This window comes from Stylophora pistillata, chromosome 8 (genome assembly GCF_964205215.1).
Source record: "Stylophora pistillata chromosome 8, jaStyPist1.2, whole genome shotgun sequence".
Lineage (NCBI taxonomy): Eukaryota > Metazoa > Cnidaria > Anthozoa > Scleractinia > Pocilloporidae > Stylophora > Stylophora pistillata.
In genome coordinates this window covers 32,630,362-32,771,191 of record NC_142526.1, presented here as the reverse complement: position 1 = coordinate 32,771,191, position 140,830 = coordinate 32,630,362, and the positions used below count along the sequence as shown (strand labels likewise).

At 39.4% G+C, this 140,830-nt stretch overlaps 11 protein-coding genes, 4 long non-coding RNA genes and 2 pseudogenes across 27 annotated transcripts in view; 10 read left to right on the top strand and 7 right to left on the bottom strand.

The window, feature by feature from the left end:
* Positions 1–18, top strand: part of LOC148725895 (uncharacterized) — a 2,912-nt gene extending 2,894 nt beyond the window's left edge. The window contains exon 3 of the long non-coding RNA XR_015990538.1: positions 1–18. This exon is cut by the window's left edge and continues 176 nt beyond it. This is a non-coding gene — a long non-coding RNA (uncharacterized LOC148725895).
* The window catches only part of LOC148725894 (patched domain-containing protein 3-like), a 9,241-nt gene extending 8,668 nt beyond the window's left edge, over positions 1–573 (bottom strand). Inside the window, exon 1 of the mRNA XM_088730009.1 lies at positions 77–573. Within this exon, the coding sequence (XP_088586135.1) occupies positions 77–129 (53 nt within the window). The 5' untranslated portion in view covers positions 130–573. The remainder of the gene's footprint in view (positions 1–76) is intronic.
* A 3,491-nt stretch (positions 574–4,064) lies between these two features.
* Positions 4,065–32,179, top strand: LOC148725893 (uncharacterized). 2 transcript variants are annotated; one of them, XM_088730007.1, is made up of 13 exons: positions 4,065–4,440; positions 15,063–20,757; positions 21,152–21,308; positions 21,902–24,330; positions 24,613–24,775; positions 24,896–25,174; positions 25,911–26,299; positions 26,741–27,046; positions 27,338–27,658; positions 28,019–28,249; positions 28,853–29,174; positions 29,462–29,590; positions 30,974–32,179. In XM_088730007.1, the coding sequence occupies exons 2-13, from the start codon at positions 15,241–15,243 to the stop codon at positions 31,192–31,194; spliced, it is 10,464 nt and encodes a 3,487-aa protein (XP_088586133.1). In that variant the 5' UTR covers positions 4,065–4,440; positions 15,063–15,240; the 3' UTR covers positions 31,195–32,179. The 2 variants fall into 2 exon arrangements, with proteins under 2 accessions (XP_088586133.1, XP_088586132.1); XM_088730006.1 differs by lacking the exon at positions 4,065–4,440 and adding an exon at positions 4,731–5,017.
* A 1,251-nt stretch (positions 32,180–33,430) lies between these two features.
* LOC111328916 (patched domain-containing protein 3-like) lies at positions 33,431–42,194 on the bottom strand (annotated as a pseudogene). Its single transcript, XR_015991121.1, has 5 exons — positions 42,112–42,194; positions 41,768–41,827; positions 39,608–40,827; positions 34,928–36,073; positions 33,431–34,653 (listed from the first exon to the last, which is right to left on the bottom strand). The product of XR_015991121.1 is annotated as a patched domain-containing protein 3-like (transcript).
* Positions 42,195–51,398: 9,204 nt separating this feature from the next.
* Positions 51,399–71,243, top strand: LOC111328932 (uncharacterized). Its single transcript, XM_022933485.2, has 13 exons — positions 51,399–51,542; positions 56,078–61,775; positions 61,877–62,033; positions 62,362–64,796; positions 65,151–65,313; positions 65,636–65,914; positions 66,263–66,651; positions 66,954–67,250; positions 67,817–68,134; positions 68,583–68,813; positions 68,910–69,225; positions 69,461–69,589; positions 69,834–71,243. The coding sequence occupies exons 1-13, from the start codon at positions 51,484–51,486 to the stop codon at positions 70,052–70,054; spliced, it is 10,692 nt and encodes a 3,563-aa protein (XP_022789220.2). The 5' UTR covers positions 51,399–51,483; the 3' UTR covers positions 70,055–71,243.
* Positions 71,244–72,103: 860 nt separating this feature from the next.
* On the bottom strand, positions 72,104–79,839 carry LOC148725892 (uncharacterized). The gene is made up of 2 exons (XR_015990695.1): positions 78,390–79,839; positions 72,104–77,457 (listed from the first exon to the last, which is right to left on the bottom strand). It is a non-coding gene; the product is annotated as an uncharacterized LOC148725892 (long non-coding RNA).
* Positions 79,840–80,157: 318 nt separating this feature from the next.
* Positions 80,158–90,241, top strand: LOC111329388 (patched domain-containing protein 3-like). 3 transcript variants are annotated; one of them, XM_088730519.1, is made up of 6 exons: positions 80,160–80,444; positions 81,059–81,114; positions 81,605–81,809; positions 83,571–84,794; positions 87,278–88,422; positions 88,996–90,241. In XM_088730519.1, the coding sequence occupies exons 3-6, from the start codon at positions 81,754–81,756 to the stop codon at positions 89,424–89,426; spliced, it is 2,856 nt and encodes a 951-aa protein (XP_088586645.1). In that variant the 5' UTR covers positions 80,160–80,444; positions 81,059–81,114; positions 81,605–81,753; the 3' UTR covers positions 89,427–90,241. The 3 variants fall into 3 exon arrangements, with proteins under 3 accessions (XP_022789822.2, XP_088586645.1, XP_088586646.1); XM_088730520.1 differs by having other exon boundaries at positions 80,160–80,448; XM_022934087.2 differs by lacking the exon at positions 81,605–81,809 and having other exon boundaries at positions 80,158–80,444.
* A 2,093-nt stretch (positions 90,242–92,334) lies between these two features.
* Positions 92,335–98,670, top strand: LOC111328304 (patched domain-containing protein 3). The gene is made up of 4 exons (XM_022932713.2): positions 92,335–92,568; positions 94,487–95,713; positions 96,382–97,526; positions 97,981–98,670. The coding sequence occupies exons 1-4, from the start codon at positions 92,519–92,521 to the stop codon at positions 98,451–98,453; spliced, it is 2,895 nt and encodes a 964-aa protein (XP_022788448.2). The 5' UTR covers positions 92,335–92,518; the 3' UTR covers positions 98,454–98,670.
* Positions 98,671–99,271: 601 nt separating this feature from the next.
* LOC111329374 (macoilin) lies at positions 99,272–109,070 on the top strand. 2 transcript variants are annotated; one of them, XM_022934069.2, is made up of 10 exons: positions 99,272–99,467; positions 99,578–99,719; positions 99,892–100,018; positions 100,263–100,392; positions 102,342–102,408; positions 103,532–103,643; positions 104,273–104,769; positions 104,881–104,954; positions 105,273–105,458; positions 107,407–109,070. In XM_022934069.2, the coding sequence occupies exons 1-10, from the start codon at positions 99,388–99,390 to the stop codon at positions 108,116–108,118; spliced, it is 2,127 nt and encodes a 708-aa protein (XP_022789804.2). In that variant the 5' UTR covers positions 99,272–99,387; the 3' UTR covers positions 108,119–109,070. The 2 variants fall into 2 exon arrangements, with proteins under 2 accessions (XP_022789804.2, XP_022789811.2); XM_022934076.2 differs by having other exon boundaries at positions 99,322–99,467; positions 99,607–99,719.
* Positions 109,071–109,726: 656 nt separating this feature from the next.
* On the top strand, positions 109,727–115,863 carry LOC111329882 (superoxide dismutase [Cu-Zn]). Its single transcript, XM_088729321.1, has 5 exons — positions 109,727–110,120; positions 112,316–112,409; positions 113,810–113,879; positions 114,856–114,973; positions 115,611–115,863. Exons 1-5 carry the CDS (start codon positions 110,046–110,048, stop codon positions 115,716–115,718), a joined length of 465 nt encoding a protein of 154 aa, XP_088585447.1. The 5' UTR covers positions 109,727–110,045; the 3' UTR covers positions 115,719–115,863.
* On the bottom strand, positions 115,610–118,989 carry LOC148725891 (uncharacterized). Its single transcript, XR_015990283.1, has 2 exons — positions 117,859–118,989; positions 115,610–116,461 (listed from the first exon to the last, which is right to left on the bottom strand). It is a non-coding gene; the product is annotated as an uncharacterized LOC148725891 (long non-coding RNA).
* LOC111329860 (superoxide dismutase [Cu-Zn]-like) lies at positions 115,873–123,049 on the top strand. 6 transcript variants are annotated; one of them, XM_088729318.1, is made up of 7 exons: positions 115,873–116,066; positions 116,860–116,941; positions 117,588–117,684; positions 118,263–118,332; positions 119,243–119,350; positions 119,666–119,783; positions 121,220–123,049. In XM_088729318.1, exons 1-7 carry the CDS (start codon positions 115,873–115,875, stop codon positions 121,364–121,366), a joined length of 816 nt encoding a protein of 271 aa, XP_088585444.1. In that variant the 3' UTR covers positions 121,367–123,049. The 6 variants fall into 6 exon arrangements, with proteins under 6 accessions (XP_088585444.1, XP_088585445.1, XP_022790361.1 ...); XM_088729319.1 differs by having other exon boundaries at positions 119,666–119,855; positions 121,220–121,356; XM_022934626.2 differs by lacking the exon at positions 119,243–119,350.
* Positions 122,829–124,987, bottom strand: LOC111329839 (glutaredoxin-like protein C5orf63 homolog). The gene is made up of 3 exons (XM_022934603.2): positions 124,778–124,987; positions 124,169–124,225; positions 122,829–123,545 (listed from the first exon to the last, which is right to left on the bottom strand). Exons 1-3 carry the CDS (start codon positions 124,985–124,987, stop codon positions 123,372–123,374), a joined length of 441 nt encoding a protein of 146 aa, XP_022790338.1. The 3' UTR covers positions 122,829–123,371.
* On the top strand, positions 124,984–129,982 carry LOC111329851 (c-Myc-binding protein). 3 transcript variants are annotated; one of them, XM_088729322.1, is made up of 8 exons: positions 124,984–125,119; positions 125,210–125,282; positions 125,353–125,401; positions 126,568–126,697; positions 127,572–127,655; positions 128,501–128,592; positions 129,518–129,556; positions 129,838–129,982. In XM_088729322.1, exons 1-6 carry the CDS (start codon positions 125,102–125,104, stop codon positions 128,585–128,587), a joined length of 441 nt encoding a protein of 146 aa, XP_088585448.1. In that variant the 5' UTR covers positions 124,984–125,101; the 3' UTR covers positions 128,588–128,592; positions 129,518–129,556; positions 129,838–129,982. The 3 variants fall into 3 exon arrangements, with proteins under 3 accessions (XP_088585448.1, XP_088585450.1, XP_022790344.2); XM_088729324.1 differs by lacking the exon at positions 127,572–127,655; XM_022934609.2 differs by lacking the exons at positions 127,572–127,655; positions 128,501–128,592.
* Positions 129,983–131,425: 1,443 nt separating this feature from the next.
* LOC111328370 (kelch-like protein 18) lies at positions 131,426–133,861 on the bottom strand. The gene has a single exon (XM_022932783.2). The coding sequence runs from the start codon at positions 133,724–133,726 to the stop codon at positions 132,008–132,010; it is 1,719 nt and encodes a 572-aa protein (XP_022788518.2). The 5' UTR covers positions 133,727–133,861; the 3' UTR covers positions 131,426–132,007.
* Positions 133,862–135,135: 1,274 nt separating this feature from the next.
* LOC148725890 (uncharacterized) lies at positions 135,136–136,944 on the top strand (annotated as a pseudogene).
* LOC148725889 (uncharacterized) overlaps positions 136,929–140,830 on the bottom strand; it is a 6,856-nt gene continuing 2,954 nt past the window's right edge. The window contains exon 2 of the long non-coding RNA XR_015990282.1: positions 136,929–137,057. This is a non-coding gene — a long non-coding RNA (uncharacterized LOC148725889). The remainder of the gene's footprint in view (positions 137,058–140,830) is intronic.

Here is a 140,830-nt window from a genome sequence, read left to right as displayed (position 1 = left end):
AATACATCGTTTTTAGGATCTGAGAGAAGGTGCCCATGTTCTAAGTCTTTCTTAACAAATAATTCTGGTCACCTACCTTAATTGTCTCGACTTTGACTCTTTGAGGGGAGCTGATTTTGGCTCTTTCATTATGACCGGTACGCGAGACTCGTTGGCAAGTGTAGCTGAGTCAAACTTACATAGAAACTCATTGATCAATTTATCCGTTTCGCTGCATTTAAACTCCTGCTTTCCATTGTTTGTCAAAACCTTCCGCTCTTAAACTGTCGTTTCAGCATCTGGGAAGTCACGGTCATCCTATCTTAATTAGTCAAGTCTGTTCTTTATCAGTCACGTTTACCTATTGTTTGACTTCCGTATTTCTCAGTAAGGTAGTAAAGCAAAATACAGTGGATTAAAATGAAAACGAATCTCCCTTCTTCCTTGATTTTTTTAGAGTAACTTGAACAGGAAACGGCACTGTCCTTCAGCTATATTTCTAACCCCCTATTTATCAACAATTAATGTTCTGAACTCGATATATCATTCGGTGAAACATCCGGAAAGAATTCTATACACCCGGTGGTTTTATCTTTGTCTGCTTGCTTTCCATTCAAAGTTGTTCCTTGCAGTTTTGATATCAACAAGGTTCATACTCTGAGAACTGGTGTGCAGAATCCCCTTTTTTCAGCTGATATTCATCTAATGGCACTGCCATAATTAGGTTAAAAAAGAAAACGTATAAAATTATTGTAGAGCAAGACATAGTGTTAGTAAATTTGTGTTTCTTCCCATGGAAAAAGTCTCTTACTTGGTTGTCTTGGTTGAAATAAATTGGCGGCTTCCCAGTGTTTAGGTTATATTATTTTAAATGCCATGAGGTCTACCTGTACATTGATTACTTCCTGTTTTTCCTGAAGGTTTCCTCAAAAATCACAAATGAAGGAAGAAGCCTGTTTTAAAATTCCTCTAATTAGTTATTGAATGGATCTTGCACATCTCTCCCAGTAAGATAAGAAAAAAAGATAACTATTTAAACGCAGTATTTTATCAGTCTTAAGAAATTATGATTGACTGCCTATCTATATATATATACTGCCCACCTACTTAACTTCAAGTGCAACAGAGTTAAAATTTAAAGCAACAGATTCTGCTTTTCTTGTAGACCATGTTTAAAGATTAAACCTAAAACTGTAGCAACTCAATTTTTCCTAAAATCATGTTAAGAAACTGCTTACTGTAATTCTGGGGGTACTTTTCTTCTACAACTGGACTCCAATGTAAGAAAAACCTCTCTTTAGGTAATCAGTGCACAGCTAAGTTAAATGATTTAAGTATAATAAGGTGGTCATGAAAAAACAAATTTGGTGGTAATTACTCTGATACCATCTCACATCAGGTCTTTTATATAATGATAGCTTTAATAAATGTCACCCAAGTGCCTACCACAAATAGCTCTGATTACTCCTATAGCCTACACATATTTGATATTGGTGGTAGACTACAAGATTTTGGAACTTCTAAACCTTTTCAGATGGTCTTTAATTGTCACAGTTTTCCTACACAACATTATAATAATCAAAATGAAGCATGACCTAAGGTTGTTATACACCTGAATGGTACAAATCAGTACAGTATGATGCTTTATTCACTTAGTTTCACAAAGGGTGGATACAATGTATGTGGAGACATCCATTTCAATTTGACACTCTCAAGTCAGACGACCTGGTCAATGTACACTTAGAACATTACTTGTTCAATGTAGACTTAGGACATTACTTGTTCATCAGTTGAGTTGTAAATGGTAAGAGGCCGTTCTGAAATTTCAATTACTTCTACCTCGACAGATGACGATGCTAATTATTCTTAATGACAACTTGACATGACAATTGGCTGGTATAAACCTGGATTATATCAACCAGTAGAGCACGATGCTATATTAATTCACTTAGTTGCACAAAGGACAGATGCAATGATTTTGCAAAAAGGGGAATTAATGTACTTAATGTAATAATGTAGCTGGGCAGTAATATTATTTTAGGGCCTAAACCTCTCATTTCTCTCTGTTACTTTGCCATCTCCAATAGCTTTCTGTATAAGTTCTCTTTTTTCAGCATTGTATATTTCGGGTTCATCTAAAATGCATCTCTATTTCACCTTGTTGAGCACAAGAGTAGTTTAACTAAATTGAGTTAATTGTAAGTTTAGTGTTGAAGATGTTTCTTGAGGTTATTATGTTAATCACTGATACAGCTGAAAAAACTGTTGAGGTTCATATAACATCAATTTCTATTTACTAAGATGGCTACAGTTAAACGGTTGAAACATTTTTAGCAATACTAAGACATACAAGTACAAGAAATTTGCAATTTTGTTTCTTTCAAATTCTTTGTCATGCATGTGCAATGCACGGCACTTGTTGCACTCACTTCCCTTGTAAATTGGATTTTGGAATTCCTAGGAATTTTTTCCTTGGAATTACTAGGAATAAGAGGCGTGAATTTTCACAGTAAATTCGGACAGGGAATACCTAGGAATTTCAGGAATTCCCAACTGCAGCAACCCTGATTCTAAAAGCCTAGAAAATACCCTAAAATTCCACGTTAATCCAACAGGACTTGGAATTCTTGGGAATTCCTAAGAGTTCCAACTCAGAGCACCAATCACTTCCCTGAAAGACTGTAAATCTAAAAATTTGCCTGAAATTCCTAGGAATTCTGGGAATTTCCAGGAATGTTTAAGAATTATTGGAAATTTTAGAGGCAACTAATATAGAATAAATACATGCATGAACTCCCAACTAAAAATTCAAGTAGTCAATAAAATTTATTTACAAGCCTAGTTCAGGTTTAAATCATTTTCTATTGTACATTTACATCAACATTTAGTAATGTTAGGATGAAATTTGATTTCTCTTTCTTTTCTTGAAAACTTCAGAAAAATTATCCTCAACTAGTCCTTACGAATCGTTAAATTTGTTTTGACTTATTGTCATAACTATGATCCGAACAACTATGATATAAGTTTCAAACACAAACAAAACTACTTAACGAAATCTTTTTTAATACGACTGCAGGACTGTGGAATACTCTTTCACCCAACATGAAATGTACAATCTCGCTCTTAACATTTAAATCTAAATTAAATAACCTATATTTTTCTAAACTCGTCTCATACACTCCTCCATGTCAGTATTTTATACCTTAAATTAACTTGCTTTTTTGTAAACATATTCTAGCCCATTTTGTGTCTTTTTTATTGTGTTATAGGGGTTAGGTCTCGCTTAGGACGAAAGTTCTGTTCCTCTCTCCTACCACTCCACTTTATTTTTTTTTCTCTTTTCTTGTAACTGTGTAATGTAGATTAGTTGTTTGTATTTGTTGAACCGTGGCGAATAAATTAAATTAAATTAAAAACTGAATTAATAAATTATAAGGCTTAATTCTCTTTTTTAACATTTTGTTGTGTAGTTTCGGTAAGTATATTTACTCATTGTACTTTGACGAGCCCGTAAGGCTAGTCAAAATACAAACAACGAGTAAAATACACGCGCAAACGGGTAAAATACAACGAGTAAAATACACTTTCCTTCAGACAATAATCCTAACACATTTTCCACGCAACATAAATCTTGAGAAAAAAAAACTTGGTACTAGAAAATGCCGAAATAAGGGTCTTTTCATTTTCAGCGAATTTTCGTTGGTATATTAAAACCTTGCGCACTGTTGCTAGGTTAACCGGACAGAGCTGAATATGCCACGTCACGGGTATGCGGTTAACAACGCGGGCTTAAATGTCTCAGGTCTAAAATTTAGCGAAATGAGCGGAAAATAATAAGGGCTGACCTTTAAAACCGAGGAACTCTGTTTTCGTCGAAGGCACTTTACTATTTCCAAAGGTTTAAAGGAGAAAATTAATTTTTGAAAATTATTAGGGGGTGTACCAAATTTTTGGAGGTTGTTCTGTAAAAGAAAAGCGGCAAGGAAAACGACGCCTCGAAACAACAGAATAGGAAATCAACTATGCGAACGACTCAAAATCAAGTGTTTCCGCGGCAAAACCTGGCGCATGCGTATACGTTATTCAGTTCTGTCAGGTTACGATGTTTCTGAATTTGTAAATGGCGATCGAATCAAGGCTTCTTTTAGAGGTTTAAGATCTGATCATTTTACTTTTGTAGTCACCTTCTATGGTGGGAACAAGACTCATATTTCGGTCTTTAGTAATTCGTCTGGCTGAATGGATTCAATCTTTAGTGACTGCAAATATCCTGCAATCGGAAAGTCATTCTGACGACTTCGAACTCACGTGGGCAATGGCTGAACCAGCGCTCATGTGGGTGAAGGAGAATCTTTTACTAACCACTATGATTGATCTCAAGACAATCAATTAGCCTGAAAGAACCTATGTCTCTTCGTCTGGGGAAGTTAGTAACGAATTGCCGAGACTTTGAGAACGAAGGTGAGTAATTTTGTTATTCTTCTAATAAACTTTAGACGTGAACCTTCTGAGCACGCATTTGCACGTTATTACAGTGGTTGAGTTTTAAATATGTCTTCAGGAAGCCTTACATCTTCCGCATATATAAACCCCGTAATTTGTATTCTATTCGAATGTTTAGCTTCCATGTTGTTTAGCTTCCATGTAGTCCTAAAATTGAATTCATCCGCATTCCATTCCAAATCATGCGGAAGACACGAACTATGTGTAAAAACGATTTTAGCTTCCTAGATGAAGTCCTTTTGAAAAGAAGTGACATCGAAATTGTACTCATGCTACCTAAAACGCTGAAGCCAAGATTTCTGATTTGCTGAAACGGAAAATAGTTCTTTGTGAAGATATAAATTGATTCCTCGTGATGGTTCGCCAGTGCAGTGTGAGCAGGCGTTCGTTGTGTGAAGGAGCAAAAACATTTTCAATCGATTTTGATCAAATAAGATTTTCGAAAAAGGTATTCGTTTCGTCAATTGCAAACTACGATGGCCGATCTGGAGGCAGCTGTTGAGCAAAACCAGGAATCAGGCCGACCGAACGGAACGTAAGTGAAATATTTTCATCATTATTGCGTCTCAAACCTTGAGCCAGGCGGCATGGTTTAAGGTCAAAACTTCTTGGTTTGCAAAGAAAATTGATGGTATGTTTTTTTTACGGATGGTATAGAGCGATGTTCCTCTCCGATTTCTATCCTCACCTTATACCTTTCGATTAGCTTCTCCTCTCCAGCTCGATACAAACTAACCACTAGTTCTTTCAAACCGCTCTTAATTACGAGCATTTCCTATTAATAGTCAGCTCATTTTCAATGCGTCTCAGGCGCAACAAGCAGACACTTCCGGTTTGCGGAATCTGACTGAGGGACCTGAGTAAACTTTCTTTGTTTTCGGTATCATGATTAAAAGTGTAACAGTCGTAAACTCATAAGCCACGACACAGGATATAACACTCTGTTTTAATTTGTTGACAATTTCAAAATGACATCTTAAAACGAAAAACTTTTACGGTAAAATATGTTTTACGCCTAAAGGTTAAAATTTGTCAAATTTTACACTCAACCCTTGAGATTTATCAATTTTTACGTCTAACGTTTAATTATTTACCCATTTTACGGCTATCGGCTAACTCAATGAAGACCCTCTACACTGAGATATTTTCAGTCCCCAATGTGTTTTGTGGAGTAAGTTCCCTTTATTTCTGGATAATTTTTAATGAGAAAGATCTCTCTCGGTCGTTGTGATGCACTATACATATATTCTTCGATGCTGTAGTTTATTCCATAATTATCGGTGGTTTTCCTTTATTTCAATTTTTTTTTGTACCGGTGATGGTCTTCTCATTAGCTTCAATTTTTAATTAGTTTCCACCAACCCTTGTGTTTTGGTTGAAATGTCAGTGATTTAAAAGCTCTCTTTATTTGACAAAGCCTATTCTCTCTAAGTTTGGGTATTTTATAAATCTAGGATAAACCAAAGAAGTCATCATTTAATTCTTGTATCACATCCCTAACTGTTTGATGTAGTTAGTTATTTTTCCATTGAGGTTTTCCAGCTTTATCCCCACTACTTTTACTCAGTTTCTAGGGAGCAAATTTCAATACATTTGAATGTCTCTAGAAGGATTGTTGCAAAACACCTAAATTGCTTTCCAATAACATATTGATACGGCAAAATTGCCAATATGCAATCAGTTTTCAAACGAGTTTTAAGGATCGGACTGATGTTTTGAGAGACATGTAAATTTAACAAAATTGTTTATTGTCTTAAAAGTTTGCTGTAAGTTACTATGCAAGTATTGTCATACTTATATTTATATCTGTCGTCCCTAATAAGTCCTAATTAAGGTCTCTTGTGATAACAGCAATTATGCATATCGGCACAATGGAGATAAAATATCTGAGTGAGCTTTAGAATTTTTCAAGCACGTAGCAAGGGTGTCAGTCAATGAGATCTTTACCAAAGAGGTAGCTGAAAATGCTATTAAAGTCACCTTCAAGTTGTTCTCTAGATTCTTTCATTAAAGAGGAAGAATTTTCACATCTGAGAAATGCAAGCCTCCATAGTGACTAGAACTAAGCTTGTAGGTTAAAGAAAATGTTGGCCTATACAATGTGGGATCTTTTAGCAAGAAATAAAATTCTCAGCAGAGCTTAGATGAGTAGAAAAAGGTAAACTAGTGAAATGTAAGTATCAGACAGTTCGTAACGCTTATCGCATGCCAGAGGTACAAGATAAACTCTTGATCAAAATTCGAAACTTCCAGCGCTAAAAAATCACTTTGCATCATCTGCACCTCAAGGATAATCCAAGGTGACATAACACTCGATACGATTATACACTTTCCGAGTCACTAGATTTGGTCTGCAAAAGACGAAAAAGGTCCATTGAAGAAGAAACCACAACAACAGAAATAATTTTTATAGCTGACCCCTGGAGATAAAGTCATGCCGCAAAGGATTTTATCTAACGAGATGCAGCACAAAAGTCAAGGAAAAACGCAACATAGCTACCTATCCTACCAAGAACCCCTCCTTAACCAAGAAAATGTAGAGACTGAAACTGGTCCAGTCGTCTGAGGCAGAACTGGCTACTTATTGCATCCTTTTCTCCCCATATATGCAGGAAACTTCGAGTAGAATTTTCAACCTCAGTCACATTTTTGCCCACCTTCACTCGCATCAAATATCATTGTTCAATGGTGCACAAAGAACATAATTCCTGAGATGAAGTGACCACGAGACAATAATTATTTTTATCAATCTTGGCAAATGAAATAATTAACTTGTCCTATCCCTGGAGAATACACAATGGTGTGTGTAGACATGAAATTCAAAATCTACAGTAGGCCTTTACTAATGAGGAAAGTTGACCGCTTCCAGTTAAATTTTGAATCACACTGTCATTAAGCGATGTGAATCTTTAACGCTGTTGTTTCAGCCATAATCCGAGAAACTCTCGACAAACGACCTAGTGAGGCTGGGAATATTGAACGCCATGCCATTCCTTCATCAACCTTACAAAGTGGCGCAAAAGGCGAGTGACATGTCTGTAGCTGATTGTGGATATCAAACGCTTAAAAGAAATTGTGGTAATTTTACAAGTGTGCTGTTACACCTTTTATCAGGGTTAATAATCCATATAAAACGCCGCAGTTCATACAATAATGTAAATTATCATCTGAATCCAGCCAACCTTTCGTCAGCTAAACCTCAGTTTCCACTTTCGCACAATTTTGTCGGCTGATTGTCAATTGAAAGTAATAACATGTGGGTGCGGTTTTGTCTTCAGCATGTACTGTTGATGAAACAAAATGCTGCCCAATTTTCTAAATTGATCTTTAACTTTAATTTAATAGACTGATGAACTGAGTAGATCGGATGCTCCATAATTGCATCAAAGAGAGAGGTTCGAGAAAACAGTTTTTAGCGCATTTGGGTACAATTTTATGTAAGGAATGTACATTATCAAAGATATTTATGTCATTCGTTTGATCAGCCTTTTGCTTAGATTCAAGCTTACAAATCAGAGGTTTTTAAAAAAGATCTTTTTACCTCAAATATCTTCTTGGTAACTTAAATCTTAAATTTTCAAAATTGCGCTGTCACGGCAAATTAAAAGGCATGTCAGCAAGAAACTGGGCAGTTAATAGGCCACGAGAAAACTGATATTTTACGATAAGTTGAAGAGAAAATCCTCATTTTGTTAAATATTATGATGAGACTTGCCCAAGAATGGAGGGTTTTTAAATTCGAAGAAAATACTCCAGCAGATCTAAAGTGAGTTGGTCGTAAATCCTGCGAGGCAATTTTTCTCAAAAGCATTTCTGTCAGACTCCCCTAGTTCGTTGATCATTTAAGCACTATCGAAAAAGATCTTGAAACGCTCAAGAATTAGTTTGTTTCTAAAACGTCCTCTCCTGGTGACATTGCTATTGTAATGCTAAAACTTGGCTAAAGCTTTACCAGCTAACACATGAATCCTAGTATCGCTATCAATTGATGACAACCGTATCTTGCGCCTAGATCTTTTGGACTTTTCATTTATTCATTCATTCATTCATTCATTCTTTATTCACACTTATTCTACTAAAAATACAACAACGAGAAAGAGAAAAAGTAGAAAAAAAAAAAGAAGAGAGTTCTAACTGTACATAAATTTACACAAAGCAGTGGAAAGAGTGTGTAGTAGCCAAAGGAGCCAAGCTTTTGAGTTGGCCACTACCACAGAGCAGTTACGGAGGGGTGAAAGTTAAATACACGTAAGGAGATAGCACATATACTAAATAGTTAAAATAGTAAAATAGAGCTCTAAGATAGGTTAAAGTTGTTCAAGATGTCTGCCTGCCAAGTAGGAAGATTTTATATTCTTTTTTAAAGCTTTTGGCAGGGAGACACTTTATTTTAATAGGTATCGTTTGCCAGATCTGTGATGCCACCACACTAAATCTTGCTAGACCATAATTGGTTCTAGAGAATGGTCTGTACAAGTTTTGATTAGTGGCATGCTTAGTAGAGTAATTATAGACAGCTGAAGCCGGTTGGGCTAGATCATAGAGGACTGGAGGTATATTCTTTTTTTCATATTGAATTTTATGCACAAGAGAGCCAATTTTTAATTTAAAAATATTCTCTAATCTTAAGATTACTAATAGCGTGAAATATAGTGTAGAACTTTCTCTTTTGCTAGCCAAGAAGATGCTGTGGATACCGTTGTTTTGACTTATTTTGATTGTATTTAACCTGGTTTGGTATGCAGTTCCCCCAACACATCAATCCATATGTTAGATATGGAAATATGAGAGTATAGTACAGTTGTTTGAGTGTGCTCACAGGTAAATGATGTCTAAGCTTAAATAGAATTCCGACGTTTTTTGTTATTTTATTGTTTATGTGCTGGAGCTGAGCATCCCATTTTAAATGTTCATCAATAAAAACCCCCAAATATTTTATCTGAGATTTTTGTTCTATATTGCAAGCTGTTATTCTGATATTTGTTCTCCTTTTAGTGAAGTAATAATCATATAATTAGTCTTCTTGAAATTAATTGACAGCATATTTGCTGCACAGTATTTTAAGACCTTTCTAAGTTCTTTGTCAATAACTGATTGGAGCTGCTCAGGGTCTTTTGAAGAATAAAACATATTTATCATCTGCAAAAATCCTAAAAGTTAATTTCTCTGAAGACCTAGGCAAATCATTAATATACAACAGAAACAGCAATGGACCTAGTGTGGAGCCTTGGGGTACACCACATGTAATAGTTTTCAGGCTAGATTCTGTATTACCAACTTTGACATATTGCTTATATTAGTTATATAGCTCGAAAACCATGCATGGGGGACTCCTCGGATCCCATGTTTGTATAATATTCCGAAGAGAATATGATGGTTAATTGTGTCAAAGGCCTTAGAAAAGTCTAAGAATATACCACGTGTAATATGTTGACTGTCAATTGCTGACTTCAAATTCTCTACAGTTTCGAGAATTGCATATTCCGTGGAATATCTCTTTCGAAAGCCAAATTGATAGTTAAAAAGTAGACATTCTTTTTCTAAATAGGACACAAGCTGGTCATATACTAGTCTTTCCAGTACTTTACTGAAGGGAGAAATAGCTGCTATTGGTCTATAATTACCTAACTCAGATACACCACCGCTTTTAAATATTGGGGTTACTTTTGATATCTTAAAGGCTTCAGGAAACTCCCCTGATGATATTGACTCATTGTAGATCTCAGTGAAGGGTGCAGAGAGCTGTTCAGCTGCAAGTTTGATAAGCTTATTAGGAACAGTGAGTGATGCTTTATTTTCTTTTAGCCCAGCAAACAATGTAAACACCTGTGCTAGGGTTACAGGAGCAAGGTAGAAGCTGTTTGATGGTGTAGATTATATGTATTGCAAAGGGTCTGTATGATCAGGTTTAATTTTCTGTGCTAAAGCTGGCCCAATGTTGACAAAGAAACTATTGAATAATTCAGCAATGTCCTTTTCTTGTGAATAAGTCTTATTATTATGAGTAATTTTTGTAGGGAAAGTTTGACCTCTAGTTTTCCTTTTAACAAGAGTACCGATAAGTTTCCAAGTTTGTTTAAGATTATCATTGTACTTTGAGAATTGGGTGCTATAATAGTCTGTCTTACTTTTATTCTTAAGATGTGAAAGAATAGCTGCATAATGTTTATATTCCCTTTTTTTTTGGAAGTCATTGCTTAAGTAATGTGTACGGTACATTTTTTGTTTCCTTTTTACTGATTTCAAAACAGCATTTGTGAGTCGCAGCTTATTAAGTTACTTTTGTTTGCTTTGGCTAGCCAGCCTGATAGGTGCATGTTTGTCAACATTTTTATTCAGGATATTAATTGTCTCCCTTAGCTTCTCATTTAAATTCTTTTGGGGATTAAGGATTTCATGCCAAGCAATCTGATTTATATCATCCAAGTAGAGGTCTTTCTTAAATTTAGAATAGTCTAGAAAATATAAGATGCTGTAAGATTTTTAAAACAATTTGTATATATAGTCAATGAGTGTTGCTTTATTGTCAGTAAGCCTGGTAGGTTTAGTAATGATTGGTAAGATGTTGTTGGCATAGAGCATATCTAAGAACTCTTCAGTTTGGACGTGTTCATTAAATTTCAGGAAATTTATATTTATATCTCCAAAGATGTAAATTTCATGCCTATTGGAATTAATTGATTTGATTATATCATTTAGTTGGTTGCAAAACTGTTCTAGATCATAAGTAGGATGCTTGTGGATACAGCCTATTATAATCTTCTTTTTACCTTTGCCAGCATCAATTTCTGCCCAGCATGATTCAACTAGTGTTATATCAAATTTAATATCAGGCCTTGGTACTACTTTAAAATTATTAGCGATATACAGAGCGGCTCCACCCGCCTTTGTTGGAGAGTCTGTGTGGAATAAAATAAAGCCGTTGATATTTACATTACTAACAGAATTCTCACCCAATTTGGTTTCTGTAATTCCAAGAATATTAACCGCCTCCCGGTTAGCTCAATGGATAGAGCGCTGGACTGTTGTGCGGGAGGTCGAGGGTTCGAGCCCCGGCCGGACCAACACTCAAGGTCTTAAAATAACTGAGAAGAATATGCTTCCTTTCTGTAACATCAAGAAATGGTTAGATATTCTAGTCTTCTCGGATAGGGACGAATAAATGGAGGTCCCGTCTCCTGCAGGGTTAGGGGTAGGAGACGTTAATTTCCCACGCACGAGTATACTGTGTGATGGATGTCCTCCCCTGGGGTGGGTTGGGTGGGTGCTTACAGGGCCGTTCTGAAAACCACTTCTGTGAGAAGACACCCTGTCTAAAGATTATTATCTATCTATCCACTTTGGTATCAAAGAGTTCTTCCAATAAATTTAGGTTTTTAGAAAGACTTCTGATGTTGCGGTGAAGAACTGAAAAATATTTGGCGTCTGTTTTAGCTAGCATTTTATTAAAACTGCGAACTGAATAATATTCTGAGCAAGGGGTATTTAACATGAAATCTGGGTCGCATTCGTCGAATTTATTTGGATTAGGGAGGAGATCGTAGAAGTCAAGATCATCATGGCGCCCATCCGGCCAGCCACCAACCATAGCATAAAATTCTCTATCAGTTAACCCATAAAATGGTGAAGAACTACTTACGTTTTCTTGGTGATTAGCCATGTCTAGATCCATAATAGTGCACATTTATAGAGGTCGTCAAATTGAGCTATAGTTAATCAAGGTGATCGAGGAATTCTTCGAATTCCTCATGTCTCACAAAGCATTTCGTAATTGAGCTCTCCGTTTTCTTCAGCATTATTCTACCGTTAGCAGTCCAGATAAACTTGTAGTTACGGTCGCGCTTGAATTGTAAAATTCTGCCCAGTAGTCGCTTTCTGTACGGCGTCAGGCTTTCATTCACATGAATTTGTGCTTTATGACTTACAGCCACAGATTCCGGCTCGCAGACCACCGACGGAAGGTCTTCAGTCCGCTTAGATTTTAATCTTTTCCTGTTGCTGTACATTTCGTCTCTTTTCTCTCTTCGAGTGAAGTATACGATTAGTCGATCTTTCACTTTCTGCGTTGGCGGCAAACGGTGAGCGATCGATATATCGTTTGGGCTGAGGTTCACTCCCATAATCTCAGACATTTCTTTTACCAGCAACGCTGGGTTATCATTTGGTACAATCGGAATACCAGTTCGAGGCAATCTCTTCGTGCGTTCTGCTCAAGCTCATCCAACTAGATCTGAACACTAAGATAATCGTTTCCAAGCTTCCCAATGTCTTCTTTTATCAGTCTAATATTGCTCTTTACACTGTCATTGTGTTCTTTTATGCCCTTAATGGTTGATATCACTGTATCGTATTTTTTTGAAATGAAGTCTTGGGACTTTTCAATTTCTTCAAATCGTTTTCGGAGGTCTTTAAGGCCAGCTTTGAGCGAATCGACTTCCTTGCGGATCTCTTCTCGTATGTTAGGAAGAAACTCCTTTGCCCAAAGCTCTTTCAAACTTTTTACCGTTAGACTCATGTCATCTCAGTATTCCTGTGATTGGAGATCAATTGCAGCCACTTCGTTGCGCAACAATAGCGCTCCGGGAGTGTGGATAAACATTTCCATCGGACCCTGAAAAATTGACGTAAATAACGCTTACATGGGTGCGGGGCTATCACGATGGGACAAGAATCAAAGGTTTTAAATGGGCAAGCCCACTCTTTACTGGGTGTTCGTTAGTGAGCAATGGAACCCAATGTTCTACTGATTTTCATTCGTGTCCTACCAAACAAAGACGATAACTTGTCGATCATTTTTCGTGTTCCCCTGTAATAGTCGAAGGTTCCAGAGAACGGGCAAGGATTAAAAATCGCACGTGTGTAAACAGCTAGGCAGATCGGATTTCAACCTGAATAAATTTGTCCGTCTGTGACGAGATCTCATGTCACATGGAATCTAAGAATGAGAAGAAAACGAGAGTGACCGAGAAATATTTCGGATCGAAAGCCTTATTCAAAATAATTCTTGATTTATTGTTACAAGCCTTAAACGTGCGAATTTCTTGCATAAACGAAACCCACGCAGTAGAACTCATCCTGCTTGGATGGTTTTTACTTGACTTCATGCCTCAACTTCAGGCCTCACTTGAAGTTTGAAAGTTCAGACAATCGTAGCATCATCGACTCGAAAGCTTAACTTGTCGCTTTTGAGAGCTTGATTTCGAACTTTTTCCAAGCAGAGTATTCTATTGTATTTTTACTTTTCATTTTGAGTCCCAGAAAGTCGTAATTGGTCAGGAGGAAATTTACGGACAAAATCGTGCTTTGTAGTGGAGGGAGAGGAGAAAGCGAGTCCATCGCGCAGCATCGGCGGTTCAGGTGTCAATAATGTGTTAAAGCTTAGAGTTCAATTTATGCCATACTATATGCTCATAAAGCAAAATGTAAACAATGAAGTATGTTATATGATTATAAACCCCTCCTTCCAGAGGAATAAAACCCTACACTAGAAACACACCCAAACCCCTCCATTTTTGAATTGAATCTACTGGGTTCTGCACATTGACTGGGAGTAAATCCAAATTGCTCTTTGAATTGTTTGTCGGTGCAATGTTCCTACATTTTTTTTTCCCGAAGAAAACCAATAGACAAAAAAACTTCGTTTACGTAATTATATCTTTATGTTTGCACTCTATCTTAAAATGATTACTATTACATTTTTATGATATTGACCTCAGTCATGCATCCCCTGGATGCCTACTTTTTTCATCGTTGCTGAGCTAGAGAACAACTAACGAAAGAAGTGCACATGAAGAGGAAAGTTATTAAATCCCGTAAATTCCAAACAAGATGGAAAACGTTAACTGATGGTCAAACGGTCAAAAACAATTGATAAAATTAATGTTGAAGAAAATGTGGCCAAAATATCTTTATTGTGAAGAAATGCAGTCAACAACATATTTAGTTGAAACTCTTATAAACTACAACAAATTTCATATCAAGATGCAAGCCTCGTTAAGTAATATGACGAAGTTACCAGTTTATCTTTTCAAGGCTAGGCAGTAGTTATCCCGATTGTGAAAGTTATTTGTGACAAAATGGCTCTAAATCTTTGATAAAGAAATGCAAACCATACACGAAGCTGCTGTAGTTTCTCTGGTCTTAGCTAATACTGCTTATGTGTCTTTTCTCTATAATTTTCCATACGATCTTGATAACCATGATATATTCAGCATTGATGAACTGTCACTGTTGGTCACCAAATCAATCAACTCGCAAGTCAATGACACAAAATAGGTTCGAAACTAAAAAATCGACCTATAGTGCCTCAAAAGGATGACAAATCCAGAATATGAAGATTAACAAAGATTGCAGGGAGATATACACGGTGTTACGTAGCTAATATAAAGCCACATTTTAACTGAAAACGGTAAAAGTGACTCATTATTGGGTCATAATTGTTCGTCACTGGGGAAATCACCTATTCAATCAATCACTCCTTTATGTTTAAGTCTCAAGCTCACGTAGCATTGGTTAGGGGTTTTGCTTTTGATAAAAAATCGTGAGATCACCATGCTTTATATCCATATTCCTCTCGACAGTAACGTGAAAGCTGGAAAACAAGGCTGGGGCTGGGGAGCGATAATCAAAGGAAGAAAAACCATCTCTTGTCGTGTCCTCGCCTCCTACGAGAAAGCGTTGGAAAATTTTGGATTTTTTCTTGCGCGAAGAGCGACAGTTATATTCCTAGTATGGCTCATACTAGCTTTTGGAAGTTGCATGGGATTTATTCGCCTCCGTATCGGACACGACTCTTTGGATCGTTTTACTGCCGCCGACAGCCAATCCAGGCAAGATCTACGTCGTTCAGCACGATTCTTTCCAGTTCTGGATGCTCGTCAAGAGCAGGTTATCATAACCCCTTCACGCGGTCAGAATATTTTGAGTGCAGTTTGTTTAGACGATGCAGTTCTTCTGCACCGGGCCGTAGTGAACATCATTGGTTACAAAGAATTGTGTTTCAAGCAAATCCCTTCTAGCAAAGGGGGAAACATTCCCAATCAAGAGTGTGTTATCAGTAGTCCTTTTGAACTAACTGGTGGCCGCTTTGAAAACCTAAGCGACTTTTTGTCCATTCTCCACCGTGAGCTGAAACACCCCACCACAGTTCTATCCACTGGACAAACGTTTAATTCTTCGTCCGAACAGATTTTTAGTAACCTAAGGTTTAAATCAAACACAGCCTCGTTAAGTGCTGAGGCAGACGCTCTGAGAATCATTTACTATGTCAAGAAGACAACCAGTGATGTGGAAGATCAGAGAGTCTTAACTTTTGAAGCAACGTTTGCGAGTGTCCTCTTGTCCTTGGAAAAGAGCCTAAAATGCGCTTCAATTACCTTCAAAACTGCAAACACAAGAGATGAAACCTTGAAAGACATACTCAATCCGCAACTTCTACCATTGTTCTCGTCAACTGTGATATTGGCAACTCTTGTCTTCACTGTCATATATCTTTCTTCTGACACTCTGAGCTGCGTGGCAACGGTAATCCTGATGATTTCGGGTATTATCTTGCCCCTAATTTGCACAGCAGGCATCATTTCTTTGACATACACCACATTTTTCCCGTCCTCGTTGTTTATTCCCTTTCTGCTATTTGGGAAAGCAACTTCAGATGTAGTTCTCATCCTAAGAGAGTGGGAGCGACATCGTGTGCCATCACTTGAACATCGCGTCAGTAGCTGTGTAACAAGAACAGGTTTTCTCTCTGCATCTTCGGCATTATGTGGAGCCTCCATACTGATAGTCGCAATCAAATCCTCCTTTGATGTCATTTCCAGTTCCTTCGTGATGACTGTTATAGCGTTTATAGTTTTCTCAATTGCCTCGTTCATAGGAACAGTAACTTTATTAATATGCTTTGAAAGTAGAGTGAAGGAACTAAAAACGTCATGTTTGTGGTGCCGAAGTACGAGGTCAACGTTGCCATACCACGGAGACTTCCGAAAGAAATCCGCACAAAGGCTGCAAAATTTTGCAAAACAACTGGCCAAGAAATTGACGTCAAAAGGTGGTAAAGTTCTAGCGCTTGCCATAACTGCTGGTATCGTTATTATGTGTGTCCGATGCGCTTTACACCCTTTCGAAAGAACGAAAAGCATCGATTCACTCCACCAAAATCACAATTCAAAGAAATTTGCAGAAGAACAAAGACAGTTTTTTGGCAAAGAAACTGACATAAGCATCGTTGTTCCTGATGAAGTGGAGTATTCCAAGAATAGCTTACAAACGGAAATTACTAGCATGTGTAAAATGCTAGGAGAGGCCTCTTACAGTGAAGGGATACCTCAATGCTGGATGACAGCCTTACTCCAATGGGCGAAGACTCAACATAGGAACTGCTCGGATTTTGATTTCTACAGCTGTTTAGAAGCTTTCCTTGATGAAGTCCACGGCACTTATTTTCGTCAGGATTTGGTTTTGAGAAATGAAATACTCAACCCTCGAATTTTGGCATCCCGTGTTCATCTACAGATAGAGCTGCATGATCGATATCGTGAGGACAGAAGAGTTCTTGAGAAACTGAGAGAAGATTTGGCAACGCAGTCCTCCCTAAATCTCATCGCATACTCAGAGAAATTTCTGGATCTTGATGACATGTTTTTGTTAGAGAAAGACACTATCCTTCTACTTAGCATTTCAATTGCCCTGACATACATCATTTCTACGCTCTCGAGTACAAGTTCCAGAATTGGTTTCCTCCTGGCTATAACATTCGGCGTTCTCTTGCTAGAAACTGCCGCCCTCATGGCTCTTTGGACGATTTTTCTCAATCAAATCTCATTTATTGTACTCATGGTCACCGTTGTTCTGTCTTTGGGTTTCAATTTTCAAGTAGCCCATGCGTTTGTATTCTCAGAAAAACAAGCCATACGAGATCGAATGATTGAATCTTTCAGCTCCGTTTGGTATCCTGTGTTAATTTCAGTCCTTATTGCAGGATCTGGATCTGTGTCATTGGGGTTCATTTATCCAAGTCTATCGGAGATTTTTCTACAAGTTGTCCCCGTGGTCTTGGTCCTGGGACTGATGCACGCCTTCATTATTTTGCCACCACTCATAGTCCTGTTTCTCCATTTCCTGGATGACGTAATTTATCAGAATAGCTATAATGTCCTGCCTGAAAAAAGAAGCAAAGTAGATGGTATATCCTTGCATTCACTTGACGATCGTGCAAAGCAAAACAACTGTAAACGTCCTGGCATTTCCATCGTTGGTATCGGTTGCAGATTTCCTGGAGCAAGCAATAAGGATCAATTTTGGATTTTGCTAGAGCAAGGAAAAAGTTCGATTGATGCATTTCCTCGAAACAGAACGGAAGAGTATAATGCATTCGCTAAACTCTATCACCCCAAACGCTTTGTCAGTGGACGCCTTTGTGCTGTGAGGGGCTCTTACCTGGAGGAAATACAGAACTTTGATAACAAATTCTTTGGTATTTCAAATCAAGAGGCTCGTGGAATGGATCCTCAGCAAAGGATACTTCTTCAAGTGGTGTACGAGGCTATTGAAGATGCTGGAATGCTCCTGGAAGACCTTCAGCGGTGTAAAACTGGAGTCTTCGTCGGTGTAATGAATCTCGAATATAGTTCGCTTATAACAGACTCATCAAACTATAGAAATATTGACCAGTTTTCATCGACAGGTATAACTGCATCAATTATTGCCAACAGAGTATCTTTCTGCTTAAACCTAACAGGACCAAGTGTTGCTGTTGACACTGCATGCTCGTCTTCATTAACTGCCCTTAAACTAGCCTGCGATAACCTTCATAATGGAGATTGTGATGTAGCGATCGTTTGTGCACCAAATGTTATCCTCAACCACGCTATGCAGATGGTATCGAGTATGGCCGGCCTCCTAGCACCTGACGGACGTTGCAAAAGTTTTGATGCCTCTGGTGACGGTTACGGACGAGGGGAAGGTTTTGCAGCAGTTATTTTGAAACTTTCAAATGCAGCCGTGAGTGATAAAGATGATCAATATTGTGAAATCCTTGCTTGTGGTATGAACAATGATGGGCAAAATGCTGTGCCGATGACTGCGCCAAGCGCGAAGATTCAAGCGCAATTGTCAAGAATGGTACTAGAACAGTCAGGACTGGCTCCAGAGGATGTGGACTACTTCGAAGCTCATGGCACTGGCACTGCAATTGGAGATGTAGTGGAGGTCACCTCCATAGCTGATACTTACACTAGAGGAACTGGAAGTCTCAAACGAAAGCTAAGAGTTGGATCTGTAAAATCAAACCTCAATCACACCGAATCAACCTCTGGTCTTGCTGGGCTAATAAAAGTTGCTCTCATGATAAAGAACAAGAGGCTAGTTCCAACTGTTAATGTGCATGTTCTGAATCCCAAGCTGAAATTGGAAGAGAAGGGCCTTGTTCTTCAACAAACTAGTGAGCCTTGGTGCACAGAAATAGGAAAACCACGAACGGGGGCGGTAAACTCATTTGGCTATGGCGGATCAAATGTGCATGCTATTCTTCGTGAAGTCACCTTAATCAACAGCCTGGAAAGAAACAGCATCAAGCATTTAAACCATGTTCTCACTCTCTCAGCACGGTCGAAGGAAGCTCTGCAAAAAATGGCACGCCACTATTCTGAATGGCTTAGGGATCATACGAACGACAGAGATGAAAATCTGGTTCCTGACTTGTGCTACTCTTTAAATGAACGCCGCAGTCAGTGTCCCCACCGCCTAGCAGTTGCCTTTAGTTCGACTGCTGAAGCCTCCAAGTCTTTAGCAGACTATGCTGACGACTCCCCAGGATGGAATAAGGCAGTAATGTATGGTGAGGTAGACTCCAGTGACTCAAAAATAGTTTACATGTTCGGTGGACAGGGTTCACAATGGTATGCCATGGGAAGACAATTAATTGAAACAGAAAGAGTTTTTAGAGAGGCTATTCTGACCGTTAACAATGAAGTTAAAGCCTTGGGGGTGAGTTGGTCACTCATGGACGAGCTCTTAGCTCCAGCTGAAGATAAATCAAGAGTTTCGGAGAGCCGCATCGCCCAGCCTGCAACGTTTGCTGTCCAGTATGCAACCGCACGGTTACTGATGTCTTGGAGAATTTTCCCCTCTGCTGTCATCGGCCACAGTCTGGGAGAGTTTGCAGCAGCCTGTATTGCTGGGATTATAACCGTCAAAGAAGCCGTGGAACTAATATTTACTCGCTCTACTTTACAAGAAAACTGCCCAAATAGTGGTGGTATGGCTGCCCTGGGATTGTCCGAGGAAAATGCTAGGTCGTTACTGATGGAATTAAGGTTGAGCGCCACACTTGACGTCGCTGCAGTCAATGACGGGACAAGCGTTACAGTATCAGGTGATTCCCAATCCATTGAAGCTCTAGGGGAGCATGTAAAGAATGAATTGAAAGGTACATTTTGGCGTGTTCTTGGAACAAAGCGTGCATTCCATAGCTCGCATATGGAAATCATAAAGAAGCCCTTCCAGGCGGCCATGAAACGTCTCAACTTTAAACCTCAATTATCCAAGATCCCAATTTACTCAACTGTAAGAGGTGATCTTCTCTCTGGTGAAAAGTTTGACAAAGACTACTGGTGGCAAAACATACGCTGCCCTGTCGAGTTTTATTCCGCAATTAAGCACCTTTTGAAAGATGGCCACAAACAGATAATTGAGATCAGTACGCAGCCTATTCTTGCCCACTACGTCAAACAGATTGCTCTCCAAGAAGGTCTTAAAGAAGAAGAAATGCCAGTTGTCGTGACAACTCTTCCCCGAAAGAGAGTACCTGTCCCAGATCAACATAAGAGTTTCATGCAGACGACTGTGGGTAAGTTGTACACACAGGGATTCCCCATAGACTGGAAGTGCGTGCAAGAAAATCCATCTGCTAAGTTTGTGCGCTCGATTAGCTATCCATGGCAGGAAAAAAACTTCTGGTATAGGGAACACCCACCCCAGGAGATTATTCCTCCTCTAAGCACTGAGAACATCGCAAAGAAGCCGGCACATCCATATCTAGGCCAAGTGAAAATGACCGACCCTTATTCGGGCCTGTTTTGCTGGGAAACTGAGATAGACCTCCATCGCTTTTCGATTCTGAAAGACCATGCCCTCATCCAGGGAGGTACGGTGATGCCAGGAGCTGCTTACCTGGAGATGGCCTTTGCCATGCTGAAGGACAAGTTCGTAGGTGTTTCGGGTCTAGAATTACGTGATGTGAAGCTCTCTAGTCTCCTGACTTTGCCCGACACACAGGTATTTGCATATAATGAAAGCGTAAAAGGATTGATAATGTAATTATACGGTGACGTGCGATTTGTTTTAGACGACTTTAGCTCGTGTGAAAAGAAATAGTCCTGCCTCAAGAAAACGATCGAAGAGAGTAGGGATTTTTATGGAAAAGAAATGGAATTATTTTACAACTTTGCATATATAATAGCTGTCATCCGTAATGTTCACGAGGTTTTCACATGAAAAAAGAGAAATTTTTTGTTATATTTCTGATGTGGAAAGGCATAAATATAGACTTAAACAGTACGTCAAAACTTAGACGTGGTAATCACCTCTCGTAGAAATTTTCCATCTCGTAAAATGCTATGTGAACTCAATGCAAGTGTATCGTCACTTAAATATCACTCTTATGTTGTAGGTTCGATCATTGAGGTTGCGTCTTATGAAGAGCGACAGAGTAAACGAAGCTAAGTTCCACATCACAAGTGTTCAAGATGATCAGTCTGAAATCAACTTAAGTAGTGGAATGACCTCAATCGATCTGATACACAGACAAGACAACTTCGAGTATGAAGGTATTATTAGTCTCTGCTTTATTTGAAGTAGGAAAATTTTTAAAGACTAAAGAGGAGTTTGTTTTTTGTCGCATTATCCTTGAGAAAACTGACGGATGAAAGGAACAATATCTGCAATACAACATAAAATGTAGTATTTTTATTTCCATCGTCAACAGTTTTAATGTGACAAATGAAATATAAAAGATTCATGGTTAAGTTGCACATTTTCCCATTTATTATTAGTCAAAGATCAGGGAAAAGAAGCGGTCACAGAAATGTCAGGCCAGTTATGATTTTGTCGCAATGATTTTGAAAGTCAAACACATGGAGCTAGTTATTGAAACAAAGCGTAGCCGTTGTTTATACACCGCGTCCCGAAAAATCCTCAGTCGAGCTGGACCTTTCATCTGAACATTTATTTTCGTGAACAGTGTCACGAGGATTGAAAGCTAAAAGTGGAAGGACATTTATTTAATGAAATCAACCCTCCCATAGGGAAAGCCCGAGGCCCAATGACGGCGTAAACTGTGTTTTAGGTAGACCTCCGTTACTGGTCCACAGTGTATTTCTATCAAATTTTTATACCAAGGGCTTTTTGTTGCTCTTCACAGCTCCCGGTGGAATCTCCTCAGCTGTAATTGCCTTGATGGATCACAAGGACAAAATGCCGATGGAACGATTCAGACAGATAACCGAGAATTTTGGTTTCAAATATGGGCCCAACTTTTCCATTATCAAACAGATATGGCAAAGCAACAACGAAGGACTTTGTTTGCTAGATATTAGTGAATCATCAGATATTCAATCAGACAGTGAAAGGTTTGTTATCCATCCTTCAATTCTAGATGCTTGTCTTCAGTCCTGCTTTGTTCCACTGGGAACGTCCTCAATGGATGACAAATCAATTGTCCCGGTAGGCTTTAAAAGCGTCACACTAAGTGGGGTCCCCTCCACCAACCAAATGTATTGTCACGTCACCGCGAAAGGCAATGAGTTTGGAAAATTTGACGTCAGGCTTCTAAGTCCATCTGGAAAAGTCTTGCTAACCATGTCTGAGTTTCGCATCGCAGAGTTAACAAGCTCACCACGTCAACTTGCTTTCTCCGAACTTGCCTATGAAGTAAAGTGGAAGGAAGATAGCCTAGAAGGACAACTCGGAAATGCCCAAATCTTAACTTGCATCGTCCTCAAAGATTCCTCCAGCTTTTCAGATTCCTTAGTCACAAGACTTGAGAAAGAAAACGTCAACGTCATCACAATTGACCCGCCAAGTGAGAGATTCTACAACAAAGAAACAGAGGAGTCAATAAAGGCTGAGTTCTCGAACATTCTACCAGGCAATTCGTCCACCCTGAGGATCGTCAATTTGTGGCCTATAGAAACAACTCTTTTACCAGATAGCTTCGAAGTCATAGGTCAAGCTGAGCAACTCGCTTTCAGCAGCAGCGTTTTTTTACTACAGCTCCTTCTGGAAAAAGATTGTTTTGATTCACGTTTATTCCTCGTTACTGAGTCCACTCAGACTTTGGATTCCTGTCACAAGTCTACTAACGCAAGATCAATCCCCTGGAGTTCCACAGTTTGGGGTCTTCGAAGAACGGCCAACCTAGAGGAAGTAAATCTCAGGGTCTCAACTGTTGACCTCTCCAACAGGATGAACGTGTATGAAGTAGATTTGCTGGCTCATGAAATTATCTGTGGCAACAATGAAAATGAGGTGGCTTTCAGAGATGGTAAACGTTTCGTTAATCGCCTTTTCAGGGCAGACGTGCTTGACAGGAAAACCGTAAAAGTCACCAAAAAGAAATTAGAAGACAGGAATTCGCTTTGCATATCAACAATGCCTCCAACCGGAAAACTCTGCCTGCGTGACCAGAGTGTCTCCCGACCTTCACCGTCCGAACTCACATTGGAGGTGCTGCATTGCTGGATACCATCTGAAAACCTGTGTGACATAACCAAACCAAACGATTGTGTGTTTGTGTTTGGGAAAGTAACATATCCACCTGAGGAGAACAAACACAATTTCAAAGTTGGAGATGAAGTGTGTGGAGTCGCTCCCTCAGGACGAATTTCCCATTCCATGTACATCCAAGCCAATAACGTATTTCCTAAACCAATGTCATTTACAACGGAACAAGCTACGTGCCTTCCTCCTTGCCTCGCTATAGCTTTCAAGGCCCTTCAGACAGTGGAACGGAGAAAAGAAAATGAGAAGATCCTGATACATGAAGCCAACCGCGGCCCTGGGCTTGCAGCTGTTGTGCTTGCAAAAGCATTGGGTTTCAAAGTATTCTGTACCGTGTCCGATATTTGCGAGGTGTCTGCCAGGGCCACTCTCCTCAAGTTGGGGGCCGATAGTGTGATTTCCCAGAGCTCCTATAGTCTCAATGATGATTCCACTGAGCCGTTCGACGGAGTAGTTTTCTTCTATCCACCTTCTTCAAATGCTCTTCTAAAAAGTAGTCGGTGCATCAGAAGTGGAGGACACGTCGCAATTTTTAGCAGCTGTTTTCATGGAGATGTAGTATTTCCTGGAAATACAAACATTAAATATGAGAGGGACGACGTTGCAGAGTTTTTTCTCACTCCTTTAGTCTACAGGAAACTCAGCTCTGAAAGTATGAAAATACTAGAACGCCAAGAAACACTCAAAAAGCTTCAGGCGATGGAAATTACTTCCTTGGACCTGGGTTCTTCAATCAAAGTTGTAAATGCTTCAACATACCAGCAGAATCGTAGACCACAGTTCGAATCGTTTCCACCAATTCTTATCTATTCATTTGGATCATTTGAAGAAGATGCTCTTCGGGGCATTCCAGTACTTCCACGTGGTTTAGATGTGTGTGGTCTGAAAAGAAACAGAACGTACTTAATAGCAGGAGGGATGAGAGGTTTCGGATTCGAAGTAGCTTCTTGGATGGCAGAAAATGGAGCGAAGTCCGTAGCAGTTATTGGTCGTTCTAAGCCTTCTGATGCCAAATTACAAGAGATACGACAGCTTGAGAGGAGGACTGGCGCGAAGATTCATACCTTTCGGGTAAGTTATTGTACTTCATGCTCTTGCATAGGTGAAAGACTGTTATGTGACGACAGAACGCAAAGTTGTCTTACTTTGCGTTTGCACTGTGTCATAGGAAAATCTTTTTGAGATTGACCTAGTATGTGTGTAAGAGGGGAAGTAAGCAATGAAAATTATTTTCTATCTCATTGAATGACTGCATACTTATTAGCCAAGAGATAAAAGCTATTGCCTCTATTGATCGTCTGATTGAAAACAAAGAGTTAAACAGCATTCTCAACTTCTTGATCTCTATTATAGGTTGACATATCAAACCCAGACCAAATGGCTTCACTAGAGGAACAGCTTAACTCTCTTCCAAATGTGGCGGGAATCGTTCACACAGCTATGGTCCTGAGAGACGAATTCATCAAAGATCTGACGTTTGAGAGCTTTAGCGAGGTCATGGGTCCTAAGATTAAAGGTTAGCTATTGTAGATGTATATTATCACTATTTTAATCATAACTGTTATTAACAATATACCTAATGATATTATTGCGTTTTCGTAATGCAATGTCTCATGCCCCTTTAATTCAATTACAGGCTCGTTTCTGCTACACCAAATGAGCTTATCAATGGATCTAGATTTTTTCGTGATGTTTTCATCCATGGCCTCAATCGTTGGCAACATGGGCCAATCATCATACTCTTCCTGCAATGCCTTCCAAGATTCTCTGGCTCACTACCGGAGACATGTGCTCGGTCTTCCAGGTCTGGCGATAAACTGGGGACCAATCAGTGGCGCAGGAGTGATGGAGCGAGAATCAGGAATCGTTAAACTGCTGACCATGGCGGGATTGGGTTTTATAAATGCCAAAGAAGGTAATTTTACTTTCAAAATGGTAATATAGGAAATTATAACGGACTCCAGGCTTGATTACCGCAAGTTCCGAATTACAAATTAAGGATGTCGAAGCACTGATCAAGAGCACTGGACTTCGTGTTGATTTCCAATTAAATATCTTTATTATAATATGCTAATGCTCAAAATCGTCAAACGATTGTCCTCTCTGTACGCTTGAGTAGTTATAAACGCAGGATCCAAAAACTTCGCAAAAAACGCAATAAACTTCACAAACGCAAAAACACAGACCATGCACACAGATGACTAGTAAAGACGCACGAGGTTCTGAAATAAGATCTGACGGGTACTTCACCAATATCTAACCTAGACAAACCAAACCTCATCAAATGAGTACAATGCATAATACTTCGTCAATAGAAAACGAAATGTTGCTGTTTGGAATCATCATGTAACATATGATTGGCATGGATGGGTTTACAAGATTCCTTATATCCATACCTGTTTTCCATTTCTTATTGCCTGCTCTAAGCTTTCACCTACTGGTTTTAAACGTTCATCTGTAAACCATATACATTGGCAAACCTAGCGTGACACGACTCTATTGAATATTTGAGTGTCAGGTGGGTTTATAAATTACCTTGAAATTTGACCTTGTCAGCAAGGCATTTACATTGGCGCGCCCTAAGCTACAATATAGCATAAGTTGTTTTGATAAGTAAGGTGGACTAGTAACAATTCTTTGCTACTTGGCAGGAGTAAAACACATGGCGAAAGTACTGATGGAAGATCCAGGTCGCTGTCAGCTCTCCCTGTTTGACGCAGACTGGCCTCGATTCATTAAAAGTAATCCAGGACTAAGGGCGAGTCCTCGTCTCTTGGACATTACTGCTGAAATCAGTGGTTCTGACAGCCAGGACGGGTCAACAGAGTCTCTAGCACAGAAGATTATTCTTGAGAAAGATGCAGAAAAGAGAGCGGAGCTCGTAAATGAGTATGTAGCCTCCTTGATCACAGAATGGACCGGGATTTCTTCGCCTTCTGAGACCGATTTAAACAAAAGCTTGTACAGCTATGGAGCCGACTCCACCGCTTCCCTAACCTTAAAGATGCAACTTGAATCAAATCTGCAGATCTCTTTTGAGGTAGGTCGCCCATAAAAGTTCATTGGTGAGGTTGATAGATGTAATTTTTTCCGATAACCGTCTTATACCCGCAACGGGTGGAGAAGTAAGGAATACTCGACATAATCACTGTAACTAAGCACACATCAGGAGAAACTCCTTATCCATTAAGGATATCTGTCGAATGTCAAGTTTTATGTTGGTTATTATTGGAAAGTGGTTTGGGAACAAATGGATACCCCCACATTTTACTGACGCTGTGGCGAGGAAAAGTCAAGACAAATGCATACAATTTCGAGGAGTTGATCTCAGAGAATGAACAGTAGTAGAAACTAGTAATAGCATATTCTCAAGTACTACGAGCTTAAAACCGTAATTGGCACAAGCAGTAGATTGCAGTAACACATAGACCTTTTTTTAACCACAGAAAAAAAATACCTAAATTAAAATTTCTTGTCTCAGGTTTTCTACTTCATGCAGCCTGACACTACCCCACTGAAGATGGCGAAAGATATTATTGTCAAGCTTGCTGGACAAAGCGATACGCTAGAGGCTGCAAGCCAACAGCCTGAACCTGGGGAGACCCAGGAAAGTGTATCTCCGCAAACACAGGGAGATGCGACTGATTCTGGCGACGTTTCAAGAAATCAAATACAAGTTGTGCCCCTGCATACTCCTGCAGGCGCAGCTGTAAAGTTCTTTTGTATACATCCATCGCATCGTTATGCTTTAAGTTTGGTGCCGATCTCCTCTGGATTTCAAGGGCAGGTACACACTGAACAAATAACTTTTAACACCACAAACCCAACTGATATTTTATTCGAGTGAAAGAAAGGGTGTTCAAATATTTTTTGCATCAACTCGTACTCGCAAAGAGTATATCAGCATGAAATGCCAACTGATTAATGCTGACGTTTTCACTGTTAGCCTTTAAAATACACAGCACTAAAGTAAGTAAGTGAGCGGTCAATTTCTACGGTTCGTTATTTCTGTTACTAGTAGAAATTTTGTATGAAGTAAGTATACATCGCTTCAGTGCCATTTATTTGTTCCTTCCAGGACTTAATAGCCTTTTATGCCCTTGGTTTTACTGACCCCACAGTCGTCAGTGAAGACTGGGGAAGTGTGCGTGAGCTAGCCACACGTTACGTTCAGTTGATCGTCAAAGAACAGCGGTGTGGACCTTACTTTCTCGGTGGATATTCGTATGGAGGACTCTTAGCATATGAAATTGCTTCCCTGTTGACAGAGCAAAGTCAAAGGGTGGAGTTTTTGGCCATGATAGATACATTTCCTTGGTCTCCACTTTCGCGAGTAGTCAGCCCTAGACTGTCCTCCACTCTGGATGAAAGAACCTTGCAACAGCCTCGGCATATTAAGGTGAGTTGACCAACCACATACATCAACTTGGAAAATGGAATCCTGATTCTGAGTCAGACCTGATAAAATTGTGCGAAGAAGTGTTGTTTTTTAATGTTTAAGTCAGAAGAATCTGAAAATACTAAGGTTCATACACAAATTTACCAAAGAGTATATCTCGATGCGATGATATAACAACTTGGGGATGTAGAAATAAAAATAGAGAGCTCTTTGGTCTACTTAATGATTTCTTCCGAGTTGTCTATCCATTTATTTATCTATTTAAGTATTGCAATTTTTAAACAATTCCATAACGAGAGAGAAAAAAGACGGTTTTTCAGGTGATCAAATGTAAATTAGAATCATTCCTATTAATTGCAGATTCAGTTTGATAAATTTCTCAAGAAACTGGCACTTGATACTCTAAAGATGACTTCGGATGAATACCAACAGCTGACTAGAGGTCACAATCAAGACTGGATCGTAGACGAACTCCAGAGAAGGAGCGTAGAGAAAGGACTAGTTTCTTACAATCTAAAGACCCTCCTTGAGTCTCTTCAAAAGGACCAAGTTGTTGCCAGTAAAACACACAATGAATGGGGACCTCCTGAGGTAAGCGACCATTTTAGTGATAATTTATCGTTACATAGGAAGAAAAGGTCGACTGAGCGTAATGCCCTTTATTCAAAAGGAGATACCTCTCATTTACCTTCGACCATGTGGTATTTAAGATGTCGACGAATTGTTCACTAAACCTGGATAGATGGTGCGGTGCAAGCATTCCTTTTTAGGCGAGGCAGCCATTCTCCTAATTGCTTCGTGCTACTGAAAGTGGCATGAAAATAGGCCCTAACATAAGTTACCCTTCGAGCACAGAGTTTGCCTGCTCACCGGGTATGCTAGAGTGGGCCTCTTGGCGCAAGTGCAATATGCATTTGCCATTCTGGGTTTCGTGTACATTTGTTTATTCCTGAAATTATCAGTAATAACTGGTTACAACAGCCCCCCTTGGACCACTCTTAAACACGAACACTAGAAATTGATCTCACCTTAGCCTCCAATCCAGCCGTCTTTTAGGATTTTTCGCAACCTGATCCCATAAAAAATGCTGCGTAGGAGATAGTCTCCCCATCCTTCACGTACGTATGAGAAATAAAGAAGAGACAAATCCTACTCTCTTTAAACTTTTCTTGTTTTTTTTTTTTCCACTATTAGATTCGTTACAGAGGTCCTCTCACTTTTCTTGAAAGTCTGGACAAACGTTTCTCTCCGAAGATTCGCTCAACCGAAGGCGCCGAGGAAATATGGGGCCATTTGGTGGACGGAGGTACCATAGTGCTAACTTGTCCTGGTGATCACTATTCTTTGAGCGAGGTGCCTCATGCTCACCTGACAGGAAGTATGCTAGCAACAGCCCTCGCTTTCAACTACCGCATGTTGTTTCCAGAATTTCCCAGACCTGCACGAACATTTAGCCAGAGACGAGCCGTGGAAAAACTTAGCAGTGGAGTTAAAGTGTTCCTTCATTCAAAACGAGGTAATGTTTCATGTGCTCCAACTTCTATGAGCAAGTGCCTTTCTATTGGTCAGTTCAAAGATACGATTCCTGGATAAAGTAGGACCGTTTTGTATCCGTAAAGATAAGCACAAGAGAATAATACGGAGAGAGAAATCTGAGTATGACACGCATGTGAACCACGTCTTTAGAAAGGTCAAAAAGGCTAGTGGTAAGAGATTTTTATGTTGTCATCATCTAATGACTAGGCTATCAGAGCAATTTTTTTTGTTTGGCTCGTGACTTTAATTTTTCCTCTTTGATTCCAGGGAAGAAGAGTCCCCATTTTGGCGAGTTACTCTTCCATGAAGGAGCCAACAAACTGGAGCTGAGATCAGCTTTGGACGAAGGAGAAACAACCGAAAAAGAGAAAATTAAAAAAGTAATCGACTTTAAAGGTAACTATGATAATGGGTAAAGTAGCAAATTGTGAATAAGGTCATATCAAAAGTTATGATAACATTTTGCGGATTCAAGTCCAACCTATTTCCTCAGGAGCTGAACACGGCCATGCATCCATAACATGACGTGTACAGTTTCACTTGAGCTTCAAGTTCCCGTCGAGTTTAGCTGCGAGGTTTCGAAAACTTTCAAGACTATTTTTCTGTTCTATCCCGATTGAGATAGAGCTTTCGGAGCCCAAGAAACAATGGGCATGCAGGTCTTTCAAGTGATAAAATTAGTCTTGGAGTTAACGACACTTCATTCCCAAACGCGATCCGAATTATAGCTGAAAATGAAACTGAGCTTTCTGACTTCGACTGAGTCTTTGCGACTTTGGGTACTCTTTGTAAGAACGGTCAATATTATTTTGAAGAGTCGGACGTAAGGCGATACTGAAAAAGCAATTTTTACTATAAAATCGCTTTTGTGGTTTACTCGCGCGCACCAATGTATTGCGTCCTGCTTAAGTTAAAACAAAGTTTTTCGAAGTTTTCAAAACTTAAACAGTGGTCATTTGATGAAATGCCTATTGACTGAGTTAGGTTGGGCTGGACGGAAAAATATTTGGCTCTCGTTCATGAATCACAGACCTCGATGCACTCAGTCCACACGTCATAACCTCGAGCTAAACATTTCTCATCCTCCGCTCCCACTCTGTCAATAAGTACATAACACGCGCGCTAAGTATGAAACGATTCTTTATTTATAACAGTAACAACTGGAAAAAAGCGACGAAAATTTTACAAAAATGCTGGATCTATCCATTGAGCTAACCGCTGGACTGCTGTGCGGGAGGTCGAGGGTTCAAGCCCCGGCCGGACCAACACTCAAGGTCTTAAAATAATTGAGAAGAATATGCTACCTCTCTATAACATCAAGAAATGGTTAGATATTCTAGTCTTCTCGGATAGGGACGAATAAATGGAGGTCCCGTCACCTGCAGGGTTAGTGGTAGGTGACGTTAATTTTCTACGCACGAGATTACTGTGTGATGGATGTCCTCCCCTGGGGTGGGGTGGGATGGGTGGGATTTATTGGGTGGACTACTCGCATGGTTCGCATATGTTCCGTTCTAGCCCTACCCTACTGCGGTAATGCAGTGAAAATGGTTAGAAAAAAAAAAGAAAGAAAGAAATCTTTTCGTTGATTAGCTTGCACCCAGCGGCAAGATATCGCTGCAAAAGTGTACGATTTTTAAAGCAGCTACGTGGACTGTTTACTTGACTTGATTGTAAGGATTATCACACACTGAGATGTGCAGTCTCCCCTAATAACTTAGTTAAACCTTTTCAAACTATTAGCACAACTTGATCTCATGGTAATTTCTTTTATGACAGACCTTCGCATGGTGCAGCCTGGAAGACTCGTGTCCAATGCTTTGAAGTACGCCGGCCGCAGACGTAAAGTTGGAGTTCATCAGAGTGGTAACCTGGGACGAGTTGCTTCTGTCATAACTGCTAAACGAGTCTACAACTTGGAATTCATCGACTACTGCGATTTGAAAGCGTTTTTCAACACTTTAGAGACTGTGTTTGCCGTTACATTATTAACAACGTAAACGTTTTTGTATTGGAGTATCACGCAGCCTTTGCGTTCGATTGTCTTGCTCATAAAATATTAAACTAAGACATAGTCAGAATGATTCAAGCACCTAAGAAGTTGATTGAGATATCGTGTTAAATTGGAAGTAGCTTTAGAAACAAAATTGGATTCGAAAATGTCGGCATAAATCACCCAAAATTTGAATCTACTAGTTATTAGTATTTCTTCCATATGCAGTACAGTAAGTTCTTTGGAATTATGGTCATAATTTTGTGCTGATTGACATGATCTCAATTCCTTGTTGTCAGAATAAATAACCATGAATTGCATGTTAAAAACCATCATTCGCTTATTTTCATGTTAGAAACTACATCAGTGACACCAGACAGTGCAGAAATCAGGCGCCAAAATCTTTAACTGCTATGCGTACGGGACAGGGGGGAAGGGTACGTGGGGTGGGGTACTGTCGCGAAAGGATCGAGCCATGTAGTTCTTCTAGACCTGCGCCCAAAAGGATACTTCCACTTTGCCAAGAGAGGACCATAGCGTGGTTATTTTGAAATATATGCAACTTGGCTTCTTCTAGTCTCTGGTTTTTAAGTCCAGTAATCATATCACTTTTATTTTTTAAGCATTTGTATTCTTTAGTTATCTGAAATAGGTACAATAGTATTGAAGCCGTGTGGAAATAGTCTGAGGGCCACTTCACTGTGTGTATGCTATCTTTATTTTGCTATGTTATGATTGATCATTGTTTACGGCCATATTTGCCCAAAATCACATGAGATGAGAGAAATACAATTAAAATCCTTTCTACTTTTAAACTTTTATTCCAGCTGCCATTACAATGCAGTTTACACAGACATTAAAGTTTATTTTGGTATAGGTACAAATGTTACATATTTAATTCTTAGTATTGTTTAAAAAATACGAATACAGTTGAACCTGTAGTAAATGGTCACGCACGTGAAATAAAGCTTATTGATGCAGGTTCCACAGAATATGAGTATTTAAAAAAATAAATAATAATGCATTGCGCACCCTGTACTGCGCCTAAAAATCACTTATCAGGCGATTAACGCTATCCAATGGATAGCGTAAATCTTCTTTTTCCACTTATCCGCTGGATAGCGATTTATCCGTTGGATCCCGTTGGATAGCATTATCCGCCCTTTACTGGGCCCAGGTGAAGAGGTCTATAGGGTGGTCTTTACCTCTACAACGAGCCTGGTGACCTATATCTTTTTTATTGAATTAATTTTGGTGTACAAATTATCCCTTAAAATTGAAGAAACTCAAAAAAATTCACCAAGGGGAAATGTAATTCAGCTAAAAGCGTGAACGAAGCCCTTTACTCGTAGATGCAAACTATAACTTCGGAAGCAACGACTCGAAGAACGTTTTGAGTCTATGTCGTTTTAAATTGGGTGATTTTTGCACAAATTAGATATCAAATTGTTCCATGCGCTCGAGACGTTCTACCTATCAAGTTTTATGCAAGTGCTACTTTAAAAAGCCTTTGCTTTTCGGTATGAAATTACGCGCGTGATTAGTGTCAGAACACTAAGGCATAAATGGGGTAAGTTTGGCCCATCGTATCTGACCTATCTTTGTTATTATTTTTTTCGAAACAGACATTGGTAGAGAACATTTAACGAAAGTTAAAAGAAATTGTTCGAAGACATTTTTTTCTGAGGAATCGCCTCGATGTACAAAAACTCACCCACATTGATTTCGTTGGTTAAAACTTGATTAAATTTTACTTGAAAGATTATTCTTAGCTTCGTTTGTGCGGTTCTACTTGAAGTTACCGTTTTAACAAAGGCCATTGGGACTCGGATGAGGGCGACTGGGACCGCTCAAAAAAGGGGAATACTACGGCAATGAAGAGGTAACAATTTCGGGACTTTGGTAACTGACCGCTTAATTAATAAAGGTTCGACTGAAAAAACTTATCTCAGCTAAAATATAAAAGAGCCAAAAAAAGTACAGCAGAAATTTGATCATGTTATGAAACATGTGCGTAACATTTCTAAACGGGAAATGAACTTTTGAGCATTCATTAATATCTAAAATGATTTAAAATGCCATTTCTAAACTTTTTAAATACCTTTCCAGTTTTGGAAATGTCTTTAATTGGAACTGTTTCCTTACGTTTAAATGATAACTCGCAGTTTTCAGAGTGTCTTTTTGAGTAAACGTAAGTCAAATAGTCTACCTTCAGTTGATAACAAAACTCCTGACTCTTTATATTTGATGGCAAATTTTATTATGATTAAATTTAACTTCATTTTTAGCGAACTCTACAGATACGATTTCGGTCTACTTTGCAAACGACACGTAACAATTCGAAACGGAATGCTCAATAAGAATTTTTCACATCCCATATGCACAAGCAATCGCACACTCAACTGAGAGTCAGTTTGTCCAATATTTCTTCCCTAACTATATATATAACTGAGTTCTTGTTATAGGAGTAAGGCACTCTTATTACATAGTTCCTTCTCTCCCTTGTGGATGTTCTCTTGTTGAGACTTGTGAACCAACGATTTTTAAGGGATTGGTCCACAATTTTATTATTCAGTCTGTAAATCCTATTCAAGGCAGGCTCTCGAACAAACATCGAGCAACAAAGATCCTCTCTCGGCCCTGATTGACCAGTGAGAGTGCGCGTACTACGTCAATCACATTTTAAAAATTATTATAGAGCTTTTCGAACTTCAGAGCGGTTATACATTTTTAATATTTCTGCACGCCTTTTACGCTACAAATCGATCTCATGCTTCCCACGGCCGAAAGTGAAAAACTGCCTTGACGAGTTCACTAAATCAAGGTAGGGATCGGGGAGTTATCTTCAATCGAGTTTCGACAAACACCTGAAAGCAATGGCGACATCTCCACACGCTTCTTCCCGCGTTAGATATGGTATTTTGGGTCCCCATTGGCTCCACTTGACAAAAAATTTTGTTAAGTCTCTACGTTACTTTGGCTAAGGTTTTACGACACTCAATCAGCTTTTCAATTGCTTGAATGCCCGATTCCATGTCTCAGTTGAAAACTTGTCTTCTCGAGGTTAAAAGTCATTTAGTTGGCTTAATTAGCTTTACTGCGAGGATCGTGCATCATACGTATTAATTAGCTAAGTGAGCAATTTTATAGTATAGAATCCTGCAAGGCCTTAGGCCCTTTTATTAGACGTTTGTTTCCCTGTCACATTCATCCATTCTAGATTCAGGAGCGCAGACTGCATCCACTCTGCTGCATTTATTTCCTTGTTTCTTGGAAGTGTCCTCAAATGAGCGAGGTCTGATTTCAAGAGCTGGTCTCCAGCACAGCAAGGACAGATGAACAGGCAAGATACACAAGCCATGGGGAAGACCAAGCACAACGACGCCGAAGAACATTTTGAAGAATATTCGGAACATCTGTGATGCGGCAAATGCAAGAACGACCATGCCAAGGAAGGTACTGAATCCTAAACAACAAGTAAATAAAGCACAGAAAACAAATAAAACAATGTTAGAGTGCTGAAAAAATGGTCATCGGGTTTTTACAGTCTGGAGGAAACTCGATTCAAAAGAAAATTTGGAAAATAATTAAACAAATAGTTTTTTTAAACGTAGAATCTGTGGTTGTCCCTCGATGTGATGTACTCACAACAGAATATTCATATGAGAAAACTGCATCAGCGAGTCTAAAATGTGCGAATTAAAAACGAAAAAACAAACTGGAATGCACACTTAACGAGCCCCCCATGACTACACTTGCTCCTAATTTACTCAAGGCATCTACTACTCGTTCATTGACTGTTGCCTCGTTTGACGTTATGTACGCATGCGCGATATGTGCACTGTAATCGACTGCAAATTTAATGGCCATAACGAGGTTAATCATAGAAACAGAGTTAAGGAAAACATTCCAGATGACCATCAGTCCAAACAACTCGCATATCAGGGCCGCAAAGTTCAGCACCACAAGGAATGTAACCGTACAGCCCTACAAAAAGGGACTAGTGACAAGAAGTACTGCTATGGCTGCGATTGTAAGATTCCTTACGGTTTCCCTGGAGGTAATGGCCTACCGCTCAAAGTATATGAAGAGTCGATTAATTGGAAAGGCATCCAGTTCCGACTTTTCTGTGATATCTTCATAAAGTGTGAGCATAGCGTTTTTCTGAGTGGTGGAGCCGCTGGTAGTTTTCATAAACCCAAAGATACGAGAAGCTTCCAATTTACTGCCATCCTCGGTAAACTTCAAATCTTGACTGAAATGAGAAAAGGCTGGAATGCGAAGGAATTCTCTCAGGGCAGGCAAGAAGTTTGGGCCAGTGATGCTCTCATAGGTTTGTTCAGCGTAGAGGGAGAATGTATCCATCCAAGATAACAAACGGTCTCTGTAGTATTTGTTTTCCGTCACGATGTTTGTCAGTGCTCTGATGTTTTCGTGAGTGGAATATTTCTCATAATCTATCGTGCCAGTCTCCACGATGCTCACTGGAACAGAAAGTTCAAACTGTTTTTCTTGAGTGGTCAAAAACTATTTCAAGTAAGAGTCATCCTTTGCTAGAATTCTTCTGTTAAACGCCTCGTCTACATGAGTAACTCCATAAATCCCAGCTCCAAGCAGCCCCAGCAAGATAATTATAACCACGCTTTTTGTTGCTGGGAACATCAAGAATTTTCCCCAAGCCTTCATATCCTCGATTTGACGTCTGTGTGATGGGTTCGCACAAGGCTGGCTCTCCATCTTTGGGTCGCAATGCCATGCAGCATGGGAAGCAATCTTTGCGACCATATTTAATTCTTCTTACGTCATAGGTCATTATGGCCACAAAGGTGACAACCATTAGGAATGATGACGTTACCGTCACAGCAGCATAGATGCAGAAATATCTGCAAATAAGATTATTTAAACATTTTAGATTAAGGTGGCTCACAATAGTTTTAGGACTGGGTTCTGGCTGTGCGAATCACGCGCGTCACTCGCGGGATTTTTAAAAGACACGGAGGAGGTAAACAAACATGGCGGCGCGTAATTTTTTTTCCGAACTCTATTCACGTCTAGTATTCAGGGTAAATCGCATTTTTACGAAACTTTTAGCCGCCAAAAGTCTTTATTTGTACTATTAGCTAAAGAAAATATTGCTGGCCGATCGGCATATGTTGTGCCGGGAAGAAAATTTTATAGTTTTTATGTACGCGCTGCGATCGATCGTGAAGACCCTGGAGTGGACTCCGAAATTCCCGAGACCAAACCAAGCACACTTTTGCTCCTTTATCTTTCCTGGGGCGGCTTTGTATGTGGCTTTAGTTTACTTAATCCATCGGTGGTCTATGCTGGAGAAAGTGACGAAAACTCTGTCTGTGCCAATTCTGGTCGCCATAAAGGTCGTTTTGCGACGAAAAGACGCTTGAGCGTGTTGAAAAACCTTGCAAGGGTAAGTGAGAAAAAATCTCAAGAAAAACAAAATGATATGGAGGAAGAGGACGTTGAGCCCCCCAGGAAAACAGTGACTAGGTCAAAACAGGTAAGTTCTTTTTTGGACCAGTAAATTGTAACAAATAAAATTGAAGATATCGCCGTTTCTTTCGAGGACTTCAAAAGTAATCATTCTCTATTCATAGCAAAACATAGAGGAAGAGGACGCTCAAATGTTATCAGGCACACGAATCGTCAGCATGGAAGTGCTAAAAAATGACCTCAGGTCTTGTTTACATTGTCAAGCAGGTGAGGAAGACTTTGTGGACTTTTTCAATTGTAAAAATAGGCCAAGGAATAAACTGTTAGCATAAATATTGAGTTCTGCATGTACAGAAGTTGTTGTACAAGTTGTTTTCCTTCTGCAACCATTATGAGGCTTTATGAACAATTACTGTATTAAATATTTACTGCTTGGAGAAAAACTGTTATACAGTCAGCTTCCTTACCAGAGTACACATTCAATATTTCTTTCATCAGAGCACAATAAACAAGTCCCCCCTTTTGTATTTCATCAAGAACAAGAATAACTATATGTAAACAAATGACCACTGAAGCCAGAGAAATACTATTTTTCTTTGGCTTTAAAGTTGTATTTACCTTTTCTTAGATTCAAAAGAATGATTTCAAACAATAGAAAACTAAAAATTAACTTATCAAATTATTGTAAGAAAATATTGTACAGCATAGTCATTTTAAAAATGTAATCATATGCCTTATTGTCAAGGTGCAAAAGAAATACTTCGAAATTTGTTTGCTACTCATTTCAAATTTTTGACAAATGTGTGGCAAAACTCGTTAAGTATATGAACCTTTTTACACTCTATATTGAATAGTCTTTTTTAGGGGTGGGACTAGACATTTCTCATGATCTCTCTTCTCCTAATTTAGTTAAGATTTGTTATTCAAATCAGACTTATTAACCAGTCTGAACCAGTCTACTGTTTTATCCTGCCTCCAGTAAAACTAATTAAACCAAATGAAAGTGAAATGACAAACAAACAAATTTGGTTTCCAGGTCCACTGTCTTTGGACAACATGGTTGGTGAAACAAGAAGTGGGCTAAGTAGTGTCTTCAACATTCAATGTTCCGAGTGTGGAAAAATAAACAATGTTCATACATCTAATCATCACAGAACAGGTAGCAGAGGGCCAAAAGCCAGTGACATTAATTCTAGAGCAGTTCTTGGCTCCCTTCATATTGGAGTTGGACAAACACAACTGAACAATTTTCTGGCTACTTTAAACATTCCAACAATGAATAGCCAACTGTTCAAAATGCGAGAAAGGGAAATAGGTAACAGCATTGAAAAGGTAGCAAAAGGAAGTTGTGATGTGTATTTAGAACAGGAAAAGGAAAATGCAGAAAAATCTAACAATCAGGGGGAAGTAGATAGTATGCCGGCAATTGCAGTCTCGTACGACATGGGTTGGACGAAAAGAGGCAAAGGGCACAACTCACACACTGGTCACGGAGCATCTATGGGTTTAAAAACGGGAAAGGTTCTGTCTTACGCAACGAGATTTAAAGCCTGCAGAGTATGTGAATCCAGCAAAAAATCAGGAAAAGGGGCCAAAACACACGACTGTAGAAAAAACCATGTAGGGTCCTCGAAGTCCATGGAGAGTGATGTAGCAGTTGAGCTCTTGACTAATGCCCTTAACAGTGGAACCCAATTCAGTACATATGTTGGGGATGATGATAGTACCACTATTGCTGATATTTTAAACAAAGTGCCATACAAGGTTGAAAAGTGGTCAGACACAATACATACCAAACGTTCTCTCACTACTCGTCTTTACAATCTGAAAGATCGCTTCAAAAATCCACACTGTTCAACACTAAGTAACAAAGTAATAAGTTACTATGCAAAATGCTTCAGTTATGCTGTAACTCAGAATGCTGGAAATCCAGAATTTTTAAAATCAAGTATCAACTCCATAGTACCACATTCATTTGGGGAACACAGTTCATGCAATATGTCCTGGTGTGGTTTCAAAAAATGTCCTGAGGGATACAAGCACACAGAACTACCTAATGGCAAGAATTTACATGGTGAGCCCCTGAAAAATGCCCTAACCAACATCTTTTCAGAATATGCCACTGATACTGTTGTCAAGAAGCTTTCCCCATGTGCCAACTCTCAACGGAATGAAAGTCTAAATAATACCATAGCAACAAAAAACCCCAGAACCCGGTATTACGGAGGAAGTGCAAGCTATGACTTTAAAGTAGCCTGTGGTGTGACCCAAAGAAATCTTCGCTATGGCTATGTAAGTGCTTAAAAATCCTCACTGGCAGGAGATAGACCAGTGGGCTATTTACAGAGCGCAGCTGAGGATTTGAACTAGGGGCTACCGGGAACAAATCCAGTGAGTGGCAGGATTGAGGATTTGAACCCGGGACACCGGATTACAAGTCCAGCACCCCATCCACTCGGCTATGCCGCCTCCTCGTTTTTACATTTATATAGCGCAGACCTCTATGTGGATATTTTCAGTCGCGTTCAACAGTAACGTAAGGTTGAGATCGGACGTCAGCATATTTATTAGGCGCCTCTGGCAGCCGCTTCAATTCAGGTAGCGATCTCACCTTCCCACCCATCCCAATCCGGGGAGGACATCTACTACACAGGAATCTCGTGCATGCCCCAACCCTGCAGTAGACGGGACCTACGGCTTTACGTCTTATCTGAGAAGACGAAGCAATGTAAGTGAAGCGTCTTGCTTAAGGACACAACGTCATGCCCCAGCCACGACTTGAACTCGGGCCAACTGACCCAGAGTCCAGTGCACTGACAACTGGACTACTTACGCCCCACCACGATACATTTAACTTTTTCACACAATTTCATTAGTTATTCTAAAAGCAGCAAGATAAAATTTCTTCAGTCCAAATTGCTACCTGGAAAAGTAGACTAACTCAGCAATCAATTCAACCTCCTTATCTAATGGCTGGTAATGACGTGGATGTACTCACTGCAAATGCCACCAAATCCGTCATAGTCGTCATAGTAACAGTTGCACCAGTATGTCTCATGACTGCTTTGATCTTTTCCGTCTTTGACAGGTCACATGGCTGTCGGTCAAGTTCATCCACCAGTATGAACATGCCATCAAGGCCGATTCCAAGGACCAAGAACGGAAGCACTCCCACGATACCGATAAATGGCACTCGGAACCACATACCGAGGCCGAGTCCGGCTAAAATACCCAGAGCCACTGCGAAAACTCCTGCGTCAGCGAACAGGGAATGGCCGGTCAAAGGATTTAAGAACTTTCCTAGCATGATGCAAGCAAAGGAGATCATGAGAGTATAAGTGATTGACACCAATTTGACATCAGACCCACTGCTTTCATCGACTGCGTCATGCAGGTTCCTCTCACTCGAGTAACGGACTTCGAAGCAGGGAAGTGTGTCCACCAAAGAGGCCATTTTATCGATAAATTTCTTCTCCCAGTTGAGAACTTTTTCGCGGGTGTCTTCATCAGACGGATCGTGAATTTGATAAACCATTTACAAGGCTTTCACACTGGTTATGTTATCCTGCCTTCGAATGAAACCTCCGAATAATCGGTTAGGGTTGAGCCAGTAGGTGCGTCCGTTTCGCGTGATGAAGCTTTTGTTCTTATAGACTTTGCCTAGTTCATGTTAAATTTGACCAATGTCTTTGTTGATCAAATTACTCTCATTAAACTGCAGAAATTCCAGTGGGTTGATCATCACGCAGTCTTCTGGTGATCTGGATTTGTTCCCAACATTGAAACACAGAAGTCGGAGTAAGATTCCAGATTCATAACTGCCTTGTGGGCACGAAATGCCTGTCTCAGACACTGAGGAGAAAGAACATTGGGATGATCAGGCACTGCTACCAAAAGGACGATTTCTTCACGAAACTTGATTCGAAAGTATTTTTCGGCAGTCTCCAAGTCCTTTACAGCCTTACTTCTTTGAGATACGAAAAGTTTGTCAGTTCTGGTTTCTGACTCGAACCAAACGAACCCCACAGAACAGGCACTGACGAACACGAGACGTATCTGAATTGTTATCAATAGATACTTGGTGATCCCTTCACCAAACCAACCAAAGAAACGTCCTAGAAGACGCAAATACCAGCTGCAGATTGATGACCACAGTAGACATGGATTGAGCATGCGTGGAGAGCAGCAACTGTAAAAATGATGGTTTAGCTATGATTGTAATTATACTAACAGGATTAATACCAATGATAATGATATTGAAATAGAAACACCATCAGCAACATAACTCATAACAATTATTCGTGAATTCTTGATGCTTCGGATCATTTGTTATTTGGGACAAAATATGTTGTATTCTTGTCACGTAGCCACTTTTACCAGCAGTGGTGAGAAATCAAGACACACTCAAGCTCCACTTTTGAAACGGATCGATTTTCAAAGTCAACTAATTTTGTAATATTGACAAAACTTTTCCTCGACTACACTTGTGGAAAACAGAAAAGCGTTGGAAGTGAAGCCTTAGTTTTTTCTATTTTCTTGTCAAATTATAATAATAATTATCAGACAAGTAAAAATTTGAAAGCTCTTCGACAGACAGTGCAAAGGACCGCAGACTTCAAACGAAGACTCCAGTCTCAGTAAAATAATCCAAACTTCACCGTTGTGGTTTGCGTGACCCAAACTACGCGGAATTCCTCAATCCGTCACTACGCAGTTCAAAGTTAGACGCTGTCATCCTCGCCAAAATTCTTAGACTCAGCTAAGTTGTAGAACGCACATAACATGAGTCGCTTCAAATAGTCCCTTTTTTTATTTTTCCACCTTCGCCGTTACATTTCCTTTAGAATGGCTGACAAGCTTGTGAATTGACGAAGAACATTGTTCTCGGGGCTTACTACAATTTCAAACATTTGCCCGATCCGCTGAGCTTTTGGGGTTTTTAAAGTATTGTAGCGGAACAACTCGAACCGAGAAAGCATATCACGAACAGTTCTTCCGTATTTATAATATTGTATTTCGAATATGTCACTACTCGCTAAGTCAGGAACTGTGACAAAATGTTTGTCACTCTGAGTAAGGTTGACTTTTCCAAACATTAAAAAATAATTAATACACAAACCCGCACCAACCTTGGTTCAATTGATTTCTGCTTTTGGTCGAGCGGCTTTTTCGTACTGGCCGTGACGAGACTGGTTAGTCAGGCGAAACGAAATAGGTCCGAAGTTATGGAAGAAATATCAAGGCGGGTTATTTACACATGCCACTTACTTCGTAAAATTTGTACGCGACAATGTTTTGGCTGAAAGTTGTTTTCGAGAGCGCTTTAGCAACAGACATAGTTTGAAAGATGAAAATTTTCGAATTCAGTGACGTGACCGCCATCAGCGGCGAGAACGCGAGAAGAGCATTTGTCATAGTGGCAAAGATCTCGGTTTCTAGCCCTTGTGGTATGCGAATCCTTACATTCGTATACCTGCAAAACCGAAACACCGCGCCAAACTTGAAGAAATAAATTATCTGAGACACACTAATAACCGGCTGTTTATTCACTCGCATTTAAATCACCCGCACGCTTCAGAAGATTCTTTTGTTTACCGTAAAAACATCTGAGCGTTAGTAACGTCTCACCTGCCGGCATATCAAGAATCACGAGTCACGAATCACGTTCACGCTACGGATTTCGAGAACGAAAGCACCATTTTCGATTTGAACGATAACAAACATTTAAGAGGTAAATTTGTTCTTAGAAAATATTAAATTCAAGCACACACAACCCACAATTCCTCTATTCGCTCCGACGAAGGGCTAACACTCGAAACGTCAGCTTTTATAACCGTAAAGGTGGCCAGTTCGCCATTTCAACGGTTGTTGATATATTCAAATTATTTCGTTACCCCCACCGACGCAGCCCCAAACAGGTTCTTTAGAAACGATCAGCCTTTATTAAATTCAAAGCCTGGGAAGCAGAAAGAGAGAAAAATATTCGTTAATTGTTTCGACTACGAGAGATGTGATATAAAATTCTTTCACAAACAATTGCAATGTTCCTGCCTATACGAGGTTCCAATGTTCCTGTCTGTCTATATGCCAGAGCGTCTTGTATTCATGACGAACAACTGTTGTGGGAAATTCATTTATTTTTAACCATTGCAATTTTAATAAGGGACAAAGTACTAAACAGCACGTGCGATATCAAAATGAGCGTGACAGGAAATTTATCTATATTTAGTTCTTTCAGCTTTGGGAATGACAATTGTGCTACTAACAGGAACACATAGCTAGAAAAGGAAAACATCATCAGCTGGAGATCAACGTATCCGAAAGCTTGACATGCAAATTAGACTCATTTTCACGAGAGTGGCTGAACACCAGGCCTCGTTTTGAAAAAAATGCTCCTTCACCAAGGGGAGCAACCCTTTTGTGGCGGGCTCCGATCACAGATGATTTTCGATGGGCTAAGTAGAGCCGTGTGCGGACTCCATTTCGCGATCCGTAACTAGCGATTTCGCGTGAAAGTTATTTCACATGCCCTAACATAAAGAGTCACATTAACTTTAGAAAAAGAGGAGTTAGGAAAAAATAACCCTAATTCCTTCAAGTTTCATGCAATAATATGTCCGTAAGTTAGCGAGTACCCTGAGAATACGTCACTACTCTTAGCAACCACCACATCCCTTTCAGATGTTTCCTACAACATGATCCTCGATCAGACAATAGAAATCCCTATCAAGCCACTTTTCGTGTGGGAGTTTTTTGCCGTTCAAGCTCCACCCTTCCTATCCCCTAAGAGATCACTTTTGGGTTGGTACCCACTTGTTTCGTACTCACGGTCGTCTCGTACCCAGTCGCTTCGTACCCAAATTCACTTGATTCGTACCCAGTTTGACTTGGCTTGTACTCACACCGCTGGTCGATTTGTACCCATCCCAATATACATAATTCGAAATACCTCACGGGCGAGCGTGTGAACTGATGTCGATTGATGCGTAGAAGAGTCAAGCAAGTCAGATACAAGTAAAACTGAGTCTGTTGTGTATACTTGAAACCTTAACAAAAACAACTGAACAATTGCTTGGCGAAAGCTAAGAGTGACATTTTTAACAGAACAGTCTATTGTTTATAATTGTGACTATCTTAACAACAACAGCTAAATGGACACCACGTAAACGAAACTTATTTAATGTAGGTAATATTGCTATTTAAAAGGAGAGACCGACCTTACTTTAATCATACCCATCTGGGTACGAAATGACTGCGTACACGCATGAAACGACCATGGATATGAAACGACTGGTGACCCTTTCAGATGTATCTTGCAACTCCAGAAAGCCTTATCGTTTCGCTGACTAGCTATCGTAACTCACTTTGAAAGGCAGTTTTTGATGTATTTGTGACAGTTTCAGATCTACCCTCCCTACACCCCAGATTTGTGTCTTGTTTAACGTACTGCATTTTGTTGGATGATTTGTGTCATGTAATAGCCTGAGCATGCGTCAGTGATTTGTGTTATGCAATAGCGTAGGTCAATTTGTGTTATGCAATTGAGCACGCTGTATTTTGGCTATGAGGACGGTAGTTTGCAACGTTTTATTCAGGATGTTAAGTACATATTTCAGCGAATCGCCAGGTTTAAAGCCAATTGACTATTTAGAAACTGCTGGTAATTCTGCACACTGGGAAAGACGGTGGCGAACTTTTAAATTGAGGAGTCAAAATTACCGAGCCGAAGAAAGCTTTGTTGACGTACACCGCCGGATTTTACGCTCAAGATCTTTAATTCACGTTGAAAGAAGAAGGAAAATGAGAAAGTCATCAGACAGATATTTCAATCCACAAGCGAATGTCCGGCAGGAAAAGCTTTGTTTTCGTAACTGGCTAACGAAACCGTCGACCAGTTTGTGACAATTAAGATTTAGAAAAAAAGCCCGAAGCTGTGAGTTTGGAGACTTTGCTGCTGTGGATGAGCACATCTGCCTAAAGTTACTTATGGGGCGTCGAGCTCCCGACACTGCCAAACATTTCGAAACATCGCCCTTTATTCGGAAGGAACTTTCAATCGAAGGAGCAAGTGAGGTAAGTATTGGGAGACGAAGGCTCATTATAGGTGTTAGATAGGAGATGCAAGTACAAGGTATGTTTTTGTTGTTGAAATGTATGACTTGAAGACGGTGTAGAAAGTGTAATGGAACACTTTGAGGTCGTATGTAAAACTAAGATGAAACAAGATAGCGGTTTAGGAGCTGGGTAAGAATGGTTCAGCTCACCATGTAAGGTAAGGTGAGATACGCAAGTGAATATTTGTTTGGCATTTGAGGAGGTTCTAGTAACCCGAATAATGGCAAATTTATGTCAAAATAGGAGCCTTGCCAATAACTGATAAGTAATTTGGGGGCTCATTTACCGGTCATAGGTCGTTACATACAGGAATATCTCAAAGAAAACAGATTGTATGTGTGACGAAGCTTCCAAGAAATTGTATATGGTAATAACCAGTCATAACAAGTTGCAGGCACGTCTACTTCAAAGGTGTCTGATATACAGCGTTAGATGAGCTCGAGTTAATTTGTTATCATCAAAAACTAAGGGACACGCCCTTCCTTAAAGAGAAACGTCTGGAACATCATGTGAACCCACGAATTTGCAGTGAATGTATCAAGTTCAGGTCCCAATATTTCTCAATTCATGTTCCTCAAATGTTATCGTCACCAAACAAATATCCACATGAAGAGTATATTAGTGAGTAGCTCAAGGATCAATCAAAAGTGCTCTAATAACTCATGAATCGAGAGAGCATCCGAATATGACGCAAACATGAGGAGAGTACGAGAATGTCCCTTAAATAGGAAGTGACCTACCACAGAATTAAAAGGATACTTGTGTGTGGGATCGGAAAGTGTTTTCTCTGCGGAACTCGAATCGTGATACCAAAACAACTGATTCCGTTGTCAAGTATTGCAGGCGGCACATGAAAGTCATTCTCGGATTGAAGCACTGAAGTAACGCTTGCAAACCAAGTTGTTGTTGCCAAGCATCGACATGAAGGAGGAGAGAGCCCATAACACTTGTCATGGCTGTTAGTTTCTCAACCTTGAATGGACTGCACGTACAGAGTTGCCTTCTTCGCCATGGCAACGTCTATCGGCCGTCCAATTGGATTCACCACTTTCTCAGGCGATTAATTAATTTTTGTTGGGGTGCATATTTACGACCGACACTTGGAGATGTAGTCTACCAGATCTTCCACCCCTCAGAAGTTTACAAGTGTCGAAGATTTTCATAGCACATGACCTTCTTTTGTCTCTTAGGACCGCCAATGGCGGGCTACAGTTTGTTAGCGACCTTTCAAGAAGCACTCGGAGAACGCAATTGAACATCGAAGATCTAGAACCACACTTTAATGGTCACAGGCCGATAGTGAAATCGAAAGACAAAATCGCAGTATCTCGAAGCACCTCAGCGTATTGCCTAGGTCGAGGGTTGCATCTGAAAATCAGAGATTGACAACACCTTATTGATGCATCACAATACACTGAATCCAACAACTGGGGTAAGCCCTGCCGAATTCTGTATTGTTTAGAAGACGCATCAAAACCAAACGGCCACACCGTTAAGAGTCTAGCACTGCTGATGAAGTCCATGATTGCGACAGTGAAAGGAAAGAGAAAGGGAAGGTTTATGCGAAGTGCATGAGAGATTAGAGATTCAAGAAGTTAATAAGGTATTACTGAAACAGAAGGCAAAATAAAACTGTCAACGAGGTCTCCCTTTACAGTTAGTTGTTCAGAAGAGTGGAGAAAAAGTGTCCTTGTCGGGGCTGATGGTTTACAATATGGAATATAACAGACAAAAAGCGGAATTAAAAAAATCTGGGGCGAGCCCAGGTTTTTTAATTTTGGGCCGTGCGTTTAGCTGACGTAGCGGGGTGAATCAACGTTGAATTCTACTGGAGCTTTCGAAGAGTTTGTCCAAGGGAAAAGTCAGAAATTCTAGAGGCGAAGCAATGCAATCAGCGCTGCAACGCACTCAAGTTCTGACTATTGCATCATCACAATTTGTGCTGTACACTTCTGTGGTTTGATTATGATTCCCTACTCCACTGACATTAAAGAGAATAAAACCCTCGAGCATAAGCAGTTGTAATATCCACACGAGGAGAAACGTGTTGTGTTACTCTTTTGCTTGAGTTACTCTCTTAGCTCATCACGCTCAATCCTTGTGAACACAAGCTAAACGATTTTCATTCACATTGTGGGTAGAGAGAGATTACAAATAGATCTAATGACTGTTTCGTTTCTTTAGATAGCCTCCTGACTTTCTTTTGCCCTAAATGCTTTGAGGTTTTTGCCCAAATTAACTATGTGAACATTGCGTGACTTATGTAAGGGGTACATTGTAGATATTACTTTCAGAGAGAAAAACAAATTCTTTGGACCTTCAGAAGTTTGATGTGTAATTGAGGTTGATTGCCCGCGACGCGACCGTTATTGATGCTTTGATTTCAGTAGCTTATCTCCTGTAACCACTTAGCGAAAAAAGGCTTGAGTAGTCACACATTTCGTTGCTATCTTATCCAAGGGACGTACAAATATTTTCCTTCGAAGCTGTGGATTACCGGCGACCGCATTGATAAATTATAATGTCAACACGTTTCTAAAGATTACGGATTTGAAGAACTTGGCAGCAATTGAGTTATAGTTGAGTCATGTACTTTGCGATTTGTACGATGTTGAGATGTTTTCTGTTCAGCACTAAAGGCCCGATGTTAATTTGTCAAAATGTTTGGGGTGTTAATGAGATGGTAAGAGGAAAAATTCACACCGCACTTTCTACTGAAGCCGCCGATAGGCATCTTCAGACACAATATGCGGGATTTGATTTTTTGACATGTTATTTCCACTTCCGCTCGATCCTAGTGGACATTTCATGTTAAAATGAATGCCAAATTTCATATTTTTCTCAGAAATAATAAGTATACAGAAGTGCACTGGCCTTGATTCGACTGACTCACGCTTTCGTTCGAGCGGCTTTTTCAAACTGACCTTTGAGGGGCTCGGGTGACGTTGACGCAAACAATGAACTCTGGACTTAGTGAGTCTTTCAGTTATGGATGATTTCACAAGACATGTCATTGGCCTTTTTTTTTATCTAACTGATGCGTTATGTTATCCGCTCCACAAGCTGTTCTAGATCGAGGTTCTACAAAGGAAAATGAATGCAAGCAAAACGATTTAACAAAAATTTATATCACCTTCAATGGTATTAAATTCCACATATGGAAGATTTCCATAAGGTCGTAGTAGTAACAAGTAGGATAAATATTGTAAGAAATATACAACTTTTTTTAGAGACATGTTTCGGCTTGCTTATGCCATCTTCATACTCATTGATTGAAGATGGCAAAAGCATGCCGAAACATGTCTCTAAAAAAAGTTGTATATTTCTTACAATATAGAAGATTATTTTCATATTGATCACGCGAGAAAGACCCGCGTCACTGTTTGAGTATCTATATCTCAAAGGAACGCGAAATCACGTGATTTCTTGGAAAGTCCATCGAAAGCGGAGCGTTGTACGACAAACATCATTACATGCTTGTGGATAATTTGTCGTGAATTCTACGAGGAAACTGGAGAAGGAGTAAACAACTTATTTGGCCATTAAAATATGGCACTTTCTTCAGGTATTCGACTTCTTAAAACTGGTCTTACCACTAAGTCGCTATTCCATCCTTTATTAAGATGGCGGCCTTTCGCTCGCGCCTGGTACCAGCCAAAATATGCTGTTTTTTTTTAAAGCTTAGTTGGTCAAAAACTTCAGACACTGCTATTTGTGCATCTCGAAAGTTCGCCGAACCGTATTCATTGGCTCGTTTAGAAGAAGTATGCTATTGTATCATATTTTCTTAGAGAACAGCTCGAAATAACTCTGTTGGGTCTGCCTCGTGGCCTTTTAGTGACAGAATTATGACTTGAATCTTTGATTTTCTAAAATGCTGTCAAGAGGTAATTGATTTATTTGGATGGATTATTGCACCTTTCTGCCGACTATGTTTTAAAACATCAACAATTTCGGAAAATGTGCTTGGCGCACAACAACACTTCGCTTTATTCAGACATGTGATTCATTTACAGAAATCACGTGATTTTGCATTCCTTTGTAATTAAGTCACCAAGTGAACAGAAATGGGAGGAAGAACGTGTACTTGAACTGGAACGAAGGCTAGAGACCTATGAATTCATTTTCTGCGAAATTAAAGAACTTGTCGTGAAGGACCTATTCTAGTTAAGCTGATAACGGGTGGCCTTTTAATATGTGCTTACTTCGCATAGTTTTCATGTGACAATTTATGTGTTGACAAAATCTTGTTTTTGATTGCACTTTGGCAACAGAGGAAGTCTAGGAGAGGTAAATTCCGCAATCACAACACTGAGACTCTTCGCTAAGCGTGGGCGAGAAAGGGAGGACGTCATGCAATATTGTCATGCGGACGAATTGACCTTGAAACTAATAGATGCAAAGATCTTAGCTCCTAACTCGTGGGTAGTCCGAATTCTCGTTTTTCTAGACTTGTAAACCGAACCAATGCGTCGGAAAAGACTAGATTCTATGAAATAAATTCCCTGAACAACACTGATGACTAGGAAAATATCCGATTACGTAAGATCACCTTACGTAATCTTGAGCTAACCGCCTCCCGGTTAGCTCAATGGATTGAGCGCTGGACTGATGGGCGGGAGGTCGAGGGTTTGAGCCCCGGCCGGACCAACACTCAAGGTCTTAAAATAATTTAGAAGAATATGCTGCCTTTCTAGAACACCAAGAAATGGTTTAGACATTCTAGTCTTCTCGGATAGTGACGAATAAATGGAGGTCCCGTCTCCTGCAGGGTTAGGGGTAGGCGACGTTAATTTCCCACGCACGAGATTACTTTATGATGGATGTCCTCCCCTGGGGTGGGTTGGGTGGGGTGAAGTCTTGCGTCTCATACATGAGCCTCTGGCTCGGGCAATATGGGTGACCATGTCCTACGTAAAGACATTAAACTTTGATTGATTGATTGATTGATTATATCACCGGTCATGTTTCAAACGATTCAAAGCGTTGATCACCTTTCACCGGCCGGTAGAGAAATCTTTGTCGATTAAGATCACAATATAATTGACAAATGAACAGAATCCGGAATCACATTTCAAGCGAAATGCACTTAGATGGAAGTAAGATTACTAGCCATATTGCAAACGATTCTAAGCGTTGATCACCTTTCACCGGCCGCCGGTAGAGAGAGAACTTGCGATTAAAATTGCAATTAACAAACAAACAAAATCCAGAATCGCGATTCACGCGAATTGTTATGAGATTAAATGCTTGGGGTGGATCGGCCGGCGGAGGTTTACGCAAAAATAGAAGAGTATTCCTGGCGCTCCGCATTAAATGGACAATAGGGCCTTTAATCAACTTTTCAGATCAAAGACGGAAGTGAAAGGGGGAAGAAATGGTAGTCACACTTATCTGGGATTATTTTACTAACGCTTGGAATGTTCCTCCCTTAACGAGGTTTCGTTTTTTGTGAAGGCTAAGTACTCAGTGGCTTACTCATGACAGTCAAGTGTAACAGGAAGTTCTTTCACTTTCTACCATTGTGTGGAAAAGCACGAGCGTCATCAGAATAGGTTTAATAACAAAAATAGTATCACGGGAACTCGTTTCTAGGAAAAGAACATTATCACTCGGTGAAAGAGATAAACTTATGCTTTGTTTTCTCGACTAAGAACAGTTCAATTATAGGCAAATTTTGTTGGGCAAAGTTAAGACGTGAGCGAGCTTTTTAAAGGTGGTCTGAGCAGGCTGTTATTTGTGCATTTGCATTTATTATTATATCATATGCCCTTGACATGGAATCACCTCAACTTAGGCAAGGGAAGATTAAGGGAAAATTACCATAATTCTTAAGAGTTTCTTCGAAATGATACAAAAATAAGTTGATCACCCTAAGAAAGCAAACAAATCATACTAAGCGTAAAGCGTGCAGAGTGCACGTGTAAGCAAGGGTACACGTGAAAGGAATTAAGGAACCTTAATAAAAGCTAACTCTAATTAGAGTTTCTTTGAAATGATATATAAACAGGTTAGTAACTTGAGAACGTGGGTAACATCATACCGAGCGTGAAGCGTGCAGACGGCACGTGTAAGTAAGAATACACGTGAAAAAAGGAAGGAACCTTAATGAGAGCTAATCCCACTAACCAGAATAAGAGTTACCTTGAAATGGTACTTAAACAAGTTAGCTTCCTTAGGAACGTGAGCTTACATCATACCGAGCGTGAAGCGTGCAGACTGCGCCTTCAAGCGAAGAGACACGTGAAAGAAATGTAAGGAACCGTAATGCATGCTTTAGGTTTCTGTGTACACGAATTTATCGATCGCTCACGAAAGTAGAAATATTAAAGAGAAAAGGAGTTAAGGATTTTAAAGCAGTTTTAAAAGAAATAGAGAACCTTTATAGCCTGCACAAAAATGATCTAAGCATTCCTCGTGGATAACGTTAACGAAAAAAATATTTGTTCACGGAAGTTCTTAATTGTTTGCACAATCGGGTTTCAAAACTTAAACTGCAAAAGCATAAACATTTTGCGTTACAATCTGAAGCGGATGGGTGTGAAAGATAATTCCATGAAATATTTTGTTCCTTGAGTGACGAAACAGCCAAACAATGCACCGCGTACCACTGTCCCATCCAATTATAAAGTAGCGTCGCGCTAGGGTTTTCGTGTCATTCGTGTGGAGAGTGTCTTTGCTGAAACACCTCTGGACATTCTAAGTTAGCCTCAAGGACTAACATCCGATTATGGAGGAGCTAGAGTTAGAAGCTGATTTGGACAGCGATTCGAGCCATTCGGGAGGCCGGTACGTAAACAATTATGGCTGTTTTTTGTTTTGTTTTCCTTACTTAATTTGCCTCATACCCAGGGAAAACTTCCTGCCCTCTTTTGAAAAAAAATAACGCTTCGGCTCTTAGCCATGTAAAAATTGTACATATGGCAGAAATGACTCTGATTTCATTTGCGTAGGAACATTTCCGGAAAGGATAATGCAATGCCCCTTCGGGCCGTTTAATTCGTCTGTACTAGAGATCCGAATCGCAAAAGTTTAGCAGTCGATATTCTTGTCTTTCAAGAAGAGTATGGCTTATATAACAATAGTCGCAGTTCTGTGGCGCGCGATGTAAAGTTCCCATGCGGAGCGCGAGGAATACTCTTCTATTTTTTCGTAAACCTTCTCCGCCGGCCGATCCACCTCAAGCTAGTTTTTACTTGGCCCTTCTAGTCGGAGCTTGTTCAAAAGCTAGCTTTGAACCGAATTGACCTAAAAAACTGATTAATGGAGGAGTGAGAATACACTTTGTTCGGCCTTTCTTTAACACAGTTAAAATTTCGCCGGTTAACGAGATACAGGAAGTTTGGCGGAAAAATCACTGTCACAAGGTTAAAATCACTCTAGACCTTGACCAGGCTACTTTTGCCGTTAGTTAATTACCTAAACTTAAGTTTTTCAGAACTCTAGTTAAAATATTACAACGGACGTCTTGGTACACCAAGCAGATACAACACACAGGAGTTGTGAAGAGGCACAGGCATACGCAGCAGTTCGTAACAACACCCTTTCGCCACACGAAGAATCTCGTAATGAAAGTTTAATGAAATGAAAGTTTAATGAAAGTTTAATGATATATCACAATATTACAAAAAATATCCTCTGCCCGCAGTTAGCAAAGGCTAGTCGAGGCGGGTAGTGTTTGACGTATATTATAATATAAAATGATTACAGAGCAAGCGATTAAAAATTCTAGACAAATTACAACTACATTAATACATTCAAGTTACGGCAAGAAAACAGAACAAGCTGGGGTTTTATAGTTGTGCTATTAAAGTAGACAAATCAATATGATCGTCATATTTTTCGATTCTCTGGAGGAGGAAATCATGAATTTTACTCTTAAAATTGTATTTTGATAGCTGGCGCACTTGACAAGACAAGCTATTCCAGATTCTAACACCATTTCTTGAAATGCCCTTTTTTGTAAATCTAATCTTGAACTTTCAACAAAATAGTCGCCTCTTGAAGATGATGTTGTCTTATGGGGATGAATATTAGCTTGATAAGTGAATAAGTTAGATATGTTAGAAGGTCACAAATTATTGGATATGTCATGCATCATGATGGCAACTGATTTAAAGTAAAGCATTTCCAAAGGAAGAAAACGTCATCTCCAGAAGACGTTGGGACATTCAAGCATCACATCTGGATCCATTTCGAAACGAAAGCTTAAAGTTGTAGATTATATTTCGCAGTGGTACAAAAACAAAACGCTCTAGGGTGTAAAAAAATATTGTGGGATGTGTGACAATTGATGCGGGTGGTGCATCATGGGAGAGTTTTAATTGCATTGTTTTCCCAAACCACGTCATATGACCACTTAGCCATTTGATCGGTGAAGAATTCGCAGAAATTTGATAAGTTTTATTTCGCAGAAAATTTGAACTGTGATTTTTCGCAGAAAATCTGGTAAGTTTTAACTCGTAGGAAATTTAACCGGTGAATCAGCTGAAAGAAAATTCGATCGCATTAGAAGCAAAGTCAAGACCAAAGTCGTTCGACGAAGAAGCGCATACAAAGCGCCATCAAGAAAAGTTATAATCGATTTTGGATCCTTAAGTAAGTAATAGAATGCAGAAAATGAAAATTACAATTCAAAATTCGGACCTCGCGTATACATATCATTCAGCACAACAAATGCGCATTTAGTATGAACTTTTAGCAGGAAATTTCGAGAAAGATGTTAGTCGTAAATAAGTATGCAGCACAATGGCTACTATTAGAAAGTAAATTAATTGAAAAGAAAGACTTGTTTCCAAAATCGTGGAGGATAGAAAGATAGGTATCGAAACTGAAACTGAAATAGAGCCTCCATTGTAATTTTGACCCAGATGACGCAACGTGATTGTTATGTTCTACGCACCTATTTGGTCGGTTGTAAAAATGATATGATTCGGCTAGTTAATATTGCTCCGTTCATTATAAACACTTATTCGTCGGTTTAAGATATGCTCTGTTCGTTTTACTTACTCGGTTCGTTCAGTTGTAGTAATGATACTCTGTCGCATTATAGTTCACCACTAAATTTTCTCCGATTCTTATTGGTTTAAATTGATCCCGTGACGTGATAGTGTTCATCCGCGGAGAGACACTATCAGCACATAGTGCCCGTCCGCGGAAAATACCCAGATGGATAGTACTCATCCGTGAAAAATTTTGAATGGTTTGACGGCCGCGAAGTTAGGCAGATCGGAAAAACAGTGACCTTTCAATTCTGACAGGTAGAACGTATTATTTAGCTAATGCACGGTTGTGAATTTTTGACATTTGTGACAGGCTGTACGCATGATCTGCATTTAGTGGGTTTTGATTTTTTTAAACTGGCGCGCGGAAGAAAATTAAGTGGTGAACAATAAAGACAGTAGAGTGTTTATGTCTCGGAACTATCGGTTTGATAGTTTCCCCTTGGAAATTTGATGTTCTTAAAAGTAGCATATTTGTTTTAAGAACATTAAATTTCCACGGGGCAACTATCACCCGAAAGTTCCTCGACAGAAACACTCTATTGTTGAAATCATCATTTACGAACATCGTCCGGCGGTCGTTGTACTCTCTGTCGTAAGCCGACTGTCCGCTTGCTGCAACTAATTCGAAATTGTTTTGGTCATTTGATAGTTAAGAACTTTGTTATCCTATTGTCGACTTCTTGGAGATTCTGCAGTTTCCTCACAAAAATCTTTTTTGAGCCTCAATATGCCTTGACCCGTCTATTCCATTCGGTGTATTTTGGAACGCTGGTTCGAGGATCCCTTAGCATTCCGGGAGTTGGTGACTCGCTTAGTCGTGGTGATGATTATCTTTATTTGGCTAAAAGGCACAAAATCAACCAGCAAATACACGAGTATGTTTTGCTTGGGTTGGCAACGGGGCAAACATAGCTTATTGTCCAAAAGGTGCCAAGCAATTTGAATGTTTGAACGCGGAATCGTTACATTTTGAGCAATAGTTTCGACGATAGCAGAGTGTAGCATTTGTTATCATTTCATCTGCAGTAGGGCTAAGGAAGAGGGGAAAGCTATAAGGTCTACGACTACCACTTTCTAAATAAGTAATCAGTGAGATCATTAGAAACAGAATCATGTTTTATTCGGCTCATTTACCACTTTCATAAATGGCTGCTGGATTAATATTCTTTTGTTTAAATTTACATTAGCCTTTCTGGCCTTGTTCTCCAGTTCAAAATTCATTAGAATACATTATCTCAAGCGAGGCTAGTGAGGCTAATTTGAATTTAAACAAAAGAATATCAATCCAGCAGCCATTTATGGAAGTGGTGTATCCTGTGTAGCAGGTGCTCGAGTTAGACTAGCAAACTTCTTGGGGAGCACGAGAGCAAAAAAGCGTGAGCGATAAAGGGAAAGGAGGATATTTCCAAAAGGCCTACAAAAACTGTTCTCCAGTTCTGGAACAGAAACTTTCCACAGAATGATAACGCAACAGAAGGATAGCTTGTTTTTTTCCAGCCGATGAAAGCAAGAACGAATTACATCAATGCGTCGTGCAACTTATTTCCAACTTTGATCTTCGATCCTGCGTTAAAGCCTATTTTTGGTTTTTAACGTTGGCTTACTTTCCAAAGCGTTCCTAAGACTTTTTTTTCTCGGTAAAAGAGTGTCATGGTATTTTGTTGAACCTGCTCATTTCTTGCAAATCTTTGATCATCTAAGTTTTCGGAATAAGCGTCAAAATTTGAAAGAATAGCACACTTAGTGGCATGTCTTTAAGGGTAATCATTTAAGGGATCATCGACTTAATCATTGCTTTTTTGCATGACTGGATTGATATTGCTTTCATTTAAATCTAACGTTTTACTCTTGATGGCGCTGGCTGTGTGATGAAAAAAAAAAGCGTGCTAGAGGCAAAACAACGGCATTAATGTTGAGATTGAAATGTGCAAAAATGTGAAAAAAATCCATTTTACGACGACCATTGAATATTTCGTTATTGCCCTTTTTGTAAAGAAATAAACCTCTCGACGTATGAAATACAGAGATAATGACAAGTGATGAAAATAAAGGTTTATTGAGAGTTTAATAGTTACCTCACCTAAACTTGACTCTGGAAAGCGAGAGGCTTCATATGGAAAATGACACATTCTCGTACACCTTCCCCACATAAACAAAGAATCATCCCGAGGTTAATATTTATATGTGTTTTTTAATCTTCTTACCTTTCCTCACTGAATTCTCGATAGAGAACAGTGGCACTTCGTTAATTGAGCAGATTAAATGTCGTAGTGCTTCTATGTTTCCTAATTACGAAACAAATCGCATTTTCCCGTTTAGGTCCTATAGGGCTCTGCGAAGCAGAAAAAAGGCTCGATCGGAACGTGAAGCTATCAATAAAGAACAAAGAACGCTATCAAATCGTCTTCTTCACACCTACCAGGCAACTTTCAACAAGCTGGGATTCGTTCTAGTTCGGAAGCCACGGTTTTTCCTTTTCGGATTTCTCGCAATTGTTATCGTTAGTTGCCTAGGATTCATTCGATTTCGTGCGGACCCACCCTCAGTGGAGAGTTTTATCACACCCAACAGCCAATCTAGGAAAGACTTGCGTCATGCGGCACAACTCTTTCCTCGTCTCGATGCGCGGCAAGAAGAAATCATTATGACCCCTAGGCTTGGTAACAACATCTTGAGTTGGAATTGTTTGAAGGATGTTCTTCTCGTGCACTGGACCGTGGTGAACATCAGTGGATTCCATGAATTATGCCTAAAGAAGTTGAATCCAAATCCGCATCATAAACTTACCAAACAACCTTGCATCATCAGCAGTCCACTCGAGCTGGCTGACTTTCAATTGGAAAAGCTAAAAAACCTTTCTTCCATTCTGGTTCGCGAGTTGAAAAATCCGAGTATGGTTCTCTCGACCGGTCAAACGTTCAATTCTTCATACAAAGAACTGCTGGATAATTTTCAAGCACAGCCAAAGACATTTCCCCAGAGTTCAAGAGCCGACGCCCTTCGAGTCATTTACTTCATCAAAATTGCAGCTAATGGAAAAGATAAGCAAAACATTTTTGATTTTGAAAAATCAATTGAGAATCTCCTCTCTCAGATTGGCCATCGCTTGAAGTGCGTGTCACTCTCCTTCAACACTGCGAGGACAAAAACTGATGCTCTTCAAAATGTGTTGAAACCTGAATTATGGGCACTTTGTTTTTTTCCATTTGCAATGACTGTTCTTGTCTCTATTGTCATATTCTTTTCTTCTAAGAATCTCCGTTGGCCATCAGCAGTCTTACTAATGGCTAATTCTATTTTAGCCCCACTTTTATGTTCTTCAGGTGTCCTATCAATGGCTCACATAGCCCTTTTCCCTACTACCTTGTTTATCCCTTTCTTTTTCTTGGCAAAAGGAACCTTAGATGTTGTACATTTCTTACTTGAATGGGAAAGGCAGAAAACTATAACATCACTTGAACATCGGGTCGGTATTTGTGTCTCCAAAGTAGGATATCCCGCCATGCTGTGTACATTATGTGGAACACTACTTTCCACAATTGCAATCAAATCTTCGTTTGATGTCATTTCACATTTTTTCCTGGCAATGCTTGTCATAAATACAGTCACTTCCGTGACGTTTATGGTGACAGCCATTCTGCTGATATTTCTCCATAAAATGTCGAAGGCAACAAGATCAACAGTAGTCATTGCTGATTCTGACAGTTATGAACAACATAGGGACCTAATTCAGATGATTAAACCACCGCATATTCTGAAAGCGCTCACGCGGATAATGACGTCGTTTGGTGGAAAAACTGCCGCAGTTATTTTCCTTGTCTGCATCTTTAGTCTGTGCGCCTTGTCAGCCTTACAACTTCTCGACAAAGCAAGCAACGTCCAGTCACTTTATCGAAATGACAACTTCAAGAAGTTTCACAGTGCGCAAAATACGTTTTTTACAAGCAAAGGGGACATCAGTATCCTTTTTTCCAAGAATATTGACTATTCTAAGCCGACTGTACAAAATGAAATTGTGAAGATTTGTGACAAACTCGAAACTTCCTCTTACAGCGATGGAGTATCATCTTGTTGGATGTCAGCGCTACGAAAGTGGGCGCTGTATGAAAACAAGACCTGCTCTTACTCAGCATTCTACATGTGCCTAGAAGAGTTCCTGAATCTATCGCGTAACGCTCCGATGCGGCAAGACTTACGTTTTGAACGTACAAAAACCCTTTTTAAAATTTTGGCATCTCGAGTTAATCTGAAGATGCCACTTTATGACAGATATCAGAAGGACAAGAAATCTATGGAATCATTGAGAAAAGACTTATTACAGTTTGATTTGGAACCCGTTGCAGTATCCAAGAAATTTTTCGATCTTGACGACTTGTTTTTGTTAAAACAGGAAGCGTGCGTCTTTGTTTTTGCAACTGCCACAGCCGTAGTTTTCTTAGTCTCCCTGTTATCAACTCTCAACCTGGAGATTAGCACCCTACTGGCTCTAACAATGGACATCCTATTATTGGAGGCAGCGGCTATCATGGTGGTGTTAGAGATTCCTTTCAATATAATATCTATTCTCCCTGTCTTTGCAACAAGTATCGTGGCCCTCAATTCTAGCATTCAAGTTGCCTATTCATTTGTGTTTTCAACAAAGATAGAAATTAGATATCGAGTGATCGAGGCCGTATGTTCCGTTGGATGGCCTGTGGTTTTTAGTTGGTTAGTAATGAGCTGTGGCTCCGTGTCTCTAGGATTCATTTATCCAAGTTTGGGAGACATATTTCACAGACTTCTTCCCCTGGTTTTTGCTCTTGGTCTGATTCACGCTCTCGTTGTTTTGCCTGCAATGATTGTGTTATTGACCGAATTTGTGCATTTTTTGAGTTCTCGATGTAACGCGAATACCTTGCCTATGTCTGAGGAACAAATCGACCTAGCGCCACTATCTACAGGTGCACCGGATGATAACAAACGCCAAGTCAAGTCTAAACGCCCTGGTATTTCGATCGTCGGCATCAGTTGCAGATTCCCTGGAGCCAGCAACAAGAATCTGTTTTGGGATCTACTTCAACACGGGAAGAGTTTCCACGGAGCGTTCCCCAAGAACAGAACTGAGCAGCATAGGTTGTTCTATGAATACTACAATCCCAGGCGCTTTGTGAGTGGACGCCTCTGCGTTGTGAATGGCTCCTACTTAGAGGATTTAACACAGTTCGACAACAAATTCTTTGGTATTTCTGATCAAGAAGCTCGTGCAATGGATCCTCAGCAAAGAATCCTCTTACATGTGGTTTATGAAGCTATCGAAGATGCTGGTATGCGACTTGAAGACCTGCAGGGATGTAGGACTGGTGTCTTTGTCGGAGTGATGAATATGGATTATACCGAAATTGTAGGATGCCCATCAAACTACCATAATATAGACCAATTCACCGCAGTTGGTAACGCAATGAGTATTCTTGCCAATAGAGTGTCCTTTTGCCTTAACCTAACAGGTCCGAGTATTGTTGTTGATACGGCTTGTTCGTCATCATTGACTGCTCTCAAGCTAGCCTCTGACAGTCTGCACAACGAGGAGTGCGAGGTAGCCATTGTCTGCGCACCCAACATTGTCCTTAGTCACGTTAAGCAAATGGGGTCAAGTCTTGGTGGACTCCTAGCACCTGACGGACGATGTAAGAGTTTTGATGCCTCTGGCGATGGTTATGGCCGCGGTGAGGGTTTTGCAGCAATTGTTTTGAAGTTGACTAATGCAGCCTTGAGTGACAAAGATGATCCCTACTGCGAAATTATTGCCTGTGGTGTAAACAACGATGGACAAAATGCAGTACCGATTACTGCCCCAAGTGCGAAAGTACAAGCCGAATTGTCTAAGATGGTCCTAGAACAGTCTGGATTGACTGCAAAAGATGTGGATTACGTGGAGGCGCATGGAACAGGTACTGCAATCGGAGATGTGGTTGAGGTCACCTCCATAGCTGATGTATATTCCAGAAATATAACATCACCAAAGCGAAAATTACGGATCGGCTCCGTCAAGTCAAACCTCAATCACACAGAATCTACTTCCGGTCTTGCCGGCATAATCAAGGTGGCGCTGATGATAAAAAACAAGGAGTATGTACCAACCGTCAACGTTCAGGTCTTAAATCCAAAGCTAAAGCTGGAGGAAAACAAATTATCTGTGCAACAAACGACTGAGCCATGGATAAAAGAGGATGGGAAACAGCGAGTGGCTGCTGTAAACTCGTTTGGTTTTGGTGGATCAAACGTGCATTTAATCCTTCGCGAAATTACTGCGGAGCAAATGTCGCATGAAGAAAGTGTTTTTTATCGAAGTAATGTTCTCACACTCTCAGCGCGTTCTAAAAACGCTTTACAGAAGATGGCTCATCAGTACTCTAAATGGATTGAAGATAATGTGGAGGAGATGGATGAAACCACTGTGGCAAACTTGTGTTTCTCTTTGAATGAACGCCGTAGTCGGTTTCCGCACCGACTGGCAGTTCCCTTCAGCTCCATTGCTGAAGCATCTCAGTCTTTGTCACAATTCGCTGATGAATCTGTGGGTTGGGATAAGCTGGTTTCTTACGCCGAAGCGAGTTCCAACGACGGAAAATTCGTTTTCATGTTTGGTGGTCAAGGATCGCAATGGTATGCAATGGGGAGACAACTAATTGAGTGTGAAGCCACCTTCAGAGACGCTGTCTCGGTGGTGAACAATTTACTTAAGAATCTAGGTGCGACATGGAATCTCATGGATGAGTTGATGGCTACCGAAGGAGAGTCAAGAATTTCTGAGAATTACATCGCTCAGCCGGCAACTTTTGCCATCCAATATGCGACTGCAAAACTGCTAATGTCATGGAAAATCCATCCGTCTGCCGTCATTGGGCACAGCTTAGGAGAGTTTGCAGCTGCCTGTATTTCCGGCATCATTACTGTGAAAGAAGCAGTTCAATTAGTCCTAGCTCGGTCCACCCTTCAAGATAAATGCGCTGAAGACGGTGGTATGGCGGCTCTAGGCATGTCCGAAGCAAAGGCGAGGGCGTTATTGGAGTCTTTACAGTTAAGCCACAAGCTCGACATAGCCGCAGTGAATGATGCGGACAGTGTTACTGTGGCTGGAGAATCCCAATCAATTGAAATTCTCGGTCAACATCTGGCAGTGTACGCAAGAGATATCTTCTGGCGCATTCTTGGTACTAAACGCGCTTTTCATACCATTTACATGGAACCGATTAAAGAGCCGTTTTTTACAGCTGTAAAACGTATCAACCTGAAGCCTCAGCTGTCGAAAATCCCGATGTACTCTACGGTAAAAGGCGAAGTTCTGTCGGGCCAGCAGTTTAACAGTGACTATTGGTGGCAAAATATTCGCTCTTCAGTCCAGTTTTATCCAGCCATGAAGCAAATTCTCAGCAGTGGTTTCAAACAGATCATAGAGATAAGTGCACAGCCAATTTTAGCCCATTACGTCAAACAGATTGCTCGTCAAGAAAACCTGAAAGACCAAGAAACTCCAGTTGTTTTGGCAACACTTCCTCGAAAAAGGGTACCTGTCGAAGATCAACAAAAATCCTTCCTTCAAAACACGGTTTGTCAACTGTACACGATGGGATATTCCATAGATTGGACTTGTGTGCAGAAGAATCCATCAGCAGAGTTTATTCGTTCTCTCAATTATCCCTGGCTAGAGAAAAGCTTCTGGTACGACGAGCATTCAACTTTTGCCACGATCCCTCCTATCGGATCGAAGAAAACAGCAAAGGAATCGTCACATCCGTTTCTTCTCAAAGAGAAAATGGCTGACCCCAACTCACACTTGCACTGCTGGGAAACTGAGATTGACCTCCATCGCTTTCCAACACTCAAGGATCACTCTTTTATCCAGGGAGGTGCCGTTATGCCTGGAGCAGTCTATTTGGAAATGGCATTTGGAATGGTTAAGGACAAGTTCACAGACGTGGCTGGCCTGGAGCTTAGTGATGTAAAACTCTTTAGTATTCTTACCCTCCCCGAAACACAGGTAATTAGAACAATGCGCGTACATATCAAATTCTGTTTTGGCAAGATGGAAAGTACCTACAACTGAACTTAATCATTTATTATTTTACCTTCGCTCCTAAGGTTCGATGTCTACGGCTTCGGCTTCAAAATAGCAACAGAATTAATGAGGCTCAATTTCACATTACAAGTGTTCAGGATGACGAGTCTGAAATAAACTTGAGCCGGGGGAACATCTCCATAGATCTGTTAGAAAGTCGCAACAGTTTTGATAATACAGGTATGATATCATTGAATATTCGTACTTTGTTTGTTTTTTCTTTATCACCATCACCAGGCAATCGTAGTTGGTTTTTCGTACATCAAAGAGCTCTGAATTTGTCAGTATTAGGAATGTTAATACATTCCATAAGAGAGGGCGAGCTGAGTATAATACCTTTGTTCATTTGAAACCCTTTGGTTACAATAATTCCAGCTAGGGATATATAGTTTATCAATATCTGTGAAAAAAAATTGTATTTCCTTTTTTCTCAAACGAAATTTTACAAAACGTATCGAATGGAAATCATTTTATATGAGATAACTGATCCGCTGTTTTTGTTTTATAGTTCCCATGCAAGGTGGTTCTACTATAAATGAGCTGAAAGTAAATATGGAACAAATACCTGTGGAGAGCTTTAAACGACTAACAGAAAAGTTTGGCTTTAACTATGGTCCCAAATTCTCATTAATCAAACAGATATGGCATCGAGACAACGAAGGATTTTGTTTGATTGACATAAGTGAATCGCCAACCATTCAGAGCGAAAGCAGTGCTTACGTCTTACATCCCTGCATTCTAGATGCCTGTCTTCAATCCTGCTTCGTTGCCCTAGGAGAATTAGAAGGCGATGATACATCCATTGTGCCTGTGGGGTTCAAGAGCGTTACCCTTAACCACGTTCCATCTACCAACCAGCTTTATTGCCATGCCATTGAGACCAAACTTGGAAGTTTTGATGTTCGATTGATGAGTCCTTGTGGAAAAGTTTTGTTAACCATGGGTGACTTCCGTTTAGCAGGGGTAAAGAGCACGCAACGTGAATATCCTTACGAGGAGCTTAGGTACGAAGTGCAATGGATTCAAGATGATTTACGAGAGAAGAAAAGGCTGGAACCACATCTGCATTGCCTATTGCTGAAAGAGTCTTCTAGTTTTTCACAGACCTTAATAAGAAGACTTCAGGCAGCTAATGCAAACCTGACAACTCTTGACCCGCCAAGTGCTGGAGGTCTTAACAGCGCGGTAGAAGAAGCAATAACGGCAGCCATTTCTGACATACCACCGGGAAATTCCATAAACCTTTGCATCATAAACATGTGGCCAGTGGAGGCAACTAATCGACCAGATGACTTCAGCGCGATCGATGACGTCCAAAGCCTTGCTCTGCACAGTTCTGTTTTCTTAATGAAGCTCCTGACGGAGAAGAAGTGGCACAACTGTCGAATCTACCTCGTCACCGAGCGTACACAGATGTTGGATAGCTTAGAAAAGTTTCCAGAGACAAATTCCTTTCCTTGGTGTTCTACAATCTGGGGTTTTCGACGCACAGCAGGCGTCGAAGACCCAAACTTCACACTCAAAGCTGTTGACATCAGCAACAAAAGGGACATGCACGATGTAGATTCACTTATAGATGAAATTGTGAGTGAAAGCAATGAAGAAGAGATAGTCTTTCGTGACGGCAAGCGCTTTGTTAATCGCATCCTGAGATCGGAAATTTCCTCGGAACAACCCACAGCCAATGCAGCGAAAAGCAAAGAAAAGACCTCTTGGTACCTTTCAAGAAACCCTTCTTCGTGGACGATCTGCCTGCGTGAGAGCAGCCTTTCGAAGCCATCGCACTCTGAAGCTACAATAAACCTTCTTCATTGCTGGACTCCTTCCGAATCTATCATTGATGTCTCCAGACCAAACGGAAGCGTCTTCATTCTTGGAAAGGTGACTGATTTATTGGAAAGGAGCTCAAACGCTTTGAAGATTGGAGACGAAGTTTGTGGTATCATGTCCTCAGGCCGGGTTTCGCGCACCGTTACCATTCCTATCAGCAACGTGTTTGTTAAACCAACCAGTTTAACAGGACAACAAGCCACATTTATTCCTGGCAGTCTAGCTATAGCTTTGTACGCCCTTCAAAGAGCAGCAGAAGCAGAAAAAGGAAGTCGGAAGTTACTGATACATGAAGCTAACCGTGGTCCTGGGCCTGCAGCAGTTGTCATTGCGAACGCATTAGGGCACAAGGCATTCTGCACCATTTCTGACGCTTGTAGTTCGGATACAAAAACTACTCTCATTGAGATGGGTGCAGAACGCGTAGTACATCAGAGTTCCTGTGGTCTCCATGACGATTTCAGTCACAATTTTGATGCCGTGGTATTTTTTTACCCACCTTCCCCCAACTTACTTCAGAAAAGTAGTCGTTCTCTTAAGAGAGGCGGACGTGTTATCATTCTGAGTTCCAGGTTTCAGGGTGACGTTGTGTTTAATGCAGAAACCAATGTCACATATGAGAGAACAGAAGTGGTAGATGTCCTCAGAGTTCCTCGGGTCTACCAAAAGCTCAGTGCAGAAAGTCTTCAGATGCTAGGAAGGACAGGAAATCTGGGAAAACTTCTAAGATTGCAGTCAGTATCTAGTGAAGTAGGAGAGGCCATCGAAACAGCAAACGCAGCCCTCGTAAATCCGTCAGTTTCAAGCAGTCAGGTGAACGCATCCACTGGTATATCATTTCTGCTCTATTCCTTTCTATCATCTCAAAAGGAGAGCGCCTTTGACAAGATTCCTGTCCTACCACGTGGTTTAGATGAATGTGGCCTAAGAGAAAACAGAACGTACTTGGTAGCAGGGGGCATCCGAGGGTATGGATTTGAAGTGGCTCGCTGGATGGCAGAGAATGGAGCAAAGTCGATAGGACTCATCAGCCGTTCTAAACCCTCGAATGAAAAACTTCAAGAAATCCGAGAGTTGGAAAGGAGGACTAGTACAAAGATCCATATTTTTCAGGTAGTTAATTTTTGGTTGCAAGGGTGATAAAATAATGAAGAATTTGACGTAATCAGAAAGAGGAAATGAAGAATGAAAGCTAAAATAAATAAAATGAATACTACCTCAGCTATAATTCACATTATGCTTATTCAAGGTTACTCCATTAATGTCATTAAGCAGAGGCCCTATCAATTTCAAGAAGGCACACGTAGGAATTCTTTCTAGGCCTAGATTTGTTTCAGCCTGTTTCTTTAAAACTAGTATAGTTGCTTGCACAACCTTGATGATCCTTTTATATTAAAAAAAAATTAACAAAGTTGAAGTAATCCTAAAATGTAGATTATAACAAAAATCTACGTGGCTTTTTTGTAGATCGACATATCTGACAAGGATCAAATGTTGTCTCTCAAAGAGCAACTTAAATCTCTTCCGAGCGTGGCTGGCATCGTGAACTCTGCTATGGTCCTTAAAGATCAATTCATAAGGGATTTCACTTTTGAAAGTTTCAGTATCGTCATGGGTTCCAAGATTAAAGGTTTGGAAATGGCTTCTATATTTTTTTTATGTTTTATTTATAAATTCCTTATAGATCAATAACAGTGAGATATATTGCTGAATGCACCACAATATTGCTTCTATCACTATACTACTACATAACTGTTACTACCCCTATGGTTTATGCTAACAATTCAGTAACATTCAACCATATGATAATCTTCCATTGGGGTAACTGCAACTAACTGGACCCTTCTCTTGAGAAAGTTTTAACTAGCCTTTCCATCAATGTTACAATTGGCCAATATGCCTCTCAGTACTTTGTTAAATGGTTCGGCTAACATTTTTTAACTAACTCCTAGGTTCATTCTTACTGCACGAAATGAGCCGGGACATGGATTTGGATTTCTTTGTTATGTTCTCATCCATTGCTTCAGTCTTGGGAAACATGGGACAGACGTCATACGCCGCTAGCAACCACTTCCAAGATGCTCTGGCGGAGTATCGAAGAAAGGTGCTTGGTTTACCGGGATTGGCGATAAACTGGGGACCCATTTCTGGAGCTGGAGTGATGACACGAGATAGTCATGTTGCTAAGCTGATGACTATGGGAGGATTAGGCTTCATACATGCCAAAGATGGTGAGCTAAAATTCTTAAATAAATAAACTGTAATACCCCACGAGAAGTGATTACACATAGCGCTTTCAGGGAGCTCCTAGGCTGGTAGAAAAAGTGTGCTGATCTGAAGGTGGTTGATAAGAGATTAATTCCAAAGCAGACATTGGTGGTATAAATGAGGTAGCCATTTACGCGAGTGGTTTGCAAGATGTTTCACATGCTGAGGGATGCTACATGGTTGGAAATCGTAATAAATCCCAGTTCATTTATTCATTGAGGGCATGAAGTCTTAAAGTAAACACAGATCATGTCGAAAATATCCTATGTAGCCGGTAACGAAACATTCCTATCTCTTAACTATTTTCCTAGGAGTTAAGTATATGGCGAGAATCCTCACTGAGGAACCGAGCCGCTTCCAACTTATGCTGTGTGGACTGGACTGGCCCCGATACCAGAAGACTTATGAGGGCTTGAGGAAGACGCCCCGACTATCAGCTATAACTGCTGAACAAAATATTTCTGAGAATCAATCCAATTTAGCTGTGTCTCTAGTGGAACGGATTATGATGGAGAGGGACTCTGAGAAGAAAGAGGCACTTGTTTTAGAGTACCTTGTTTTGGTTCTTCAAGAGCGGACAGGGCTTACAAATCTCTCCGAAACAGATTTCAACAAGAACTTGTATAGCTATGGCATTGATTCTACAGGGGCTCTAATTCTAAAAATGCATTTTGAAGCTGAACTGGAGGTCTCTTTTGAGGTACGTTGCTTCTTTCAAAATGTCTACACCTCTAGAAGACGACATCTCGACAAAACTTGCGAATTACTGTTTGAAGATGGTCATTTAAACAATTTCTTTGCAGCGAAGCATAAACACATTAATCAGTTGGAAATTGGTGACACAGGTACACAGCTCCTGTTCTGCTCATTAAATCTTACGTTTAACGAAATTCCCGTTGCAGATCGCGTATGATTTGTGTGATCCAGTTTTTGGGGAGATATGCGATAGGTTTCTTCTCTGACACCAATAAATAACATTAATTAACGTGATTCTTTTTCCAGGTTTTCTATTTCATGCAGCCTGATACTACCCTGATCAAAATGTCAAGAGACGTCACAGCACGGCTCAGTGGCCAAACACCAAGCGGACTACCTCAAGATACTCAAAGTCAAGAAAGTGCAATTGAACCGGCACAGGCAATGGCGGACACATCATCACTTAGTAATGTGACGCAGCAGCAGATCCAGGTCGTTCCTTTGCACACTCCTGCCACCTCAGCTGTAAACTTTTTCTGTGTCCACCCCTCTCACCGTTATGCGATGAATTTGGTGCCGATTTCCACAGGATTTCAAGGACAGGTAAATGATCTTAAATAAGTGATCTTAAGTAGCTCTGGCAATTGAAGCTTTTTCTCACAGAGCGTAACAACGCTCGCATTCATCTCATCAAATATGCTCCTTAACGTAATTTTTTCTCTAGTAACTTTATTACCTTCACACGACGTTCGAATCACGATAATCATTGAGTGAGCATATACATTGTCGTATATATGTTGTACTTGTAATAATGACTGTATATTCCCACTGAAAATAGAGTGCGTCCCTCTTAAACCCCACAATGCGCTTGTCATCGTAAGGTGAAATTTTCAATCATTGGAACAACAGCGTCACCCGCTAATAGACCATTTTACAGTTGTGTACTTAGTTGCCAAGCCTTTGATTTGAGGTGAGGCTAAGGGTGACATTGTTGGGATAGAGACCAGTATCTAGTTAGCATTATAACAAAGAAATTTGCATTTCAAAAGCAGTAACATTTGTATCATAACAAGGTCACCCTTAGCCTCACTCCTGTTCAAAGGCTTGGCCACCAAGCCAACAACTGTAAAAAAGGACTATTGATCGAAATGCTTTTCTTCACCTTATAGGATCTGGTCTCGTTTTACGCTCTGGGCTTCACCGACCCAACAGCAGTCAGTGAGGACTGGGGTACAGTACGTGAGCTTGCCACACATTATGTTCAGCTGATCATGAATAAACAACCACATGGACCGTACTTTCTTGGCGGGTATTCATACGGAGGAATTGTTGCTTACGAAATGGCCTCCTTGTTGACAGAGAGGAATCAAAGCGTTGAGTTCGTGGCCATGATTGATACATTTCCATGGAATCTGCATACACAGACTATAAGCGCAAGAATGGTTACCGTTCAGGAGGATGCAAATGCCTCACATCGACACGTACAGGTGTGTTTGCGAACCTCAATTCCTAATTACACAAGAAAGCACTAGATTGTGGAAAAGCTCAAATGTCTGTGCCATTTATTCCGCCCACTTGCGCTGAGGTCATAAGGAGAATAAACAAACTAATTAACTTCTGTTTTGAAGACTTACAAAACTACGTTTACGCCTCTGTTAGAAATTTGGTCATTGGCCACGTAAGCATTTCATAACTTCTTTAGAACTAGCGTGTTTAAAACTACTTAAAACTTTTTCTTCACAAATGAAAAGTGAAAGGAAGGCAAACTGTTATGCATGTCAATCCTTTTCACCAATAATATTTATTCTATACCTTAGGTTTTCCCCAATTCAAAAATGCTCTGTGGATTTGGACCCATGTTTATTAATTGTTCATTTTAATGATCTTAGTGTCTTGGTGCCGATACTAAAATATCGAATGCGTTTCTTTGTTTAGTTTCAATTTGAGAACCATCTGAGAAAGGTTGCACTAGACACCCTGATGATGACAGCTCAAGAATATCAGCATTTGCAGGAGAATTGCACGCAAGACCAGGTTATGGATGAACTACAGAGTATGTGCCATGAGAAAGGTCTCTTTACCTACGACTTAAAAGCTCTCAGAGAGTCGTTACTGGTGAATCAGAGAATATCTGGCAGAACGCACCTGGCGTGGCAGCCTCAGGAGGTTCGACCTGTGATATTTTATCATGCGCGATATTGATTTGAAGCTTAATTACACAAAAAAATTAAAATGATATTAATCTTCTCGATCTACCACTAGGTCCGTTATCGCGGTCCTCTTACCTATCTTAAAAGTCAAAACGAGCGCTTTTCGCCATGGTCACCCACTTCAGTAGAGGAAATATGGGGTCCACTGGTGGATGGAGGTTTTACCGTACTGGTTTGTCCTGGGGATCACTACTCCTTGAGTGAGCTACCTAACGCTGAAGTTACAGGTGGTATCTTAGCAACAGCCATCTCGTTCACCTATCGTTCGATGTTCCCTGAAATTGCCAGACCTACAAGAACTTTCAATCAAAGGCGAGCCGTGGAAAAACTTTGCCGTGGAGTACGCGTGTTCCTTCACTCCAAAAATGGTAATTTTCTTTAACAAAACTCTCTGCTAGTAATACTATTTTTTATATATAGTATTAATGTAATTTAGTATCCTTTGGTGCATTGTCATCAAATTACATTTAGTGACAATCCAAAATTTCAGATATATCTCAAAGGTTGAACACACAATGATAAAACATAAGTTAAGGTTTAACTTGGTCGATTATGAAGATGTTATCTGTCATCTGACGATTCCCAAACCTTCTTCTATTCCAGGTAAAAAAATGCCGCATTTTGGAGAACTTCATCTCCAGGAAGTTGCCGGCAGACTGGAGCTGAGATCCAAGGCTAACGAAGGAGAAATGAAGGAGAACCAGAAAACTAAGAAGATCATCGACCTGAAGGGTAATCGGAATAATCAATTGGGTTTTATGGCATTTCTTTTGATTGTTTGACATTGTATAGTTCCAAAAGAGTTTTACAGTTACGCCTGCATATTTTTTATGCATTTATTTATCATTTGTTCAAGTAAATTCGATTTTTTACATGCAGTAACCATCCCATAGAATTTCTCTTAAGCCATTGGTTCCACGACTATACCTTATTACAACCTTATATACATTAAAATGGCTTTTATCGTTTCTCTTAGACCTACGAATGGTCCTGCCAGGGCGACTCGTCTCCAGCGCCCTCAAATTTGCCGGGCGAAAGCGTAGAGCTGGAGCACATCAGAGCGGGAACCTGGAGCAAGTTGCGTCAGTAATCACGGGTCGCCGTGATTACAACTTAGAATTCACGGATTATTCCGATTTGAAAGCGTTTTACCGCATGGTTGAAGCTGTATTTGCAGTTAAATTGTTAACTAGTTAGTACTAAGTGTGGTCCATAAACTTTGCTTAGGATCAGATCAGTCGCAAATACGAGGTTTTTTTCCATAACAGCTAGTTTGTTAACCGAAGAGTTTTAAATATATTATCAAGCAGATCGAGGTTAAACTTCAGTAATTCAGGAGTAGTCTGTAGTAAACTATAGATAGCACTCACTCGTAACTCTTTCTAAAGAGAAGAAAAGTAGCTAGCATATGTTTCTTTTGTTTTGAATGACCATAATCCGAAAAAAAGATAAATTTCAGGTCTTGTCATCAAACTTTTGGTAAATTGGTCAGGTATCATCATTTATTAGCATCGTTTATCATGTATCAAACTTTGAAGTGTTCGAATCTAACGTAAGCTAACACTCAATCGTGTAGATTAATCATCTATTCTCTACAAAGATTTAGAACCACTTTAAAAAGGCTAATGGCATCGTTTTGAACTGCTATACTTTCTACCTTTCAGTCATTTGTAGCTGAACATCCACATATGTAATGAGTACATGGCAAATATATTTCCCATTGTATCTGATTAAGGATTAGGAGAATAATTGGCCACGTCAGAAGAAATTCTTTTAGTTACGGTATTGGCTTGGTTTTAAAGCTATCATAAGATGGGGTTGCTGGAGTCATTCTATAACACTGAGGCTCTTGGACAATACACGCTCCTTCGACGCTCCTAGACGGTACACTTTACGTTTTGAAAAAATATACAGGTGAAAGTGGCAATCAAAACAAAAGTTTAAACAGGGTTTAGGGTTACCTTTCTCAGCATAAATGCATGAAGAAGGTTGAGAAGTATAAATTTTCAAATTATTAGTTGTGGAATCGAAAATATAGCTTTTACAACTTATTACAATCAAACCCCGACGAGTCACCAACCAACCAGATCGGAGCAATGTTCAATTCAGTATAATAAAATGTAGAATTCATTGTTGTAAAGCTCAATTCAATATTAGAATTAAAATAGTGAATTGATTACATTTATTGAATTGAAGTTTAGCTCACGCGTGTATTATCTATGCATGTCTGGGTTTTACTTAGTCTAGGAGCATCGATCTCTAACTAACAAAGCGCAGGAAAGAGCTTGTTATGATTTTTTTTCTGCAATCGTGTAAGTTTTTTCACATTTTCCATTAGTTGTAGTTTAGATGAAATAAAGACTTCTTGTGATAGTGACCAAAGAAACACTGTGGCGTTTATATACTTTTTTAGTTAAAATATTCGACTTAAATCTCAATCTTGCATAGGGGTCCTCTAAACGAACGCACGGACCTACCAGCAGATAGAACTTCACACCAGAGCAGAAGGCAAGCAGAACTCAGGAAAGAAATTCTTGCTAACTCAAATTCTGGAGCTTTCGGTTCCAATTTTCTTGCCCAGATTCGCCGATTATCTACAAAGTTTAATCGTTGGTTTACTTTGAAACAATGCATACCTTGAATGGTTCTGTGAGTTGATCTAATTCACTAGCATCCCAATTCATTTTTTTTTGCCGAGTAATATATATAGCTGGTTGGGGCCTGAAAGGGCTCATTTAAAGTTAAATCAAGATACTCAAGTCGAAATGGACTTGATAGCTCCTTCTTCTATTGAATTATGTCGTGGCTATCGTACTAGCCCTTTGTGAAGCTAAAACGTGCTGTATGAAAACAATAGTGCTAATGTGCTCAACTAACAAGGAAAATACGAAAAATGAATCTTTCGATCGACAGATTCTTGTAGAGTGAGACTCTGTTTAGTTTAGTTTTGTTTTGTTTCCTCGCGTTCCCTCGCTTGCACGTGCAGCCTGCAAGTTTGAGGTTCGGTATGATTTTGCAAAACACCACCCACCCCCACCCCCACCCCCAGGGAAGCAAACTTGCGACATATTGCATGAAGCTCGAAGGAATGAAAGCTATTTTTCCTAAATCCTCTTTTTTCTAAAGTTAAGGTGACTCTTTATGTCAGAGCATGTGAAATAACATTCAGGTGCATGTATCTTGATACCCAATGAAAATCTAGATGAAGATTACTCCGGTTAGTTCAAAAACTGATGAAAACACTGATCAAGACGCTTCAATTTTAATTGGCAACCTCAATAACCAAACAATCAATTATTCACTATCGTACTTCGAAAAGTTATTCACAACGTGAAAATTACAATTGTGGAAAGTTCCCTCGTGGAACGCAGCATTAGATAAAGAACTTGGTCGCTTTTCATCCTCTTGATTACAAGTTTCCCCTTTGGAAGTACTTAACACAGCATTTGGACCCAGCAAATAAGATACCTTTCCTTTATGTTTCTTGCTGGGTTTCTCATACTTTAATAAAGCATTGGAACGATGTCTTGTTCGCTCACGTATAAGCTTTTCGTCTACCCCAGCGTTAAAGAGACGAAGCACATAATAATAATAATAATAATAATAATAACGGTTTATTCACAGTATATCCACATAAAAGGTGTGGCTCTTCATATGTGAAGGCCTACGGTACTAATATTTAATACTAAATTATGATAACTAACTAAATTGTAATAGAACTATATATGAAAGTAAATATTTAGAAGATATTTCTTGGTGGAGGTGGTTGTTTCTACGTCTTTACAAGGGAGACAAAGCGCGCGCCTTTAAGAACGCCTTGCAGAATCTGCAGTATTCTTTAAAATCTGTGCAATTCCTTATATTTGCTGGCAACTCATTAAAAAACGACACGTAGGAAATGCACAGTTTTCCGTTTTACCCCTGCTGCCTCACATAAATCTGTCAATATCTTATTTAGAGTGTTAATACCTTTTCAAAACCAAATTTGGCGTTAGATGTCTTGTAGTAAAATGCATTCCCATTCTTTCCAAAGACTTCCACTAAGCCTATATACAAGCAATATATTTTAACAAGACAAGGCTTGTGTTTTACGCCTTCTTCGTGACAGATATGCTTAAAGTGCCCCTGAGATCAAAATTTTCGTACATCATCTTTTCATTTTCGCGTTCAGTGTGTCTCCTTTACGAACTCTGCCAAATTTCAGTCAAGACCGAGCACCAGAAATATCTTTTTTCGGGCCGTTAAATTCGCGATTTAGCGCCCGCCATTATTTGACCATGTTCCGGAAGTTTATCGCAGGACTCAGAGGAAGTGACGTCAAAGGCTCAACGCGAAAATTTCACATGGCAAAATGTCAAGCAAACATAACAGAGTGCTTTACTCTATTCTTACTAAAACTAAACAAAAATGACGGGGCATCGATGCGTAATTCAAAGCTGAAGTAATCGTGCAGACCATGCTGCAGGTCGGAGCCTTGAAAATCGATCAGAGCGGGAAAAACGGATGCGATTTGTGCGAACTCGCCGAGTAAACTTCAGTCCTGCAGGAATATTTGTGATCTACTCTGAACACTTCTCAGAGGAATGTTTCGAGAGATCTGTGTACTTTGAAGGATCTTGACGAAGAATTCTGTCGGGTTCAGTGCCTACCTTTCAAAAGAAGGGACAAGAAAAATCGTCCTCAGTGCGATCTCGACGAAAGTGAAGTCTACGAACCTCCACGGGCTTTGTCACCTTTACATATGCGCTGATCAATATCCACCTTTGACATCTCTCTGGCAGAATACCTTACGCAAAGGAAAGTAATCGGTGATCATTGTAAATAAGAATGATAAAATAGCCGAGTTGAGGAATGAGATTTCTGACCTCAAAGAGCTCACTTTTATACAAAAGAGATGAAAAATATAAGTTGTGTTCTCTGACTCTAAAAAAAAGCTGGCTTTAATATCAGCGAAGGTAGAACAAACAGCTTAAGACACATAGAGCCTAGAAACACTTTAAAATGTAGGCTTGCAGCCAAAAAACCGAGAAAATGAAAATTTCTATAAAAACCTTTCAAACTATCAACCATCTGATAGCCAAGTCAGCGTGCTATCAAAGGGTCTCAAATTCATCCCAACACCCGTGACAAACGAATGTGAAATCAGGCCAACTTTTGCGAGATTTATTCGCAAGGCGAATGCGCCTCCCCTACACCTTTCACTGACAAAACAAAGAACAACTTTTGTTTCATATCAAACTGAATGCCACCAGTTCAGTCTTCTATCGCCCTTCAGAACTACTTGGAAAATTGTCATAACGCAACTTGCAGACTGTATCTAAGCCAAAAAGTACTTTGTAACGGAATGAGGTCACGGCTCTAAAGAGTTGAAGCAACCTCTGCTTTAAACCTCACCGAAGCAACACAACAATAGTCATCATGAAGAAGACAGAAAAAAACAAAAGAAGCCAAAGTGCAACTTAACAACAGAGTTCACTTCAAACCTCTCAAAGCACCGATAGTAAAAAACACGAAGGAAAGCGGTTAATGAGATCATTGACCAAATGCATCGGGGCGAACACATCAATGGCTTAGAAATGGCTTTCACAAACTCCCAATATCCTCCTTGATACACAATCAGCCATTGCCGAAAACAATTTTTATATATCACTCGATCATTTCTTACAAAAAACGAAAATCCCTTACGACAAGCAAAAATACAATTCGAAGGCGATAAAGCGATGCGACCACAAAAGCCACATCGGGAGTCCGTACCGTTCTGGATTTATCTTTATTCGCATGGGAAAAATCCATCGTTTGCCGGCGCAAAACTACCCACAAAAGTTTCAGATGATTTCTGGGACAATTCATCTTCAGACAAAGTCGACATTTCACGTTTCGGTTATCGAATTTCGGACCCAGCCACCCTACCCGAGGTAAAAAAATATAAAAAATATGAAAAACTGTATTGCCTGTCGGGGCCCCAAAGGCGCTACTTTGTACTTCCGGCGGATGTCGTAAGCCAAGATCGACCAATAAGAATCGAGATAGTTTTTGTCAACATTATCAGGAGGTAGTCTGGAAAATCCGGAATCCGGAATTCCGCCGGAATATTTCAACGTCTGTTTTTTTAATTCAAAACGTCTCCGATGATTTTCCGAAGAGTGTACGAGCTCCGAATATACTCCGATGATTAACACAAAGATTAGTCGATGGTTTCCGAAGTTACCCAGAGAGCCCTGAATTTTTGAAGGCTTGTTTTTTCAATTCCTATTTTTTCTTTTTTCAAGATTTTTCCGAAGAGTGTACGAGCTCCGAATATATACTCCAAGGATTAACCGAAAACTCTCCGAGGGTCTCCGAAGTTACCCGGAGATCCTCGAGGAACAATCGAACCCCCGGCTTCATTTGCTTTTAATCGACTTTTTTTATTTCATCTTTTGTTTATTTTTAATTATTAACTTATCTATTTTTAACGGCCGTGAAACTAAATAATAAACAGCAAATGATTCGTCAAATTATAGGTTAACATGTACATGGCTGAGATCTCGGTCATTCATTAAAAGGGTAGAAAGAAAATATAGCAATGCCTTAGTCAGTCTGCCATTTACACAATTTCAATTCTGGGAAAGCACTGCTTAACGAAAGCGATAAGCTCTTCCGTTAGAGAGAGGCCTCCCTCATTCCTCCTCAACAGACCTTGCAAGTGGCCTGTATGGAACCAGGGACGACGTGTGCACAGACATGCTATGTTAATATGGTAGTATCTTCTTAGTGCTCTTCCTAACTTCCAACATTTTGTGCCATCTAAGTACATATTTGGATACCAGTCCACCTCTAAACGTCCAATGACTGCCATGCTATCAACAGGTTTAGAGTCTTTTTGAAAGCCTCCTTTATATCCGTTACATTTTGAGATGTTTCCTTTTAGCTTCATTTAAAAGAAAGGATTAGAAGATTCAGGAATGATGGGTTTTGGCGGTAAAGGAAAACCTTGGGGCACGGATGGTTGGAGTGGACGCATACCGCTAAACGAATGCTGCTGCGTAGAAGACATCGCCGGCGACAGCCTTTGGCTAAACATAGATGTCGTAAATGACTGTGGCAACGGCCCTGGGTATCCAAAAGGATGATTTTGACCAGCCCCCTTCCCCCTCTCATTGCTGTGGCCACGTGAGACACCTTGCTGGTCAGGGAAAAAGTCTGATGCTGTGGCTGTAGATCTGATATTTTTATTCAAAATTCAAGTTATTAATTCAAGTTTAACTCAAAAAAAGACAATGGCGTCACTAACGTATTTTACTGCATGCCAAGTCTTCACAAAGCCTGCGTTTTTGATCATTCTTTGTTCTTCGGACGAGGAAAAAGGAGTGGGATATCGGTGTGGTTAACTGTCCAACCAGAAACAAAATGATTTGAATTTACCCAATATCCATGCACTTTTCCCTTGGCTAAGACAAAATTCACCGTCAAAAATTCCGTGTAACTGGCATAAAAATAGATTCTTCAGCGTTTTCTTAATTCCTCATAGGTGTTCAACCATGTTCATGGGGGTTCGATTGTTCTTCAGGCCGGATCCTCGAGTAACTCCAGAGTATATGCACAGCTCGTACACCACTCGGAAAATCTTCGGAGTTGTTTTAAATCTTCGGAGTTGTTTTAAAACAGGCCTTGAAAAATTCAGGGATCTTCGGGTAACCTCGAAAACCTTCAGATAATCTTTGGTTAATCTTCGAGTATATTCGGAGCTTGTACGCTTTTCGGAAAGGTAAGCTGGAAAACCTGCAAGGTCTGTTGAGGAGGAATGAGGGAGGCCTGTCTCTAACGGAAGAGCTTATCGCTTTCGTTAAGCAGTGCTTTCCCGGAATTGTAATTGAATAAATGGCAGACTGACTAAGGTATTGCCATATTTTCTTTCTACCCTTTTAATGAATAATCGAGATCTCGATTAAAAGGACGCTGACCGTGTTAACCTATAATTTGACGAATCATTTGCTGTTTATTATTTAGTTTCACGGCTGTTAAAAAATAGATAAGTTAATAATTAAAAAGTAAACAAAAGATTAAATACAAAAAATCGATAAAAAACAAGTGAAGCCGGGGGTTCGATTGTTCCTCGAGGATCTCCAGGTAACTTCGGAGACCCTCGGAGAGTTTTCGGTTAATCCTCGGAGTATATATTCGGAGCTCGTACACTCTTCGGAAAAATCTTGAAAAAAGAAAAAAGAAGAATTGAAAAAACAAGCCTTCAAAAATTTAGGGCTCTCTGGGTAACTTCGGAAACCATCGAATAGTCTTCGTGTTAATCATCGGAGTATATTCGGAGCTCGTACGCTCTTCGGAAAATCATCGGAGTCGTTTTGAATTAAAAAAACAGACATTGAAAAATTCCGGCGGAATTCCGGATTCATGGTTTTCCAGACTACCATAACCGAAACGCATGTTTGGAATTCCTTTGAGTACCCCTCATGCCCGGATCCCTAGAAGAGCTCCAGCTCCAAATCTACGACTTTGCGTTCCATTTTCTCGTAAACCGTCGAATAGAATGATTCAACACCGAGTCACCGTAACAGCTGGATAATCCTTCTGTGGCCTGTTGAATTTCGGTGGGAAAATAAGACCTAGAAGGTAAAAAAAATTTTGTCTCGAATACGAGGTGGTCTGGGATCTGGAGGCCTAAGCTGCCTGCATTGTCGCATTTCTTAACTAGGGAGAGCGAGCCGAACTTTGAAAGCTCCAAACGAGTGATTTTGAGGCTTTCTGGCAGGAAAAAACACTTCCAAAGAAGTAATGAACTATTAATCTTTATTCGGAGCTGATTTTTTTTGAAGACTGACTACTAGGGACAGATTCTAGAGGCAATATATTTGAACCGACATTGATAACGGCTATGTAAATGCCATAGGAACCCAAAACCATAGAAACCCGAAACCGCAGATCTTTAAGATGGTAAGCCTGTGCTCGAAACACGAAATGTTTCGTTTCGTTTCGCAAATTACCGTAAGCCCTTACCGAGAGACAGGTGAAAGCACTCGGCCTGCGACCTCGTGCTTTCATCTGTTTCTCGGTGTTTGGAACCCCTGATGAAACACTCGCACTCGGTTTTGACATATTACATCAAAAATAGTCTGCCACTGAAAGGTTGCTCCCCCCTTAGTGGAGCATACGTTGATCTCGTTGATGATGTTTTCCGTTTTTAGCTATGTGTTCCTGTAGCACAATTTTCGTTACTAAAGCTGAAAGAAACTATATATAATATAGATCAAATTTCCCGTCACACTCATTGTGATATAGCACGTGCTCTTCAGTACAATATAAGCCTGCAACGGTTAAAAATAAATGAACTTCCTTTAACAGTTGTTTGTCATGAGTACAAGACTCTCTGACATAATGGAAGACCAGAACCACTGAACCTCGTCTGGGGAGGAATATTGCGATTATTTGTGAAATCATTTTGTACTACATCTGTCGTAGTCGAAACAATTAAGGAATATTTTTTATCTCTTTCTTCATCTTAGATCTTGAATTAAACACTTCTTAAAAATAAATTTACCATTTATCGTTCAAATCCAGGTTGGGGCTTTCAATCGCAAGACTTGTGATTCGTGCCTCGTAATTCTTGATGTGCCGGAAGGTGAGACGACATTATTCACGCTCAGTTACTAACTGATTGTGAATCGCGACCGCAAAGTTTTCACTGCCGGTAGACCTGACGGGTAATCTAAATGTGCATGAATAAACAGCCGGTTATTAGTGTGTCTCAAATAAATTATTTCTTCGTGTTTGGCGCGGTGTTTCGGTTTTGTAGGTCTACGAAAGTAACGATTCGAATACCACAAGGGCTAGAAACCGAAATCTTTGCGAATGTGAGCTCCAAAGATAAATTTTACGCGTGACAATACTCCATGCTCCTCTCGTGCTCTCGCCGCTGATGGCGGTCACGTCACTGAATTCGAAAATTTGCATGTTTCAAACTTTGTCTTTGAGTGCTGAAGCGCACTTGAAAAAAACTTTCATCCATAACATGACCACATACAAATTTTGCGAGGTAAGCGGTATGAATAGATAACCCGCCACGTGATTTCTTCCAAAACTGAACTATTTCTTTTCCGCTGACTAACCAGTCTCGTCACGGCCAGTACGAAAAAGCCGCTCGACCAAAAGTAGGACTCAGTTGAACCAAGATTGGTGTGGGTTTGTGTATATATTATTTCTGATAAAATATTAGGAAAAGTTAACCTTACTCCTAGTGGCAAACATTTGGTCACAGTTCCTGCCCTAGACGAGCAGTAGGCACATTCAAAATACAATAATATAAATGCGGAAGTGCTGTTAGTCATGTGCTTTCTTAGTTCGAGTTTTACCACCACAATACTCAAAAAACCCAAAAGCTCAGCGTTTTCGTCAATTCATAAGCATGTCTGGCCATTCTAAAGGAAATATAGCAGCGAAAGTGGAAATATAAAAAAAGAACGGTTTAAGCGATTCCTGTTATGTGCGTTCTACAATTCGTCAGAGCTTTCGGAAGAGGAAGAAAGCGTCCAACGATGAACCGCATATTGATTCACGAATCACAAATCAGCTATGTGCTTGACCTCTGACTTCAAATCCTAATAATGAGAAACTACAAACGAGTAACAGGGTCTAAAAGCGATAAGCTGACATTGACCCGAAAACGACGATTAAAATGAAAGGAGGGAAATGTAACAAATCCATTTTTTTTTTAGTTATATCATTGTATTCAGTTGTCAATACTTCGCTTTTTCCAATTGTTTTCTTGACGAAATTATCCTGTTGGCGAAGCTTAAGCTTTTCCCATCATTCAGCAAATAGGCACACGTATTTTGGCCCGTCGACCTATTTTCATTTCTGACGGCCATTGTTGTTTACAACCCACGCACCCACGAGTGCCGCTCGTTTGGGGGTTTCCCGTGCCCGAAAATTTCCACAAGGGATAGCCAAAACACCAAAATTGAGCCCAACAGCAGACTGGGGCAAGTAGCATGGTGTCCGATGATTTTGAGTCAAAGCAATTATTATGCAAAAAAGGGGAAACCGGCAGAAATCTATGTCAGGATTATGTTCAGGGGAGGAACACTTTAAAATGTCTCGAGGGGTTGAACAAAACGAAAACGTTAGGAGTAATGTTAACTGAGAAGGGCGATACCATGAAAGTGGGTTCTGTTGCTAATTCTAAAAGTGTTGGTCGTAATGAGATCTAAATGTTGACAGACAGCCACACTGGTGGTATCTATTTCACTGGCTATAACTTGAAATTGCGCCAAACAAAAACGATTTCAGGTTTAATTTTTGTCAAAAAGATCTAGACGTATTCTGATTTTGTACTGTATTCTTTTAGATCTCATACAGCTTTAAGCTCTCTTCGAGACCATTTCGATAAGTGTATGACCACTTAATCAGATTTCAAATTCCTAGCTAATCATTGCGTGATCATCTAAACCGGCTTCGCTTTCTCGTGCCGCCAGCATGTCACGCTATTTACACGAGAACATCGTACAAGTGGTTTAGCCTTTCGCAGTTTCAGTTTTACATGAAAATCGCCCACAAAATACCCTCCATGACGTCTCCAATCCCCGGAGCAGCTAACGTACGTATGTATTAACTTATTACATTTCTGGAAATTGCAGCGCTTTCGTTCCAAAATCCCCGCCATTGTTAGCTGAAAAGCGCCAAAGTTACTTGACTCGTCACTCAGTCGTATCCCTACGGCATAACATCATGGCATCGTGCGGAATTTTCACAATGTTTCACTTTTCCTAGGTTTTACAGTGAAATTTAGGAGGAGTTAAATGGACGGAATAATGTTTTGCTTTCTTATCGCCTTACATGTATATCCAAGCTTTTAAATCAAGACGTTTCTGTCTCAGAAATCGGTTTTCTTTTCGAAATATAGGCAAATTCACCACTGCAGATCACGCTTGTTTCGTCCTGAAAAATTACGAAGGGGAATGCTTTAATTCTGATTTGTTTTGCTTTGTTTGTTTTTGAGAAAGATGTTTTTTAGTGCTACTCTTGTTACTAAAAGTGAAAGAAACGAAAATAAATGAACATCCTGTCACGCTTCTTCTGAATACGCAGCCGCACAAACACGCTTTGCTCGTGATCTTCCGACACTGTGTGCCTCACTGAAGCTGTAACGGTAGAAAATAAATGTAATTCCTTCAACGCTTGTTTGCTTTAACTGGCAATTGGATTTATCAGTGTTATAGAGACAGACAGAAACGGAGGAATCTCATCAAGGGGGAACATTACGATTGGTATGTAACACAACAATTCTGGCTATGATTTCAACAGTTTCTCAAAAGAAAATTGACCTTAAAACCTCTTCCATAGCGTAGAGCAAGAATTTCAATGATTTCAACCTTAAATATTTTGCGTGAAACGTTTTTTGGATCATGCGGTATTCGTGATACGTGATCTGTTTACAAAATCTGTCTGCTGTCATGTGAAACGTGACTTGGGCTCCATTGTTTGTGCAATCGTCTGAGACGCGATCGCTGATCTGAATTACGCGTACAAATTTCTGGTCATTTTAATGTTTCGTTGAATATATATCTCTGTGTTCAGCGCTATGTTACAGAAATAAGCCATGTGAGAGTTTCGGTAAAGCTCGAAATGGGGACCAAAATCTTCGTGATTTTCAACAGCGAAGCGAATTCGATTATGTTTTACGCTTGTCAGGCTTTCGCGTCAACAAAATTTAGCGAAGAGCCTGAACCCTGAGCTCACGGAATTTACATCTTTCAGACTTCGTCTATTGCTGAAGCCCATAGGAAAACAAATATCAGACCACACAAAGCCAGTCACAGAGACCTGTGATGCGAATTTATTCTCAAACTGAATGGTTAATCAAGTAAGCACAACAGTGTTCTCTATAGAGTCACTCGCGTCTTGTCATGGACAATTTGGAGACGCCGCCTGAACTTAAGGTGGAACCACAAGGCGAACCAAGGTTGGCGCGGTTTTGTGTTTTTATTTTTACTAACAAAATGAATATAAAAAGTTATTTTTCCTATTGAAGCGAAGCGAAATAGCAAGTTGCGTTCCTTAAAACGACAGAAAACCGTTTAGTCTCTTTGCTTTGGCAAGGAAAGGAACGAAACATGTCAATGCGTTGTAAATTTTGCATGGTACCTGTTTTTGGTAGTTTTTCTCGAAACTATAATAGGAGAACTTCGCTGAATTCTACGTGGTTTGAAAAACGTTAAACAGAAGGCCGTTAACCGCAAGGGCTAAGTTTTGATATTTCTTATCGAAAGTGAACTCCGTATTCTGTTGATCAGGAGACTGACTCAAATTCAAAATAATAAAGCTTGTTGTCAGTAGCAAATTCAAATGAAGGTAAATTTGTTTTTGCAAGGATACCGGAACTGAGTATTCCTTTCTGCTGCTCAGTTTCCTGTTTTTCACGATTACAGTCAATAGCCGTTTGCCAACTAGTCAAAAAACAATTTGAGACAACAGCGAAGCAAGCGCTTGTTTTCATTTCTCTCCACTACTGGTGCAATTCCTACGTGACTGGATACCAACCTTCTTTGCTCCAAATTATCTGAAGCTTAATAATTCATGAGTCAGCGATTTATTTCTGATTGCGTAAGCATATTACTATAACAAGGAACAAGAAACGAATGACAGAAAGCTAAAAGCGAGTGGTCAAAATGGCAAGTCAAGGCGTTGAGTCGGAAAGAAAATTTCATAATTTTTGGAGAGATTGTACATGTTTCTTTCGTTTTGCAGTCAGAGTTGTGAGTCGCCGTCACAACCCAATACAACCTTTAATTGTCTTTGAAACTATCAAAGAACCATCAAACTATCAAAGAAGAACATCTTTTTGGGTTCATACATTTTTTCATAAATACCCCAAGTAGGCCATCATACAACTCCATTCAGGCATAAAAATCAATTACCAGTCATGTGTCTATGGCTTGATTTTTCTCTGGCCATTCCAAGACCGTTGTGAAAGAGGGCAACCGTTAACTGTTTTACATTAAGCCATTGATTTTGAGGCAACCTTTAACCTGAACAAAATTGAGGGGAGAAATGTTAAAAGCTTAAATTTCAAGGTAGTGCGAAGTGGAAATTGGACATCACCCTCTATAACCTGTTCACAGATTTGTCGTTGACCAATAAGGAACAAGACAGAGTGTTGAATATGTAATGATAATGATTACAGTAAAATTTGAGAGTAGCAGTGGTGGTGGTGTTGATGATGACGACGACTAACAGCCGACAAAACTTGTATAATAGCCATGTCATTATGTGATGAATGATGACATGTCATGAATGATGACATAATGTCAGGAATGATGACATAATGTCATGAATGATGACATGAATGATTATCATTGTTCTTGTTATTAGTATTACTATCCATATTATAATTGTAGTATCATAATTATCATTAAAAACTAGATCATTGGATAATGCAATTCAAGACTTTTTATTGGCTTAGCCATTATGGTATATCAGCCAATATACCATAATCTACCAATATGGCAAGCGTACGTGTCAGCTTAAAATTAAAAGGGAGCTAAAAGTTTAATAACATTTAATAATTTAATTTAACGTTCTTAATAAAACAATTATTCCACTCGCGCTTGTTGGATATGAGATGATTATAGCCAACTCGGCGCTACGCGCCTCGTTGGGTATCTATCATCTCATCTCATGGAATAATTGTTAATTATCAATATTACTATTGTTATTTATACAGCTGCTGTTCTCCACGATCATTCAATCTATGTGTACTATGGTTTAAGCTCTGCAGCTGGTATTTGCGTCTTTTTGAAAGCTTCTTTGGTTGGTTTGGTGAAGGAATCGCCAAGAATCCATTGATAATAATCCAGATATGCCTCGTGTTCGTCAGTGTCTCTTCTGTGGGGTTTGTTTGGTTCCAATCAGAAGGAAGAACTGTCAAACTATACATACCGCAAGAAAGTAAGGCCCTGGATGACTTAAAAACTGCTCAGAAATACTTCCTGGTCAACTTTCGAGAGGAGATCGTCCTGTTGGAAGCGAAGCCTAGTCATCCCAATGTTCTCTCTCCTGAATGTCTGAGACAGGCGTTCCATGCCCACAAAGCAGTTATGAACCTGGAATCTTATTCTGACTTTTGTGTTACACTATCGCGTAACAAATCCACGTCACCAGAAGAATGCGTGATGACCAACCCACTGGAATTTCTGCAGTTTAATGAGAGTAACCTGATTGGCAAAGACTTGACACAAGTTCAACTTGAACTGAGCAAAGCCGCTAAAGACGCAAGCTTGGTCACGCGAAATGGACGCCCTTTTTGGTTCAACCTCGACGGAGTATTTGGCAGTATCGCTAGAACGAAGGAGATCATAACTGGTGCAAAAGCACTGCAAATGATTTATCTCATCCGTGCTCCGTCTGATGACGACGCATACGAAGACGTTTTCAACTGGGAGACGAAATTTATTGAAAAGATTGCCTCGTTGGTGGACAAACTTTCCTGCTTCAAAGTCCATTATTCAAGTGAACGGAGTATGGATGATGCTATCGATGAAAGCACCGGGTCTGACGTCACACTGGTGTCAATCACTTTCACCCTCATGATCTCCTTTGCTTGCATCATGCTGGGAAAGTTCTTTAATCCGCTGACCGGCCATTCCTTGCTTGCTGTCGCAGGAGTGTTTGCAGTGGGCCTGGGAATTTTAGCAGGGCTTGGACTAGGCATGTGGTTCCGTGTGCCTTTCGTAAGCTTCGTAGGAATCCTGCCGTTCCTGGTTCTTGGGATCGGTATAGACGACATGTTCATTATGGTGGATGAGCTTGATCGACTGCCACGTGACCTGTCAACGCCAAAAAAGATTAAAGCAGTCATGAGACATACAGGCACAACTGTTACCATGACAACTATAACGGATTTGGTAGCATTTGCTGTCAGCACATCCACTTCGTTCCCAGCTGTAAGGTAGGGCTTTTAGATTGATTGCTAAGTAAGTTTACATTTCCAGTTAGTAGTTCGGGTAGAATATATTTACAGCAATTTCAGTATATATCCTTGGGTTTCACCCACGTGACCAATACCTTAGCAACGGTTAATATCCGCCATCTTGGTGTCCCTCGAGCGTAAACAAACCGTATCTAACGAAGAGTTCATGTGAGAAAGAAGGGATGGTTTTATGCATTATTGTTGGCTGTTCGAGCAAAAGTGGAAAGCATAAAGACTAAGGATTTTTTCGTATAATAATTTAATAATTTTATTATCTCTATAGCGCAAAATTCATTATATATATGATCTAATGCGCTATACCTAAGATCATCACAAATCAAGGGGAAGAACAGGAGGAACTAGAAGTTGTTGTATGGTTCGAGGCTTGCGGCTGTTGTAGATCCTCGATTCTTTGGTCGAGCTTTTGTTTGAGCTTCTTAGCCGATGAGAAATCGATGTCTTTAGCCCTCACATACAGCACTTCATTCACCTATGTCGGCAAAATCCATGAGCATTTTACCTGAGTGCAAGTAAGCTTGGGGTGTCACGAAAACTCACACCCCGAAAACTCAGACCTCAGACCTCAGACCCCGAAAACTCAGACTCCTCGAAAATTCAAGAGATAAACTCGACTCATGATCACTCCTGGTAATCCCGCGTGTATTTTGACCTTTTGGGTCTTGATCCAACTGAAGCAGCAAAAGCAAGGCCGCAAGTTGCACGTTTCGCAAAATCGTCCGATGGTTAAGTATTAAAACATTTTAGAATGACACAAGACTTCATTTAGCTTAGATTTACCTCCATTTTTCCCGTTAATTTTGAACTTTTCATTCACAGTTAACGGGATCAAATGCGCTCGCTCCAACATCAAAGTATTAAAATGTGGCGTGATTTTGACGAGCCGAAAGGGACGTTTGTTTACCTTTTTGTACTTCGTTGCACAGATCCTTGTTGTCGCTCTGTTAAAATTCTTAAATATTTCGCGATAATAATGGATACAAACAGAGACTCGGCCCACCAGTCCCAAAACGAAGACAATTTTGCGACCCTTGGGCTAGAGTTCTTAAATGAGGCAGAAAGAGAAAAACAACGGGAAAGAAGACTCGGCATCAGCGCCGTCACGATTCGCTTCACTGAAGAATCACTCTTGATATTGTTGTCCGTCTTTCGCGTCGGATTTGTTGCATTGTTCCACCGGTTATATTATAAAAAAAATTGGTTCATGGTTTATGCTATGCACTATCGAATTATGGAGCACTTCGAAAGCTTGGAGAGCACTTCGAGGGACCTGAGTTTTCGGTGTCTGAGTTTTCGTGACACCCAGCGAGCTTGCCATGAATTCTGGTAGTTGCCTCAAACATAAATAAAACACTTGCGATATGTGAGCATGACTCAGCCAGTCCAGCTTTGCATCCCAAGCAATGGGCTGACAAAATAGTCCCATCGTTTTCGGAAATGACCCAAATGTTCACTAAAGGATCATTCATATGCTGTGAATGCCAAACTCGTGCTCTCACGGCATACTTGCCGGCGATTACTTTGCCTACAACTGAGGTTACAAATCCCGACACCATTTGATTAAACGCCTCTAGACTCTTGAACGCCTTGAACTGCTTCTTGGTGTAGAAGCTGGTCTCAAGAACGAGGTAACTCAGCAAGTCCGACGCTTCCACAGGAGGCAAGCATTTTGGACTGAACTTCTCGGCTGGTATGCTTGCAGGGTCAACCCCAATGACCGAGATCTTTTGCAAACATCTTTCCTTCCAACTCTCTGAGCTTTCGGCATACTCAGAGAGCACTGGGATACCTTAAGATGAATGCCGGATACTTTTATCGCTTTTTTCTGTCTGGATATTCATGTAGTTGGCGAAATAATACGGCGATAAGAGAGAGGGCTTCACTATAGAAATCGACTAATTATTCATAAATTTGACACCCGAGGGACACCAACATGGCGGACACTAACTTCAGCAAAGCTTGTGACGTCACCTGAAACCCAACCATACTGAAAATATATAGATATACATATTTAGGCCTAAATATATATATATCTATATATTTTCAGTATATATACTGAAATTAAGGAAGTCTGCGCAGATAGATCTATAGATAAATATATAGAATAAATATATAGAATATCTATATATATAAATATAAAGATATATATATTTAGGCCTAAATATATATATATATCTATATATTTTCAGTATATATACTGAAATTAGGAGGTCTGCGTTTTGATTTTTCCGAGTAACAGTGCTTGTTACATAAAAGTAGAGCGCAATATCTGTTGAGTTAGAAAATTACAAAGACTACGCTTTCATCCCTACAAACCTGTTTCGTGATTGTTCACTCATACCCTGAAATTTTCACTGAGGCAAACTTGGATCCTACCTACACTACCACAAGAGCACGTGGAATACAACACTGATCAGTGATGATACTTTATCTTTGTTTTGAAGGTATTTCTGCATCTACGCCGCTCTCACCGTGACGTTTTCATTCTTTATGATTGTCACCTTCTTTGTGGCCTTTATGACATACGACGTGAGAAGAATTAAATCTGGTCGAAGAGATTGCTTTCCACTTCGTTTGGCACCTCGGCCTAAAAATGGAGAGCCAGCCTGGGACGAGCCCGTCGCACAGACGTCAAATCGGGTCATGAAGGCTTGGGGAAAATTCTTGATGACCGCAACAGCAAAGAGCATGGTTATAATTGTCTCGCTGGCGCTCCTTAATGGTGGGATCTACGGAGTCACCCAGGTGGACGAGGCGTTTGATGAGAGAATGCTGGCGAAAGATGATTCTTACTATAAGCAATTTCTGAAGGCTCAGCAAAATCACTTCGAGCTTACCATTCCAGTGAGCATCGTGGAGACTGGTGGGGTCGAGTACAAGATGAGTTCCACCCAGGAGCAAATCAAAGCACTGACAAACATCGTCACACAAAATGAATACTACGAAAATACTTCGTTATCCTGGATGGACACATTCTCCCGTTACGCTGAGAAAACTAATAAGAGCATCACTGGGCCAAATTTTTTGCCCACTCTGAAGGAATTTCTTCGCATCCCAGCCTTTTCTCATTTCCGTCAAGATCTGAAGTTTACCGAGGACGGCACCAAACTTGAAACCTCTCGCATCCTCGGTTTTATGAAGGGTATCATCAGCTCCACCTTCCAGAAAAATGCCATGCTCACACTCCGTGAGGATATCACAGAAAAGTCGAAACTGGATGCCTTCCCAATCAATCGATTCTTCATATACTTTGAACAATACGCTATTACCTCCAGGGAAACCGTAAGGAACCTCCTAATCGCGGCCTTAGCAGTGTTAGTTGTCACAAGCCCCTTTCTAATGGACTGCACTGTGACGTTCCTTGTGGTGTTAAACTTTGTAGCCCTGATATGCGAGTTATTTGGTTTAATGGTCATCTGGAATGTTTCCCTTAATTCTGTTTCTATGATCATCCTTGTCATGGCGATTGGATTTGCAGTCGACTACAGCGCACATATCGCGCATGCGTACATAACGTCAGACGAAGCAACATCCAATGGACGAGTAGTGGATGCTCTGAGTACATTGGGAGCGAGTGTGTTCATGGGAGGTGAGTTAAGCGTTTGATCAAGTTTTATTTCATACGTTCTGTAAATTTCAAAGAAAACAAATTGTCAATCAGTTGCGCTGTTAATTACTAAAAGGATAAGGTACCTGGCACAAAGAAAAACCATTGATGCAGTACTTCTATATGAATATATCTTCAATGAGTTGACCGTAACGAAAGAAAACTAAGATTCTTTATTTGAGCTTAAAGTGATTGAAACTTTTGTTTTCTTTAGGTGTTGTTAAAACAAAATGATTTTTAAATTCATGTCCAAGTTTTCCTTGGATTTGAGTAACCTCCAAATTGTGAAAACATGGCGACCATTTTAGCCGTTTCCTATCTTTGTTTTATTAAGTTAATTTATTGTGAGTATTTGAAAATCATGTGTGTGAACTGCAGACTAACAAATTGATATGAAAGCGATCTTTGCAGTGAAGATCACTACTTGAGCAATAGTGAAAATAAGGTCTGAAAGAAAACTGTAGGCCTGTACGGGATTTGCACTCATGACCTATGCGATATCGATGCAGTGCTTTACCTACTGAGCCAGCTTGCCTTCTTGTTGCATTTTCCTAGGATTTAGTACGTTCCTTGGCATGGTCGTTCTTTCATTTGCCGCATCAGAAATCTTTCGGATATTCTTCAAAATGTTCTTCGGCATTGTCGTGCTTGGTCTTTTCCACGGCTTATGTGTCCTGCCTGTTTACCTGTCCTTGCTGTGGTGGAGACCGTCTGTTATTACCAGACCCCACTCACCAGAGAACACTATTAAGAAACTAGGCAGCGGAGACCTCAGAGTGGAAGAAATTCACGTAGCCGAAAACGCAGCTCAGCACGGAAACAGCGAAGAGAGAACCACATTGGAGGGTAGAAATAAAAAAGCCAGCCAAGGAGAAGAACAAGAAACAGACATCGCTCAAGCCCTTTTGACGGGTTCTGTTGAAGCATCTGTCTATGGAAAGGCCCTGACAAGGGCTCCTGATCCTGAAAGAGAAACAACGCTTTAGAAGAGGAACCGAAAACTTTTCTGGCACAGATGCGTAGTATGCCACTAAAAGTCCGTTAAAACTGCTGAATCAGCTACCAGCTTAACTAACTTACTGACTTTTAATCTCACGAAGCTATCTTTAATTGAGAAATGAAACCGGAACAACCACTAAGCAGACCATGAGCAAATGAAAACGCTTTCAATCCCGGTGCTTTTAGATTATTATGTGTTGTAAAACCAAAACTAAAGTAACTACATCGATTTATCAAGAGAAGGATACTCTCCCATAAAAGACAACGTGGACCCAAAGAAATATCTCTAGCGCGGATGAAAAAGTGTCACTCGGTCGCCGCGGATTAGCTTCAGGCTTGTGCCTGATTGGTTGAGGTGGCCGAAAGAATTTTGTAGACCAAGTTTAGTGTACATAACGTTAAAACAGTGAAAACTCTACTACTTTCGGCACTTGATAACTTCCGCCTTGAAGGAAGCGATTTCATTTTAACTTGCTTGTACAAAGCGCTAGAAGTATTTATAAAGGGAATTTAAAAAACGTATAGCAAATTATGTTATTTATCGAATAATTGAGAAGTAAAAGTTTTTAAAAAGAGAAACGCACCGTTCAAAATTTGAAATTTTTTTGGCTGAACATAATCCCTATATTTTGTTTACGAGGACCGTTCTGTTTGAGTTGGCATTAGTTCGAATTTATGAGGCGAGATTTGCATTACTATGAAGTAAATCATTGGTATCAGTAAAAAGTTGAAATAAGGTTATTTTTTTAACTTGTGTAATTTGTATTCAAATAAAAGCCGAACTAAAAGTTTAAGAGAAAAAGCGCACTGCATTTCCTTCATCTCACCTTAGAGGTACGAATCATTATTTATTAATGATTAAAAATAGATAGCTTGGCTTTTAAATGCAATCTTGTTCAGTTGAAGGGGGATATTCCACTTTTGGTTCACTCAAATAACGAAGAGGTTATGGTTTTCGGTGGCTTTCATTGTGACAAAGATTGATCATATCAGCGGAGACAAAACCAACAGTTGAATGGCTTTCTCACGGGTAGCTTATTGGAAGGTCTCAACGGAGTTAACCGTTAGCTGTAAAACGGCAAAAAAATTCAGCTGTTAAGCGCAAAAGTTGACAGAGTTTAACCGTTAGTCGTGGAGAAGTTGACTGTAAAAAAAAATTCTGGTGACAACAATGGAATGATTTTAACCGTTAGCCATAAAATCGCCAAAATGTTAACCTTTAGCCCTTAAAGTCATTGCCCCATTGAGACCCTCTCATTTTTATTGGGAAGCATGCTCGTTTTTACCACTATCCAATTCAAAATCTTACTTTTTATCAACTAAAGGAGAGCCGGAGGGTATATCACACCCTTGGCCTTCCCCAGGGATTGTCTCTTCCCTCTTTTTTCCCGGGAGAGCCGTTCTAATGAATTTTGCTTGGAGCTCCAAAACATTTGATTTGAGAACCAGTAGCACTGGAAAGGTTATTGGGAAAAGTTTTCAGAAATTCAGTACAAAATTTTAAGCTTGTACTTGCTTCAGGAAGTTTGGAAATTCCGTAGCTGTCTCTTGTATTTGATGTATTTCATTCACTCACTCAGATGACCTCATGGTCCGCTGGAAAGTTAGCTAGGGGAAACTAGCTTTAGCAAACTCGCTGTGTGAAAGTTGCCAAGAGTCTTGGATCACAAAGCTTTCTCCTTTAACTACCATGCCTTGGTGTTACGTAACTAATCTCGAAACTCCAGCCCCAACTACAACTTATAACAACCTACGAGGTACGCGAACATTTGATTGTGGTTTCTAAACCTTGGAAGTTGGCACCACATCTATACTAGTACTCTTTGCGAGATAGCGGCGCATATGACCGTGTTCCACTCCTTTTCGCTTGACCAAGAGAATCTTAAGTCGGCGCATTTTACACTTCACTGAGTATGCTGTTTCGATCTACTTGATTTATCTCTGGTGTCTGTATTTAACAAATGGTAAACACCACAGCGTACACTATTGAGTTATGGATGCACGCGGGAGGTTGCTAAGCACGAAAGAAGCGTAAGAGTCGCTCGAGGCGATAGCCGAGAGCGACTCTAGCTTCTTGAGTGCTTAGCAAACCTCCCAAGTGCATCCATAACTCAATAGTGTACGCTGTGGTGTTTACCATTTGTTTTATAACATAACATTGATACATTGTAGCTAAAGAGTTCCCTTTTATTTAACAAATCTTACGCGACCAGAAAAAACAAGCGCGCGCGGAAAAATAGCCTTTGCATTTGCTCACATCAGCAGCGTACACCCATGGGCAAATGGGGGACGCTAAATTGACCAATCAGAGCGCGCGCTTTACTTTGGTTATGTTATAAATATCATTTGAATTCTCATCACGCGTGTTGTGTCCGTACGCAAAGAAATCACCCGTGGATTAAAACGGCCGACTGAAAGAAACTTTAATGACACTTGAAAGAAAAACTACAAAAACCTAATATTCAAAACAGGAACGCTTGCATTATATACCTTTTTTACATCACATCCGGGAATTACGTAGCTTTGTTTACGTAACCCTGCACTTAGCGCGATTCCAAAACAAAAACAAACGATTGCGAAGGATCTCGGATGGAAATGGGCCTTTAACAACACAACAAGTCAACGTTCCACAAAACAGAGGTGATTACTTTCAGCTGATAGCTAATTCGATTTCAATACGGCTGTCAAGAGAAAGCTTTTAACTAAGGGCAGCTAAACCTGATATTTTGTAAACCACTTTTCTTCATTGTTCAACGTCCTCGGTTACGTCAAGCCGAGTACACTGACCATTCATAAATATTGTTTAATTGTCTCCTCCAATCATCAAACAGCTGTCAAGCAACTGTTTTGTATTCTGATTTAAAATATTCATAACATCGAAAACATTATTGTTTCCACTTCAGTTGGCTGTCACGAATGTAGTTAACATTACTTACTTTGAAGACGTCAGGAATACGTACATAAATATTGATCCTCTGTCCATTCAAACAGATAAAATTTTACCTATCAGCGAATCTAATGAATAGGCACAACAGATCTCTGTACATGGCATAACGACGGCTTTTTACAGATAAAAACCATGGAAACAGTTTCAAATACGTCTGAAGAAATTAAGTCAACGGATAGGAGGTAACTATCAATTCATCGTTTTCCGAATTTAAATTAAATTTAAGCTCTTCTCAACAGGCAAAATAACTGAAACGAAAAACCGTTCCAAATACGGGTGCAATGTAACTTGTTATGTCATAGCAGTTTTTGTACCTTGAATACCTGTCTTATATACATTAAGCACGCGTACTCACATTTGTGAATATTCTCTCACAAGTGAAATAACTTGCGGGTGACATACAAGCAGGCCGAAGTAAGAATGTGTCATTAAGTTCTGCTGTTAAGTACAGTCTTTTTACAATTTCCTCGGGGGATTACTACATATCAAACCCCAAATAGAAGCTAACTTGAATCTTTTTAGCCGTGTCGAGAGTTTGTCGTTACAGACTTCAGACGGCTCACGAATAAGATCTTTGCATCTTCGTTAAACGAAAGTTTCGTTTTGGAATTTCCTTTTACCGTTGCACAGAGAAAACATTGAAAGGATCTCGAATAAAATGCAGATTATTCTGAGGAAGAGGGAATCCTTAATACAAACTCACTTTCAAAGAGATGTCCGAATTGTAACAGAGATTTTAAACTGTACATGACATAACGGGCTTACGTAACATGTGAGTATTTACTTCCACTTGCTTAATAGTTGAACAAGTATCCTGTTATTCACTGAAATGCTACGAGAAACGTTGTCAAGTCACGTAACACGTAGATATCGGATTAGTATTTCAACTTCCGATTACTTTACGGTATAAAATGAAATGAACGTGCATAAGGATGTACGTAACAACCTGTCGTAAATGAATGCAATTTAGCACGTTTTAACCACCCTCTGATGCGAAAAAACCCTTGGTTTTGATTGATTGACTGAGCAATTGACTCGTGATCATATTTAATTACAGATGAAATTGAAGTAACATTTATCTCGCACATTGTAAAGCAACACTGCCCTCTTTTACAGCCATTTTCTTCCCTCAATTTATGAAAAATAAATTAAACCCTTTTTTAATTTGTCTTCCCACCCTAAAAAGCTCACTTCTCCTCAGAAAATATTCTGTAATAATAATTAACAATTGGTTCATGCTTTAGCGCGCACTATCGAGTTATGGAGCACGCGGGAAGTTTGGAGAGCACGAAAGAAGCGTAAGAGTTACTCTAGCTTCTTGAGTGCTCTCCAAACTTCCCACGTGCTCCATAACTCGATAGTGCACAGCTGAAAGCATGAACCAATTGTTTTAGAACATAGCCGGTGGAATTGTGCATCAAATGCGACGCGAAAAACGGACAACAATATCAGTTGAAGCGAATCGTGACAGCGCTGATGCCAAGTCTCCTTTTCCTTTGTTTTTCTCTTTTTCTGCCTCATTTAAGAACTCTAGCCCATGGGAAAAGGTCGAAACATTGTCTTCGTTTTCGGACTAGCAGGCCGAGTTTCTGTTTGTATCAGTTATTGTCGCGAAATGTATTATTTTTCCCCGCACTAGCAATGGCCGCTCGCGCGAAAAAAAAATTTCTGGCGAAGTCGGATTTGCTGACGCTATCAGCGTGCACTATCGGAATTTTGAGCACGCTTACGTATAATGAATTTGATTGCGCGACTCTGCTAGCTATGTTCTAAAATAAATTAGAGGTGAGACCCAACTGATTTAACCCTTAAATTAAGATCCATTTGGGTGAGGTAGCGCTCTAGCGCAAATGTTACCTAGCGTTTGTAAGGCTGATCAAGTTTCTGTTATAACAGAGTTGTAAATTCTTTCTGATAAGCCATCCTGTCTAAAGAATCAAGTTTTTATTGAGCCCCGGAGGGGTAATCCTAGATTAGGAAGCCAAGACCAGGAGATAAGGTTCACTCAAGCCCAAAATACCCCTGGGGGCTCAAGGACCCAGACTGAATACGAATGCATCTATGTAAGAACTAACCTGATTTGCTACTTGATTATTACAGTAGCTGCTGCTGTCCACAAAGACTAAATCCATGCCACCTGTGGTCCTCGTTCTGCAGCTGGTATTGGCGCTCTTTGGGACGTTTCTTTGGTTGGTTTAGTGAAGGGATCACCAAGCATCCATTGATGACGATCCAGATATGCCTCGTGTTCGTCAGTGTTTGTTCCGTGGGGTTTGTTTGGTTCCAGTCCGAAACAAGAACAGAAAAACTTTTCATACCTCAAGACAGCAAGTCCATAACTGACTTGGAAATTGCTGAGAAATACTTTCGAGTCAAGATTCGAGAGGAAATCATCCTTTTGGTGGCATTGTCGGGTAATCAGAATATTCTATCTCCTGAGTGTCTAAGACAGGCCTTACAAGCTCACAATGCAGTCATCGAATTGGAATCGTATACCGATTTCTGCGTCACACTGTCTGTGAACAAATCCACGTCACCAGAAGACTGCGTGATGGTCAACCCGATGGAATTTATAAAGTTCAATGAAAGCAAACTGATCGGTAAAGATTTAACACAGGTTCAATATGAACTTGGCAAAGCGTACAACGACACCAGTTCACTCATGCGCAATGGACGCCCTTTCTGGTTCAATTTTAACCGCATGTTTGGCAATGCTACCCGGAAAAATGGAATCGTAACCGACGCCAAGGCGTTGCAAATGATTTATCTCATTCAGGACCCTAGCGACGACGAAACGAACGAAAAAGTCCTCAATTGGGAGAAGACTTTCGTGGATAAGGTAGCTTCATTAGTTGACAAACTTCCCTGCTTCGAGGTCCATTACTCGAGCGAAAGGAGCTTGGACGATGCTATCGCTGAGAGCAGTGGGTCTGATGTCTCATTGGTGGCAATTACTTTCACCCTCATGGTCTCCTTTGCTTGCCTCATGCTAGCAAAGTTTTTAAATCCGCTGACCGGCCATTCCCTGCTCGCTAACGCAGGAGTGTTCGCAGTGGCCCTGGGTATTTTGGCTGGGCTTGGCCTAGGCATGTGGTTCCGAGTGCCATTTATCAGTCTCGTAGGAGTGCTGCCATTCCTGGTTATTGGAGTCGGTATCGACGACATATTCATCATAATGGATGAGCTTGATCGACAGCCACGTGATCTCTCAACGGCTGAAAAGATCAAGAGGGTTATGAAGCATTCAGCACCGACTGTTACCATGACAACAATGACCGATTTGGTAGCGTTTGCTGTCAGCACTTCCACGTCATTTCCGGCCATAAGGTAAAATAGTGCAAATAAGTGAGAATTGAACCTCTACTTAATTTGCATCCTTTTTCTCTAATGTAGCACTGATAGCTTTATAACGGCTAAACCAAACAAAGTGAAGACGTGTTTAACATTTATCGTCTTTTTAAAGCTGATCATCTTGGGTAAGACTCTATCCTTAGCGGATACTAACAAATTGTCTGGAAGCTTGAGGAGTTCCCGCGGGAAACTGCTGTGATGGACTAACATCCTGACCTGAGGGAGTTTCAACGCTAGCTATTCGCTTTATATATCCTAAGGAGTGAAAGATTAAAAAGGCAACAGCATGATGGGTCACCAAGTTCGTGTGACTGAATACGTGGCATGTTTTAGGGATACTTCAATCTTGAGGGATTTTAAAAAGAAAACAATAAATTATTGAATTTCAAGTTTCTCTATTGTAAGCCTCGTTGGTAATCGATTGGCCAAATAAGATAAAAGTAATAAACTACACAGGTGAAAATAGTCAACTTTCGTAGCAATCCTCCTACAGCTCGACCAACGATTAATTTTCTCTCCCCAACCTCTCGCAAGAAAACCCCCAAAGAGATCTCTACACAGACTAGAGCTAGAATATTATTAGAGCTTGGCTCAGTTTTAGTTTATAATTATTGTTTGCGAACTAAAGGATTTCTTTTGTTTAGGTATTTCTGTGTCTACGCCGCTTTGACGGTGACGTTTTCTTTCCTCATGGTTATCACTTACTTCGTGGCCATCATGTCATACGACCTAAGACGCATCAAGTCGGGGCGCAGGGACTGTTTACCATTCTGCCATGCCCCTCCACCAAAGGAGGGTGCCCCAGCCTGGGACGAGCCTGTGCCACAAACGTCGAATCGTGCTATGGAGTACTGGGGCAAATTTTTGACACATCCGGTTACTAAAATTGTAATCATATTTCTCTCGCTGTTGCTTCTTGGTGCTGGGATTTATGGAGTCAGTCAAGTGGATGAGGAGTTTGATAGGAGAATCCTAGCAAAGGACGGTTCTTACTTGAAGCGATTTTTGACCGCCCAACAAAATAACTTTGAGCTTTCTCTTCCAGTAAGCATCGTGGAGACTGGTGGGGTCGATTATGGAATAAGCTCCACTCAGGAACAAATTAGAGCACTTACGCCAATCGTCACGGAGAATAGGTACTACAAGAACTTGTCTTTTTCGTGGATGGATGCATTTGCACAGTATGCCAAAAAGTCTAACAAGAACATAACTGGTCAATGGTTTTTGCCTGAATTGAAAGCATTCCTCCATATCCCTGACTTTTCTTATTTCAATCAAGACTTATATTTCTCCGCGGACAACTCAAGGTTGGAAGCTTCGCGCATACTCAGTTTTATGAAGGATTCTGCCAGCTCCACCTTTCGAAAAGATGCAATGCTCACGCTACGTGAAGACCTAACAGAAATGTCGAAACTAGATGCATTTCCAATCACTCGGAATTTCATATTCATTGAACAGTACGCTATCACGACAAGGGAGACTATAAGGAACCTATTGATCGCGGGCCTTACTGTCCTAATCATTACGAGCCCCTTTTTGGTGGACTTTACCGTGACGCTCCTCGTAGTGCTTAACTTTGCGTCCTTGATATGTGAGTTATTTGGTGTGATGGTCATTTGGAATGTATCCCTAAACACAGTCTCTATGGTTAATCTTGTCATGGCCATCGGTTTTGCAGTTGATTATAGTGCACACGTCGCGCATGCTTACGTGACATCCAAAAAAGCAACAGCCAATGAGCGAGTGGTTGAAGCTCTAAGTACACTGGGTGCGAGTGTTCTCATGGGAGGTAAGTGGTTGAGGAGACAGCGATCAAACGTAAGGCGTGGGCAGTGTCGCGCAAAATTTACGAGAAAAAAATTTGAGGGTTCATAAAAAACTGCAAAAGGAAGCAAATATAGGGAACAAAAAACTTAACAATTTGCGAAAATATATTTTTGTTTAAAGTATGGGTATCGGGTACACTTTTTCGCCCGTCCCCACGAACTGATGCTTGGTTGTGCCTATGTTGATTAAGTACAGTGGACATGTATTTCAGACTTGTGTTTCCACAAGATAGCATGAACAAGAGAATATGTGCTCACGTTCGCTTAATTGACGAGCTGACAGAACTTATGTATCAAAATTTATTAGTAATCAATTAACGATTTTTTCCCGACATTTGCCTTGATGCGGCAGTTTTAATAGATTTTCTACAACTGAAAAACTCAACTGCGTTTTCGTTTTGTTTTCTTTTCCAATAGGTTTTAGTACTTTTCTTGGCATGGTAATACTCGCGTTTGCATCTTCGGAAGTCTTCCGGATTTTTTTCCGAATGTTCTTCGGAATCGTCGTGCTTGGTCTCCTTCACGGACTGTGCATCTTGCCTGTCTACATGTCTTTAATGTGCTGGAAGCCCACTGCTGTTGAACCTTCCTCGATTGGGGACGGAGCCGAAGAAATAACTGGAGAAGTGGTGCAACACAAAGATTCCCATGTATTTGGCATTGATTTACAACTAACATCCGTTGAGAATGGAGAGGAGATTCCTACGCACCAGAAGACTGCATTGGGACTCCCTGAGGATGGCACTCGAGCTCAGCAAATTGGTAAAAATGGAGAGGGCAGTACCCAGCGAGATGGTGAACCTGTCATCGATGGAGGAATTGAAAATAAGGGAACTACTTCTGATGAAGAAGACCTAGGGTTGAAGTCAAGAGATGAAAAGCAGTCTTAAACGCCAGCTGGTGTAACAGCCAAAATGAAAAAAAAAGCCGATCATACGCAGAACAGTGTAGAAATCAACAGAGAAAAATATAAATACATTGCACTCGACTGAAATGGGGGCGTGCTTTGCAAGACATGTAAAGAATGCACGTACCTTTCGAATTCACTCTCAATTTGTGAAAAGGTAGTTATGTAGTTTTACGGAATAAAGGTTCCCTGCAAACTTACTTCTTACCCTCTGTCATCTTATCTTTTCGGAACTTTAATAAAATCTCCTTAAAAAATATAAAAACTGTCTTAGCTGCTCATAGTGGGGGGAGAGAGGTTCCAACCTCTCTCTGCCCTGGTTCATAGCGATAAAATGAGGTATGAGAAAATCGAGTCAGTCCCCGTAGGACTACAGATGAAAAAGCTCCCAACCGTGATGAATTGCCGTGATGAAGTGCCCTGGACTGGGGGAGGCGGGGCTCGGGCTGGGTTGTTAGTCGTTCAGTTTTTAGTTTTTAGTCACGATTTATGATTGGTTATGGCAGTCGAAACAGCTGGAGACTACTCAGATAAACCTATTCCCTGACATGGAAGAGTGTATTTCCTTTCAAAGACCATAGAGGCTTATTTAATGAAAAATGATGAGAAACTAACCCTGTTTCTAAGAAACTGATTAAACATGATTCTATATGCACAGAGTAAGATTGTCGTTGAAAGCACACTTTCTGCTTCATGCTTCAGAAAACATAGCAAGTTAATTCCCTGGGGGACATGACAGGGGCGGGTTCGAGGGAACGGCGCTCATGTCACTGTACCATGTGACGTCACCCCACGCAAGCGCAATGGGCGATTACTTAGGGAAATCAGTTTAGTTGCTCGTTTTCCTCACCGTGTTAATTCTATATTTTTCATATTGACGCTTACTGTAAACCTCACTCGATGAACCACACATCGAGATGAAGAGACGAAGTATTGATCCTTCGAAACTCAGAAGACCTTTAAAACGTTCTCGCATCACAGAATCGATATATGGAAGGTAAAAGTCGAAATGTTGTGTCAGTAACATTGGCCTCTGGCCACTCGCACTCGAAAACCACGAATTTAAAGTTGGTTTTCTGACCTGTCCTTAATTTCTGTTTCGTCTAGTGTATTTCTGTACGTCCGATTTTTCTTAGTATGGATTATGGTGTTGACTGCCGACTTCCTTTTGGAATTTCGCTTTGAATATCTTTGGCCTTTTTGGCTACTGTTACGGAGTGCTTATGACTCGTTCAAGTACCAAGGTTTGGTGAGTCGAGTTACTATTTTCACGTAATTTACCGTAAATCATGTGTTTCTCGTTATTCATTGGCCCTCAAAATAATCCCAACATTGCCATGATAAATGCGGTTTTATTTTGAAATTTTCCTAGCGTCTGTAATCTCGTTCTAGTCTTGAATTTTCACGTTCTATTTTTTCAGGCTTTCTCTCTTCTTTTTCTCACACTGGCGTTCTGTTCAGACCTTATATGTTTGATGTTTCTCCCTGTGCATTGGTTATTCTTTGCGGCTAGCACATACGTCTGGGTTCAGTTCGTCTGGCATACAGGTAATTCTAGAGAGATAACTTTTAGCCGATTAGAGCAGCTAGAGGCGGGTATGACTTCGTTCACTCGAGGAAAATTTTCTATGTTTACATTTCGTTAGGTCGGCTGGTGGATCAAGATCTAGTATTCCTGAAATTGTCGGGAAACAGATCTAAACGACGCGGGATTTTCACAAGTTTATTGGAAGGCTCTGGTTAAATATGTCATCATTCTTTGGTCTAATTACTGCCTGATTTTCTGTTTCAGATCGTGGTTTATGCGTTCCAACCGTTAGTCTATGGTTACTGTTTGTGTATGTAGAAGCGTCGGTTCGACTTCGCGAATTGAAAAATCTCCCATTTCATTTAGACTTATGTCGACCGTTCGCCGCTCATTGGTAAGTTTGAGCTTTTCACATTGCCTTAATATTATTTATTTGGTTATCTATGATGGCGCAGACTTTCTTTTGACAAGGAGAGTTGAACACTTCTCAGAAAAAAAGTAAAGTGCTTCCCTAATTTATATTCTTCCCTGAAATTTTGAGAGCTAGAGGCAGCTGTTATTTCATGCAAAGTAGTTCGTGTTAGCGTCGGAAGCAAGGTCCTATGGTAGATAGAGTCGGAAAGCTTCGTCGAAAGGTTTTTCTCAAAATTTGACTTCAAACATGAGAATCAATTTTTTGATATTGTCTCGATGAATAAAATATTTCTGGTTTATAATGTACTGGCGTTTTTGCGCTAGTTTTCCTGTTGAGACTTAGGGAGTTCTCACTTTTTCGAGTAATTAATCATTTAACTACGATTTAGTTTAAAATGCTAGGTTGGCAGCTCAAAGAGGATTTCGTCTCTTTTCAAAAATTAAAAGAGAAACGTGATGGTGATATTTTTCAAAGTAATTTTTACATTTCGAAATGCTAGTTTCTTACTTCGAGTACATTGTACTATTTTCCGCGGTTGTTAATTTCTTCTAACCCGTTCTAAATTCTGCCGTTAATTTAAAACCACCGTTATGCAGATTGTTCATTTTTAATTTAGATAATCTGGATAAAAGCACAGTCAACCGTTTTTTTCATGGCAATGCCTTTCTTGAATTTAAAAACAAAGCAAGCACAAATGTGCTCGAGGACTTTTTAAATTAAATGAAAAATGCAATAGTTAAGAGGAAGTTGTGTTTTAAGCTCTGGGAACCATACAAGCCTTTCATTGTATGCTGAGCTTGTGATCTTGGTATCACTGAAATCATTCCCTCTTTCATTCATTTCGCACTTTATAATCCAACTGAATAGATGGGTATTCAGGTTTTTGTTGACAATGAATGCCTTGTCTCTTGCTTAAATACTTAAAGTTTACTGCAAAACCTACAATAAAATTTTTATTTCTCTACCCCTGTTTCTGAATTCCCAGTAGTTCAGGTTAAAAGGTACTTCCTCTAACTACTCAGGTACTGATTTGAAACCTTAATTTTCCAACCCTTCCTATTATTTAAACCAATTCCTTTCCCACTAGAATTTAGAATAATCACAGTTTTATTGTGTATAAAAATTTGTAAGTGCATGTTGTTTGATGCCCAGACATAACAGCCTTAGGCTTCAGGAAATGTGAGCTATGACCAATTGTCATGCTACAGTGAGTTTGTCACAGCAGGCAAACAGAGTGCTCATAAGGCATTAGGGTTCAGATAATTCTCTGAGTTGCATGCATGCATGATTCTCTGCATACACTTTGATGGCTTAAACATGTTCTTGATAATTTGTTGAGAATATTTTCCATTTATTCGCACAATTCTCCTGCAATTAAATTTCTGAGAGAAGACGCTGGTTAGCATTCCGTAGACTACCCCATGTAATGTGCAATTTGCACTGTGCATCTTCATACAAAGTAAAGCTCTGTTTGTCTTATTTTGCGTACATTAGACTGATTACCAGTGTTTTAATTCAAAGCTACTAATTGATATTTCCTCTATGCACTCAGCTTTCACTTGTCACTTTTAGATATTTAGTTAAGAGCAAATTTCTCTGTTTTAAGTGCCATGAATATTGCCATGTAAATTTTGTTCTTACTTCAACACAAATACAATATTGAAGGTATCTAGTCCTAAATTAGGGCTGATATACCTTGTGTTCTTGAACAATAACTATCACCTTATTAATTCCTCCCCTGAATATTTTGCTTGTATGTAGAATATGTTTGAGGTAAATTCCCTTCCCTTAACTTACCAATTCACTGCAGTTATCTAAAAGTGCACCCTCCCAGAGTTTGACCAATGATGGAATCAGGAGCCCTTTTTAATGCAGTATCTGATTAACTGAAAGAATTCACTTGTTGATATGATTTTTTTTTTTTTCAGCATTGGGTATCCTGTTGTAACACTTGGTTATGGTGTCAAGAGTTATGTAGGCTATAAAATGCGTCAGGTAAGTGCAGCTTTCAGTATGATGATACATGGTGGTAACTGATCTGATTTATTTCTCGCAAGTGAACATAGCAAATGATTAAGAAGTCACCATGCAGAAAGCATTGTGCCTCTGGATGACCATGTACTTGTAGTATAAATTATGGCAACTGTATTGGTGTCAGAGTTAACTTAAGGTAATTCGTTCATATATCACGGAAGGGGATCATCACTTATATGGTTGCTGAAACATCAAAATTTTCTTGTCAAATTTAGACACAAAGTGCAATCATTCCTTCTTAGGGAAAATTATTCTTTGATTGAAGGTGATGCTGCAGTTACATGTAAGCTATGAATAATCCCCTCATATTGGCACAAACCTGATGAGAAACACATATCCTAATAATTTATCAATGTGGGTGTAATTAGAAATGTGGAGCCAGTTACAATGACTCAGATTTCGTTTTTGTTGTTGGTGATAACTGGTCCCTGTCTGTAAATAGAGATAGAAAGCTTTTTAATCCAGCAGCAATTTGAGAGAAACATCTCCCAGGTTCTCCTGAAGTTTTCAATTTCTATAATTTGTGTATAGAATCAGAAATGCAGTAGCAATGTGAAGCACTGACAACTTTGAATGGTGGACAGGGCTTGTTTCCTCAGCTGTTGTTCAGGCTCCCAAACGTTTTCACATTTGCATTGTCATCTGTCAGAAAAATGTGTTTTATCTCCTTTGAAAGGAAACAGGTGGTAATTTTTTTTTTTTTCATGAAGAATTCATGTACTGAAAATCTCTTTCTTTTGTTGTAATTCTGAGATTTCTGCAACCAATTAATCACAGAGGAATTTTTAATCAGACAGAAATTAAGAAAGAAAAGAATAGAATAATGCTGTGTCAATCTATTCACTAAGTAAGATGTTTGCTATTTGCCAGGTTGTCAAAAATTTTTTTGAGTAACCAGTTTATGATACAAAGTCGAAGATACACTGTCATGCTTCCATACTGAAAAGTAAGCCACAACCATGCAGAATACACTATACATAGCTTGTGCATTTTTCAGAGCCAGCTTATTTTGACAATCCTGTATTTGCCAAGATTATGTTTCAGTGGGGGTCCTTAGTTGTTCATTTTTCACTCCATTTCACAGAGAAGAGTTCAGCATGTTGCTAAAGAAAATGAGTTTTATATGCAACTTATTAACCTGGCACTGCCTCCTGAGACAAACAACCATACAGAGGCAACAGAGCGACCAGCAAGAGGTATGATGTGGTTCTGCACAGGATTTTTGTGACATTTTTATATATGGAAAAGTGTAGTTAAATGCTTGAAATGCAAGGGCAGGATTATTGAATGGGCAGATAATCATTGAATTATAATAAAATATGAATTAAATTTAAACAAAATTATTGGTTTTGGATAAATGCATGCCACAGTACTCCAAGCTGTAATTATTTTGGTTAACATAGATAGTTGCAAAATATTTTGGCAACTACATTTTTAATGAAGGTTGCTAGATTGGCTCCCAGTGTTCAGTTGTGCTCCAAAGCTGTAACCTTTCACTATTTATTGTCCAGGGTGTTTAGTTAATATGAGGTCAATTTTTATACGAATTGTTGCTAACACCACGCCACTGCCTTTTTCTCCGGGGTTGATTAGTGTGGTAAAGAATATTGTGCTTTTCGTTTGTTTGTTTATTTTCATCATTGGTGATTAAAGTTTATCTCTGGCAAACATTTCATAATTTTGGGGTGCCAAATGGAAATTTTGAAAGAGATAATTGCACCAAAGCTGGGGCTTAACTTATGTGTGTACGTAGCTGGAAAGCTATTGTTGTTTTAGGAAGATGTATAATTTATTTGACTTGGTTTTCTTCATTCTTAACTTGCAGCTATATGTAATGGTAAAGTTGCTAATGGTGAAGTAGCACTCCCAAGAGGTCGGCCTGTACCTGTTATGACAAATGGCATCAACACTAAAACAGATCTCGAACTCTTAATAGCTAAAGAAGCCAGTCGCCGTGGCTTAAAACTAAGTGATCTTGAATCAAGGCCTACTTTGAAAGGAAATGCACTATTGAAAGAACTTGACGTGCTCTCTAACCTTACATCAAAGAAGACCAGCGAGGATCATAACTTAAATGAACTTGATAAACTGTCGTTAGAAGGGAGTCATAAGAGTGGGAAAGCTGGGCAGCATCACCGCGCCACGCTCAATGGAGTTATAGGAAAATCTTCAAAGAAAAATGGCGTGAAAGGAAATGAAAAGTTGAAGGAGTACGATGAGAATAACGAGGAAGACAATGATGAGTCTGATAGTGATTCTTTAAGTGCGTCGAGTAGCTCCATCAATAACAGTCGAAAGAACAGCAGGAGTAACTCACCTAAGGTGTGTCCGAGAAGCGCTCAGTTGCTTTATTTTTAGGCTGTTTTTGTTGTTGTGTTTGTTTAATCTTGTCCTTGTTAGTCTCATGGCTGTGATCCTCTTTTCATCCCTCAGGGACACGAGAAAACTCAGTCTGTTGACCTCGGACCCAGTCTATTTTCTCAACTTAAAGAGGAGAGGCAGTTACGGTGAGCGTAACATTTATTGTGTCTTCTTAGAGTACTAGTTCCTTCAGAACCGAAGCTGAATCACAATGTATACATTGCGAAAAATTCAAGTTCATAATTTGCGATCCACTTCAATCTTCTCCATCCTTAAGTGTTCTTAATCCCTTTTGATTTGTTTTTTTTTTTTTTTACGTTTTGCTAGTGGAAAAGAACAGTGTTTCCCACCTTCCAAGTTTTTCCAAGTTCTCTCTGACGTGTGTCTTTACGTCATTCCGGGTTAAAATTTAGCTTACAGATCTGAATGATGCCTCCGTTTGATTATTTTTATTATTATTGCAGTCGTCGTGCTGAGAGCAATTTATCCCAACTAGAGAATGATAGTAAACGACTCAGAGTGGAACTGCAGACGAGTCGCCAAGGTGAGCAGGAACTGAGGTCCACCATGCACAGCTTGATGGCCAGTGAACGCTCCACTAAGGTTGAATTACAGCAGTTGAAGGCCGAGTGCGAGGTTATTCAACAGAAGTAAGTACAGCTGAAGTTTTTTTACGCAGTAGAACTGGTAGCTTGTTAATCTAACAGCTCAAAGAATGACTGAACTCGGATTGCAATCGAGTTTCTTTGTAGACAATGTGGGACTACAGTGTTCTTGGTTTGCTGTAGTGCGCGATCTTGTTTGTTGGTAGAACTTTTCCGCAAATGCAGGACAACAGGTTCTTTAAAAATTTAAAAGGAAGAACTTGTGATGCTGGTTGGAACTATCAGATTACCAATCTGAAACTAATGAAGACTCGACCAAGTGCTTATCCCGTGCCCGAACAAGGTGGTGTGGCTTGTCTACGTTCAAATTTGTTTTCTCTGTTTCTTTGGAGTTTAGATGAATACAGTGCATTCACACGAGACTTAAAGAAAAGAGAGTTAGGAAATGCATTGGATGCATGTACGAAATCTTTATCTCGTCTGCATAGCTTACGTTTTACAAGTATTACTGTTCTCTAGTACAAATCCCCCAGCTTTCCATCAACAAAGGCTGCAGTCTGATTGGTTACCCTACTCGCTATCTATTCCGTCATAGATATCATAGTGAAGGAAGTGAGTTGCTTAACAGTCTGGGGTTGTAAAATAAAATAAATCAAAAACACGAGCCCGTCTATTTTGTACCCCTTTGAACAACTTGTAGAATTTTACGAAAACAATTAGTTTTATAAATTATGGCAGTTTAATATGGGCATGTACTTATGCTTCTTACCTTAAATCTCTTTATGTACTTCAAAAGAAAGCCGTTCGTATAATTACTTTTTCTCCTCCGCGCACATCCTCTAAACCCCTTTTTTCTAAGCATAATATTCTTTCACTTTACTCTATTTATAAGTTCTGTTTATTAATTCCATGTTGCCTGTTTTGTATACTCACATTTTAATAACCTTTTACCTGCTCCTGTTTCCTCGATGCTTCATTTTTATTCTGAATATCACAATTATTTGACTCGTTCGCGTTTTAACCTGTCCTAAGTATCAATTTGCTATGACTTGGCAAGCTCCTATTATTTGGAATGATATTCCGTTATCTGTGCACAATAATCTTACAGTAAGCAACTATAAAAAAAAACTTAAAAGACTATTTTTCTCCGAGTAGTTACGCATAACCTTCGCATAATCTGCAGACCTTATGGGACTATATTAGGTGTATTTGTTTATATTTGTTAGTGTGGTTTATAGGATTTTTATTATTAGTCGTTTAGTTATTTAAACTAGTTGCCAAGTATTGTATCTCAATTGTAAGTTTTCTGACTGACCTTTTCTTTCTTCGTTTAATTGTATTGTAATTATTTTAGTTAAAGCTTTCTTCTACTCTTGTAAATTCTTCACGTCTTTTGCTGATCTTAGGCCATTTAAGCCCCCTGCTTTGGCTGTTCTTGTGTATTTTTTTCTTTCAATGTGTGAATAGCAGGAATAAATTTTCTCTCAATTCGTATGCTTGATGGTTGATTTGGGCTTTCAGTTATTATTGTGCGTTAGAAATCTTCAGCTCGTCGTGTAATTGTTGATTAAAGCAACTTTCGATTGTCTGTCGATAGTGAATCGAGATTGCTTTGGTTTTACTTCAGAACGCTTTGTGATTGGTCTAGAAAACTCGCGCAAAATTTTTAACCAATCAGATGCTAAACTGAAACCACTCGCATTTTCCCGCGTTTCAGGCGATTGCTGGTTTGAGGTTGAGTCTTGATTGGCTGCTTGTGATATTTCCCCTTGTTCTGATTAGCCGTCATCAATGTGCATATTCTTCCTACTCTTCTCCATACATCCTCTCTGGTACTGACAGGGAGAATTTGTTTAACAATCAAAAGCTTCTGTAGTTAGTGATCATTTCCAGTATTTACACGACTTCAAAGTTTGCTTCAGCGGTGATGCTAGTGAGTCGAAGGTTTGAGTTGAAAGTAATTAACTCGGAATGTTTATGATTTTATTCACAGATTGCAAAATATGTCGTCTGCACGTCAGCAAGATCGTAATTCAATCTCCTCTCTGGAACGAAAGCTAAAAACTGAGCGAGATTCCCGGCTTTTGGCGGAGAGTCAGCTTCGTGAGGAGCGTAAGAGACAAAAAGCGGAGGACGCCGCAGCTAAGCAGTGCGACGAAACGACAGGTCACGATGCGTGTAACGCGCTCAGGATCGAACTGGAAGAGGACAGCCGTCAGTTGCGTGCTCTTCTACAAGAGAAAGAAGAAGAAATAAAACGCGTCGACAAAGAAGCTGAAACTCTGCGGCAGAAGACCAGGGAATATGACAGCATGCAGCTAAAGAAGGAAACAGAGGTGTTAATGTCTGCACTGACAGCTATGCAAGGCAAGAACACTCACCTAGAAAACAGCTTGAGCTCGGAGACTCGCTTGAAGCTGGACTTGTTCTCGGCGTTAGGCGACACGCGCAGGCAACTGGAAATTGCACAAACCAACCTTAAGACCAAGGATCGAGAGATCGAATCCTTGAAGCTGAAGATCGCTGAAGTGATGGCCGTCATGCCCGCCACCGCCACCTACTCTGCCGGCGATTCTCCTGGAGTCCCTCGCTTCGCCTCTAACCATCTCATCTCTCCAAATCATATCGAGTTGTCCAACAGTGGCCTTGATCCTAGCGCACCCTGCTACATTCCTGCGTGTAAGAGTCCCAAAGGCTTGCTTTAAGACGCCCGAAAGATTTCCCTTGTTTGTCGCTACCCTGATGTTGCTCTTAATTTATAATCTTAACTAAGTTATTGGGTTTGTCCGTTGGGTAGCAAGGTGGAACAAGTTAGCATGCCTTGCGGTTTTTGTCTGGGAATACGTCTTTAGCTTATATTTCGTTAAATGTAATACTGATGTTAAATTAGTTTGGAGAAAGAAAGTGTGGTTGCACTTTACCTGTTTCTGATGTCATCATAGCGCATTACTTTCAAATTCAGAGACGTTTTCGTCACTTACCAATTGTGTCTGTCATGGTTAAACTGGAACGACTTTTAGCTCATTATCAGGTTGCTCATTGTTGTTCACATCTGTGGACTCTCCCCCTCCCTAGCCGCGAGAGAGGTCCATGGCAGTTTTCCGACATCTAATTAATCTTTCTGAGTTTAGTTTTTAAACTAACTGAATAGGCGATTTACCGACTGAATCTTCTTGAGATTAAAGCTGCTTAGCAGTGGGTCGGCGCGGACCACCGTTATCTTTATTGAGAAAGGAAAGAAAGTCGCTTTCTGGTCACGTGGAATGTCAGCTTAAGAACAAAAAGCAAACAAAAAAACTGAACTATCGGGTCGCGTTCAGATAACGCGATTTCGTACCAAAAGGAGATCAGCCAGTTTTCATTGTAAAGCATCAGATTCGCTAGTCGCTTGTCGTTACGTTTTTCACTTTCGATCATTTCTTGGGCAAATTCTTATGTTATCTTGAGTTCTCTTGTTAACGAGGGAACAGCATTTTACTGCAGGTGCGAGCGAGGAAAGGCGAGGTCTACAGTATTCGTAACTGGGATGTCAACCATGTGCAGTCACTTACAGAAAAAAAAAGAAAACCGGAAAAAATACTAATGAATAAAGATGAAAATTGCAGTCAAATATTCATTACATTAGTTTAATAAATTATGATGCAGTTGAAAACATTACGGGTCGCCGATATGGTTACTGTCTACAGTTACTTGGGAATCCCGCGAGATTTCGCGAGAGGGGTGGGTCAAGTCACATGTGGTGAAGTGACAGTTATTCAACTCAGAGATTGATGCAGTATACCTGGGCAGCCTATGAAGCTTGTGCCTCGGAAATCACGGAAAACATGAATTAGATACGTGTCTTAGTAATTGACGCACGACTTAAAAAACGAATCAATCGATAAACAAATAGCTAGGGCAAACAATTTTAATATCTGTAGAAGGCGAGAGACTGTACTCATAAGCTGCACCATAAGTTGCACCAACTTCCTTTCCGGCATCTACTTCTCTCCGGCGCTGTTTGAGATCTCGGCGATCAGAACTCTTATTTCGATTTCTGAGACATATGTTGTACTTGGATGTCCATAGTACTCAAACGGGCAAGATTTTCTCTTTGGAATTTTCCGCCAACTGAAATGAGATTTGTGATTATTTATCATCCGGGCCGGGTTGTTCAAAGGCGGATTAAGATAACTCGGGTTAGTGTGAAATTTGATTTCAGACTTTAAGGCAGAGCCTTGATTAAAATTTAACCATGGGTTATAACCGCTGATCGCCTTCGAGCAATTGGGCCCAGTTCTTCATGTTACGTAAGCGGTGCCGACCATTTGTGCCCAGAGATGACAGAAATAAGATTTGTAGTTGCTTTATCAAGAGAACAAAACTAATTAGTGAACGAAGGATGAATCTTTCTATAATCTTTCCACATGTTTGTTGGGAAAAAGAGGAAAGACAAGCAGAAAAGCTGCAGTTGTAGTTATGATGACAAATCATGACAAGGCATCGGTCGTCCCCTGCATCGTCCATTTCCCAAGTTCCTCTGAGAGCCAAACTCCTCGAGGTCACATGTTCGAACGCGACTGAACACTTGAAGAAGGTTTAAAACTGCACGTGTAGTAGCCTGTGTGGTGGTAAAACGTCGTTTATTTTACAATGTCAGGACCAAAGGCAGTTTGCGTTTTATTGTCCAACAACAGCACAGCGAAAGGCGTAATCCATTTTGAGCAGGTGAGTTGACCATTAGCTTTGCACAGGCGCCGTAGCCAAAACCCATTCTAGTTTTGCATAAAATTGAACTCGAATGAACATATTGTCTTTCGAGAGCACACTTTTGGAATTTTTAGTCTACATGTCAAATTTCGTTGGGTAAACCATCATAACTGGGAGGTATTTCTCTCTGCTAGCGGGACTGTCCGCCTCGTCAATCACTAAGAGTGCATAAATACATTTTACTACTGCAAAATGCAGTTGATCGACCCCTCGAAGCGTTCGAAATTAAGCAGACAACTCCCTCAAACTCGACAAAAACTCTACCTTAACTTCAACTATTTTTTTATGCAATTCACCAAAGCCAATCTTCCTCATACCAACGACACAGAGCATTTTAGAGAGAACAAAATATTTTATTGGTAGTGTGACTAAAAAGCTCGCTTTCGGGAGCGTGACACCCGATTGGAGAAGGAGCCGATGCAAATTTTGCATCGCTCAATGGAACATATTTACAGTTATCAAAGACTTTGTGTGACAAAGTTTTACTACGGTGATGCGCAACCACTTTGAAACGAACTTTCTCTATTGGCTTGCAAGGGTCAGTTCAGTTCAGTTCAGTTCTGTAGGCGCTTGCATGCTACTTGTAAGAACATACCCTCATCTGGCGCGTAACAAATTTAATCTGTGAAAGTTACGTCGCCAATTCAGTTTTTTTTTTTTTTCGCCATGTCTAGCGCTTCCTCTCCTTAGATCTCGGAGAGCTAGACGTCGATTTTTAGTCTTATGCAAATTTATATCATCTGTGGATTACGTTAGCAAGACAATACTAAGTACGGTTTTTATGTGTCGCAAAATTTCAGACAATCGGCAATTTCGCTGTTTCCCACATTTTTCCGACAAAGGAAAACTTGAAATCTTAGAGATCCTGACTGTCTGGGACTGTCGAAGACAAACTGGGAAAATCAGGAAGGTTTCTGTTTTCCCATCACACCACATTTTTTCTGTGATGATTGGCAGTCATTCATGGTAGATGAGAATTTCAATTTTCACCGTCTGGAACATCAGCAATAGTTTCAGCTCACAACCGATCACGACACAGGTGAACCAGGCTTTACAAGAATGAAGGGGATGGAGAGGATAACTTTCAATTTGTAATGCTGTAGTGCCACTGTAGTTAAATAATTTCCTGGCTGGTGTTGGTCAAATTTTCCAATCAAACCTATTTTTGCTAGGATGCAACCCATTTCTTGCCAGCCAAACATTGGTTATGTCTTATCACTGTAAAAGTGCCACCTCCCTGACACAATCTTTAAATATGTTCAATTATGGACCAAGTAAATTTTCAAAGCATTTATTGACCTTTCCATGAGCCTCCATCTTGTAATGCAGGTAAAGTGGAATGCACAGTACAGCTACAATGTTCGGCAAAATCTGTATTTCATTTGTGCATACAATATTGAACATTTAAATGCTAAAACTTGAAACTCTTAATTTTTTCCTTACTAATGTAAACGACCAGACAGATTGGTGGGGCATTTAAGGATTTGACCAACAAAAACTATTTTAGACTGGACATTGCCCGTTGACTGGCCATTATTTCAAGCCCTGGGCCTAGTTGTTCAAAGGCTGGTTAGTGCTAACCCAGCGTTAAATTTAAATCAGGATTTCTTTATAATTTTGTTCAAAAGCCTTTCTTGGATATGTTTCTCTATTCTTTGAAGGGCATCCAATCATCAATTTGTAGACAAAAAGAATTGTACTAATCTTTCCTTAAAGCTCTCAGTTCTTAGATCAGATATCACACTAACCCTGGGTTATCTTGACCCAGCTCTGAACAACCTGACCCTGTGCTAAGAAGAAGGACAGTGACGAGGGGACTACATATCACCAATTATCATTTATGCAATAGGGCAGACTCATAATGGAAAATACTCCTCATTAACTTTATTGTTCCTAGCTTTAGACTCAGATCTATTTTTCTTAACTTTAACTTTATTGTTATTAACTTTATTGTTATTAACTTTATTGTTATTAACTTTATTGTTATTAACTTTATTGTTCCTAGCTTTAGACTCAGATCTATTTTTCTTAACTTTAACTTTATTGTTATTAACTTTATTGTTATTAACTTTATTGTTATTAACTTTATTGTTATTAACTTTATTGTTCCTAGCTTTAGACTCAGATCTATTTTTCTTAACTTTATTATATAGGAAGGAGACACATGCAAGATAACTGGTGAAGTAGAAGGACTCACACCAGGACAACATGGTTTTCATGTCCACCAATTTGGAGATGGCACAAATGGTAGGTGATATCTGAGCTGAATAAAGCAATAAGTTGGTAAGGAATCCTTTTGCCTCCAGTGGTTATTGCACTGGTCTCCTGTTGGAGAAGTCCTGGCTTAAAACCTGATCAGGTCATAGCACTTTGTTCTTGGGCTTAACACCTGACATTTACAGTGTTGGCAAATTGATAGGGAAGCTTGATTACAGGCAGGGGGTTAACCTTGGAATGGACAGTAGCATCCCATTTGGGGAGGAGTAGTTGCTTCATGCCAAGGAAACTGGGACAATTTACAGCTGAATGGGCCACTTGGCTTCAGTACAGACTCTGCCTTATATGTAAAAAATTTTTATATTGTTTTGTTCTTGATATTTTTTTATTTCTCAAAGATGTTAGTTAATTTTATAAAGCTACTTTTAAATCTGAGAGCTAGGAAATAAAGGTTGTATGTGTGTATGTATTTAATATGCACCTTTTACCTTTTCTCTTCTGATAAAAGAAGAAACCCTTATTTGGTCAGAGAATCATCAATTACAGTAACTCGACACAACAGCCTGCAAGTTTCAGGGTGTTGATGGTTAGCACCTCGGACTCCAATTTTTAGAGTTCTACTGTGAAAAGAGTAGTTTGCTTTTAAAAACCCCTGTAATGTTCATCTCTGCCATTGAAAAGAATTGATGAAACGTTCACACTGACCCTGTTTTTATATTCGAAAGAGTAAATTTGACAACATTTTTCCAATAGTTAGGTAACTATTTTGAGTCTCAAATTGTGGTAGGTTGTAAATTTCTGTAAATCCTCTCTGGTGGTAGAAACTGGAAAATTTTAACAAGTTTGATGTTAATTTAATATCAATAATGATAATAAGTTATTTAACCAGGGTGACCTCTTCAGCATAAAATGCTGATGTTAATAGGAAGGGCCCTGCAACAAAAACAAAAAAAACCTACATACAGTCACCAACTTTAAAAGTACTTAAAAAGCTTGTGATTTATAGAATTCCAAAAATACAAGTTTTAAAAATCATGACTGAGTATCCTTCAGTTCATTAGGAATATCATTGAAAAGTTTCATTAAAAGAATTCATTAAAATAAAAAGATTTCCTTGCAGTCTCAGTTCTCACCTTGGGGAGCATTAAGTTCTTCCCACTTCCCCTCGTGTTGTGGATAGTTCTAAACACCTTAAAATAATCTTTAAAAAACATTGGAGGGGATCCCTTTAGCATTTGAAAGATAAATTAATAGTAGCATGTCACACCTCATAGACAAGGGAAGCAACTTCAAATTCTTCTCAGCGTCTGAATCTTTGGTCTTCAAGACAATCTTTGCCGCCCTTCCCTGTGCACAGTCTGCTCTTTCCTATTTAATTTTTATTATCATAATGTAAGCTGTTATCATATAGAATGTTTAATTCTTTATAGGTTGTACAAGTGCTGGACCCCATTTTAATCCAAGAAACAAAACTCATGGAGGGCCTGATGATGAAACACGGTACCATAATTAACCCTTTGAAAGCTTAGCGTGACTTGCGTCTAACTTTCCCCTTACAGTATCACCTGTATATGTAAAGAAAACAGTATGGAGAATATGTGTGCTTACATTAGCTAGGGTGAAAATGGTCGATAATTTTGACATCAGCTGTGTTGTTGTTTGGGAGGCAGGAGCATTCTCTGGGTAATTGACCGAATGTGAAGATCCAAGGGAAAAAAAAAAGGGAAAAAAAAGGGAAAAAAGGGAAAATAAAAGGGGGGGGAAAAGGGGGAAAAAAAAGGGGAAAAAAGGGAAAATAGATGACCAAGGTGAAGCTACAATACATCAAGGTTTATTTAACAGACTTACATTTTAGTCAATGTAGGATTTATTATATGGTCAGAAGGTCACATCAGAGTAATTAAACAATAAATCAGGAAACTCCGATCAATAGATTTTTCTTTATTTGACTGGCTGAGTTAAAGACGTGCAGTTACTGCATTATTCAATTCCATTGCTTTTAAAGCTGCTGAAAGAATTTTCTTTGGTCAGGATAAAAGATTACCTGAAGTTACAAAATTCGTAAGACACCTCTAAAGAAGGAATTGTATATCTAGAAAGGTACCAAGCTTATTGCTTATATATAAAGGCTGATAGTTTCGAAAGAAACTGTTTGGGGCTGCGTCGGTAGGGGTAACGAAATAATTTGGATATATCAACAAAGTTGAAATGGTAAATTGGCCACAGTAACGATTACAAAAGCTGACGTTTCAAGCGTTAGCCCTTCATCGAAGCGTTGGAGCCCTTCATCATTCGCTCCAACAAAGGGCTAACGCTCAAAATGTCAGCTTTTGTAATCGTTGCGGTGGCCAATTTACCATTTCAACTTTGTTGATATATCCAAATTATTGCTTATATGTTCTATGTAGCATAATTTAGATCCCTGATTGGTAATGTTTGTTTTTTGTTTTGTTTTCTTACTTTTATTTCCTGCCAGTCATCATGGTGATCTTGGTAACATCACAGCAGGACCTGATGGTGTAGCCAAAATTGATATAAGGGACAAGCTCGTTTCAGTGGTTGGAGTAGATTCTGTTGTTGGACGTACTATTGTGGTAGGTAAACCAACTTCAGCAGTACCTAAGATAGTATTTCTTTAAATTTTATATTCATGCCTTTCGTTGTATGAGAAAAAAAAAAGTAATGTACAGTAATGTACATTACAGTACATTAATATACTGTAACCTCTGTGAAAAGTGTGCTCCTCCATAAAGGAGATCACTAGTGAAATTAAACTGAGATCAAATGTGAAATTAGCCCTTGCTGTAAGACATTTCCTCATTGTGAGTAATTTGGTTGTATTAACTGAGTTGATAATGCGAACTGACCACTGTAGATAGTTCATAAAGCTGAGCATTAGGCCTTTGTGAGAGCTGACTCAAAACATCTGCTGTATGACCTCTGCATGGAGGCCAACTCACGATATCAACTCAGTTGATAAAACCAAATTAGCTTTAAATACCCCATTAATGCAGCACCATTGTTTCTTTAGAAACTTAATTTTTCCCTTCATTCAAAAGAACTAAGTGTTTGACCAGGTAGTTTCTTACTTCACATCACCTTACTGGACAATAGATAGATATTGTAAGGAGAGGTTCCACTTACCGGTAACTTGCTCTTGGTAAATAACACATCTGAGTTGCATATATTATTATTAAACACTTCTTTCATTTTATTTACCTTGTCAATCAGGTACATGCAAAACAAGATGACTTGGGGAAAGGTGGTAATGATGAAAGTCTGAAAACTGGAAACGCTGGTGCACGTCTTGCCTGTGGTGTTATTGGCCTTACTAAGTAAACAGTACTCCTTAAACAAATTCAGCAGGACTTTGACGACTGGAAAGCTTGTTGCATTGAAAGATGGAAGTGCTTTCGCACTAGAATCTATGTATTAACTAAAATCAGACACACAAGTGTCAATAAATTTAAACTTCAATTTTCAACTTGGTCTAATGCTTACCGTACTCTCTTTATTCAAGCTAACTTACCACTTTCTTCAAGTCTTGTTGATGTCAGGTAGACAACACTTGTGCCACCTTTCTCAAAGATGTTACCTTCCCCCAAGGGATCAGAGCAATGGAACCTTTGGGAAGGAGATTGACATGCAACCAGTTTTGTTGGCTATTTCCACACTTAGTTTTCTCCAGTAAGAATTTTTTTATTAGCAGCATTTATAAGGGGACCTGGGAAAAATTCCACATCAATAGTGACAAGTCTACCCCTAAGATTGTAACCAATTTTCTTCTAAGGAATTGACACTGTATATAGCTTTCCAAGAAGACTTCTTTGGCTATGAAGGACAAATTATCTCCTAAATCTCATATGGTCTTAAAAAACAAGAACAGTGTGAAACATTTAGTGGGTTCTCACTACCCAAGCTATGAAAAGGGGAGGAGAGTCTCAGTATTTTCCAGTACTGAGCTGTGATTTACATTTTTGGATTCCTTTTTTTGATCAAGGCTGATACTTGCCTCAACCATTATTTTGCATGTGGTTTGTCTGTAAATCATTTAATTAGTTAATGACATCCTCGCCATATGCCTAAGTGAGAACAAAAACATCATTTAGGACTGTATCAGTTCCTTAAAAGCCAGATGCCGGTTAATTAAATTTCACATTTTGAATGTAAACAATAGTTAATTTGATTACATGAGTTACTTGCGGATACAACATTGATTAAGGCTTTCCTCATCGTTTATAGCACTCTAAATTCTAGATGATGATGTGATTTGAACAAAATCTCCGATGAGTTGACCCAGGTATCTCGTTTGCTCCATTGCACCCCTCTTCTCCCCCTACCCCCTCCTGTTAGGTTAGGATTTATTATGGGGTCAGCGGTTTGTTTTTACACGCGCGTATCGATGCGACAAGATTATTGTTTTGCAAGTTTCGCGGTCTTTGGGAAATTGTGTTTTAAAAAATCTATTTCTTTGCAAAAGATCGATTTTCCTCCTGGTTATGGCTCGTGCAGTATGCCATTTAGCTGGTGACATCCAAGGAACAATCACATTTTTACAAGAGGTGAGATTTTCGTTTGAAGTGGCTTCACTATTCAAGATGACCTATCCTATGTCAAATAAACATTGTTTGTCGGCTTAAAAATTCTTTTGGTATTCTCAAGGATTCTTGAGAGGGTTCTGTAGAAAACGTGGGGTAAAAGATCATGATAAGAACACATTCATTCACACGGCCAACTAATTAGCACCAGTTGTGAATATGTAGCTAATTAAATTCGGACGGCGAGACGTCTCTTCGCCCATCCAAGAAACCCATTCAAGTAAGATTACAGAGGCTTAATTTTAAGCTTTGTTAGTGGCACTGCTTACCTCAGTGCTCAACCTAAGCGCAGTGTTGAATTTTGTCGACTTGTATGACGTGCAGAGATAGTATTTGAATGCGTACGAATTGCGTCAAAACAAGTTTTTGGGAGTTTACCTCGTAAGCTCACCTATAGTCAATTAATTAAAAGTTCATTAACTTACCTAGAAATTCACAAAAGCGAAATTAGTTATGAAATGCATTGATACCGCTGGAAAATCAACGGAAATGGAGTAATGAAAAAGATCACATCGGAAAATCGGGCAATGTCAATATTCCATGCAGAATTGAAGAATTGAAGTGAATTGTGAACTTATTGACTGATTAGATGTTTTATCTTATATCCAAGCAACCTGGTGGGCCGTGTGTAATCAAGGGAATGCTACAGGGTTTGACAGAGGGGCATCATGGCATCCATATTCTAGAATTTGGGGATATTTCACAAGGTTTGAAATTTTGGTTTGAAAAATTCTCACTTGTATTGCTTTCATGGTACAAATATGTTGCTCAGATATTTTATTTGGCTCTTGGGAAATTCAATTTCCACTCAAAGGAGAGAAATCCTAAAGGGAAATAGGGTCATTGTTGAAGCACAAGCTTTTAAAAAATGTATGGCATACTTTGATTTTCCTGAAGCTTGAGACGGGGGAGGGGGGTAGGAAGGCCTCAAACCAAAAGCCATCGGTGGTGGGGTTCTTATTCATAATTCCTGCTGCAATAGATTTTATAGAAAGGTGTTAAACTTTTTTAACCAAAGTTAGACAGAGAAAAATATGAGTCTCCAGTGAGGATTCAAACCTCAGCCAGTTTAGATACCATGTTAATTAATTAATGCACTATCAGCTAAACTACAAAGAAATCCATGGCAAATTAGCTTGTTTACCAGGTTCATATTTTGATCAGCTAGAAAGTATTCAGGGTGCTTTTATACCATTTGAATTTTTAGCATTGAATGTGATTTTGGACTAGGTTTGCAAAATATATGTTTTGGTAACTTTTGCATTAATTATAATTTAAATTTCAGGTTGTAAGAGTGCTGGCGCTCACTTTAATCCACATAACAAGACTCATGGTGGACCAGAAGACAACAACAGGTCAGAATTTCCAAATGAATGATCCTTAACCCTTTAGTCCTAGAAGTGATTAACATGTAACTTCTCCCTATAGTATCCCATTCATTACCTCAATTGAACATCAAATTCTCATAACGAATTTACAAGGGAATGTGTAGCAGCTAGTGGGGAGAATTCACAATCAGATCTTGGGAGTTATAGGGTTAACTACACAGAGGCATGCACATGGTCATGCACTTTACTTCTGTGAATAAAATCTAGGTGGGTTTTGAGCAAATAAATGCCACCTTCTCTCCATGGTTACCTCTTTTTAGCAAATCCCATATCATTTGTAGTCTACTAGAAGAAAAATAATGAAAAAATAACTCCCCTGTGGTAATGGAAGTTGTCCATGGTCAGGAACAGTGTGTCCATTAGGTTGAATCTTTGGGAAGCTATAAATAGCTCTGAAAAAGAAACTTTAATTTTGGTTTGACTCAAAAGTTATTAATAATGATTGTTTTTATTATATCCATTTTGAAATCAATGGTGATCCCTGTAATCTGATTCACGAATCGCACCATTTTTTGCTCTAAATCACATCATTTTACGCTTGACTGAGTTTTTGACACCTGATGTCAAAGTCTTCTGTTTTGCATACAAAATAAGATGTAAAAGCATTTCTGGTTCCACTTTTTATTTAAAAATCCTCATTACTGCATCAAGAAAATATCTGAATTGACCAAGTCCTGTATTTGGGTAATTTCAAAATGGATTTAATAAAGTGGTCATTGAACCTCATATCATGCAATTTTGGTCAGAAATCATACTTGCAATTTCAAATCAAACTCGCGCTGCACGCTTGTTCAATTTTGAAACCACACGTATGATTTCAGCCCTAATAATATACATGAAAATATTTCTCAGTTCTGATTGGTTAAGATGAATGCAGTTTTCAGTTAATTCAGTGCAGGAGAGAGTTAATTCAGTGCAAAGAAAGAAACAAAGCAGACATTCTGATTGGTCAGAATGATTGGTCAATGTCAAGGTCAATGTCAAGGTCAATGTCACTTGCAGGGTTTGAATAAATTATTTTTACACGTGATGCGCTCGCTTTTCTTCTGTGTAGTTATGAGAAGCTACCTCATATTCTCGTGCAATTTGGAATAAATAAGCACTTGTAAATTTTTTCAAAGACCACAAATTGCACTCGCCCTACGGGCTCGTGCAATTTTGTTAGTCTTTGAAAAAATTTACTCGTGCTTATTTATTCCAAATTGCACTCGAAATCATGTGATTACCTATACAAATTGCACTCCATTCAGTGCAATTACCATTATTGATATTTCTTTTACTACTTGTTTTGATGTAGCAGACATGTTGGGGACCTTGGTAACATTGAAGCCAATGACCAAGGACAGGCAGAGGTCAACTTTACTGATAGTGTAGTGTCATTAACAGGGGAATATTCAGTGATAGGTCGCACCTTGGAGGTCAGTGCTGTTTTCTCAGAGCAAAGTTTCTCAGGACTTCAAAACACTAGCAAATATACAAACAATTTATAGGTATACAGGAATGCATTTCTTTCTCCCTCTTCTAGCACCCCCTTTAAGTCTTTTTAAGTCTTTATTTGATTTTGCACTATTCACAAATAATTATTTCTAAATTAAAGTACATTTAAAAGGAGAGACATAGGCAAACTAAATTTCCCAAGTAGTGAAAAGCAAAATGTGGGCAGTGACCAAAGTAGCTTGAGCTTTCGAGTTGGCCACTGCCACAGACAATTTAAAATTGGCATGAACGTGTACATTATAGGCATTTACTTAACAGTAAAAACAAAAGCAAACTACTCAGGAAACAGATTGAGTATTTAAAAGATACATTTTGTATAACTTGTAGAAACAATTATAAGAAAGTTTTTTTTAATTCATGAAACAAATATTATTAATAATAGTTAAGGTGGCCCTAGTGTTGAAGAAGGTGCCTTTTCTTGATCTTGTTTACAAGAAACAGTGAAAAATCCCAACAGAGTAAATGGCCAAACAAACATTGTAGGCTAAAAGTTTTCGATGCCTTTCTTAATCTTTTCAAAGGATAATTTGATTTTATCAACTGAGTTGATAATGAACATTGGCCAGAGTAAAGAGTCTCTAAAGCTGCGTTAGAATTTTGCTCTGACAAAGGGCAAATACTTAAAATGTCAGGTTTAGAAACTTGTTGAGGTTTACCAATTTGTTACCAACTCAGTAGATTAAGTCAAATTATCTTGTAATCAGGGTTCCCACACTCCTTGATAGTCCTTGAATTTAATTTTTTGTTTTCAAGGACTTGAAAACCCTTGAATTTAGACACAGGTCTTTGAAAATTTCTGAAAAGTCCTTGAAAATAAGTGCAGATGAATCAAAGTTGAAGTTTTCTTTTGTTTTCAGTGTTGAAATTAGTGTAAGTTTCTAGCACAAATCATGGAAATGAGTTTTCCTTTCAAATCCTGTGCCGGATTATGATGTTTGACACATGCTTTTTATATATTTCGTACCTGATTGGTGCATTGAAAATAATCTTGGTTACATAGCACATGATCACTCTGATGTGCATGCTTGGGGTCAAGCTCGTTGGACTTTTATCTGTTACTTCAAACAATAAAGTGCAATATTTTTTATATTGCTATTAGCTCCTCTTTAATGCAAATGGTCCTTGAATTTTAGAGCCAAGGTCCTTGAAAATGACCTAGTAAAAAGTCCTTGAAAGTCCTTGAATTGGGTTCCTGAAAATGTGCCAGAACCCTGTGTAAATTATACCTCCCAATGGCTCAGTGACAAAGTTTCTTTTATTAGAAACTTACCCCCTTAAATCATTAATCCTGCCATAATTGGGGTTTGTACTGGTATTCATATAATTAGGAAATTCCTCTTTTATCTCTCACTGGCAGGTTTGTGAAGGTGTAGATGATCTTGGAATAGGAGGACATGAATTGAGTCTTACAACTGGAAACAGTGGTGCTTGTTTAGCTTGTGGTATCATTGGAATTTCAAAATATTCAGAGCAAACAAAAGTTCCACCAGATGATCCTGTTTGATTAAGTTATATCTCATACTTAAAATTTATGATGCACATTATTTTCAAATGTTGAAAAAGTAACTATCCTTATTTGGCTCCAGGTTATTAGTTCAGCCCTAGTTACCTGATTTGAATCTTAAATTTAACTTTAGTTAATTTTTTTTTTCAATTCTTAGGATGCAATTAAAGAAGATATTTAAGAATAATTAAGACAGTTGTTTTTTTTTTTGGAGGAAGATTCATTCCTAAATTTAGCTAATGCAATCAAACCCTTAAGGTTCTCTGTGTGCCTAACTTTCTTTAGAATTTGTATTTGCAGAAGTCGCTAAAGTGGTAAAAAACCTGTAGGTTCAAACATGAAACATTGCATTCCCATGCATGGTGCATCAGTCTCCCTTTCCTTTACTACATAGAGTTTGTTTAGATTAGAGTTTTCTGATTAATATTTTTCTAGTATCTATTCTTACTCTTTGAAACTGAATTCACCAATGGTCTTCACTAGTTTTAGCCTTGCACCTGATTGGCTTAGAGGGCAGTGTAAGTCACCAACTAAGAGGGGCAAAGCAAATTAACCCTTTACCACCCTAACATAAGAAGGCATATCCTCCATATTGTTCCCTCTATGTTTCCTTAGTTGCTGACAAGGAGAATTTGTTTCAAAAATCAAGAGCTTCTTTAGTTGGTGATCATTTCCTTTATTCTCGTAGGTTAACTCAATCGGCCGTTAGAGCACCAAATTGTGTTGTGCAGGAGGCCGAGGGTTTGAGCCCTGGCTGGACCAATACTCATGGTCTTAAAATAACTGAGGAGAATTTGCTACCTTTCTATAATATCAAGAAATGGATAGATATCCTAGTCTTCTGGGATAAGGACGAATGAACCATTGGCCCCGTCTCCTGCAGGGTTAGGGGTAGGAGATGTTAATTTCTCACACACGAGATTACTGTGTGGTGGATGTCCTCCCCTGGGGTGGGATGGGTGGGTTTACTTGGGCCTGCAGTAATTGGCACAAGCTGTTGCGGTGTCCCTGCCTGTCGGCGAAGCTAATAAACTAAACTAAACTAAAACTAAAACTGATTCAGGACTGATTATTAAAGGAGAGATTATCAGCTAGTCACCATACAAGCTATTCAGTCTGTACATATTACCTTCAGCAAAAGAAACCTTTAGTGTTTTTTAATTTTAAGAAGGATAAATGTGAGATTTTCACCAAACCCTTTAACTCCCAAGATCTGATTATGAATTCTCCCCTCTAGCTGCTACTAACACATTTCCTTGTAAATTGGTTATGAGACTAACAACTTCTACCTAACAAGTCTGAGTATTCTCATTACCTGTTTGCTGGATCATGTATGGATATTATAGGGAGACGTTACAGATTAATCACTTGTGGGAGTTCAAGGGTTAAGGTGATGCTTGTCTATTGCAATTATTGGTAATTGTAGATGAGCTTTGAGACATACAAGTGAGAACAAGAAAAATGTGGTATATAAATTATTTATTAGTTATAAAGTATGTTAGTTTTATTTAACGTCAAATATTGATTTTCCTTGCAACTTGTTAATGCAAAACACAAATTATGTTTTTGCTGTCCTGTAAGAAAAGATATTATTGTAATAATAAAAGCTTTCCGCTTTTTTTCACTATTTGTAAACTAGCTGATCATAAGACATACCGGTAATAAATATTTCAGTTGATTTGACTTTGCTTAGAGAATTTGCTCAAAAAGAGTTCATTTTGAGCAGAATAAGTGATCAGCTGGCAGCTAGTGTGCTGGAACCTGGATAAACAGGCTATAGGTTCGACTTGTAGCTCAGTGGTTGTACAGGCTATAGGTTTGACTTGTAGCTCAGTGGTTGTACTGTATTATTGTGCAAGACACCCACAGTAGCCTCACTCCTCTTTCCTAAAGAATAAGAGTACTTTTTCCAAGTCTAAGAAAAGCAGTTTAAGTGACTCTTTTTTTAACACTGATGTTGTAGAGTATGTTAATTATCATTGCATTCTTTGGGTGTCACCATTTCCTAGCTTCTTTGCTGTTCTTCAAATTTACTTAGTTCTCTATCTAATAACCCTTCATTCACCCTATGCTTCATGAGAAAAGATCCATTAAAATGGAACACAGGAATTTCATATCTGTATTTCTCAAACCATTCTTCATTTCCTTTTGCTTTGATATCCACCTCTTCAAACTGAAACTGGAGATTTAGATATTTATTATTAAACAAATTTGAAAATCTTCAATGAAAGTAAAATGATTGATAATTATTCACTCAAGGGGAGGTTAAATATCCACCACCTTCATGGACACTGAGGTGAATAATTGTTTTATTACATAACACACAGAAACCAATAAAATTACTTTATTTCCATCAATATACCAAAAAATAAAATGGTAGTAAATTAAATTTTTTTAGTGTGGTTTTGTCTCATTCGCTGCTTGGAGGTGAATAATACTTACTAATCATTTCTGAAACAGCTAATCAACATGTGCAATACGTACTCTTCACCTGTGTAGTATATACTTATGATAATTATTATTATATGAATAATAATTGAACCTGTAGAACAGCATTGTTAAGGCCTGTCAATCATAATTAATGTGGCCATGTTTCAGGAAGTGTTTAGGGATCAAATTAAAATTTAACTGCAGTTTGCTACAATAACCCCCTTATTCCATTCAATGTTTTATAATCACAGAAGACAAAGTGCAACCTTGTGCAAGGAGAGACTGGTTAAAAAAATAAGGTTATTAGGGACAAAATTGCAGTTTCAAAGATGATATTTCAACAAATTTGTTTCTGATAGTGTGAATACAAACCCTGTGTCTGTAGCTCTCTAGTGCTGCTTTTGCTTCATCACACAGTGGGCAGACATGCTGTAAAGAGGTAATAAAGTAAAGAGTTACTGTAAAAAATCCAATCCTCAGTTCATTCATAGCATGGGGAGGGGTTGGAGAAGAAGTCAGGTTTAAGAATAGCCAATTTGCCAGAACCCCTCCTCGTTCTTAGTACTATTCACAACTTTCATCTCCCACTTTTGCAAAACAGTGTTTGCGGTTTTGCGACTCTTTCATGCTTCCTGGTTCTGCTTCCAACCCTATCGCCTCCTGTATCCCTTAAACTCAGCCTATTACCTACTTTCCCGAGCTCCTGGCGTTTTTGTCAGTAGGGGATCGGGAGGATGCAGAGAGGAGAGGTGTCCAAGAGTCCACGGAGGGAGTTTTAAAATTTCGAATTGACAGTGATAACATGAATACTCATTGTTGTTATCCGCGTGAATATTTAAAAAGTAGCTGTATACTAGTTTAATTTCATCATAAAAGCGACACTCCCATACAAGCAGCCTCAGTGACATGTTTGTCGAGAAGTTTTACGAATTGATATAAATCTACTCGATAAAAAGAACGAATCACTTTCGAGCCGAATACCTTGGTGTATAAGGTAAGAACCGGAAGAACAGGTTTGGTCGAAAAACAAGTAAACCTGCTGCCACTAAGAGTTAGATTACCCAAATGTAATTCGGTTGCAATCGCAAAAGCACCCCTCATCCATTTAGAAGTGGCTACTATTGCTGAACCCGAAGCCATCTTGGGAGGACGTGAGACATAGGAAGCTTGGGCACCAATGACTTTACCCATAATGCACCTCACAGTGCAAGGATCTGTTGATTTGTGATTCTTGTTGCTACAGAGTTCCTCATTTCGATTTCTCAAATTTTTCAAACTTCTCCAGACCTTTTGGCTTCGAACAAAATGACATCACAGTACAGGGTATGTAGTGTAAATTTTGTCTCAGTCGAACCTCTTTTAGCGAGCATGAAGTGTTTTCCTGATTTCTATTTTTTTTTTCCATTTCCAAAGGTGGCCGATTCGAAACGTGAAGAGTTTAGAAAATATCTGGAAAAGGCGGGAGTTATGGATGCTTTGACCAAAGGTAAATTTCTAGTTGATTTGAAGTTTATTCTATCTCTCTTACTGAGTTTTTTCTTGTGTTGGTTCGACAGTTCTTGTGAATTTATACGAAGAACCAGAAAAGCCAGCGAATGCTTTAGAGTATCCTTTGTAACGTACATGTGTGTATATATTTTAGTTCACGGGTGCTCTATTTTTTTAACCATAAACTTTATGTTTCAGCAAGAAACTCTTCATTTTATCGATAAAGTGTGTAAGTCGTCACATGTTAAGCTACAATGATGATGTGCAATGCATAAATTATCAACAAGGACACCCTAACTCAGTTTTCACTCTCACTCTTCATCCATACGTATGAGGCACGATCCTCGCAGTAGATAGCGCTATTTATGCAATAGCGAAAATCAGACCTGAAAAAAATCAGGCCTGTACGGGACTCGAACCACTGACCTCTGCGATACTAGTGCAGCGCTCCACCAATTGAGCTAACAAGCCAACTGGGAGCAGGCCGTTAAGTTGATTCGTAATAAACCCGTGAAAGTGATAAATGAGATAGAATAAATATATGAAGTTCATATATTTTGAACTGCGGTATTAGATACGTATGAGGTACGATCCTCTTCATCCATGTTGCCGCAAGCGAGGTCACCCCCTAAATGTAGTCGTGTCATCCCATGCTAGACTTAAGGTAGCTTTCATCACCCCTTGCACCACACTCACCCCAAGTTACATCAGTTCCCCCCCCCCCCCCACAGGCATTCTCATGTTGGATTGAGTGAGTTTGTTGATTGTGTTTGCCTTCAAAATTGATTCCAACAAATAGTATATTCCTGAAAGGAGTAATAGTAAAGAGTGATCATGTAGCAATTAGTGTTTACATAAAAATTAGTTTGACTTCAATCAACCTGACTTGGGATGACATGTCCACACTTAGGGTGAGGCCCTCCGACTTTGGGTGAAAGAACAATGAGGTGACATGAACTGTTACCATGTCAATCTAACATCTTTCCATGTCCTGATTATTATTTCAACAATCAACAAGTTGATCAGATTATCGGGAAAGTTTTATTACTTTTATTGCAACTCTAATGTAAGTTGGGGGGAGAACTAGCCTCAGCCTGTCACCATACTCAAACATGTAAGGTGTGGTACAAACCATCAATTGTAAGTATCCCCACACCAAATTACTTTTGCCAAGCAGAAAAGCATGTAATTAACATACTGCCGCCATGGTCTTCTTCCCTTAATAGATTAATTGGTATCAATATTTTAATTATTAGTAATCTTGGACCTTAATAATGTTGAAGCTTCATGAAGGAACATCTCCATGGAGGTCCTCCTGAAACAGCAGATATTGAAGCTTTGAAAAATGAAGTCTCCGACTTAAGACAAAAGGTTGAGCAGCTGACAATGGAAAACAATAATCTGAAACAAAGAGTAAGTGAGAAGATTTGCAATAAGTGCATTATGTACACCACACGTAAGGTTAGGTTAGTCTAAGAACCAATTGAGCTGTTGTGGTTTCCAAGGTCCGGTTTAGTCAGTGTTTCCCAATGAATGTTGTCAATTTTTTATCTGAGAATGCTATGAAAACTTCACTAGGATCACTATTTGAAATGAAAGCAAAAAAAAAAATGGAAAAAAATTGAAAGCAACATGAAATGGGTTTGGGTGACTGTAGTGAATCAATTTGATCACATTGTGTAAATGTTCAGTTGGGTTGATATTACTAACCTGAACAGAGGGGAAAAGTCATTATGCTGATTGGTCTAGCCTGCTTGTTCCAGCCTGCTTGTTCCAGCCTGATCGGTCCAGCCTGATTGGTCCAACCTGATTGGTCCAGCCTGATTGGTCCAGCCTGATTGGTCCAGCCTGATTCATATGCAGAGGCCCTTTGACAATGGAATTAATCTCAAGGGAGGCAAATGATGCTGTGGGTGGGAGTGAGGTGGCTGAAACTATATTTCCTATACCAGTCATCTCTGCTGTCTTTTCCTGGAATTTAGTGGTTCAAATACCCGTTCCAAAACACACTGTAATGTAACAAATCCTGACCATGTGCTCATTCCACTTGACTTGTTTTGCATCATTACTCATCAAGAACCTCACCATGGGCAATATAGGAGTTTTGGAATTAATGGAATTATACCATGTAACCTTTAATTTTCCAATCACACCATTCCAATTCCTTCTACAGGAATAAACTTAATATTCTTTTCATTTCACACTAACCTGCCCTAATCATTCTCAAATGCTTTGTTAAAGCAAAACAGTTTCACCTTTCACAACAACAATCATCTAATTTTAACAGATAACATCCCTTTCTGAGCCTCCAACGTCTTCTTACACTCGCAAAGGTGTTGAAAAACGATTGTCTTGGGCTGCAGAAACTCCTGTAAGTCTCGTCAGTGTATTTGACAGCCACGGTCACTTTGATTATCTTCTTTTGTTGAAATTAAGCACAGATAATTATTTAAACTAATTTTTGTTTCAAATAGCTTCTTACTAACATTATGAAACAATAAACAGAAGCAGCTATTCTAAATGTAACATTCACTGTTTATCTCCTCGTCTTATTTACTTCATTTATTTCAAGCTCTTGCATTTAACATTTATAATTTTAAGTGACTATAATTACCAAAAATAGCCTTAAATTCATTGATAACAGGTTCAAACAACCAAAAAAAACAGGCAATTTTTTAATTTTTTTTTTTTTTTGATAGATGTTTACAGGGTTTCATTGGTAATATTAATAAATAGAAAACATTTTTCGGATCTGTTTTAAAACTTGTCTCTTCAATATGAAATTATTGATATCACTCAAATAATAAGGATTGTTGTTATTATCCGCTGGAAAATGGAAAACTTTTAAACTTATTTTAATGTTAAGCCTTAGATCAAATGTTACCTGAACCAACACACCCAACACAGAGAGAGAAAGACTTAGAAAGTCATCGTGGCTCATAATTTTTAAAATCTCTTTTGATTTCTTAGAAATCGCAATGATCTTACTAAGACTGTATTTCTAGGTGTTATCAGTGAATGTATTAAAACCATTGAGTTTGTAACCATTAAGAAGAATTCAAACACTGAACTAACCAGCAACTTAGCTTTGGAAATGTTTTGTATGTACTTAAAGCTTTTCCAGAAGAAGAGAAGTAAACCTGATACTTGTCAATTGTTTTTAACTTTTTTTATGAAAAACATTGTAACACTAAATTTAAAGTAACTTTTAACTAGGTGCAAAGCCGTTCCAACAGCCGCAAATCTATGAGGACCCCTGGGTCTCTTATTCCTCAAGATCCAATTGTTGAACTTTCTGAATAAAATCTGTGAGTAGTGTTAGATTTCAGCACCTAGTCTAAATAATCTTGCACTTTTGAAAAGCCCCATCCATTTTATACAGAGTCATGAAACAGCCTGCTGAGTTGGTGGAAAGGGGTGTAAGGTGGACTTTTGAAAAGCCCCATCCATTTGATATGGCAGTCATAATACAGCCTGCTGATTGGTAGTTTGGAGTGTTGGGTGTGGTCAGTAGTGTTAGGTGCAAGGGTGTGAAAATGGTATTCTACATGAGAACAGAAAAAAGAAAAATAGACAGACATATGCTGAGGATTACAATTTTCAGTTGTGCCAGGCACAACGAAAGTTTTGCAACCATGTTTTGACATTAGAATGGTGTTGCGGTCGTAGCTAACTGGCACCCTTTCCAGTAACATTTTTTTTCCTCACCTCTTTTGGCAGATTTCAAATTTCATGGTTGGTGATGCATGGCTCTTCAGGCTCAGTTACCTTTGTAAAGAAGGAAGATTGTCCATGACAACACCATAATTTTTGTGGCCAAAACCCCACCACCAAACTTTTACCACACCTCACTCAACTGACATTTATAGTATTTCATAATGCTCCATTCATCTGTCCATAAAACCATCCAATGTATATTTATGATTTTTATATTTATAAAATCCTGACAAATAGTTAAAAAGACACTGAGTTACTAACCGATGTAGCTACTTCACATTTTGCTAGAAATCAGGTTTATAAAAACTCTGAAATTTAGCTTTCCCTAAATGAAATTGGACTATTTTTGATACTGGAAGGTGTCTCCCAGTCTTCCTTTCTAAAAGAAAGGGAATACCATCCATTGCTGAGCTTTGAAGCAGATGCAGTGAATGACTGGCTGTCAGATCTGATGATCAGCTTCTAAGTGTGACAACTTTGTTTTATTTCTAACTTTAGTGAAATTCTTTCTTTCAGTTACAGTCCTATGAACCACAAGCTGAGGAGAACAATCCAGTAAGAGAGACTGAGAATTTAAAGTTATTTCTTAAACTAAGTCTTATTCCTTGTCAGACAGCTGGTATATTTTAGGGTTATATCGTGGGCTTATCCATTGTCTGTTAGAAAGTATATAGGGTCAGTTGACCTCTCACCAGCAAGTTACCCAGAAGGCTTCCTTTATGAGACATTCTGTTGGTGAAAATTAAGCCCTACTTGGTTATCTAATGTTATGGTTGCTAACTACATCCAAGGAATGCCTTTGCTTGATCTCTGAATGCTTTTATTTTTCTTCACAGGGAGAGTAGTTGAAGACAATTTGTTTGCATAGGTCACCCTCAGTGTACAGAGATCCATCTGCTTTTTTTGTTGTGGATTTGTAGCTTGCTTCAACTTTTGTAAAATAGCAACTTTGTCATTAAAGCGATATGTTGTTGAGTGTAACTAAGACTTCTAAACTTTTCATTTACTTTGCTCCTGTGATGAAGTTTAAGTTACTGTTGTCATGGGGATTTCATTGTCACTTCTTGACATCTTTCTCTACTAATATGTAGAATGAAACTTCAATGGGTTTCAGCTTTTGTAAATTGCCCCCAATTCATAGAAGGAAGTTCGTGGAGGTCATCTCAAATGTATTACTTTAATTTTTTTGCCCTCACCTAGAACTGCAATGAATGCTAGAAGAAAAAAAAGTCCTAGCAAAGGAAGTAGTTGTTTTCAGGGGGGTTTGCCTCCCCCTCCCCCTCCCCCCCCCCCAAAAAAAAATTAATAAAATTAAAATAATAATGAAGTAAAATAACATTAAAAAAGACACCAATAGAAAACATGAAGTCAGGCATATCTTTACAATTCATGGAATCTTCATTTATATACTGCCAGCAAATGAATTGCAGAAGTGATATGTTCTGCAAGTAATTTACGTTGCATCAGCTATATTATTAGGATGCTTTGTTGACGATTTCAATTCATAACAAGACTTGCTCAGTTTAAAATTAATGCAAAGTTGTTCTCTTAAATGTATCGGTCTGTGTCAATGACTGATCTACCATAGGACAGAATATGAATATCCCAAGACAAAATAATTCATGACTTTCCAGTAATACTTAATTGAGAAAGGATGAAACATTTTTGAGGATCATTCAAGAAACCTCTCAACATTTTCTACCATCTTTATTTAAGGACTTCCATTGACTTCTGAATGTAATCCTCCCGAAAGAAAACAATGCAAGTTGTTTATTTGGCATCACAGATCAGAGAATTCTCTGGCTAAATATTTCAGGCACATCATTGGAGGTGTTGAGAAGTAGGGTATCCTGTTACTTCAGACTTTTCTCAGTCTGCTGCAATATTAATTTTCTAAGCCCCTTGCAAATGACAGAGTGGAATAATGTATACGCATGCCCTAGGTTTTGCTGCAGAAACATGGATTTTGGGTCGTTTGCATGGTTAATTTCCTATTCTGTTGCTTCGAGGCGTTTCCTTGCCGCTTTTCTTTTACAGAACAATCTCCAAAAACTTGGTACACCTGTTAAGATTTTTCAAAAATTAGTTTTCTCCTTAAAACCTCTGGAAATAGAAAAATGCCTTCGATGAAAACAGAGTTCCTCAGTTTTAATTACTTTCCCCTAATTTCACTAAATTTTAAACCTAGGACACTTGAGCCCACATTGTTGCCCACATACCCTCTGATATAGCATTTCATTATTCAGCTCTGTCCTTGCAAACAGGGTTTGAAAGCAGACAAGCTCATCAGTTGAGTGTAATCTTGATGTTGATTGGAATTCTCCAGTCTAATTTACAAGGATATGTATGGCAGTCAGATGAATGGAAAAACTAATTGTATCTTGGGAGTAAAAAGGTTAAAGAAAGTTTGACAAGAAATGTATAAAAAGCATTCATTGAATTCATTTAATTATTATATGTTTGTACATTGTGTTTCTGATAGCCATCACTAAGAGCTCTCTTACTAATTTCTTAGTAATCTTAACCTGTTGTAGGTTTTCAATCAGCCAAAATGAGCTAAAAGCCAGCCAGTTGACACACAGCTGTTTCAGTTGGCTGGGAAAACATGTAGATTTCAGTATTTTTTTTTCTTTTTTTACCTGACATAATCTTTCACATGTATATTTTTGAGGTGTTCACTTCTATTGAAATTGTTAAGTACCATGTAATCTTGATCAGGTTGTAAATAGTTGGGCAAATTTTTTGGATTTAATCTTACTGGAAGGCAGCAAGAGGCCTTATAGGCAGCCACAGTGGAGTTCCAACAACTGGTTGGAGCCAATGATATTGTGTTTGAAAATTTACAGTAGTACAACAACAAATCTTCAAACCTTTCATTTTTTTCTATTGTCATGGACTGCATGGCTACTGCAATTAATGTATGACCTTCCACAACTATGCACACCCTAAACAGGAAGGAAGCCCCTGTCTGTAGAAGTTCACATAGTCTCCACTGCAGTCTATTTATCAAACCAACACAGGCATTAATTCACCAGGTACTGTGATCACACAACACCCAAATCCTTCAAGTCCTGCTTGCAAACTTGCCACCTCCTGCCATTGCTGCTGATCTGTATCATAACATTCAACACTCCTTAGCTCTCTGTTATTTTTGCCAACACCACCAAGAACAAACACCTTGTCCTTAACTACTACTGCACCTGCATGTGAACGTGGATGTTGGACTGCTGCAATATTGGTCCATCTATTGGTCTTGGGATCATACATCTCGCAAGATGTCAATTTAATTGGAGATCCTAAAATGTCCTCTCCACCAATCACATAAATCTTGCTCCCCATGCATACAGCACAGGCATCAGAACGGCATTGATTCATGGGAGCAATGTCAACCCAAGAATCTGACAAATGGTTGTAATACTCAGCTGATTTTAAAGGAATGTCTTCATCACTAGAATATCCACCAAAAGCATATACATAACTCGAACCAACAACACAGTGCCTTGTGCGAGAAGCATTCATAGAAGCAACACATTCCCATTTATTTAACTTTGCACTGTAGCGCTGCACAATACTTTGCGGCATGCCCTTTGAATCATGCCCTCCTACTGCATACAGGTAGTCCCCTAACATGGCCACACCCACACCCGCGACCTCTTTTCGCAATGAAAACAAACTGGACCAAGTATTGGTTCTTGGGTCATACAATTCTGCACTCCTTGTCACATTGCCATTCTTAGTTGTTCCACCTACCACATACACTAGACCCTCATGGACAGCAACACCATGGTTCTTTCTAGGGGTAGACATGGCAGAAACCTCAAAAATTTGCTTGATACTTTGCATGTACACTTTTGATGAGGCAGTGATGTCACAATCTTCCTCCCAGCCTCCCACCAGCAGGATGGCAGTTTGACAGGCACGTGGCCGCATTGAGGCGTGATCAGAATTCTGCACAGCTCCCTTAGGAGTCGAAAAGAACTCCTTCGCTGCAGTAATAAGTCGTAAACAAGATTCATCATTCTTTACTAAGTCCTCCTCTTGTACTTCGTTAATCAGGTAACACCTTGCCATATAGATCAGGCGGATGCATGAAAACAGGGTGGGAAAGAGCTTCTTTCTTGTCTCCAAATCCTGCTTCGTCCATGTTATCACTGATTCGAAAATATTTTCCTCTCTAGCGACGAGATCGTCGCTAGACACGATTGCAAGCAACTGTTCTATGCTAAGGGAAGCAAATCCTTCGCTTGCTGAGACAGCCACGTAATTTTCGAGGATGTGTTTTTGTGCGCTGTCACGAAGCCCTCTCACGTTGTACTTCTCGGCCATGTACAGGAGAAACAGACAATTTTCTGAGTTTAAATTGCTAATCAAATATTCACAAGCTTTTCCCTTCAACTCGGTCAAAAACAAAAAATCTGCACCGATCGCTAGATCAAGGGCATTCTCCCTCGTGATAGCTATTCCACCGCCGTACATGTAATCTAGCAGCTGTTCCATTACTAGAGGCTCGAATTCCTCCATGTGAACAGTATTTTCAACGTTTTCTCTCATCTCATTGGCGAATAAGGCCTTAAAAAATTCACTATTCGCAGAGAGGACGTTGCGATGTGCCGGAAAACTTTTCCCCTGTGCGCTTAAGGTGACATCGCAGAGAGTTCCTTCCTTTCTAAAGTCATTAAGCGACTTCATTACGTTAGCACAGAAGATGCCTTCTTCAGAACACATGATTCCTTTTTTCAGTAATGTCAGTGGTACATTCAGAATGCTGTTATTTCTTCGGCGATTGTCATAATACTCAACCTAGCCGGTAACTGCACCTGCCGTCCTCTGTTGTTGCCGTTTCGCAGGCGCTGTGTAGTTCAGCGGCTATTCGAGTTGACTTTTCTTTTGGTGGTGTAAAACTGGGTATAGTGTAGAGGACGGAAAACGTCCCCACCACCTCCCGCCATTGTTTAGTATAAATGTTTTATTTTCAATCAAATTAGTTTCCTCTCCAACCGCGAAAAAAAAAGATAAAAAAAAGGATTCTGAAAGAATAAAACTATAATAACAGAAAGTTACGACACTCTTCGAGACTGCAGAAAAATTTCAAAGCAGAAAGATGTATATGCAACTCTGTCGGCTGACGTGCCCGGCACTTTCAAGGCTAAAATCACGCAAATGTTCCCACAAAACACATACAACTTGTAGTGTATTGAGAACACAGTAAAAGTACTTGTACAAGTGTTAGTGATATTACTATAAGATTACTGAGTGATGTGAAAGTACTGTTACTAAGTAAGACTATTCTACCAGCTTAGAAGATACTTGATCAACGTACGAATAAAGGGAGAATAATAGTAAGCAATTGAGGAGTTTGTGTCTCCACTAAATGAATACACAACACAGCTTATGGGCGATGACCGGTGTTAATCAATCTTTGAAATATACATGGACTGCAGTCATTATATAATTTACTCCTTTTCTTCTGCAAACAATGCATCGTGACATAATTTTGATAGCATCTTCTTTTCAAAGAACTTGAGTAACCCTCTCATATTAACGATTAAAGTTACCCAAATATGGAATCGCACTCATATGAATGGAAGACGAACTACTCGATTAATTTCGTTGGGAACTTCTACTGAATCGCATCATAGTTACGGACAACTTTCATTCAAAGATTCTTTCTACAGTTTTTTTTTTCTTTTCTTTTCTTTTTCCAAGGAAATCGTTCAACTAAATTTTACCCAACATTCTTTAATTATTTCTTGATAGTGGATGAAATTTGGTCGATTAAAAGGTGAAAAATATGAGTCAGGAACATTTCTATACGGTTAGCCGAATGGGCCGATTCACATTTCCTAAACAGCTGATTTGCTTTGACACTTGACAGTAGTTTTGTTAAAGATTAATTAAAAGAGCCCTTCAACAAAGCGATTGCAACATAGAGACGTCATCAATAAACACAAAAGAGGTGGTTTTACATCGATTACATTTTACCCTTTTCAATGAAGCCCATCCGCGATCATCCACTTTCTTATGAAAACGTTGGCCACAAGCTTTATAGGCAAAGACAGTTCGTCTCTTACTTGTTTGCGATGCTGGGAATGAATAAGTAGTAATCAGCCAAGCTCTTATTTCTCCATCAAATGATGAAGTTAGCTGAAGTTTTCACATTCGCGTATTTTTTTCTGCAAGTTAAGAGTGATTGCCTCAGAAACACATGTCAGAAAATTTCGCTTGATGTATATCGTGATGCAGTGCAAGATTCAAAGTTTGTTGGTCATGTTTTTCACAGTTGCGAAACATTGAGTCCAGCTCAGTGCTACACGTGGTGTATCCAAGACTGCCGATGCTTGTCATTTAACTACAACGATACAGACGAAGGAAATTTTTGTGAATTCAGGAATGAAGCGAATCATTTTAATTTACCAACAAGAGCTTCCTCAAACCGTTCCCTAGGCTGAACTTATCACAATCTCCTCTGGGACACCTTTACGAAGGTAGGCGAAATGTTGAAAATGGAGCAATGTGTGATTTTTTGTTTTCTTTTTTATCAACTAACCTCTCTTTTTGCTTTGCTGGAAAATCTATACAAGGTGGTGACCACAGCGTTGGAAGACCCTGTCAAAGAGAATCAGGGTAATTGTAAACATCGACGGGCAATTTTTCCCTGGTTATTGACCTTCAATAATTGGGAGATCACCATTCTTTATTTTCTCAAAAAAATGAGCGAACATTGCAACTTTACACACCAATCGAGTCCTATATTTCTTCTTTTTCCACAAAACCAAGTAGTCATGGATTGGTTGCTTCATTTTTATACTAACATTCTGTCGCTGAATAGTTTGTCGGCGCTTCCGTTCGTAACTAACACTAATGCCCACTTGTCATTTAGCTACTGTAATTGAACATCAATTAATAAAAAAGAAGGCGATATTTTACCGAATATCGGTAACAAAAGGAAATTGTTACAGACAAAATAACCTTGGGAAGCTTACAGAAGCACATTTTTTACTGTCTCAAGAGGCTGTTAAAATTCCCTTACTTCTACTGCTGAGGTAGATAACAAGGCAATTGTAAACTGAAATCAATTTTTTTATCGTTAATTATGCCCCATACAAAAATGAATAAAGTTGTGGTTACTTTCAAAAATCCATTTCGCTTTTCCTTTGGAATATTGTAAATACACCGTACGATATCTTAATTACAAAGTGCGAAAAAAAGTTTGAATTTTTGATACTAACCAGTTTTAGTTCCAATGCCGTCTCTCTTGTTCTCCAGGGGCTCCTTTCTGATAGTTTTCCAGCATTGTATCCTCCTGTTTTCTCGATTCTCTCTTTCATTTTATCTCTGATGTACACCTAACTACAATAACGTCGGCAAGGAAAAAATAATAATAAATTCGAATTTGGCTTTTTACTGTTTTATGATAACCTCCCCTCAGTTTAATTTAAATCTTAAGTTAATATTTATTACTATTTTCAACAAAAACTGCTGCTCTCTAATCGTAAAAGATAATATATATTTCCGAATCACACCATTTCAACAGATTAATAGCGACATGGTTCCATGTGTCGGTGATGTCAAGTGAGGCAATGTCTGCTGCAGTAACAATCCATGTCGGTTCATCCTGCACTGAGATCTGCGGTGAGCCCACAAGCGTTCGGTACAATTGTTCTTGTCCAGAGTTGTTTGTTGGGAAACATTGCGAGACTCAGCTACAGCTGGGAAGTTGTGATGGCAGCAATCAAACCTTCAAAGTGTTCTGTGATTTTGACTCAGAGCCTGATTTCGCTTGGAACTTGATTGAGTCATTCAGTTTGTCCAACAAAGATCTTGTCAAAGTAAATGTATTCCCTTTACTTTATGATTTTAGAGAAGATGAAACGAATCGAACAGATCCCGTAAAAAAGGCCACACGCAGAGGTACTGTTCAGCTCGTCGTTTCTTCAAAGTAGAGATTTCTTTCATTCTATTTCCCTCATCAGCTTTAAGATGAGAACATCTTCGTGCCTGTTCTCGGTGACCGTTCTTCTCTTCTCCACTTCGGTCCAAGGCTCGCCAAAGAGAGCTGGTAAGAAGAAAGACGACTGTAAGTTAAATGCTATTAAGCAAGAACTCAATTAATTATGTACTCGGATCTTCACCGTGAGAATATGCAGCATGCAATCACAAATGTTTAAAAAACCTGAGCGGAATTCATCATTAAAGTCTTAATTCTAATGATTTCCGCTTCCATTACAATTTAGGCATTTTCTTAAAAAACACAAATTTCGGTGGAAGAAGCCTTGTTTTCCACCAACAATTTCTCAGCGATTTATTCCCATCATTCAATGGGAATACCTTGTCACCAACACTTTCCAGAAAAATTCAGCCTGAATTCATAACAATAAGTTCAAATGGCTACTGCTGAGACTTCATTATCTAAAATGTGTTTCGACCTAGATTTCTGCTCATATATGGAACACAAAATAAGGAAATGCAAACTTCTTTATTTTCTTTTTAGTAATCGGACCAGGTTGTTGGCAATTCCGGCAGCCTCAGTGCCCTAAGAAGTACGAGCCAATCGGTTGTTTTGCAGACATAGCAGACCCCCCTGGATAATAGGGCGTTGTTCACACTGCTTCTTACAGCCAAAGATCCAGCATCAAAAGTTTATTTCGGAGAAAAGATAAATTGGGGAGACTGGGCGAACTTCATTGACAGGTAACTAGGGATACATCTAATTTGTTTTTGCGTGAATACTTCAGAGGTCCGAAAACCCAAACCAAAATAACTAATCAAAATAAGATGTCAACAAGGGGCCAATGAGATCTCAAAGTGAACACAAAGAACTAAACTTAATTTAAAAGCAGGAATGCAACTTTGTTGTAACTGGTTTTGGATATGCCTTTGATCATTTAAGAGAGAGGCACCCGTTTACTGAACCAATCATAAGAGATGCCGTGACTCAAATGATGACTTTAGGTAAGGTTGTCGAAACGTCCGTAACATTCCTTTCCAGCGGCGTGGTTCACTCTCACTTGGGCGATCAGATTACATAATCAATAAAATGATTCAAGATAATCGTGACTTACTTTTGGTCCTCCATCACTGAAATTGTTAGTAAAAGTGATCTCTAGATAAAGCTACACTAAACCACTATGATATTTCACTCATAGATTTGTCTGTGACTTGTGCCAAAAAAGCCAAAAAAATGAACTTAGATTATTTTGGTATCGAGTTCTATGGAGCATGTTGGTTCGGAGTGAGCCCTAGGGATGGTCGAAAGGGTTCGTCTGGCAGCTGTTCAGGACAATAAGTGCGCTTTCGAGTCATGTGATGAACAAAGAAAGCAAGGGCAGACTTGTTTTAGAGGAGCTTTCAATTTCGTTTACAAGCTGCGAAAAGGTAAGTAAATTATTGTCGTGCTGCGGGTATTGTAGGCCTCTAGCCATTTTGACGGAAACTTTTCTGCAAGCAGACGGTTCTACAAGGAGAAAATTCTGTCACAATCCATTTGTTAGAACTATTTTCGATCTCTGACCTGTAACAAGGAATACTACTTCGTTTATCACCAAATTATCAGAACTGATATTACAAAAAATGTGTGCCAGCAAATGGGGACATGATGACAAAATGATTCTCTTTCTTCGATGTGAACATTAAAGAAAATTGTGAAATGATCTTCCACAGAAATAAGTTCTCTAAGTATAGGTTCGCTTTTCTTTCTTCTTGCTTCCAACCCAGGCTGTTATCAACCGCAACAGCCCAAATGTCCTTTGGATCGTAAGCAGGCTCGTTGTTTTCAGGATGTAAAAGACCCTTCACTTCGAGCTTTACCAAACCTACTACTCACGGCAAGAGATCCAAGTTCAGTCTTACTCTGGCGAGCCCCTTAACTGGAACGACTGGGCAAACTTCCTTGACAGATAAATGGTGAAATGTAAATGAGTCTACATTCAGTTAGATAGAATCATTCTAATCAGTAACACCATAGCGTACACTATTGAGTTATGGATGCACGCGGGAGTTTACTAAGAACGGAAGAAGTGTAAGAGTCGTTCGAGGCGATATGCGAGAGCGACTCTCATTTTATAACATAAAAAACAATCTTGCGAAACATTTGCTTACTTGGAAACATTTGCTCACGTCAACAGCGTACACCTATGGGAAAATAGTAGACACTGAATTGACCAATCACAGCGCGCGATTTACGTGATTTACGTTATACAACATATGTGACGGAAACACAGCGGTCCAATGAGGAGCACGTTGGACACCAGATGGAGGAGTCAAGGTTTGAACCCTGACCGTATCATTGAGTCCATTCAGAAAGAGTTACAAGTTTTCCATCATAGAATGAGAAGCAGGATAAGCTCAGGCGCTAAGGGTCACTTGGAATGTAAAGACCGCCATTATCTTTACCTTAGAATATCAAATTTCTTCTTTTGATTTTATCTCGAAGGTTTACCTGCGAATGTGCAAAACTAGCGAAAGAAAAGAACTACGATTACTTAGGGATGAAGTACTATGGTGAATGATGGGGTGGAGGTGACAGCTATAATCGACATGGCTCATCTAAAAAATGTACGATGGTCAAGGAAAATACACAAAGGAGTGCGATGGAGTGCAAGACACAAAGGAACAGTTCCAAATTGTGTGCTGGAGAAGATTTTTCGCTGTATGTATACACTATCAAGCCAGAAAGTAAGTGAGATATAAAGACGTTTTTGCTTTTCCGGCTGGAAACATACCAAACACGTCTTCTTTTTCCTTTTGTTAATAATTGGTTACAAGTTATCTGGTACTCTGTCTTTAGACTACGCCCTTGGGTTTAGGTTATATTTCTCAAAAGCTACGCAGACGAATTCCCTTTTGAACTCCAACAACGGTCATCTCTACTACACCTTTAACCGTTGTACCCTAACATCAGTATGCATATTCTCCATTCTGTTCTCTATACGTTTCCTTAAGTGTTAATACGAACATGTGTCTAGCTTCTTTGGTCGGTGATCATTTCCTTCATTGTTGTGATTTAGGGTAATACTGTGCGTAGAAATTAGATGTTGGTCACCATGCGTCAGAGAGCTACTCAATCACGCGCAGTCTAAATATGACAAAATTGAAGACTGGAATTCTGTGTGATATATCCTCGTGTACAAACTGTTTCATTTAACCAAAATTCTGCTCAATTTTTTTCAGAAGTTGTTCCCTCTTACTTTTAGACGCTGAGTAGGTCAAGGATTTGATCTCTTTGTCCGTCTCATTTCATTTTTACTCAATAACTTTACTGTAATGACAACTGCATAATTGGCAGGGTCTAGATTTGTTAAAAGTTTTGGAATCTTCAAGTTTTGAAGTTTTAATAAGTCAATGTTTGACCCTCCAATGATTATGTAATTTTACCTTACTCCAGTGTTCTTTTCGATTGCAGCAACCGATGCATCAACCGCCACAAGAGGTAAGTTTGAAATCAAAGCACGTGAATTTGTTTTCTGTCTTAGATTTCATGGTTTTATCTTTACAATTTAAAACTTTCATGAAGTTGTGTTACTTCACACGGTTCGTGTTCTTCTCGTTCCAGTAACCGAGAAAACTAACACAAGCGGTGCGTATAAAATCTACATTCCTGAGTTTGTTTTCAGTCTTTCATTTCATTGTTTCATCTTCAGCAATTAAAACTTTCCTGAAGTTTTTTCACGCTGTTCATATTTTTTTTTTGTATTTACAGCATCCGTAGCACTTACCACAAGCGCCAAGTTTGAGATCTTCAAAAGTCAGTCTTTTACCTTATAGTTTTATCTTTACAAATTAAAATCTAAACAGGTTTAATATCATTATTCTCTCTTTATTTTCCTTTTT

Excerpts from the sequence above, each read along its gene's own strand:
- LOC111329388 (XM_022934087.2), top strand. The coding sequence starts at position 80,388 with ATGAAAATCGCCCACAAAATACCCTCCATGACGTCTCCAATCCCCGGA. Across the intron at positions 80,445-81,058 it reads CAATCCCCGGAGCAGCTAAC|TGTTATAGAGACAGACAGAA; the intron begins GTACGTATGTAT and ends TGGATTTATCAG. Across the intron at positions 84,795-87,277 it reads ACTTCGTTCCCAGCTGTAAG|GTATTTCTGCATCTACGCCG; the intron begins GTAGGGCTTTTA and ends TTTGTTTTGAAG.
- LOC111328932 (XM_022933485.2), top strand. The coding sequence starts at position 51,484 with ATGGAGGAGCTAGAGTTAGAAGCTGATTTGGACAGCGATTCGAGCCAT. Across the intron at positions 65,314-65,635 it reads CATGGGTTCCAAGATTAAAG|GTTCATTCTTACTGCACGAA; the intron begins GTTTGGAAATGG and ends ACTAACTCCTAG. Across the intron at positions 68,814-68,909 it reads TGGCGTGGCAGCCTCAGGAG|GTCCGTTATCGCGGTCCTCT; the intron begins GTTCGACCTGTG and ends ATCTACCACTAG.
- LOC111329860 (XM_088729318.1), top strand. The coding sequence starts at position 115,873 with ATGCTTACCGTACTCTCTTTATTCAAGCTAACTTACCACTTTCTTCAA. Across the intron at positions 116,067-116,859 it reads TCCACACTTAGTTTTCTCCA|ATCGATTTTCCTCCTGGTTA; the intron begins GTAAGAATTTTT and ends TCTTTGCAAAAG. Across the intron at positions 117,685-118,262 it reads ATTTGGGGATATTTCACAAG|GTTGTAAGAGTGCTGGCGCT; the intron begins GTTTGAAATTTT and ends TTTAAATTTCAG.
- LOC111329839 (XM_022934603.2), bottom strand. The coding sequence starts at position 124,987 with ATGGGTAAAGTCATTGGTGCCCAAGCTTCCTATGTCTCACGTCCTCCC. Across the intron at positions 124,226-124,777 it reads TTCTTACCTTATACACCAAG|CATGTCTGCCCACTGTGTGA; the intron begins GTATTCGGCTCG and ends ACCTCTTTACAG. Across the intron at positions 123,546-124,168 it reads TAGAGAGCTACAGACACAGG|TTTCAGTTTGAAGAGGTGGA; the intron begins GTTTGTATTCAC and ends CTAAATCTCCAG.
- LOC111329374 (XM_022934069.2), top strand. The coding sequence starts at position 99,388 with ATGAAGAGACGAAGTATTGATCCTTCGAAACTCAGAAGACCTTTAAAA. Across the intron at positions 99,720-99,891 it reads CGTTCAAGTACCAAGGTTTG|GCTTTCTCTCTTCTTTTTCT; the intron begins GTGAGTCGAGTT and ends CTATTTTTTCAG. Across the intron at positions 105,459-107,406 it reads TGCGAGGTTATTCAACAGAA|ATTGCAAAATATGTCGTCTG; the intron begins GTAAGTACAGCT and ends TTTTATTCACAG.
- LOC111329851 (XM_088729322.1), top strand. Across the intron at positions 125,283-125,352 it reads TATGGATGCTTTGACCAAAG|TTCTTGTGAATTTATACGAA; the intron begins GTAAATTTCTAG and ends TTGGTTCGACAG. Across the intron at positions 125,402-126,567 it reads AAGCCAGCGAATGCTTTAGA|CTTCATGAAGGAACATCTCC; the intron begins GTATCCTTTGTA and ends ATAATGTTGAAG.
- LOC148725893 (XM_088730006.1), top strand. The coding sequence starts at position 4,959 with ATGGCCGATCTGGAGGCAGCTGTTGAGCAAAACCAGGAATCAGGCCGA. Across the intron at positions 21,309-21,901 it reads AGACAACTTCGAGTATGAAG|CTCCCGGTGGAATCTCCTCA; the intron begins GTATTATTAGTC and ends TGCTCTTCACAG. Across the intron at positions 25,175-25,910 it reads TTTTATAAATGCCAAAGAAG|GAGTAAAACACATGGCGAAA; the intron begins GTAATTTTACTT and ends GCTACTTGGCAG.
- LOC111329882 (XM_088729321.1), top strand. The coding sequence starts at position 110,046 with ATGTCAGGACCAAAGGCAGTTTGCGTTTTATTGTCCAACAACAGCACA. Across the intron at positions 110,121-112,315 it reads GCGTAATCCATTTTGAGCAG|GAAGGAGACACATGCAAGAT; the intron begins GTGAGTTGACCA and ends TTTATTATATAG. Across the intron at positions 112,410-113,809 it reads ATTTGGAGATGGCACAAATG|GTTGTACAAGTGCTGGACCC; the intron begins GTAGGTGATATC and ends AATTCTTTATAG.
- LOC111328304 (XM_022932713.2), top strand. The coding sequence starts at position 92,519 with ATGGAAACAGTTTCAAATACGTCTGAAGAAATTAAGTCAACGGATAGG. Across the intron at positions 92,569-94,486 it reads ATTAAGTCAACGGATAGGAG|TAGCTGCTGCTGTCCACAAA; the intron begins GTAACTATCAAT and ends TGATTATTACAG. Across the intron at positions 97,527-97,980 it reads TGCGAGTGTTCTCATGGGAG|GTTTTAGTACTTTTCTTGGC; the intron begins GTAAGTGGTTGA and ends CTTTTCCAATAG.
- LOC111328370 (XM_022932783.2), bottom strand. The coding sequence starts at position 133,726 with ATGTGTTCTGAAGAAGGCATCTTCTGTGCTAACGTAATGAAGTCGCTT.